This window comes from Osmerus mordax, chromosome 14, assembly GCF_038355195.1.
Source record: "Osmerus mordax isolate fOsmMor3 chromosome 14, fOsmMor3.pri, whole genome shotgun sequence".
Taxonomy (NCBI): domain Eukaryota; kingdom Metazoa; phylum Chordata; class Actinopteri; order Osmeriformes; family Osmeridae; genus Osmerus; species Osmerus mordax.
This window is the reverse complement of record NC_090063.1, coordinates 9,154,272-9,298,450: the sequence shown is the minus strand read 5'-3', so window position 1 is coordinate 9,298,450 and position 144,179 is coordinate 9,154,272. Positions and strand designations below refer to the sequence as shown.

At 44.9% G+C, this 144,179-nt stretch overlaps 2 protein-coding genes across 3 annotated transcripts; both read right to left on the bottom strand.

The window, feature by feature from the left end:
- Positions 1 to 39,965: 39,965 nt before the first annotated feature.
- On the bottom strand, positions 39,966 to 63,029 carry mtnr1aa (melatonin receptor 1A a). Of its 2 annotated transcripts, XM_067249936.1 has the most exons (3): positions 62,972 to 63,024; positions 62,726 to 62,877; positions 39,966 to 41,911 (listed from the first exon to the last, which is right to left on the bottom strand). In XM_067249936.1, the coding sequence occupies exons 1-3, from the start codon at positions 63,022 to 63,024 to the stop codon at positions 41,043 to 41,045; spliced, it is 1,074 nt and encodes a 357-aa protein (XP_067106037.1). In that variant the 3' UTR covers positions 39,966 to 41,042. The 2 variants fall into 2 exon arrangements, with proteins under 2 accessions (XP_067106037.1, XP_067106036.1); XM_067249935.1 differs by having other exon boundaries at positions 62,726 to 63,029.
- A 6,167-nt stretch (positions 63,030 to 69,196) lies between these two features.
- On the bottom strand, positions 69,197 to 137,960 carry fat1a (FAT atypical cadherin 1a). Its single transcript, XM_067250144.1, has 30 exons — positions 137,839 to 137,960; positions 133,228 to 136,519; positions 120,557 to 120,871; positions 109,425 to 109,486; positions 104,747 to 105,076; positions 103,870 to 104,089; positions 103,347 to 103,415; positions 102,646 to 102,785; positions 95,591 to 95,866; positions 94,975 to 95,185; positions 90,174 to 94,247; positions 89,296 to 89,492; positions 88,757 to 88,910; positions 86,287 to 86,520; positions 83,782 to 84,171; positions 83,356 to 83,570; positions 82,410 to 82,547; positions 81,921 to 82,064; positions 80,766 to 80,963; positions 79,207 to 79,815; positions 78,706 to 78,928; positions 78,360 to 78,491; positions 77,350 to 77,507; positions 75,950 to 76,424; positions 75,642 to 75,795; positions 74,967 to 75,077; positions 74,179 to 74,822; positions 73,908 to 74,045; positions 71,778 to 71,813; positions 69,197 to 70,878 (listed from the first exon to the last, which is right to left on the bottom strand). The coding sequence occupies exons 2-30, from the start codon at positions 136,490 to 136,492 to the stop codon at positions 70,223 to 70,225; spliced, it is 13,968 nt and encodes a 4,655-aa protein (XP_067106245.1). The 5' UTR covers positions 136,493 to 136,519; positions 137,839 to 137,960; the 3' UTR covers positions 69,197 to 70,222.
- Between the last annotated feature and the right edge of the window lie 6,219 nt (positions 137,961 to 144,179).

The window sequence follows — 144,179 nt, the reverse complement described above, 5'->3', positions numbered from 1 at the left end:
TCGGATGTGGTGGTACATATTTCAGTAGGTTGTCAAGCGGAGCAAAATCAAAGTGACTGTTTAAACCCAGCTACTCAAACAGGATCAAGATTAGTTCTAAAAGCTCCTATCACACAGGGAACATTTAAGTAGTTGTCCTTCTTGATTCCTGTGTAAGAGGCCCACATCACACGGACAATGTGATTTGGGCCTCCTATTTAAAACCCTGGTCAACCTTTCTATCCTCATTCCAGCGAGACTCTCAATTACTCTTTCTTGTTGTCTGAGCTACCTCCTGTCTGTTCTGTTCATTTTGGATCTCTCGGTTCCTCTATTCTCAACTTATTTTGCAAAACACACACACACACACACTCCCTGAGCCACCACAAACCACACAAGGCTCTAAGGTTACGTCTACACGATTCCAGATACATTTGTGCACTTGTGCTTTTTTGTTTCAAAACGCTCTCCGTCCACACTAGCGTTTTCCAAAAGTTGCTCATCCACACTGAAACATCTGAAAATGCTTACATCTCTGTACTGCGCTTAGATGAAAATGGATTCCATCACTGTAATATATACTATATTGTGGTGTGCATTGTGTACTTAGCTAGGCTTCAGCAAGTTATTCACTTGGGCCTCAAATGTCCTCCCATGTTCAAATGTCCTAACCCTTCATCCCACTTGCATTAACTTATAAACAAGGACATGAGCATTGCGTGGCTGACTGACTATTGATCATTTGCCTGTTGGACATCAACATACAATGGATGACCTCTCATCCATGGGAAGTGCATGGCAACATCCAATGACATTTACACAAAGACAAAAAAGAGAAACAGCTGCTGTTAAGCAAATGACAAAAAAGGTTAAAGAACACGAAGCAGCCCAACAAAATCAGCAGACTCCCACCAACAAACACCACAAACCCAAAGGCCTGGAAGCGTCAAGGGTAGAAACCTGACACAGATGTCCAGCGGGGATAAAGGGTTTTTCCAGACATTTAAAGAAAATGTGCCAAGACTCCTTTTGCCCATTCATCTCTGCCAGGAGGCCTGCACCACAAGCCGCCCCAGCGTACCCACTAGGGAGGAAACAGACCCGGGAAAATGGCTCCATTTCGTCACAGGTGCTGCCTTTGAAAGGCTCCCTGGTTGGACTATCCTAGGGGGGAAAGGGGTGAGAGCTGGAACTCCCTCCAGAGGCCTCCAGGAGAAGAGAATAATGAATCCGTCAACGGTAGACGTGAGATGTTTAGTGTGTCGTGGCAAGAGTGTGGAATGAAACACCAGAAGCATAAAAAAAAAGAAAATGTCTAATATTTCAGAAATTCTATTAAATGTATGCTATCTATAGGAGCATCTGTCCCTGACTCATATTTGTTTTATGTCGACATGACAATATGTGCATAATGGATATAAGACAGGGTATAATAAGAGGAGATACTGAATATTGTGAGAGTTATTGTGGAAAAGATAAGTGGAAACAAATTTGCATCTCAGAGATGTGTCAATGAGAGGAAACATGGACATGTGGTCCCTAATCCTCCCACGCTGCCAGGAATCCATCATCATACACTTTTCCCCCTCTCGGCACATTGGCTCTTCTTCTTATGATTTTGTATTTTTGGGCATAATGCTTGTGTAAACATCCACAGTGAACAAGAAACTTTTTTGGGGCCCTCCCTAGCACCAGGTGGTCTTGGCAAAAAGTATGGATTTGACTCAATTGTGCCTCGATGACTAACACACATGACAAAATGACACAGAAAAGAGTGTCCTTGAGAGATTGATGAAAATAAATGTAGTACAGCAAGTTGTGCACTAGGTCAAAATTATACTGAATGTAGGTGCATAACAAAGGCAAACCACACTTACAATCATAAAAGGCAGCTTTTCTTTGTGTGTGCGTGCATACTTTTTGCGTGTGGTTTCTGTAAAATGGCTGAAAAACCCATTTCATGGCAGTGTGTCTTATGAATTGGCCTTATTTATATTTTGTGCGTTTTACATTATGTTAGTTGTATTTTCTGCATTATAAATGCTAGCAATACATTACATCTACATTATTCTGTACCAAAAACTATATTTGATACAGTTTAAGGTAATCTGCTTCATGTGCTTTCAAATGGCCTTTGGCATGGCATAAATATTAAATAAGTTACATGTTGAGGTCATCTCTGAAATGTATACAACATTTTCTGTTTTTAGCAAACCTTGGCCCTAAAAGTGTTTGTTGCAATATGCATTTCGATTAGTCTTGTCAATCTGGATATGCAAGGTCATTGGTGAAAATGGTACATGTGCATAAGATGATATCGCTGCTGAGAGTGGGAGAAAAAGCATCAACTAAGCAAAGTATGTGGATGTGTGCTTTTCAACACACTCAGCAGATAGGGCTCAAGCTATATCTAAGCTTTTAGAGATGCCATCAGATGTAGAAATGGGCTGTGGGCATTTTCGTTCTTCATAGGGGGGGAAAAAAAGTAAGCTCCTTTAACATAATAAAAGGTATGTGTGTGGACATGCCCGCACAATGGGCACCATTAGCCTATTCTGATGTAACCCTTTTTAATGGGTAGATAGCCCTCCATTGGAAACTGGGACAGTGGGCTGTAATTGATACAAAGGTGATACTTCATTCCTGTGTCATACAGGTGACATGGGCGCATACGTACAAATCCCTTTCTGCTAAGTGGGTGTGATTGTATTATGTACTGCTATACACTAACTGGTTGGCAAGGCTTTATAATATTTTAAATCTTATGGGTGTGCTCGCATCTGTTGCAGTTGAGGCAGTTACTAAATACTATATCACCTCCAAACCTAATGTTTTAACTAATATTAAACATCCAACTGATTACATTTTACAATTGATATTTCTGTATATTTTAAGTATGCCTACTTATTATTTATGTAAATTGCATAGATTATAAAGCATATCATTGTTGCTGCTCATTTACACTTCAATTTAAAACAATTATTTTTCTAGGCTGTGCAACGGAACCTTTGTGAAAATATTAATAATACTAAATAAATATGAAAGAGAATATATGTTGCGCTTTGCCAAAGACTGGCACACCCAATTACGGACGCTACAAACCTTCTAAACAGCCCAATCAGACCAATATATTTTCTGTGACATGAGACAGTAAGACCTCTCTTTTTATTTGGTTATATGCATTTTTTTCTTTTGTTCTCTTTGATTCATCCTACACCATTTCACCCAAGACAGCATGCTCCCACAAACAAAGCCCCAAGCAAAGACATGCACACAGGCTCAACAAAACAAATTTGCTATTTAATTTACCAGAACCCCTGACAGATTGGAGGAGGGTGAACATAAATACAATCACATCACTCAAGGTGAGGTACTTGAGCCACTAGAGAGGGAGAGTAAGAGGAAAAGCAATCTAAGTCAACAAGATCTCATCAAATGCCGTAACAGTAACACACACACTCCCACACAATTAAACTAGCTGCATAATGTTTTAATTTGCTATTTGAAGTAACCCAGTCAACCAACATTTCCTCTTATCTTCCATGTATTCCATCTCCACACTGTTTCATACAGTCAGATGAGCGTGAGAGAAAAATGGTGTGCTTGACAGAATCTGTGGGTTGCCATGAAAGGTCAAAACCCAGGGGTAGAGAGGAAGGAAGGGAGAGGGAGTGAGCTGTTAACGTTGGCATTCGGCCAATTGAAAAGAAGGCTAATGAACATAGTAGTAGGCACTTAGCGTAGACCATCGCCGGCCTCCAGTTAGATGTTGCCACCCTCGCTGTTGTGTCAATGGGGGGGAGGGGATTAATGATTGGACAAGGCTTTTGGTAATGACGGGCTCAGGGCAGTGCAGAGGTTAATATATGGAATAGGGAGACTGATGAGTAATGGTTCGTAAGATTTGGAGGTGAAGGGGATTTATTGGTAAATAGCCCAACAGTGGGATTATGACCAACAATCAGACCCTCATCTAAAGGCTCAGAATCTCCATTGACAAGGTAGCTAGGTTTATTAATCCCAAAGTGAAATCGAAATGAGCAGGTTACATTGATCCCACAGTTTCCAACTCAGTCCCATTGAGGAGAACAGAGATTGCGGCGGGATATTCACAACCATCTCCTTTGTCTTGGAGATGTTGATGTGCAGGTCTGATCTTGACCTTCCCTGATACACCCCACAGTAGCAGAGTCAACAGAGAACGTTAACAGATGGCAAGTCTCTGAGTTGACAGTACTGTCTCTTGGGGAGTTTTATGGAACAGGTTTATGACTTGAACTGCCAAATTGCAATCAAGTACAAATGAGAAATGGACTCAGCTTCAACTGCAAAAGGACAACTACAAAACCAGGATGTTGAGTCATTAGCCCTGTGCAGAATTTGACCTGACTGGAAACCTTAACCAGTGAGGACACATTGCTCATTGGATTTCACGGAAGGCAGTATCTCACAGAAACCGTGAGCAGAAAACAAGATTTGTCTCCAGTTGTAGCGAAAGCATAAACCTTAGACTAATCTTTTCGCACTGTTTTTTAATTGCATCGGCACAAGCAACTGGAGGAATGAATTGTCTGTTTGGGAGATTCTTTTTGTTGATGGGATGAGCATATGAATAGTCATGATTGCTTGGTGAACAGATATTCAGAAGGATAATTCAGTGGTTCTGAATTAGTCACAGTGTTAATGAATTAATGACTGACTGGTACAATGATTTATGAATATTGGGAGATACAATTTCAGAACAAAAACACAAATGTTGAGGTCTCACATAGCACAAAGAAACATACAAACAGGATTTATTAAGCTCATTTTACATCTGGAGAAATGTATGCACAGTGCATTTTGTGCGTGAGTTGTTTACATGTGCATGAACTTGAAATGTTAATCGCAGGATGCAGCCTTACCTTCCAGGCAGTGACGCATGCGCGCACATGGAGAAAGACAGCTAGATAAATCACTCTTAGCATGACCGGTCAGTTCCACATGGCAGCTCCCACACTCAACACTGCGCAGCCTCATGCACTCTCGGTTCCTGGAGTGTGCGTCTGTCCTGTCTGGCTCTCTCCTTGCACGCACAAACACACACATTGACCGGAACACATGCGTGCACACACACACACACTCACTAAACAAGGGCACAGATGCCCTGGTAACTCTGATGTACTTTACACGAGGGCACTGAGCCAAACACAAGCAGTGCAAAACACCACTGATGAAATCTTATCTAAAAGACTCAGCTGCTGCCCTGACACACCACACGTGAGGTGTGTGCTCGGGTGTGTGACGTGCACACTTGTTTATCATCTGTGGTGAGTGTGTGCCATTGTGTGTGTATGAGGGGGGGGGGAGGGAGTGATGGTGGCGGGGTGTAAATCTAGAGAGGAAAAAAAGAGATAAAGAACTATTTTCCCTCCTCAATGTTTGCACCTGCATGTCAACCTCCCTCCCTAATATTTTTGAAGCATAAACATTAAAGGAGCATGGTACCAGTATACCAGCACCTCTCTGGACGTCACACTTTCAAATACATAATAACTGCTTCAGTGGATGCTAGTTAAATGTTTAGTAAGACCATGGCAAGTACTGAAAAAAAACACAATGTTCTTATAATTCTAGCAAGTTCAGTGAAAACATTACAGGTGCTTCACATTTAGTTTGAGGACCATTGTGGCAGGGTATGCAATGCTATGGTACATTACGGTACTTTCAGGTAAACTACGTCATTGGCACTATTCAGTTGTAGCCAGTTTGAGTATTCATTCAAAATGAAAAGAAAAACAAATCTTCTCCAACTAGCTAATAAGCCAGATACACAAAGCCCCTTAGCCCCCTACCCAACTTTTCACTCCCTACCCCCACCCCACCAAAAAAAGCACATTACACTGCATTGTATTACGTTACGCAGATGAAATGTGAACATGAGTGCCATACGCCCACATATTTGATTATTTATCCAATTTGACAATTATGTGATGCTGCACTGTTATATCGTTATGGTACATTAGAATGCAAACTAAGACACTGCACTCCTCTCTCTTGGATTTAAGTGGAATTCAATGCTGCCCAAGCAATTAACATGTATTATTTCTGCTCCACTGACACTGTCCCAGCATGCTCTTTGAGTGACACTGAGCACACATCGCCTCCCTTATTCTCCATCCACTCCACTTCTGTGCCGTCGCCCGCCCCTTTCTCGCCAGGAAGCACGTTCTCAGGGGCATCTGTTTCGCCACAACATCATCTTTCCATTAGCTCAGTGCGAGCATGGTGTGTAGGGCAAACCTGTCCAGTTACCCGGCTCTTGACCAATCACTCCATATCATGTAGACACTATGTCCTTCTGGGTCCTGAGGTGGTTTAAATTGTGTTATATATATATATTGTGACGATTCGTCCCCTCCGTCACCGAGTACGTCCCCCCCCCCCGGGTGCAGGACAGAAAAAATGAGACGTTGAGACTGTCAGTTGCAGCAATACTTCAGTTATATTTCTTTTTATTTTATTTTAAGCGGAGCCAGCACGCTAGTAGACACACTGCCTTACTAGGTATTCAAAACGGGCAAAATAAACACTTCGTCGTCAAACAACTGCGCGTCAAACAAAGAATATCAGTAACTGGACAATTCTCTGGTGGTCCCTCAACCGCCGTTGCACCAGTCATTCTCCGGCTCCACTCCTCCCTTCCTTCATCTAATCGGGACCTTTTAAAGCAAGCACAATCAGGAATATGAGGTACACCTGTTTACTTGATCCCATCAATTAAGCATCCTTAGGCCTACCTCCCAGGAGAGGGTGCCCCCGGACCCTGTATTCCACCTGACCCCTCACACAATATATATATATATATACAGTACCAGTCAAAGGTTTGGACACATTTTCCCATCATAAATATAAGTATTTTATTCTTCATTCAGACAAAAAGTAGGTCAGCAAGTCTGATCACCAGATCTCATTTTAAAACCAAGGACCCACTGCCCACAGACCCATAAGCGTCCCAATTGTTTTCATGACTGGGATTATGGGATTGGGTTACTCTCATTTACAAGCTTTTTTCACGTGACCCAGCTGCACACAGAGTATGCAAGCAGAGCTTGTGTACAAGACAGCCTAGTGAGGCAGACAGTACATGGCCCTGTTTGACAGAATACGCCTCCAAACCTCGGCCTATTGGGTTCTGCCTTGCCATCACACACACATACTCTCATCCAATTTCATTGGAGGAAAAGCTAGTATGTGGTTAAGGAATGCAGATATAGACAAAAATTCTGTTCATTGTCGGCCTGAAGCGCAGGCCATGATCACGGGCTGTGAGAAACCCCTCTGGTGACTTCATATGCTAGACATCCCTGGACCGCCATGGTCACATCCATTTTGACCTAAAGAATATCTTGCATTATTCCCAGAAAGCCCCCCATGCACTACAGAGCATGGTGATTTTCAAAAAGAGAAATGGCACATACACAGCCATGGATGTAGTTGCCTTTAGCAAATTGCATACCATCGGCAGCAACCCACAGATAACAATGCCAGTGACACTGGATTGCTCTGTCAAAGCTATCGACTGTCTGTTCGAAAAGTATAATGCAATGCAGAGTGGGTCGATAATTCTGTGTATAGAGTGGATCTGACAGATGATACAGGCTAATTAAACCGAGGGTGCACATCAGTGAGCTTGATGCAAAACAACAAGACACAACAAGAGACGCGCTTTTCTGTAACTTCTGAGGATGCATTAATGTGTGGGTGTATGGAGGCCAGTGAGGGAAGAAAATCAATTGTTGGTATTGCCTCAAAGAATAAGGAACTGCAAAGAAATGACAATGTGAATACTTACCAAAAGAGTGTCACAAATAAACAGCTTTCAGCAAGAGTTGACTTTCTAAGTAGCACATGATGCCAGCCATTTGCTTCCACCTGCTTATGATATACAATTAATTGAATACCACCGGGAAACCTGAAAGTGTTGAAAGGTGCGCCACAGGTGTGTATGTGTTCAATCTGTGAGGTGAAACGAGCAGCAGGAGGGAGCTTGGTAAAGACTAAAGTGGTCCATCAAAGGCCCCAGCCAACATCAACACATCACCATGTTTCCATGGTCCAAATATACATCTAAAACTGACCCAATTTGTTTTGAGGGGGAAAAAAAACACAGCAAAGGCATAGTAAGAGTAAACAAAAACCTCCCAATCCACTAGACCATGCTTGATTTAGAATGGGAATGCCCATCTTCCGAAAGGCAGACATAAATTCATTAATGAACAAGAGATAGAGAAGAAAAAACTCCAGAGGAAATTGTTTTCACACGTGCACAGGGTAGACCTCTATTTTTAGAACACCTTCACAGATAGACACATAAGAGGGAGGCAGAAGCTGAATGAAATTGGGTGGTGGGGGGGGGGGGCTTGAGAGAAAGAGAGAGAGGGTAGAGATGGGGTCAGCAGAAAGGGTGGTTTAATGAATACATCTGGGGTTTTATTTTGAGCGCTCCTACATTCATACGTTCATGAATCAATGAATCGTGCCGCGTCTTGCCTTCAGCTAATCCCTACTCTCCTCGACTCCCCCGTAACAGCCACGCTGAATGTCTTGTCCCGATGAAACACAATTGATTTTGGCAGGTTAAGAACGCACGTGAGCGTGTGTGTGTGGGAAGTAAGAATGGCTGTGTGTGCGTCTCAGACAATGTACCGCACATTTTACAAAATGTGTGTGTGCACGTGCAATCTCCTGAGATGACTTGTCTCTGGGGGGGGATCATGAAAGTATGATGCAAAACGTGACTGAGAGTGCAGCCATTGTATGCGCTCATACTGAATGGATGAAGAGGGAGGGAGGGTAACGAGGCAGACATTCAGGAGGACGCAGAGAAGGGGAAGAGAATGCGAGAGAGTGACAGAAGAAAGAAAAGGTGAGGAAGAAGGCAAGAGAAGACTCGTGACACACACAAGTACACAGATGCAGGAGTCAAGGACCTGAGCAGCAGTCACACACCCAGTACTTACTGTTTAAAGTCTGCAGATGGGCCAGACACGTTGGCCCAAACAGATACACGTGCGTCCGAGAGCAGGGACACAGGCGGACCCTATTGATTCAGCATCACCACAGTGTCACTGCATCTGTCCTTGTCACGGCCATCTGGGCTGGAAGAGACTAGCCTCCTTGATGTTAACACACCCCAGCCACACAGCCACACCCTTGCCCCTGGGAGATGGTCACTGGGGATCCCAAAACCTGTTCTTTTCTGTTGTTTGGGTGGAGGAGCAGAGAGATGAGAGGAGAAGCCGGGAGTGCATGCCATGTGTATTCATGCGCGTACGATGGGATCTCAGTTTCCTAGCTCGCGGAGAAAAGCCAGACTGGAAGCAGCCTGTTAAAACAAATGATGTGATGGTATCATGACATACCATGCATAAGGTATGTTCACACCATTATGTAAGTTACGTTGCGTCATACTTGCGTAAGGAGCCATCTTTGAAATTCATCTTTTTTTTTGTTGAGCCCCTCCAAATCGTCTGACATCCTCCTGGGATATCCAGGATTACAGAGTCTGATTGAATGAGGGCCTGGTCATTCATTTTCACAGCTGTCTACTTACGTACCATTTTATCATCCCTAAAGTGCTCTTGTGTACCCAGCCTTATCTGAAGGAGAAAGTAGGGGAGTGAGAGTGATAGAAGAAGAGAGGGAGAGGAAAAGTGGATGAAAGGAGATGGAGAGCGATGGAATGAGGGAAGAAGAGTTTAGTAAAAGCAAAAAGGTGAAAAATGTGGAATGGATTAAGAAAGAAGAGAAGGAAAACCTCTAAAGGAGGACAAAGAAAGAAATAGAGCGAGAACGATACTAACACTAAGAGATAGATATTCCACTCCAATAACTATAGAGCTATTTCATTAATGTGGAATTGAGGCCATTACAGTAGTAGAAACGGTTAACTGCATGTGTATCCTCAAGCTAAAGAACTGTAAATAGCACACACGTTCAGAAGAATCACTGGCTGTATTGAGCCAGTGCTTGCAAAATAATAACATATTCAACTAGGTTGACCCATCTCGACAAGTGTCCTTAATTCTCTTCCTTTAAACATGCATTGTGCTATTTTAGGCTTTATTAGTTGAAGAGTCACGTTTTTTAAATCTTTCCTATAAACATTATTTGTATTAAATGATACCAGGAATAAAATGATTTAAGATATTCTACAGTCTTCAAATCCTGCCATTCCTTTATTTATTAATTGCAGGGTAGAAGTATAATATCTATTTTTTATATTATAGAATGACACACATCTGTGCAGAAACAAAGCATTAATATGAGAGTGCCAGGCACTGTACATCTGACCATGTGCTCATCCTCACCCCCTGCTGCCATGCTGTGTGTTCAGAGGACGAACATCTGAATGGCTGAGTGCTTCCCTCTGTCCCTCCCTCTCCCTCCTCCTCTTTCTACCCCTCTCTCTACCCCTCTCCATCTTTCTCTCTTTCTCCCGGTCCCTCTCTCTCTCCCTTCCTCTCGCATCCCCGGAGACAGTTCGCCATGCGGGGCATGCAGGGGAAGAAGAGTGGCTATCTTTAGAAACCTGCTGGACTTGCGTGCCTGTGTGTGTGTACACGTGCAACACGTAACTAAAGTGCTACTGTATTTGAGACTCCCAAGGTGCACTGTCACACAGACTGTGAAAACACATCCGAAATATGTATATCTACCCTCCTGTCTGTGTGACAGTAGAGTAACACATGGACGTTCGAGCACGCATACACATCCACCATCTGTAACTGGCCAGCACGTGTTTTTCCACCAAGCCAAACATTTGCAACAAAATCGCAATCTTGAGAGATAGAGAAAGAGAGAAAAAAAGTACAAAATGAAAAGACAAGAGAGAGGGAGCAGGAGAGAGAAACAGCGGGTTAGGAGGGCAGGTTTTTGACATAACACTGGCTCATAATGCTGTCTGGTTCCATTACAGTAGCATGGAAATCAGTCGAGCCAAAGACTCCAGGGAAGCCATAGCACCGCAGCTCACTGCACGCAGCTCTGCCCCACCTCAACATGCATGTGTGTGTCCTGTGTGTGTGTGTGTCGGACTTTGTCAACTGTATGAAGGCCCTTTTAAATGAACTTGACTTGTGTGCAAAGGTACTGTAGATGTCTGTGCACGTCTGCATAAATTACTGGGTTGTTTTTTGGTGTCTATTTAATATTACAGGGTGACTGTCAAAAACAAACTTGAGTGCATGTATGTGTAAGATGAAAAGACTTTTCATCAACTGTGCAAGGAAGTGTTTGTGTCTGTGATTCTTTGTGTGTGTAAGGAACACACAAATCAAAATGTATTTGTATAGCCCTTTTTACAAGCAATGTCACAGAAGGCTTCACATACACCCATAGAACTGCCCCTCAACCAACCTAAACCCTCAAGCAAGACAACGAAAAACTCCAAGAAAAACTCACTAGAGGAGAAAAAATGGAAGAAACCTTGGGAGGAGCTATTCAGTGAGGGTTGTTGTCCATCAGGGAGACGATGTCCACTTGGTGACCAACCAATGCACACCCCGTTCAACATGTTGTTCGTAGGTTATCTCTTGCCTGATGGCTCCCACGTGTAGCTTGTAAGGAATCTGCAGGAGACATACAGAACACAAAGAGCAGGAAGATAGAGAGTGGCATTTCAGGGACAGACTGTCCCTCATCCATTAAGGGCAGAATGAGCCATGAAGTCCCTGGACGCCTTGCAAGAGTGTCTGTGACTTTGACAGTCTTTTCACTGATAAACTTTGTGTGTCTGTGTGTGTGTTAACTATATCAGCACCCCCACAGTAGGTCAGATGGTCTATCATGGTTTTAGGGTTGGGAACCCAGCACCAAAGAGAGTGTGTGAGAGAGATACAGAAGGGGGAGAGTGACTACAGATCTAATCTAAAAAGGTGTCCACTTTAAAATACCTCAATCTTTGTTTCCGCTTAGCTGTAAACACAACTGAAAAAAACAACCAATTGGCGAACACCTTCAAACGACAAATGGCAGGGCTGAGAATGGGAGAGTGTGTGTGTGAAAGTTGTTCAATGTGTTATGGAAGCCAGTGGGGCCACAGATACTTTAGGTTTAGTCTTTAGGAATGTAGGAGGGAGTGGTAGGCTAATAATTAGTGAGTCAGATGGCTGAGCGGTTCGTGAATCGGGCCGTTAATCAGAAGGTGGCCGGTTTGATTCCCAGCCGTGCAAAATTACATTGTGTCCTTGGGCAAGGCACTTCACCCTACTTGCCTCGGGGGAATGTCCCTGTACTTACTATACGTCACTCTGGATAACAGTGTCTGCTAAATTACTAAATTTAATAATTCCTTTTTAACTCTGCAGGCTGGATTTGGATAAGGGGGAAGGTCACAATAGTTCTCTCCCAGACAATACTGTGGCCCCCAGGTGTGGCCCCAACCCACCCCCTCACTATTCCCACCTCCATTGATTGACTAATGAGGTCTCTACCATCTAACACTCGTTTTCAGTCTCTCTCTCTCCCCACATCTCTCTCTCTCTCCCCACATCTCTCTCACTCTCCCCACATCTCTCTCTCTCTCACACACTTCCTCTGACTCCCCGGGCCATTTGTGATTTCTGTCCCTAGCCTCACCCAACCTCACTCAACCAACGAATTAGTTACAGAGAGATGACTGAGCCGGTGGGAGACTGCAGGCAGCTCAGGTGGTGAATAATGCATGGTTGGCCAATCTTCTGCTTAAAAAGGCACAAGACACAATTTAAGTACAGAGACATACTATCAAACACACGCACACACACACGTTCTCACGCGTACACACACACACACACACTGCGCCAACAAGGTCTGTAAATGCAGGTAGTGGTTTTAACAAGAATATCGGTGTCAGGAGCAAGCATGTGACTCACGTGGTGAAGGAAAATGTTACGACGAATGAACACCCAAACAGGCAAGGACACTGTCCCTTATGAGCAGGGACATCTGCCACAACATGGGAGACTGCAAAGAGGGGTCAGTCGCATGATCAATACTACCTTTTGCTTTGTCGATTGGTACCCATTTCCCTCCAGGGATTTTGACAGTACACCACCCCCCTCACAATCCCTCCTCCTCCCAACACCTGAATTCAACCATGTTTGACTATAATTGATTTAGTTGTAGGAACCGGAAGCCTGTGGCAGCTTGGCAGTCTGCATTCGATCGATAAGAGGTTTGGTCTTGCTGACGTGTCAATGCCAACTTCTTTAAAGCTGCTTCCTTGCAGGAGCCAGGGTTCTCAGAATACCTTGGAGAGGCAACACCCTCGATTGTGGTGCATTACCGTATTATTCGGAAATAAATACATGGCTTATACCCCGATTTTATAAGCAAAACAACAGTTTTTTACAAAACAACAGTACAAAACAACACTTTTTTCGTGAATGCTATTTAAATATTAGCTAATTCCCGGGCAATAGAAAACATATATTATGCACTTACTTCAGGGAGTCAGGTGGCTGAGCGGTGAGGGAATCAGGCTAGTAATCCGAAGGTTGCCAGTTCGATTCCCGGTCATGCAAACTGACGTTGTGTCCTTGGGCAAGGCACTTCACCCTGCTTGCCTCGGGGGAATGTCCCTGTATTCACTGTAAGTCGCTCTGGATAAGAGCGTCTACTAAATGTAAATGTAATGTACTTACCAAAATAGAGAAAAGTGTTTTGAATATTTTATTGTCACCACATTTTTGCTAGTCATTGAACGTTAATAAAATAAATTCATTGGATGTAATTGCTAACAAACAATAACTAATGAAATGTTTATCATATTTATACAATACACGAAACACTTGGCTTTATTTCTGGACATACTATCCACAACCGAAGTGTATTACACAACAGCATGCTGTAAGATCGCCTATACTCGTGCATTGCTTGGTATCATTGTTCCCGTATCAAGTGCAGCCTATAGTCCAGTGTGGCTTATACCCAGATTTACAAACAGAAAGCTCCCATACTGGTGGGGTGCGGTTTATAGAAAAGTCGGCTTATATTCTGAAAAATACGGTTATGTCTGCCATGGCACTGTTGAACCTTGAAAATCCCAGAAACTGTGAACCTGTAGACTTTAATTTCGGCTCAGAATAAAATGACAGTATGGCTCTCATCATCGCCCCAAAACTGCATTGGTGCTAGAGAAAACTATACTAAAAAGAAAACTAATAGAAATTAATAGAAAACTAAAAATATACACAACTGTATCCTACACAATAGCAACTACCCCTCCGAGGCCAGTTTAATAGTATTAACAGAAATTGATACAATAAGTATCATGACTTTTGATGAACACACCAATTCTACAACCAAAGAGCATACATCTAACTGAAATAAAAAAACATGGAGACAAAGGAAAGAAAAATAGCGTTCGGAGAGAGAAATGCAGGAAGATGTGTGTGTGCATTTGGGCGTGCATGTGTAAAGGATTCCAAACAAAAACCTTTATCTACAAGTGAGAATAAAAAGTCAATAGCAAGCCCAGGCCCAGACTCAAGTCCTCATTACCTCATCCTACCTGACCACCCGTGGTGATCCACTCATCTTCTTCAACCCCCCACCAGCATGGGACACCCGCTGATGCTCCTACAGCTCTTCCTAGCTCACAGTCTTGCATTCTGGGTATGGCCAGTCATTTCAATGGGCCCTCCTAGGGTCTTCAGGCTGACCTTTGGAGCGTGGGGTTTGAACACCTTGAAAGCTGTCCTTGTTTTAGACCAAACCAATCTCAGGATGACAGTATCTGGGTGAGTAAACAGAAAAAGGCCTGACTAAATGTCAAAGTTTTTGGAACAGGAGATGGGAAAGATGTGAATTGGTGTCAGGAATGTGTATGTTTGTCACATGCTTCACAAATGTGTCACGATGTACATAAAAGCTACAATCTTGGCAGTAGTACCACCATCAAAGCACCAACACCCAGAGCTGAGCTAGAGCTAGCATGTGCACACATGGGTTGGCCTTGGGTAAAGAAAGCATTACTGTATGTCTGGCACCAAGCTTTTTGCTTCACATAGATTACACACCCCTGGCAAAATGTCTCACACAGAGTCCTAATTATCCAATCCATTTAGCATTTAAGCTGTTCAATTATGGAGCATCACATACCCAACAAACTAATAGAAAGGTCAATTGTTACGACTAATCTCTGAATCATTAGATTGGGTCCCTTAGGATCATTGGTCTAGCAGCTAAGGAAAGTCGCAATGCTGCGACAGCCTAAAGGCCCAATACCTTGTCCACATTGCATTGCAGCATGTGTTGTTTTCCAATGGGACTTGGTGGATCACAACATTAAAAAGGCAAGAAAGACAATACTCCCACACTGAGGATGACTCAATAACGACTTCAGGCCAGTTTCTCCTCCTTTCCTTCATCTCTATGGCGCCCCAGTGATAAAAGATTTCCAAAAGAACATCTCTGAGATCTTTCCATTATGAGAGGTGTGACTTATTACTCTTCCTTGCACAGTGTTCCACAATCACATGCATTGTTAAACCATCTAGATGAAGGGTCTGTGATAGTCCAGACAGGCCATTACTTACAGACACTGATGTAAATGATGATTACGATGACAATGAGGCTAATGATATTATTACTTATCATCATGCCAGAGGTTGTAAAGATGCAGACTGGATCTGACTGGATTATAAAGTAGAAGAATCCATTCGCAGTAGATTCTCCACTGGATTTTTTTTTTCTTACTCTTACTAAATAGGGTTCGCAGTAAGGTCATATGAGTACTTAAATTCCATCTTTGTAGACAACTTTCTGCATTGGTGTTGAGGACTTATATAACCGTTACTGATTCCAACCATTGTCGGAAGTCATATGCTTGAAGTCAATTATAGCTCATGATTAAAGACTTTTGAATCATTAGGAAAGCGAGGAGACCTTTTGACACCCGGCCGTATTGGCTATTTAGTAGCCAAATCAGCTCCACTTACTCTGAGACTTGAGGTACACATGCAACCAAAGAGTTGGTCCGAGCTACTGAATTTAATATGATGGTTTGTGAAGCCCTTCATTACCTTGCAGTTAACATCATGATAAACTTTACCAGGTGATGGCTGGTCAGTCTAAACCCAGACTGTGCGGCTAAAGGGTAGGGTTCTGCTTTGACCTCTTGTACAGTATTTATTTAAACAGTGTATGTGGGAGGGCTCAACCACAGAGACTGAGTCTTCAGTGACTTTGGTGACTACACTGTATGCAGGGCCGGCCCTAGGGTTTTGGGGGCCCTAAACAAAAATAGTGTAGGGGGCCCTTTGATTGGCCAAATGTTTCTTTTTGCAAGATTTTACAAATGTTTAGTTTGTTTATTGGGTTAGGCCGGCCCGAACTGTATGTGTGTGAGTCACTGTCAGGAATGCTACTCGAACTCTTCTTTGAATCTCAGCCTAGTTTGCACTCGCTGATAAGTGTTTCAGCAATAATTTGTTAATAAATTAGGTGTCCAAATAATTTTATTATGCATGTCATGTATTTATTGATGGAACTGTCTAAATTCATGAGCTCATTTTAAATAAAATATTTGATGTCAGAAAGGACCCCCCTGTGAACTGAAATATCTATTTCAAACTTAGTGTAAAGATATCTTTCCACCTGCTGTATCTGTGAAACTATGAACGGAACGCTCTGGACTCTTGGCTTGTAGCAGGCCTGTGGCTGAGTCTTCAGACTACTAAACGCACATGTGATATTAAACGTGCCCCTCAATAATTAATGGATTTCAGATGCAGAGCTCTTTCTGAAAATGTGCCAAAGCTAAGGGGGATGGAGCTTGATGTGTCTAAAATATTTACGGAGAGATGCTAAGTTTACATGAGCTTCTTTCTAAAGATAGCATTGGCAGGGCAAATGTGGCATGTCACATGAAAGGTACAAGGATCCAATTTTGGAACTCAGAGGCAAAGTTTTATTCTGTAATCCTTGTGTATGTTTGTTTTTCCTTTTTTGTAAAGAAAAGTGGTACAAATGTCAAATGTTGTAGACTGGGGGTTAAAATCACTTCGGTGTGTATCCTACCCCTTAAGCTTTATTTGATGATACAAAGCCACAAGTATTTAAAAAGTAACGATTACTTGAAAAAGAAAGGAAGGAGGGGATAAGAGTAAATCAGAACAGTGCAACAGTGAACATAAGCAGCAAAGACTGTACTCCTGATTGTGCCAGGAATGATTGTCTGCCAACAGAAGAAGTGTTAAAGCAGAGCGTGCCTCATCTCTCCAGAGGTAGCCCATATCTCAAGACACAAACTGGCATGAAATCAACTGACATGGCATTACATTAACCTTAGCGTGAAAACATACAGGCACACAAGACAAACGGGAGAACCATCTGTCCATGAGAGGGTACCAAGCTTGTTAAGTCAACAACTGTACTTGAACAGTTTGTCCACTGCCTTTGTTGTACAAAGAAACGGTTACCTTCAAAATGTCAAGCACACCCCCCCAATGTGAGCTATCCACGGGTTTTTGCTGGCGTGTTGGTTTTATGACCAAACGGGTATAAAACACTGGAAAATCAGTGGATTCAGTTGTTCTGAACAGTAAACAGCATGGCGCCTAGATGACATAAGGGTGCGAGGGGGGCTTCTGCTACTAGTGAGTGAGTTGTTCACTTCAAAGCAAATGATGAATAACAACCAAGTAATGCTAGGGTAACGACTGTGATACATGAACTAACGATAGCCAAACGTGTGCAACGTTAGTCAAACGTTCCACAAACGTTCAGCGTTATCCAGCGTTTAAAATTAAACGTTGAAGAATGCTGGTCGCCATGAGAAATTTTGTGCATGTTCAAAACTTTTTTTTTTTGGACCAGCGTTCTCCACCGATCACCGACGATTACCAGCGTCCATACAACGCTCTTCTGGCGCTATACCAGCGACCATTGACGATTATCAACGTTTCCTCTAACGTCATAGAACGTCGACCAGAACGTTATGGTGTGACGGGGCCTTAAGGTGCCTCAGAGGATCAACATGGCCCTTGATGCAAATTGGTGGATCCGATTCTCACTGAAGCTTAACTTTTCAAAGGTGCAATATATTCAAGTGGCTGAGTACTAACATCAGCATTAGCAGCTTATGCACGAGTGGTACAAGACTGTTGCACACATGCAGATACACACCCATATTCACACACACCAGCTGCATAATGAAAAGACAGATATGTAAACAGAATCACTAATCTTATCTTCAATGGGAATAGGGATTCAAGTTGGATTTTTCAGAGTCGATCAAATGCAAAATCCGGAGGGAGAGAGCTTGTGGGGAGGTACGTCCTTAGTTAAACATGAATTGACTGATACTGTATATTTCAATACACAAGAGGACAGACAGACTTTCAGAAATTAAAAGAAAGAGGGATGAGAGAGACACACATACAGAAAGTGAGAGAGAGAGAAATAAGGTCAATAGAAAGCCAGAGATTATTTTCTCCTTATCCTAGTGGAGCTGGACTGTCTGCATTCACTTAATTTTTTTCTGGGCCAATTTACTTTCTCTCTTCCTTCTCTAAAGTCACTCCTTCTCCAAGAATGTGCATTCAGCCAATGCTTTGCAAAGTCAAGTTTCATTTCCAAGTTTCCACCATCACCCTCCCGTCATCCACTCCCAACACACACACCCATTGTCTCCCTCTCAATGTTTTAACCTGCGATAACAACTTTTGCCTGTGCACTACTTAAACTTGTTTTTCTCAGTGACGTTATCGGAGGGAGCATGCGTCATCCCTAAAGAAAACCTGATGACGTCGGTTCTTACTCAGAGACGTACAAAGAACATCAGTCTAACTCCCCAAAGTAATCAATATGCAGAGAGCTATTCCTCTGCAGCATCCTAATAGCCAAATAGCCAAGCACTGTCTATATGCATAGCATGATTCCAAAGGCATTGCACAAAAACCAATTCTGGACAAATTTGTGTTTCGTTATGTTTTATAAACATATTACAGCTCTTCATAATCTGCAAGAATAATCTGTGTAACCATAATCTATGACCACAGCAAGAATTATATTATGAACAGCCACATTGTTACTAGTTTGAGAGAAGATGTAGGATGCGAAACAGGCAAAAGGTGTCTAGTTGGACTTGCACTAAGACAATTGGCATGTGATTCAGATGTTCACTTTTGTTGCTGAACTTTATAGTTTCCTATTGATGCGCTGTTGGAGGTTTCAGTTTAGCCTTGGCTTCAAAAGGAATCTCACACAGGCAGCCTTTTACGAGCTGTTTTACTCCCCCCCTCACTTAAACAGGAACAGGCTTTATGAAAGTGAAAACAGGATCAAAATACAAATGGCCGTAAACTCAACATCAGATGGAGCAGTTTTACAGCTGTCTGTTATTCTGCCATTTTGAAATGGCGAAACTGCCACGTCAGATGTAAGCGGCTGACATTTACAAGAAAGAAACAATTACATCTGAGCTGAAAAAGGAAGAAGGTAAAAAACATAGCTCTCTCGCTGTCTCACTTTTAAAATGCAACAGCTCACGAGGACAAAAAGGTACCAAATGAAATTGTTGTTGTTTTTATTATTTTTATTATATAAATGCACAAAAGACAGAACATGGCAAATATGTTTGTAGGCTTTCTAAACAGCCGAAGAAAAACATTTGATTAGTCATAATAGTGGCCATTTGTTTTTACATATGACAAACTCTTTAAAAATAATTGTACAAAGAGACCTGTGAACACATGATCCGGGTTTAACTGTCAAACAATTCAAGGACGTGAGGTTGTGATGTGCCAGTTTGGAATCATGTTGCGGTGTGGTCTGGAGAAGATCCTGTTGTCAGAACAGATTGGTCAGGGTGAATGCGTTTGTCCATGACCTGCGAGACCACTGCATATACGGTACACTGTATGTATCTGTGTGCACTGTATATACATTTGTGCTTTCAAGTGTGTGTTTTTGTACCACTCATCATTTCATCCATGCATCCATGCTTTAATGACAAACATTCTCTTCTAAACAAGCAGTGCCAAAGCGCTCTGACAAGACTGTTGATCAAAGCAGCATATTGCAAAGGAACAAATCTGAGCCTCAGAAGTCTCTTGGCCGGTCAGTCTGTGCATCTTGAATGGCCCTGCACTAATTCAAGAATCACCAATATTGCAGTTTGAACAGCTGTTTTTGGCACTCGGGAAGGTGAAGAGTCCCTACATTGGCAACGCTGCCTTTTGTTTTGACAGCAACAAAATCAGGAGCTGAATTGAACATCACACCAATTTTGAGATTGGTTGTTATGGGGGATGGGGCCAGGGTGGGCCAAACTTTAAAAGTATTGGTTGCTATGAGGATGTGAAGTTTATTTTCTTCTCAACACATTACCTACCCTGCCTTTAATGTGAGGCTTGCTTGGGCTCAAATCCCACTATGATCAAGGCAGTGGAAAATAATGTCTGTTAAATGGTAGGAACTGTCATGTGATAAACAGCTTTTCAGTGTGAAGGGCATAATGTAATGAATCGAGGAGTCAACCATGTCCGTCCTCAGAAATGGTCAGATGCTCATCAGACTGTGTTTCAGAGAGAAAAGAGACAATGATAATGTGTATAATGTCACTAAGAGAAGCGATGAAATACTCTGGACACGTGCTATCAAATCAAATCAAACCAACCCCACCACGCCCGCCCCCCAGGCCTAGCCCCCAGGGATGAGCTGGACTCTGAGTTGGACTTGGATCAGAATTCACCACACTGCATTGCTATGTGATCTCACATTTCTCTCTCTCTGTCACACACACTGACTCACACTGTCTCCCTCTGTCTCACATCAGTACAGGACTCAGAACATTTTAATGGGGTTCAACTACGGTCTGGATTCATGGATTATAGAGAAATTAAATACTTAAAGATCAAAATGCTCTGATGGCACTCACACAAAGCAATGAGAGACACAGCTTCCGTTCCCCCTCAAAGCACAACACTTACAGTTCAATTATTTCAATATATTAGTTTTGGCTGAAACTAATGCTGAAATGAAACCCTTTTCCTATCTTCAGATTTTCCCAGTCCTTTACTTCCCCCAAAGCCTTGTCGCAGTTGGAAATCTTTCTTACCGTATTTCCTTTGCTGAGTGGCAAACACATCATTGTTTTTCAATTGACTTTCATCCTGATATAAATTTTATTCATTTACATTTTAACATTTTACATATCCCTGGGAGAAAATGGGTGTGTCGAGAAGGGAAGGAGGATATTGCATTCAGGTTTCAGGGGAGAATACAGAAATGACATAAAATTGCCTGATAAAAACACTGACCACTTTCAGAAAGAGTGACAGTAAAAGAATGGATGAAAAAGGAGTTCTGCATGATCTGCATGAACAAGACAAAAAAGAAGAAATCTCTACTCATTCTACAATACCTGTCTCTCCATCCCTATCTTTGCCCCCCCCCCCTTGGCTCCCTAGTATTGTGCCTCTTTCAGCTTCCCTATGTTTCCAGACGTTGGATGTAATTTAGTAACTGTCTGCTTGGGTAGATATTCAAAGTACTTAAGAGCTTTGCAGGGTTTTAACGTTAAATGAAAACGACGACTCAGGGAAAGCAAGTTGTGAAGGGAGGGGATTTATTCTCATGTGTTTGCTCACTGCTTCTGTCTTTCTCTACAAAAGGCAAGACCACTCATACACTCTCAAGACCCCCAATATGTCTGACTGACAATTTTTCCTTCATTGAACCCTTTTACAGGTAGCAGTCTGTATTGTCCTGGATATTACCTAACGTGACATGAGGGAGCAGAGACATTGAACTCAGACAAGACAAGGACTCTTGGGTAAGACAAGGACTCTTGGGTAAGACAAGGACTCTTGGGTAAGACAAGGACTCGCAGGTAAGACAAGCACTCGCAGGTAAGACAAGGACTCTTGGGTAAGACAAAGACTCTTGGGTAAGACAAGGACTCGCAGGTAAGACAAAGACTCTTGGGTAAGACAAGGACTCGCAGGTAAGACAAGGACTCGGGGGTAAGACAAGGACTCGCGGGTAAGACAAAGACTCGCGGGTAAGACAAAGACTCGCGGGTAAGACAAGGACTCGCAGGTAAGACAAGGACTCGCAGGTAAGACAAGGACTCTTGGGTAAGACAAGGACTCGGAGGTAAGACAAGGACTTGCGGGTAAGACAAAGACTCGTGGGTAAGACAAGGACTCGGAGGTAAGACAAGGACTCGGAGGTAAGACAAGGACTCGCAGGTAAGACAAAGACTCGTGGGTAAAACAAGGACTCTCAGGTAAGACAAAGACTCGTGGGTTAGACAAGGACTCGTGGGTAAGACAAGGACTCACCGGTCTTGCCCTAGCAGAAGCAGGTGGACGATGGAGTTTGAAACAAAGTGCTGATTCATGGTGGCTCTTTATTATTGTTGGTTTATGCCAATGAGGAAGATAATCAGTGCCAAATAACTGCCACGCCCATGTATGTACAGTATGTCTGGCAGCATTGGAATCACTTGAGGCTATCATGCTATTGTAATGCATTATTGAGGTGTTAGAACAGCACCAAAAATGTAAGCATTTATGAGGAAAAGGAAAATGTTCTCTGTCCTTCACAGCTTTAATGACAGCTAAGGCCGTTCATTTTGCTATTGGTCTTATGTGGATCTAAGTGATTTAGGGTAAAGCGTTGTGCTTGCCTGAATGTGTGCAGGTTTTTGTCAGGCTGATTTGCAGGAAGCCAGATGAATAGAGATGATGGGATTTGGAGCTCAGTTTGGGATTAGATTACTGGCCCATAGTTTGCTGGAGGTCCACAGACCTACAAGGTTCTGAATATTGTTATACTTCCTCTTTCTCCCTTTTTCTTGCTTCCTTTTTTTCCTCAATTTTTTCCCTCTCGGTCTCTATTCCTCCTCTTCTCTTTCCTTATTTATTTCCTTCCATCCCTCTCCCCCTTCTTTTTTTCTATATCTCTTTTTTTCTCTCTTTCCCCATGTCTTTGGGGACTTTGATGGTTGCCGTGGCAGCATGATTGACAGCCAGAGATGAATTCCACGCTCTAATCTTGACGACATTGCCGCTCAACCGATTTCATTTTAACTCACATCACATCATGGCACACATATTGGGAGCTGAAAAACACCAGGGAGACATTTATCTCTGAATTTGGCATTTCTTACTTTTACTTGACAAATACCTTTTAAATGTCCATAATACCTATTTTAAAACATTTGCAAGAAATATGCATCAATGTAACAAGCCTTACAACGAATCACCATTCGTTTTTTTAGTCCTTTTTCTGATGGAAGGGCTGTAATGTCAACATGCATACATCAATACAGGATCGGCTCCAAGGGGGGGCATTGATAGGGAATGCCCCCCATTATTTTAGATACGTTTCTATAAGAGAGCTATATACAAAATGACCCCTCGTGAAAACTAAATGCCCCCCTATTAGATTAATTCTGGAGTCGAGCCTGCATCAACAACAAGTTGATATATTACATAAATCGCAGTAATGTTTAGGGAAAGATGTATCTCTAAATAGCACATACACTTGTTGTAGGACTACTGTGTCCTGCCTCAATCCAACCTGGGGGCAATGCAGAATGCACAGCGGCTTGAACTGTAAATGTCAGAGTTAGACCCTTTCTTCATCTGCGTGCTTGAGCCTCACCTATTAACTTTGGGTATCCAAATGTGGTTACAGAAGACTTTTGACTTCAAGCACTGCATCACATGAACATATCCATGTCAAGATCAGTCATTGTAATGTAGGTGATGGATCTAAACAGAACTGCAACAGTGTGGACTTGATACATCAAAGCAAAATGTAACAATCAAATCACTGAACTGACAAGTGATAATGAGCCCTGACTTTATGGTTTTGGACTGAGACCATCATATTCCCTGAGGCAGGGCCTCTAGTCTCAGTGAACTGTGACCAAGCCAGTGCGTGTGACCGGCATGTTTTTTTAGGGGGGGGGGGTCCCAGGCGGATTATGAGCACCTGCTTATCGCTTCTCTGGGCCTCTTCCCCAACCTCCCAGGAGACAGTTTGATGTCGTTATGAGCAATAAGAGACCGAGACGGAATATCAATGACAGGTCTGGGAGAAAGACCCAGAAAGCATGCGAGAGAACGAGCATGAGAGAAGTGGGCGATACAGACCAGTGTGTTTCATTTCATTACACCTAGGAATGCACAACATATTGGCTTTGGGTAAACACCACCCCCACATCATCTAATTTTATTCAGTTACCCAACATCCCAAATCAAAAATGATCAGACATCTTTTCTCAAAGTCTTGTCCCCTCACACACAACATAATACAGGTAGCACATAGCCTACAGAAAGCTTTTAATTCTTTTGCTAAATATCAGGAGACGTCATTCATCTAATCCTGAGGCTAAGTGTGTTGGTGATATTCAGACAGAAAAAAGGCTCACTGATACTCCTGGAAGCTTTGTCATCTTTGACATTTTCGTATTTTCCACCTTGTTATCTGCAGCCAGAGCCTCACGTGCGAGCCAGAAACAGGCGAAGGAGGTTCTAAAAATAGCAAAGGCACGCAGCCCCCGCATGGCCCAAAATAAGTGAGCACGTTTTTAACATCGTAGTATAAATTATTCATGAGATTAAGCACTCCGGACTCCAGTTGTTTATCAAAGGAGCTGCGTTGTTCTAAAATATCTCCTCACTAAACTCCTGCTTGGAAAATTGCTGTTTTCCTTTCTCTATGAACGCATTCAAATTACACAAGATTTTTTGACATAAAGAGCACAGTAAATATGGCATTAACTGATGAGAATGAGAATCTTAGTGGGAAGCCAATATTTCAGCAAGTCATGCTTTCAATGCTATTCATACATTCAAACCCCAAATGCAATCTTATTGTAGCCTTTTTTTACTCGCTGTTCCCTGATGATGTTTGCATTAACTGATGTTGTAGCCATGTTGTCAGCCGTTAGGGAAGCGGGCTAGTAATCTGAAGGTTGCCAGTTCGATTCCCGGCCGTGCGAAAATGACGTTGTGTCCTTGGGCAAGGCACTTCACCCTACTTGCCTCAGGGGAATGTCCCTGTACTTACTGTAAGTCGCTCTGTATAGGAGCGTCTGCTAAATGACTAAATCTAAAGAAACTCTGCAGAGAAGCTGGATAATCTATTTGCACACTGCTTACACTAATGACTTGTTCAGAGGTCTGCTAGTTTTGCTAGCCCTGTTGATGACCACTTCCAATAAATCAATGTTAATTGCATCTGTGGCCTTCAGTACATGCTCCAAACGGTTTATCATAGATTGCATCTCCCTACTAGTGTAAAATAGTTTAGCTCTCTTAGGAAGTATCCGGCAAATGAGACTTCAGTGTTTGAGATTCAGTTTCTGGCCTTGAAGCACACTTCCCTTCTATTAATTCTGATGGACAGGAAGCCAATGTAAAAAGAATGAACAGTTCCTAGGCCAAAGCCTGGAGGTAAGCAAACTGTGCAGTTTATTGGTCAACACTCAGGTCATGCCTGTTTTGGCTAGATTAGAAAAACATTAGACACAGGATGAAGTTCCCCTTGGGGGACTGATCTCGAATCAGATAATACCACCAAAACCCTGGGGTGAGAGAAATGGATGAGTGACTTTTGGCAACTTTCTTAGTTTCTGCCTTTTCTTCAGTGTTTAGACTTGGAGTAGAATACTACTGTGGTAGAAGGTTTCTTTTCAGGAAGCCTAACGCTATGGCACTGCTTAACAGATATCCTATATAAATTATTCTTTGACCAAGAAAGTTCTACAACAAACCTGAAGGACACTTAGGATCCCCAGGCTAAGTCAGTACGTGAAGGTGGCTCCCAAGGAGAAAGGGAGGTGTAAATCTGAGGCTTTCGAGGTTTCTCAAGGCCATCTTGTGAGGGTGGCATGGAACTAAGAAGTTCAACTTCAGCAGTTGGTGGCTGTCTAAGGAAGCACTGTTGGAGTTTTGATCATGAATCCACACTGAATGTATCATCACTGAAAGTTTCTAATCTAATTGAAGAGCTCTCTCATCTTTTATTTGTAAACATTACTGCAAAGCAGGTTGATAGAGCTTATCATGTTTTTCTGAAATTCCTCTAAGTCATAAGTTGATTTTGTTGTTAAAGCTTTCCCAACAAGGGCCTTAGGTGAGACGAGTGATCTATGTATAGCTCAGCTCACTGTCTTTTGGGTCTGTGTTGGTGAACTTGTTGCGTGGGCTTCCCAGAACAAATTGCATGGGCATGAAAAATGTACAGCCTCAACGCCTTCTGGATCTATTCTGGGAGCAGACGAAGCCACCTCGCCACAATTGGCATCAGGGCTGCAAGGGTAATCTAGGGTTCTAAAAACAGCTCTCACGTTTTTGTACCGGAGATGGGCGGGTATTAAAGCACAGAGGTTCCTGCAAAGTCTGCCTCTCTGTGGACCAGGGCTTACTGTTTTTTACAGGAGGGACACTTCAAATTACAATCAATGCCCAGCGGCAGCCAGCGCTAGGGAAGCACCGAGTCATCTATAAGACAGGAGACAGAGGCTGACTGACTCCTACAGGGGCAGCACTTCTTCCTACTTCCAGGCTGGGGTAGTCCTCGTGTTTTAAAGAGACACATTGGGAGGAACGGAGCAAGCAATGTAGTGAGATAGAGAACATTATGTATTAAACTGTTTGATATTAATGTTGGCAGAGATAAAAAGCAGAGATGAGGAGAACTGAGTGTGACAAGTGTAACTAAATGTCATTCATGTTCAATGAGCACACAAGAGGTTATGTAAACTACTCAACAAGCCTTGCTTTTCACTTGTGCGTTTTAAAATGAGGGTTTGACATTAATGCAAATTAGATATTCATATTATTAAAGAGGCATACCAGCAAAAACTAATTGGGCTTAGGGTTGTACACAATGCACAGTTTCAACAATTTCATCACAATTAACAATATATTTCACCTCCTTTGTCTAAATGGATGTTTAAAATCTATGTCCATTAGAAGACAAATCAGCAAAAAAACATTTTTCCACCTGACTGGAAACACGCTGATAACAAATTAGGATTTGGTATGTGACAAACCCCAACTGCCACTTATTATGAAATCAATAGGAGGCAGGCTACTCAAATGAATGAATATAAAGGCAGAAGTTTAGCAAAATACAATATGTTTTTAATAAATAGCTGGTCAATGAGATTGGATGTTACAAACAATAGTTCACACACACACACACACACACACACCCATCAAAGTAGTTCCCCACCACGTTATACAGGCTACTGACAGACCAATCACCCAATAAAGTTCAACACGATCTGGATTAAAACACTACAAATCACTCCATGTAAGTAGGCTAACGGAACCCAGAACAACATGATACAAGGCTTAAAACACACTCCACACAAGTGTTTGGGGATCTCAAAACACACAACAAGATGCCAAGAAGACACACATTCGTACAAACAAAACCCAAAAGAAGTAAGTAAGTGTTGGTGGCTCTCTCACAGCCTATAAATCCAAACAAATTAACGTAAGGGAAAACGGTCAACCACTCACTGTGTGTGTATTTCCTGCTAAAACACAGAAGACATCAGGTTCAGACTAATCTCTGATACATATTGCACATAATATTTACCATAACAAACTTTACATGGTTAAGAAATAAATACCCAAATAAAACCATATACCTTAGGGAGCGTCAGGCTTCCCGCAAACACACCTCGGCCAATGCGCCAGCACAAGCAACGCGCAGTCTGCAATGACAGATTTAAATGTCGCGTTAAACAAAAGCTTTTATAAGCGTTACATGAAAAAGATAACTAGAAACCTACCGGTGTTCTTCTAGCGACACACCACCACGGGCAACACGCGCCAAACAATTCAAACGACCGTCATTACTCAGGTCAGGCGGAAACAGCTGATATAGACACCACCCCTAAGAGGGCGTGCACCCAACGCACTGCAAGTCAGCCCTACCACAGGTACAACAATAAACATGGCGACAGAGGAGGGGGTATTGCTTATGTACTGTACTTCTCAAGAAGACAACAGAAAAAGCGGCAGTAGCCCCAACTTCTTCTCAATTCATCACCATTGTCTACAACTACTTCTTTGCTGTTTCCTGTTTCCAGCTCGCACAACCTCAGAGGTATACAACCTTTTGGTATACTGCTCCACGAGTTCAGTTGGTATTGCATCTTGCATATGGATTTTAGGATGGGTTCATGTGTGCTGACTTCACAGATGTCCTCATATCCAGCTGAGAATGTGCCTGTCAAGAAGCAACCCGACCATGCGGCCCGTTGTTAAGCTTTATTCTTAGTCACAGCCCCTGGTGCTCTTTCATTCGCTCCCTCTTTCTGAGAGGAAGAGAGAGACACAAGCAGTAGACATTCACATGTAATGTCTCTCTCTCTCTTTTCCTCACTAACATATGAATGCACACTCTTTAACCCAGTCTGAAGTGCATATCCTCCCACACCCATTCCATTATCTGATGATGTAAATACAATGGATCTCTTGCCTGACTGCCCAAACATGAGCTCATGTGATTCCCCTACACAGTCATCATGACTTAGCCATTATGACTTAGCCAGCAGAAATCCCTTCACTCATGAAAGGAACATTGGGAGAAACCACAGACATCCTAGAAATCAGTGATTTAGTGGCTACTTATCTCACTTTACCATCCCTCTTCCTCCTCCTCCTCCTCCTCCTCCAGAAAAACAGTCAATCAGCAATCTTGACATACACCTATGTTATGTTTACGACCCCTCTTGTTCTTAATTTCCCTGTCTCTCCAGCACTTGTCTGTCTACATCCTAGCATTACATTTAAGTATTCCATTGCTCACATAGATCGGCAAAGAGCATCAGAGGTAAGTCTTCCATTATGGGGTGACACTTTCTTCCCTTTATGAGGCCCTCCTCATTTCTGTGTGGGATTAGCTAGGAATAGTGTGAACACCTGTGCAAATACAATAGGCAGCCTTTATAAAAGGAGCTTTACTGTGCAAAGATGCCAGACTCAGCTCTAATCTAGGGATAAGAACTGCACAACTGTGCTGCCATGTTAGAATGGGAAAATACTGTACATATATTAGATGACAGCTCACAGTCGGCGAGGTAAAATCTATGACTTCCACTATCATGCTGTTTCCCTCTCACAATTACATCAAAAAGGCTCTGATTCTACTCTGGACACACATTTGCAGGGGTGCCAGTTTCTCACTCCACTAATTGTGTGTTCTCTACCTGGTAGGGAGTAAATATAGGCTGGCCTGACAACTACATGCCACGTGACGATTCGTTAATTCCATTCAGCATGTACAGTATGTAGTTTGTTATTCATGCCATGTGATGTATACTGTAAATGTGTAATCCTTTTTGCAATACATTTTAATTTAAACTTTTAATCTGCCTCTCAATTTTTGGTTCTTTAAGGGGTGGCCTAAGACCAACACTATCCAGAAGCCCGAAGCCTGCTTGAGTTTTGGGTGAACAACTGTCAACAGTCAGTCCTAGAATGCTCACACACACACACACACACACCAATCACAGTGCCTACAGCACAACCCCATGTGTTCTCAGCAGTGATGGCAGTTTTGTAAACCTTTAACATCAGCAGACATGTACAGGCCTTGGGCAGCCATTAAAGTGTGCAGGCTGAGGGGAGGGACTGTCAGTGGACCCACTGTTGACAACCAGACAAGAACAGGTCATGAACACTAAACCGCCTGCAAAGGCCTACTAGAAAGGGAGGAGTGGATGGGTCCAAAATGGATGCGAAGTGATAGCTAGATGTATAGATGGACACGGCCAGAGTGTGGAGACATTGAACATTTCTGTTGAATATGCTTGTTTATTCACATGTCTTTGCAGCAAATGCTAAAAGACACCCTTTCTCAGTAAACAGTATTGTGAAGGCAGAGGCTTTAGAAATCTTATCACTGCAAGAATGCATTAGGAAATTCCATTATCTTGGCATACAATGATGATGTGATAACTAAACAATCTAGCATGCACTGAATTCCAGCAAACCACTGGGTAGCCCTACTATGTGGCCAATGGGACTCCTTTTTTACTCCTGATGTCCTACACATATCAAAACTGACAAAGACGCAAGAACGCATAAGTGTCATATTATGACACATATACAGTCACAAAACAATATACCAACAAACAACAAAGACGACATCCTCACTTCTCCATTTCATGCCTCAGGTAAGCCGTCTAATTGTACTGTCCAGACTCCTCACACACACACACACACCCTGACCTTCACACCATCCTGACTTATTCAGTGTCGTGCTGTTAACATAGCAGTGTGTCAAAGAGAGACAGATGGAGTAAGGAAGGGGTATTTTTCTAAACCAAGGAAGCAAAGGTATATTTTTTGTACAGTTGAGTACAATAACACCCATATGGTGTACTCATTACTCAGCAAAAAAAGATCTGTCTGGGAACTTGTGGTGCCATTTCTTGGCACAGTTTCACTGATGTATCCCTGTGGTTTACAAAGACATGGGTAGAAGGAAATATGTTAATACAGCTAGCTATGCAGTGACCAGTTAAGTGAGGACATCAAAAGCCTTTTTTCACTCTGGCAGGGGGACTGCCAATGGAAAGTAGCCTTTTGGCTATAATTGGGTGCATTTACATTTTAATGTTCATGAATGTACACTGTCCCTCTTGATCAAATAAATAAATTTTATTGACAATTTTATTGAAAAAGCAACAATCTCACCACTAAAATGTGTGTTGAGTTGAACCATTAATGTTCAAGCTTAACATACCAGGGACAAATATTTGTCTAATGTAAAGACTTTATAAAATCACAAAAATGAAGTGGAAATATCAACGATATTCACATTTCCAATTCCCACTTGATACTGTGACTACATTTGGATTAAATTGGGATTGGAAAGGTCTCTCTTGTAAACTCTCTTGTACAATCTTTATACTTAACTTCGCTGAAGGGCAGAGGGAGACTTAAGTCATGTATGTGTTTAGTAATTTTAAAGATATCCACTAGTTTCCTTGGAGTCACTGTCAAAGCTGAGAGTGAAAGAGAGTGAGTACGAAGGATCCAGATGGAGAGAAAGAGTGATGGAGAGGGGAACAAAAGGACAAGGTGCAGTTTCTCCTTTCCAGTTCGATAGATCTTATAGGCAGAGGTGGACACTGCATGTTTTTTTTAACCTCCATTCATTCTTTGACCAATGGTCCTACAGACCGACTGGGGACAAGGTGACTTTGTAGTTGGCAGAAGTATATTCCAGATCCCCTCGGGAAACCTTCTGAGATGTGTGTGTATGTAGGAGACAGGGTCCAACAATTCTTAATTTCTTTAATCCCACTCCTTTCACTATTATTGCCTCCCATCCTTCCTTCTTTCCCTCTAACTTTTTCACTTCAGAACTGTCAAGGTTGTAGTACTACCTTGTCAAGTGACAGTAACAAAACAGTTTAGTGGTGTTTTTGAACTCCAGAAGGGCTGCTGTATATATGTTTTTAAGCTGCTACCAAAAAAAGAAAACAAATTGAATTGTTCTGCATCCCAGTGAAAATAATACAATACTTGCCATGGCCAGTGGCTGGTACCTGTTTTGGTCATTTTGACCCTACACCTGTTGATCTTAAAATATTCCCTCCAGCCAGCTCCAGAGAGCTGAAAGTACATCTTTTTTAATGTGTGTGTCAAAAAAGATTTGTGTGCGCGAAAGCTGGGTGGTGCACCAAAGCTAGGTAGCTAGATACTTCCCTGTCGTTAGAATCGATTTATTTCACTTGACAAACCGAAACAGGACCAGAAATTGGGGCACTACTTTATTCAACCAGGAACCCCAGATAGTAAACTAATTTTACTCCACACTCACTCTCTCTCCACATTGTTCTTTTTATGTGGGACCTAAGAATGACTTCTTAATTAGTGCAGTCATTAAATGTAAAAGCTCTCAAAGTCGTCTGTGGTGCAGCACATTAATTCCATATTCAGACACCATCATCTGCTGGTCCCCTGGATAGATTGGACAATTTGAATATGTCACTGTAATGAAAAACACTAAAAATAAACCATCCGGTTCATTTTCTTGATGGAGCGCTTTATCCATTTCAAACCCCGTCAAGCAATCTTGTGTGCTCCATCTCTTTGAGATGTGATGCAGCAGAGAAAGTACAACATCTGTTTTAATATGTGTGTGTGTGTGTGTGCACAGGAGCATAACTAGGGGATGGTGGATGAAACATTAATAAATTCTGCTAACCAAAGATATACAAGTGACTGTATGTGGACCAGATATACAGTCTTGGTATGTAGAAATAGAAATGTTATGATAAAGTTAGCATTAGTTGCAAAAACTAGATATTTGACATATTTCAGGAATTGCCTGGTGAACAAAGAAGCATACTCAACACCTTATAGAAGAGAGGCCTTGAATAGAAGGGTAATTTCTCAGTTTAGCAATAATATTTGTCATTGAGCAAGAGTGCAAGAGAGAGCAATACATTATTTAACGCTGTCACAAAGCTGTCACATATTTCATACTTTCCTCAGTAAATTTGGGCTGCTGTCTCATTTTGAGGACAGACTAAAACGTGAGATTAAAAGTGTTGGTTGAAATGTTATCTGGAAAGGTAAATCATCAAAAGTGCAATAGGGAATGTATAAAAGTGAATTTGAAGGCCACTGATTGGTCACCACATAGCCTAAATACATTTTTGGTGATTGCTGCATTCTGCCCAGTTGACCTAAAGAAAGGTTGCTAGGAATTTGGTGAGTCTGAACCAAATAAATCATCATAATTGAGATGCCCCCTTCAAAACTATCAATACCTTCATGGTTATCGAACAGACATTATAAAAATGTATTTATGTAACCCTTAAACTTGGCATGTAAAAGTTTTTTTTGTAATGTAGTACACATGACTACTGTGTACTGCAAAGCTTGACAGTCAGTAATGCTGCCCAGCACGGCTGCACCTGTTTTCTTCTGTCTGCTTGTTGGGTTCATTAGTCTTCTGGCCACATGCGCTAGCCAGCTGCGCTCAAATATTGGTATTGTGTGTACAGAGAAAGCTGCTAAGGTTTTAATGTCAGACAAGACATTTTAACAGCAGTATACTATTCAACATTGCATCCTGGTATAACCTAGCCTGGCTCTGCCCTCCTACGTACATCCGCTCAATTTTATTTTTGCTTCTGTACATAGGTCTGGCCATGAGGTACGTAAGTCAGATTTTCCAGGTTGATTTTCTACCGGCGAATCAGCGAACAGAGTGGCTGAGAACAATGACGTTGATGTTGTGCGCTAGTTTGTGTTGTAGTTCCGTAATGGCGGCGGAGAAAGATGCAAGCAAAGCCAGGTCCGTTGTGGCAACGCTGCCGAATATCCAACAACTAAAGCCGGAGCAAGAACAAGTTTTGCTGAGTTTTGTTGGTGGCCATGATGTTGTGGCCCTCCTCCCCACGGGGTTCGGGAACAGTTTGATTTTCCAGTTACGGCAGCTAGCTCTGTTACAGTAGTGGTGAAGGAATTGGCTAAGGCAAACGCTAGCGATTGGTTATGGCAGATCAGAGTGGCTCTGGGCAGATCCAATAGTTTTAAACTTCAACAGAGTACCCGCCTACAAGGAAGTCAACGCTTGTCAATGGAGCGAGGCCAGACTCTCTGTACAAATGCAATGTACGAGAGTCTGGTTAGGACTAGGCTAGGTATAACCTTGATAAAAGCAAGCAAAAACTCAAAAGAATCATCAAGCATCCGATCAAAATCACAGGCACCACTCAAACCCAAGACCTCAACAGTCACACAGTAAAATAAAAAATCCATCACTGAAGGACCCTTCACCACTCCTTTCGGCTACTTCCATCAGGCAGTCATTTCCGAGCACCTCTGGCCAAAAAGAAACTGAAAAAAAAAAGATATTCCAATTGCAATATTTGAACAAGACCCTTAGACAGTCACTACTTTTTAATGCAGCTTTGCACAAACCTGCTCTATTCATTTATGGACTTTTTGTGTTTTACTGTAATGTAATCTTATGTGAGTCTTTCATGGGTGTGTTTTATGCTTTATGTTTGTGCGCCCCTAACCTAAGACAACTTTCAGTAATTGAAACTACAGCTACTTGTCTGTCTGTCTACCTACCTACCAGCAGTAGTCAGGCAGCACTTTCATGTCTTTCGGAGGAGTGGCTTCTAAGGGTTGGGGTGGGATATTTTGGTTTGAATCCTTTCAACATCGTCAAGCCAAAAGTGCCATATTTGTTTCAAACTCAGCTAAAAATCTTCTGAATATAAACTATATATAGGACATATACAGTCCTATATTGTCCCAAATGAGTAAACTTCTTTTTTGCTTCCCTCTGGAAAATTTGTGTCAAACATAAGTGTTTGTTTCCCCCCCCTTCTTCCACTCTGTGAAGCGCATTGTGTGTGGCTTGCTGGTATAAATTGCGCTGTATAAATAATGCTGCTACAGTAACCAAATTCACCTTAGTGAATTAACGTCGCAAGCATCTCTGTGATTATAATTCAGGTCATACACAGGTCTAAAAAGTCTACCAAATTACAGATGCAAGATAAGACTTTACAATCGGTATGAAATGATTGATATGTTTATTTCTCTTACGTGTGAACATGAAATGCACACAATCACTCTGTTCTAACAATGCAAAAAAAACTATTTGAAGTGTGATTTGAAGGCTATGCTAATAGAAATAAACTGTATGAGGAAAAAATTGCCTAAATAGGCCTAAAACTGGTAAGTGTAGTACACAGACATATTACTCGAGGAGATATTAGCTGCCTCAGATAAGGGTTCCTGCTAACTACCTCAGTAATACTTATAATTATTTCTTATCTGTGGCGCAGTGAAGGGATGGGAAAATGTCTGATCCTAAGCTTGCAATGACTATTCAACTTGTCGGAGATATGAAAAATGATAGCATCCACGCTTATTACGTTGGTTTTTATGTTTTATATTCATGTCTACTCTGTTCAAGGTGACAATGGATGCCAGATTAGGAATTGGTGATGATCTATACTGGTTCAATGTAAATGTGCATGTATTGCAGCTTACCAGTAGAGAATAAAAATACGGAGTTAAGATAGATTTCCACTTAACTATCCACCAAGTACATGAATCACAATTGAAGGATTAGTAATTGCTCTGAACTAAAAAATTATTTCACAAGATGGGACCCAGATGTTTTGTCTGAAAAATATGTGCAGTTGAATGTCAAAATGTCCATTTCCATGTCCATTTCCATTTCCAATGTCTGAAACTGAGATGAAGATTTGCTAAATCCTAAACATTTAATTTTTATAGAATTACAATTCTGTACAACTGAAGATAAAAATCTCCAAATCCAATATACTAGGTGTAACACCAATCGACCTTTCTGCATGTTCTGTTCCTCTAAATATGAACTCAAGGTCATATGCCTTAGAGCTGAAGGCTCATACATGACCAATGGGGGCTGACATTTTTTAAATTCCTGATGAAATGTGAACCTTTGACACAGATGAACAGCTTTTGAGTATTCACTGCAAGTCCCTTCCCTCTTTTCTGCTTTTCATTCTTCTCTGTCATTGAGACATAAACACAGAGAAGATATCTATGAAAGATAACATTTCCATATGAATGACCAACTGCGTTTTGACAGTCCCCCAACTGGGCCTTATTTTTTTTTTTTCAAAACCAGAAAAGAGAGATAAATTAAGATTGGAGATATGAAAGGGAGGGAGGATAACCCAGAGGGCTGTAAGAAAAAAAAATCTGAAGTTGCTCCCGAAAGGTTTCAAACTGAGAAAATGGGTATTAATAAGCATATTGATTTAGATCATCTCTGAAAAATTGCATTACTCGACAAAGGCCTGTGACGCACAAGCTGCCTAACAAAAATAGCATATGCTGAAAATGCAAAGTAATAATCAATGTGGGAAAGAGGGGGTCAGATGGCTGAGCGGTTAGGGAATTGGGCTATTAATCAGAAGGTTGCTGGTTTGATTCCAGGCGGTGACAAATGACATTGTGTCCTTGGGCAAGGCACTTCACCCCACTTGCCTTGGGGGAATGTCCCTTTACTTACTGTAAGTCGCTCGGAATAAGAGCGTCTGCAAAATTACTAAATGTAAAGAGACAGAAGCATTTCTTCTTTGACCAAATCCCCTGGACCAAGTCAATCTGTTCAGGTCCCTGCATCCAGCATGCACATTTTGTCCTTGATTTATATCACATTCAACTAATTTCAGCCTTATGCCGTATTTTCATGACTATATATTGTTTGTTTTTTGTTTGTAAACCATGCAGAAAAAGTATATAAAGTCACCACAAAATCTGCCAAAACTGGAACAGGTGACTCATTGGCATTCATCCCACTATACCTGGTCAGAGTGTAAGGAATGGCTTGAAGCAATTCAAGTAAATCAAATCTAAGGACTTTGTTCTAAAAACCAGTTTAAAAACTGTTGGAAGAAAAACACACCATCCTTTAGATTGTAAGCCCCATCAACACCAGTCTAGACAACAACACAAATGAAAAGCAATTTGCTAAATGGTTCAGAGGAATCACCTTTATGAATAATAAGTATCTTAGAGTAAGCAAGCCCCTGCCCCAAACCCACACACACTGGTGTGCAGCTTTACATTACTTATGTAGGATCTCTGTGAAAAAGTACTGCCTGATAGAATGTGTATGGATCTGTCTGATTAAGTTAAAGTACAGTTGTTTTCAGATATTGGACCAAAACATAAATGTCCTAACTCCCTCATGTGCAGCACTGTCAGAATGTCATGCAGTACAGTAAAATATGAATGGATGGAATAAAGTAATACACACAAAGACTAGGCCTACCATGTATCACTTCAGAGGTACAGAGGAGAAGATTATTAATTGCTCTAAAATGGGTACTTAGGTTACATTTACATTACATTTAGTCATTTAGCAGACGCTCTTATCCAGAGCGACTTACAGTAAGTACAGGGACATTCTCCCCGAGGCAAGTAGGGTGAAGTGCCTTGCCCAAGGACACAACGTCATTTGGCACAGCCGGGAAGCGAACTGGCAACCTTCAGATTACTAGCCCGACTCCCTCACCGCTCAGCCACCTGACTCCTAGGTGTCCTTGGTTTATCTCACACACTGCAATGAAACCAATGGATCAGTCCATGGGGGCCAATAATGAGTCAAATTAAGCTTACCTATGTTTTGTTCTGATACTTGTAGTCATTAATATATGTAATTAACCCAGGTCTGATTAATGTGTTTACTTCCTTCACTTGTGTGACAATGAATAAAAAATACACATAGCAGCAGTAGACACGCAAATAAACACACAACATCATATGTGAAATATGAAATAACTCTTGTTATTCTAGATAACACTCTAGATGTGGTAGGATTAATATCCCTTGGTGATTCAGTAATCCCAATATAAATCCTAATTTAGTTTCCCAGTGATGGATGACCGACCCCACCTATCATGACACATTTATTATTATTTCAAAAAAGTTGCCCTATGGGATAAGGGTTAAATATCTGCAGGGAGGAAAAAGAAGTCCCAAATGTTTTGAAGGATTGAGCCAAATGTAACCTTTTGTTCATGGCTTCATGCAATGGTTCGCTCAAGAAATAAAACTACATATTCAAGACTTACTCTCTTTCCATGTCTTCTCCTCTGCAACACCATGATCTAGGTCGCAATTGAAATATTCATGAATATGCTAATATTTGTTTAGACCCTTGGATAAGCGTCTTCTTTGGAGTGGCAGAAGAGATGTTTCACTTTCTCCCTTAGCCACCCATGAGACCATTGTGTTTTGATTTTGTACTTGTTTCCTATTGTAAAAGCCTTCCAGTTTAGTGAAGCCCATCCACACAAGTGTTCAGAGAGAGAAGGGCAGATATGATAAAAATAAATCAGAATACTTTTGGGTTACGTACACATCAGGATGTTAGCGCTAGCACAGTATCAGGAAGCAACAAAGTTGCAGACTACAGTTCACAATGAGTCTATTTTCCCAGCCCATCTGCGTCTCATAAGCGTATTAGTAATTTAAGTGGCATTAGCTGAGAGTACATATGACAGGTGTGTGTGTCTCATATCTTGCATCCGTTGCTGCCATGTCACGTTGCAGGAATAGGATGTGAGGTTACAAGTAATAGAATGGAATGGTCAGAAAGAGAGAGAAACTTCCAGTACCTTTAGCTCAGTAGCGGTTCTCCTGGGAAGACATATTGCTGTTAGTTTTATCAGCAAATTCAATCACTCACACTCACATGTGATTTACATACAGTAGTAGTATATTTCCTGTGTGAAGGGCATGGAGAGGCCGAGTTGGAACATGTTGGTCATAAAACCACATCTGGCAATGTGATATACTGTATCTCTGGGGCACACTTCATATCACCTTAAAATTGCTTTTAGATCACCACACTGTCATGCCGGCACATACAAGAGTGTGAAATTCAGTTTGCATTTTATACAGAAGAAAGTTGGGGTGGGGGGGGGGGGCGGTTTCAAACATTGCCTGGAAAATGTGAAGTCAGTTTCACACAGTAATGGCCTATCAGAGACCAAGACTGAGACACTTGTACATGATATAACTGCATACCAACACCTTGCACACTGTGCTGGACTCAATAGCGATCCATCCCAAAACCACCCAGGCCTAGAATGTTCTATTGTTCAGGAACTACTACCACTATGCCAACGATTCCCTCTTCATTCCCATCTATGCAAATGTTCCGCCTGTGGTGAAACAAAGGACTATTGTCTACAGGCATGCACTAATGGTTAGACGACACCCCGCTTGGCTGAGTTTGGCCTAATGCCCAAGCGGATGCTAATGTACTTGGTGCTTACAAAGCAGGGGATGCGACGAATGGCCGAAACACTGGCCCACTTGGCCTGTTTACAAAAGCCTTGAACAAAGCCTGTTTAAATGTTGTCTGTTCTGATATTGTAGACTTTTCTCTTCTGTTCACGGCAAGAAGAATATTTACCTTTGATGTCAAATATTTTCAAAAATATACAGTAAGCCAGGTCAGTTTGAAGTAAAACATTTAAAATAGGGCTTATTAAAAGGGTTTGAACCATTTTTTGATGCCGACTGTCGACCAACAGGACTAATGGGATGTATTGAAGATGCTAGCGTTTCAATCGCATTAATTTGCCTCCTTGACCTACAGCACTTGAATATTGAGGTGAAGTCCACATTTAATTTCATTTAGTGTTCTTACTACTAAATTGACTAGTAATGGGATTCAGCGATGAATCACTCTGAATAGTCTGGTAACACACTATGTGTGTGTGTTTGTTTGGTTCTGTGTGTTTGTGTGTGTCCTTCAATGTTGAAAATCCTAGTGTCAGGGTGGGAGTGATACAAATCTCTGAGCTAAATCAGATTACTGTATGATTCTGTTAGAAGGCGGATATTTCCTTGGCCTCAATGTGTTTCCCCTACTTTACTACTGCACAAATACAACACACAATCACACAAACAGACACACATCTCTCTGGGATAAAACCTTTTTTTTATATAGTGGTAATAGTCAGAAACCATTACGTAAGGAAAGGGAATGTGAAATGCTGTTAAATCCAGCCCCTACCCTTGCTCTTTATCCACTGTGGCGCTTTATAAAGCCTTGGTCTGTCCCACTAACCCAGTTACTCTCCCTCATTAGGAAACATGCATAGATATACAATCCCTATTAACATGTTAAGATGTTTTTGAGCCTGTGGTGATATTGTGAGGGTTCAGATGAACTCATGAATAACCTGGGTAGATTTGTGGCACTGTTGTCACTGTTAATCTCTAAACCCTGGGATGAAAAATAATTTTGTAGGCAGACAGACAAGACAGTCAAGGAGTATCAATAAGTGCTTCACATTGATTCATCCCTGCCCCAAAACAGACACATAATTTACAGAAACGGCTTGAATACTAAATGTAAAGAATAGCGTACTACATGTAGAAAACGTTTATATAGTTAAATACACACACTACATAGGCATTTCATATGTGCTTTTGCACACATGTACATGTACTAATAAGACAATGCAAAGACATTTATGGACATGTTTGTTATTCTAGCAACTGATGTGTATTCCGTCTCAATGGCAAGTCAACCACTGCAGGCCAGCTATTATACATTTCAAGATTAGGCTACTCATTAAAGGATGAAACTCGTTGAACTGAATAACTGAACTGCATCCACACAGAGAGTTTGTTTGTATTTGTTTTTCTGCATGATGAACACAGTGCATGACAACACTACAATCCACCAACATTAGATTTTATTTTGCATATGAACGATTCTTCTGATCCATCCATACAGTACAAGGAGCTCACAGGGAATTTGGAGAGGAGAAAGAGAGAAAAAAAAGATCAAGAAAGAGAGAAGAGAGTAAAGATCACATACTTACAGACATGATAATTGCACCAACCGACAGTAACAGTTTTGCAGAACAGCAGCAACCATATTGCTTGGACCTAAGGACAGCATCAATGTCACACAATCTCCCCAACTGTTCCTAAACAGTTTATCCGTAAACTATTTTGTATTGTGTATATGACCACGCTCTGGGGAAGGTTGCTGGCTTTTTCACAATATATTTAGTTTTCACTTTGTTCACCACTTTGGATCCATCACTGTGGGCGAAACACACCTGAAATATAGTTTGTATAGATATACTAACATATACTGTTTTTCATAAAAAATAAATACAATACATCTTACATAGATTCATTGATATCAACACTGTGAACATTGAAAACAAAGGGGGGGCGGGCATTATTATGTTTTGGGGTACCAAAGAAACAAAACTGAAGTGCGTAAAATACTAAGATATTTTCCCCTGCTTCGGTTTGATTGTATAGAGAATGAGACAGCACAGTTTTCCCGCAGTTCAGAAACTTTGAAATAATTTTTTGGTAGTTTGTTCTTTATTCACACACTTCCCTTCGTTCTGATATTTTTTACAACTATGTATTTTTTTTTTTTTTTTTTTTTTTTGCCTATCTCACATCATTCTGTGACTCCCTGCACAGTCATTGTCGTTATAGAAACATCTAGAAAATCCCCCATTCCTTTCACACAGACTCAACTTTGACCTGATTGTTGTTGGTCATGAGTGGCGAGGGCTTGCTTTTAAGCCTCTCTACGGCATCGTTAGAACTTTCTTGGAAGAAGATGCGTGCCGTGCACACCGACACCACGATGCGCTTGTACTCGCGCCTGAAGTTCTGGTTCAGCACCCCATACACGATGGCATTAAGGCAGCTGTTGAAGTATGCCATGAAGTAGCTGGCCACAAAAAGCCATTCAGGGATGATTGGCACCACCGCTTCAGGGTTAATGGCCACCGCCAGACCAATAAAGTTGAGTGGCGCCCAGCATACGGCGAACAGCACAAACACCACGAACATGGTGACGAAGTTCCTGACGTCGTGCGGCGTCAGCTTGGGCCGGTTGTCCGGCTTCACCCTCCGTCTCACCTGGATGACAAGGATCCAGATTCTCAGGTAGCAGTAGGAGACGATCATTATAGGCAAGATGAAGTGGAAGAAGACCACCGCGATGGTGTAGGCTGAGCTCGCCGACTGCTCAAAAGTGCAGGAGTAAATGCGCGGGTCATACTGGAGTGAGCCCACAAACAGGTTGGGCACAATGGCCACCACAGTCAGCACCCAGATGAGCAGAACGTAGCACACAGAGTTCTTATCGCTGTACAGCTTGTCATACTTGAGGCTGTGGCAGATGTAACAGTAGCGGTTGATAGCAATCCCAGTGATGTTGAAGATGGAGCCGATGACGCTGATGCCCATGATGAAACCGCTGATCTGGCAGGGGACATAGCCAAGGTTCCAGCCATTGTGAAAGATGGAGGTGAGTACCAGTGGGTACGGGTAGATGGCCACCACCAGGTCGGCAACCGCAAGGCTCACCACAAAGATATTCCCTGTAGGTGGGGGGAGAAAGAGAGAGAATGAGAACAAGGAGGTTAGTGTTCAGGAATGTCTGATTTCAAGTTGTGCAGAAAATCCCAGAGAGGACTTTAAAAGAACAGGAAGTGGAATAGAGAGCTATTCAATAGCAACAACACATTATCGATAATAAAAACAGTACAATACCCAAACAAAATTATAAAAAAAAGATCATTGTGTCTGGTTACTTACTGTAAGTCGCACTGGATAAGAGCGTCTGCTAAATGACTAAATGTAAATGTACTTCCTGGTATTGATTCAATGAAGGTGAAACCTTCTTTGAAACCTAATGTAAACCTAATGTAAGGTTCTCTTCTAAAAGCATTTTCCACTCTAAGCCTCAAGGCTACTAGACTGAAAGCCAGAGAAAAAGGAATGATTCTGAGTTTGCAAGTGCCTGTTCAACTGTTGTTGACTGAGTGAATGACTCCCTATGCGGGTGAAAGGGAGATAGGAGAGAAAGAACAGCGAGCGTGTGGGAGAAAGAGTGCGAGCAAGCGTGTTTGTTTTCCCCTGATGAGAAGGCGTGCCAGGCCAATACTCCCCCTTGTTGTCGCCTGAGAATAATGAGAGTCATAGAAAGTGACTGTCTAATGAATGCATAGTTCTAATTGCCATGCAGACCAGGCACTCTGCATAGCGTGTGTGAGTGTGTGCCCAGTATAATGATTATAAGGTAGCAATCAATTCCACTGCAATGACTGATTTACTTTATGGCTGTTGGAGGAACCCATTTTATTTATTGAGAGGTGACAAAAGAGGGCCAAACTTGTGCCTCTCGCACTCGGTAATTCACACACTTCAGTGAGTCTACCGCGGTTTATTTATCCGGGAACCTTATCAGTTTTTTTTTGTTGCTTTCAGCAAGCTCCTTTGAGTTTGTATTCGGGAGGGGGGAGAGAGGAAAGCATGCATTATTCTGGGCATTTTACATTTTACACTTGTCATCCCCGTGTCACAGGAATGTCCAGTCTAAACGAGAGAACAATAGATCTGACAGGCTTATCTCAGGTGAAACGAAAATGTCTTGTTTCTCTGACAAAGCGGTCTCCTGACAGAGACAAGCAGCTGTCATGTTGAATGCAAGTCAACTCCCTCGCATCGTCTCTCCCCACGTCCTACCAGCGATGCTTTGACGTTGTGGTATGCAGCGCTGCTCCTCAGGTGAGGGCCTAGCAGGATCAGCTCATTTCCCCGGCGACTAGGGCAGTTTTGTCAGCACCACCAGCAACTCAAAACATCAAAACCCAGGATTGCCCGGTGCCTTGAAAACAGCCCCAGCCTCTCTCTCTCCCTCTCTCCCTCTCTCTCTCTCTCTCTCTCTCTCTCTCTCTCTCTCTCTCTCTCTCTCTCTCTCTCTCTCTCTCTCTCTCTCTCTCTCTCTCTCTCTCTCTCTCTCTCTCTCTCTCTCTCTCTCTCTCTCTCTCTCTCTCTCTCTCTCTCTCTCTCTCTCTCTCTCTCTCTCTCTCTCTCTCTCTCTCTCTCTCTCTCTCTCTCTCTCTCTCTCTCTCATATTTTAAGTCGACCTGCTGCTCGCATACCAGACATTCTCCCACTGCGGACGACCTTTAGGCTTATTAATTATGCTCTTGTTCTCTTAGATCTGTCATCCGGACACTCCCAACCACACACACTCTTCTTACTATGGGATTAGTTTCACCTGCCCTCATTTCTAAATCCTGACGATACTTGGAGAAAGAGGCATTGGGTTGGGGGAAGCGGGTCAGGTGGCTGAAGAGAAGAGAGTCGACATTGAGAGTCAATGTATGGAGCCAGGAGGCCGGGGATCCCCTCCTCAGTCGGGTAGGGGGAGGGAAGTGCAGACTGCTCAGTCTATATCCCTCTAAACTGCTATGGCAACAGCATAGTACGTCTTGTTTACACTTCTATGGCTGAAAACTGGGGAAAAAACTAATATGAGAAAAAACTAATATGAGAAAAAACATCACCCAGGGAAGGGGGCGGGCGGGGGGGTGGCAGTAGGTTCCTCTCTCCTTCAGTTCTGTCACCAGTGCTAGGCTAGGTCTGTGTTTGACAGATCCCATGAAGGTTTCATTTGGCTTAGGGAGAGATACAGCCCCAGTATCGAGTCACTCTTCCCCTATGACATTCCATCTCTTAATACCTCACATTTTCCACTGAAATCTGCTCGGATTTAGGTTCTAATCAAACCTCTCTGGGCATCTGTAGTGTTCCCTGGGGCATGCACAACACACACAAACAATTGGTTACCAATCTGGCAGCAAACAGCCTGTAACTAACACACATGTAGATACACAGCCCTTACAAGCATCCTTAAATGTCATGCTTCATGCCATTGCTCATCTTGTGTGTTGCATACTGTATGTATGCTACTTGAAGCAGGAAGTAAAAGGACCATTTTGAAGGTCAGTAAGTAAGCGCAAGTCTGATCACGTCAGCTTCAAGTAGCTGTATCCTCCCGCTGCACTGAACTATTGAGGTACGTACTCCAGCGCCCAGGGTCAAAGCCTGGTTGCCAAGGTCAATGCGCAGGAGTATAGGGAGAAAGGTTACCCATGGCAAAATACTGCATGTGACCTTTTTACTGATATATGTTAATGTATGGGCAAGCACCTTTGGACTATGAATACATTAATATGTCAAGATGTATGTCATTTTTTAGCAAAGACATGGATGATAATTAGGCTGTAATTGCTTGCATATCTGGCACTCATGAATTGTAATTTCTCAGTTATGGCTCCATCTTTCAGCACCTCTTGGCATAAATGAAAGACGTCATCCCAAATGCAATGTTAATGTCATGTTTTTGTCAGATTCAAGGCTGAAGTGTGGTGGAAGTGGAGGATGGGGTCACACTGGAATGAGTCACTGTTGGATAATCAGAGGGGCGGGTGGGCATTTAGCAATAGCTAGAGGAATTGAGCCAAAATATCCCTCCACTGTTGTCACTGCGGCGAAAAATCGGATTACCATGGCTCACTGTCTCCTCAGCAGCCCAGTGACAGCTTGTTGTAAACACACTGGTGTGTCTCTGTTAACAAACATGGGACACGGCAAGCAGCACCATCAGAAACAGGACACTGTGGTCCAGAACAGAGATTAAGAAAACTCTGTTGTTGAAACAATGTACAATAAACTCTGTTGTCAAGACTGTGTTTGCGGATATTGTGTTTATGAATGAGGCCAGTGACAGGCGAAGATGACAGCTTCTTGTATCTTCAATCTCTTCCACCCCCTCACTCACCCCTCTGCTGGGGTGTATATCCACCATATGTGAATATACGGGAATATAAACACATTTGCCTTTGAAAATGCAGGATTTAGCTTCCAACAATGGGCATCAGTAACTGTGCTGGAAGAGACAACATCCTGAGCCAGATGGTGAGAGAATGAAGAATGAAACAGTGAATGAGCTAGGGAACTGGAATAGGTCTGGTTTGATTTTTTCTGCTCAGCAATGTAAGCAAGAAAGCAGGGATTGGCAGCTTGACCCAGCCATTATTTCCCAGCATTAAGGACTCAAGATTCCCACACAGCATGTGGCTGCACACATATAGATGTACCGTACATGTATGACCCGCGGGGATTCATTTCACCCTAATCCATGACTCGGCTTCTGTGTCACACTATCACAACACCTGGCGTTCAACTAATTAATTCCGCTCGTTTCAGTAACAAAACTCTACTACAAAAACACAAAACAAACATGCTTACATAACAAAATAGTAAGCCGGGAGTAGAGAACAATTCACAAGAGCTACCGTGCATCCACAGAGGTCTCCATGGTACACAGTCATTGTCCACAGTTAATAGGTCGCTGAGAAAGGAAAACGCAAGTAGAGAGGGGAAAGGCAACACACACAGCTATGCCAGAATAGATTCACACAGCAGAAGTATTTCAAGGTGGTTACACAGCAAAGAGTGCACTACAGTATCCATCTTATGGCGTGACAAGAGAATACGTTTATTTTCTCTGAAAGAAAAAACGAAACGTTTACCTTTGGAACAATATGCCTTGGAGGATGACCAGTCAGGTCAGGGTGCACTCTGTTTCCGTTCAGACAGAAGACAGCCCTGGGGTTGTTGTTCTGATAGTACTTTAGGTGCTAATCGTCACAAACTACTTGCAAGGTCACTTACAAATAACTGGAGGTTATTTTTATTGTCATGTCCATAGCAAATGTTCACCTAGATGAGGTATACTGTGGCATAACCAGACCCTGCTGGCATCACCAAAGAGTATATAGAGAACTCAACTGGGAGCTTTAACAAACCCAAAGCACCTATTTTCACAATTTTTTTTACAGCGGAGTTTGCTAATGGTTCTTAATTAACACAGCAGGGCCCTATGTAGCATCCTGAAGGCATCCTGCCAATATTAGATTTAACCACACTGACAGTGTTCAACCGGACACAACCTACCCCCCTTCCCATCAAGCGCTCATTCTCAGTTTGGAAAACCACTTCCTTGGGGACCCCTCCTTCCTTCCCACCCCCAACACCAATAACCTGGTCGTGGCCATGAGGCTCATGCACTGTGAACATTACCTGTCCGCCACGCTTACTGTCTCTCCCCAGGAAGCAGAGATGACAAAACACCAAGGGTGGTGTCACACTCCTTGTCAGTGCAGGCCCTTGCAGCTGGTGGCGAGAGGCGAGCTGACAGGTCTCTGGATCCTCGCCCTCCCTGGACAACTCGTCCGCTGTCATGCTGTCACCACCAATCACACGTCCCTCATTTGTTAAGCCGATGCCGGTAGCAAAAAAAAACAACAACTGTAGAATAGCAACAGTAGTCACCGTGTCCTAGGTTGTTGATTGTGTGCCAAGAGAAATTTCTTCCACTACTTTAACCACGACCCTACCTTTAGAGTTCAACCTTTGGTAAAATGCACTTTAAATGGGGGTTGCGGAGGTGGGGGAGAAAGTTGATAATTAGACAAATAAGAGGTTTCTGATGTCAATGTTGACATCTCTAGTACAGTTACATATTTTGTGCATGACGTGGTTTGACAATCTTCTGTCACAGTGACGGGGGAGGAGGCAGGGCTACTGTACTTATTGCCCGCGAGGGGTTATGGGTTAGGTGAACCGTGTGTGTCCCAGCTGTCATGGCTGCGGGCACCACTAAAGCCTACCTCAGCTGTTTCCAAGAGTTGCTCGGCTCGGCTGCCCACTACAGAGCGTAGGGAATATGGTAAACCTATGTACCCAGCCAAGCCACACTGAAACACATAACCAGCATGGATTTGGTACCCAATCCTCAATCCCAACATGGCAGCAAATGTTTAACTAGGGCATTTTACTGGAAAAATGATATCACAACTGTCTCAAACACGACATACCTGCTGCTTGTGTGCTGATGAATTTAGCATTTTATTAGAACGGGATCATTAATAAGATCACAAGTTCAAAGCGATTATATTAGACCCCAACCCAACCCCAAGGGTCGTCTGCTCTAATGAGGGACAGGGCTCTGGGGAGAAGAATGGCAGGTGTGGTGCCTAACCTAATTTCATCATTAAGGGATAGTTACACCATTTACATTCTACGGAGAATGAATCGCAGGTCCTTCTGCCTGAGATTGACGCAACAGGAATTTACAGTAATGAAATGAGGCCGGTGATGCCCCCTCTTCCAAGCTCCTCCCTCCCCCATCCTCCTCTCTCCCTTACCCCTCCTCTGCTCTCCCTCTCCCAGGTGTTTTGGACTCAGTTGGTCAAGTAAGTGTGCTTGGGCTTGATTCGTACAGGAAGGCTGAAGGGTGGAACCCGGCAGGGGTCTTATTGGGTCGACCCAGGTAGGGGAAGAAAGAATGAAGATGCAGCCGGGGCACTAAGCCACGCAGCACCATGAAGCGCCTTTCCCCTGCACTCGCCTGCCTGCCTACTTCTGGACTTGGCTGGACCTGGGAGGTGGAGACTAAAGGCCTGTTCAGACAGCATGTCAACATTCTCCAATGACAGGGACCGTTTTTATCGGAGACTTAACTGATTGTGTATCCAGTATTAACATCATTTGAGTGCTGTAAAGTGCTTGATAACATGGTCAATGACAGCTGACCATCTTAAGTGTGTTCAAAACAGATTCTGGTAGTGAGTAGTGTGGTTGTTTTGTGTTTAGTTACCAGGAAAGAGGAAAGATGGGAATTATAGACCTGGTGTGTTCTCATGCCGGATTTGTGGGTCTTCATGATATCAAATCACAGCCACAAGTCCAGGGGAAATAAACACGGTGAGATAGGACCCAATACCCAGGTCTGTTACGCAAGCACACTGAGAACACTGCATTCAGTGTATGCACAGAGGAGCATTGTATCCTCACACAAAGTATTGAAAGGTCACAAGGAGAGCTCGATTGGGAACGTCTGCAATTGTGGTGGGATCGATGCATGGCCAACCAAACCTCTCTGGCTAACTCATCTCTTCCGATACCTCATCAGGGCAACACAGTCTAATCCCATTAGGCTTCCGACTTCTGGCTCATTAGGAAATTTGAAAAAACTGAACTAGTTAAGTGTTAAGGAAACGGAAGCAGAAAGATTACCTTTGTTCTCTTTTCGTGACCCCATCCTTCAAAAAGAAACCAATTACAGTGTGTGTGTGTCTGTGTAAATGTGGAGGACTCGGTTCTTTGTATACAATTAGCCATTACCAAGACAGCTGATCATCTTAGAATTTTCTGAGAGTATATTGGTCCTATCTTTTTTCTTAGTTTCTCCAAAAAAGGAACTGTTTCATAAAAAGCTCCTTGTGCTCTTTTTCAAATGATACACAGTTATACTGGTGCCCTAAAAACCCAACAAAGACATGAGCTTGGTTTGCAAACCGCTGTCAGAAGCAGGTTGGGAAGGAATGGAGGGAGTCACTAATTAAAACAGATCAGGCTCTGTTTAGTCAGGAGAAGATATATTGGAGTGTTTGATAGGGAGTCCATTACAGCCGGGAGAGTTTGTTTTGGATAGGCTCCTAATATGACACTGTAAAAATATTCCAATACCCCAAAACTGATGGGTTCACACTTTGCAGCCTTTTACTCAATGGGGAAATATAAGAAATATTTGCATCAGCCAAAGTCATTATTGAGCCTCAAAATTTGACCCATATGATAGAAAGATTTTTAGACTCAAATTTCTCACCCAACACTTCCACTGCCACAGTGAATTACCTTATCTTACAGCAGTATCAACTATCTTCAATACCTGAACCTTAACCAAATTATATTGACTCATAGACCATATTATATCAATGTATATCTTGTATCAATGTCCTTTATTATATTTTTCTATTTTGAAGCACTGCTTGACCAATTCACTATGAGACCCACAGCAATTGCTTAATGTTATCAGACAGAAAAATATGCTTCCCTAACAAGAGTTAGTATCTGTTTGGCCTTTTGAATTTGATTGGTTAGCATGAGTTGTTATTCAGATGGCTCCTATCTTCATTAAGCTGTTGATCTGACCCTGTTGACTAACCCCATTTGAGCTCCTTAAAATTAATACACATGAAAATCTCATATTTTCAGTTTGTAAACCTCCACTCACTCATGGCTTTCTAGTCTGTTATTCTAACTATAAAGTTAATGTTGTTTAATCCTGTCACATGAATGTGTGGGATAGCTAACAGACTTGCATGGGTGTCAGTGCTTAAACCAGTAGACCCAACAGTTTGCAATTTATGCAACAGCTCAACAGGAAAGTCGTGCCAATACCAACCTTATCTTTAATTTGGAGAAATCCATCACATATTCATTAATTTCTGTATTAAAAAACCCAGTAGTATCGTCTATCCATCATTAAAATGAATCCCATTTTCCACAACAGTGACTAGATCCTCACTGCCTGCCTGCCTGCCTCCAGCCATCCGCTCAGACGTTCTCTCTAATAACTTCCCTGACAGGCCAACGAGTCAGCACCAAAACACACTAAATAAGCCACACACACACACACAAGACTGAACAAATGCAATTATACACACATCCACACATGCAGACCTAGACCGACAAACACACACACCAACACATATTGTCATATGGGTCGGTGACCTACAGTATGACAATGTCACCATTTTCTTGCTGCCTTGCTGTTCAGCCAGCTCCAACATATGAATCCTCTCACTGCATGTCGGGTGCATGTGCTGACATACCGTGTCAATGCAAGCTGGTGAAACACAGCCCCTGTACGGCTGCTGTTCAGCAGTTCTAAAGAGGGCATGATGTTCGCACTTCATATCCAGCTAGCCCACCCCACCCCACCCTGTGCAAGCACAACCACAGATAACGATGATGCTGTTTCACAGACAGAGACAACTGTGGGGAATGCGCTACTTTTTAAAAATCATTTAACTTGTTCTCCATTTTCTCTGTTGTCTCTGGATTTCCCTATCCACACGGTCAGTTTAGGGCAAAGTATGGCCTCAAACATGCACTCTCTCTCTCAAAGTATGGCCTCAAACACGCACTCCCTCCCTCAAAGTATGGCCTCAAACACGCATTCCCTCCCTCTCACAGACACACACACATTTGGATAGAGTGTACTATTTACTGTTACACTTGAGCATACACACACACACTTTATAATAATGGAAACATCTACAAATCAGTGCCAAGGCATACTTGGCACTGATTTGGAGGATTTAGAAAGTTGGAGAAAGGAGATCAGGAGTCAGAACATGGAGTTATTGGACAGATGATAAATCAGATAAACTACGAATTAGTCATGGTGACTGTGGACAGATCTCCCTGGGCTGAACAAAAACACACCCGGCGCCACACACCCATTGAAACAGCATCTGGCCCTTAAGCCTGGACTTGTACAGCCAATCAAGAGTTAAGCTCTTGGTAAAGTGTCATTTCCTCATCCCATGGGTGTCATTTCTTCACCTATGCCCAGGACAGCCCATTATCTGAAACAGCTATGACTCTTTGCTCTCCAAGGGGGACACGCACGCACACACGACATGGACAAACAAGTGACAACCACATTGTGACTCAAGGAACTTAGAGTGACTGAGTTACTTCATCAACAATGTCTCTAAAACAGGTTTTAATCCTAAACCATAGGAAACAGGGAATCCTGACCCCTATTTGCAAGTTTGTTTCCAAGACTGTTGGGGTAGACCTTATCACATAAAAGATAAGGCTGTTATTGAGCGCTGTTATTCTCCTGTTGAGCCATGTTGATGAAGTGAAAATTAGGGTGTGTGATGAATGGGAATTTGCGTTTTATCTTATCTCAAACACAATTTCTTTTTCACTTGGTTTTTCTTTCTCCTTCTCTATTCCCTCCCTCTGTTCTTTCCTCCATCTTTTCTCTGTCTCGGTCATAGAAGAAGAAAAGTGGGGCATTTCACAAGTTAACCACAGCGACGCTGCTCAGTTTGATTCATTTCATACAGAGCACCGGCACAGCGCTGCCCGCTCAAATTGGGAGCCCCGGCGTTTCCGACAGGTTATAATATCTGTGATCCGTGTCGGAGCAGCTGAGGTGAGGGATCTCTGAAGAAACAACCTGCAGTTGAAGAGATATCGCACACACACACCACACTGTGAACACTGCTCAGAGGCTTGCATGTTGGGGTGTTATCTCTCCCCTAACATACCGGGACGATAATGATCACACAAATATGGTTCTGTTAGCGTTCTGTCAACATGGCAGCCGTACATAATACTTCCAAATTTTCAGAGGGATTTGGGGCCAGAGACTTGTGGACTTGGGGGTGGTTATGGGTCGCAAACATTATTATAATTTCTTTCTTTCTATCAAGCACATTATTTCCTATAGCTTTTGGAAGGTGCCCAAATAGCTTTCTCTCTTGGATGGGGGTAGGAGGTGGCCGCAGGCCAGACAGAGAATGTGGGCTTGACTGGAGGTCTATGAAACTGGATTCATTTTGACATTAATCGCACAAAGCTTCTTTACGGCTCATTGGAGTTGCATACTGCGTGGCCTCAAAACCTCACAGTGACCACTGACCCCTCTGATGGCTTTCAATGGGGAAGCAGCGCTGGCTGATGGATGCCAAAGCTACGACTGTGGTTTGAACCAGAGTGAACATCGCTTTTGATGCAAAAATACATACGGCCCAAGTTGCCATTTCCCAAAATAATTGGTTCTCTCTTTGGCAACCCTCAGTGTGTGTTTCTGTGTGTGCTGCAATTGATGTACATCCCAAACACATACATTACTGCCTCTGGAACCAGTCTGGGGGTTTTCTCATCCTGTTTCCCACAGATGAATCCTCCTAATGCAATTAAAGCAATTCATCCTTATCCATTCTGCCTATTAGAAAAGCTGAACAATGCTGTCCTCCCATTAAGGAGGCTCCTGGGAGTGCAGAACAAAATCTATCTACTCATAATATTGATCCACATTACAATAAGCCATTCACATGTTTCGCTAGGTTAGGTAATTCACAATCAGTGTTGGGAATAACGCGTTACTTTGTAAAGCATTACTGTAACTCCACTACTTTTGGCGGTAACTAGTAATGTAACTAATTACTTTTTCAATTAAATAACGCAGTTACATTACTGAAATTTAAATGGGCTTGTTACTCGTTACTTCTGAAATAAGTAACTAGTAACTGTAACTAATTACTAATTTACGGTAATGTTCCCAACACAATCAATAAAGTGTATTCTTTAACAAACTAAGCAGCCTGCCCAGTGGTGGGTAAGTGATGCTTGAAGGACAGTATAGACCGGGGTAGGCTACTCAATAGGTGGACTCTGGTCAAGATCAGGACGCAATACAATTAGGACCGAAAGCAAAATCAACATTCTAATTTAGTCATGATCCAAGCGAGTTTTCATTGGTGTGAGATTTTGCGCTATAGCCTACATTTTGTTTCTACTAGATGTGATTTCTTAGCCTGGTCCTAACCAGACCCTCGTACATTTCATTTGTACAGAGGGTCTGGGATCGCTCCATTGACAAGCGTTAACTTCCTTGAAGGCAGGTACTCTGTTGAAGTTTCAAACTATTGGATCTGCCCAGAGCCATTCTGATTTGCCATAACCAATCGCTAGCGTTCGCCTTAGCCAGCTCCTTCACCACGGAGCTAGCTGCCGTATCTGGAAAATCTAACTTTTCCCGAACCCCGTGGGGAGGAGGGCCAAAACATCATGACCACCAACAAAACTCAGCAAGGATTGTTCTTGCTCTGGCTTTAACTTTTGGATATTCGGTAGCGTTACCACAACCGCAGAATAGCTTCGCTCGCATCTTTCTCCGCCGCCATTACTGAACTACAACTCAAACTAGTGCACGACATCAATGTCATCGTTCTCAGTCACTCCCTCTGTTCGCTGATTGGACCTACACATTTTATTTTTCTGAAAACCGACTGATGCACTGAAGTCCCAGACCTAGTACACAAGCGAAATCCAAATTGAGCGGAAGTATGTAGTAGGGCAGAGCCAGGCTAGTGGTTTCTATCTTCCGTGTCCAATCCAAATGTCCAATCAGGAGCTGTAATAACTGTAATCACGATATGACAACTCACTCACTCAACGTTGGCCGCAACCTCTGTAGGTTGTTGTGGAATTTTAGGACTTATAGGAATATAGTTACAATGTATGTGTTTTATAAGCAGTGGTCTATAAGTTTCTTTGTTATAGACAGTGAATGTAGGATGCATGCTCTGTAGGATGGGTTTAGCAGATTTTCTTAAGGTATTTTTTATGCCTAACTAAGAAGCCAGAGGCATGAAGGTTGGGGGATTCTTGAGTTCCCGTGGACTAAAGGGAGCTGACCTTATGGCCAAGGAGATTGTGTCCTGTGTTCTGTTTGTGTTTCATTAAAGGTGTCGTTACTATCCTCATTTAGAGAGGGAGCTGTGACATCAAAGAACTGTGGGACACTTGGTGTGGAGTCAAACTGTCACTGAGTAGTGCTGGTCAATCACAGAGACCGCTATATTGATTGATTAAACATCTAGAGATCCTTTGTTCTAAGTTTATATAAGGCAGGGCTTTATGGTTGTTCTCCATCACTCTACCGAACGACCTGTAGCATGTCCTTCGGTCATGACTGATCACAGAGTACTCTGTTCATTCTTAAGTTGTAAAAACTAAATAAATTGTATTGAAACCGCCATTTTTGACTATATTCAAATCTACACAGTGCCGCTAGAATTTTCTTTGACAGGGTCACGCAGGTTGTGCGTGTCATTCGCAACAACGCAGGCTAATCGATTTGCTAACGGTACCTTTTTCTTCCTCAAATCATGGCGTGCTCTAAACCCGTCAAAAGGCGAAAAGTTGATTCCGAAAATCACACATTTCAGACAGAGTGGACTGACAAGTACGCATTTGTGCTGCTGGTGGGAGCACAACACCGATGTGTTTAATCTGCAATGAGACAGTTGCCCTTGTCAAAAGTGGTAATGTGAAACGTCACTATGACACAAAGTATGGACACTTTGAACAAAATTACCCCCAGAACTCTTAAGGGCCAGAAAAGTAAACCTCACTGTTCCGGACCCTGGACTGAATGTAAATTTGGTGAGTGGGCCTTTTGGGTTTCTAAATGAGTACCCCTGGTATAGACCATCATTAGTTCTGTAAAAGGTGTCCTGGAAAATCATAGTTAATATATTAGTAAAGTGATTTTCTTTCTTTTGAGGCTTTTAACAAATCACACCGCTCTTTAAATACATGTTTGTTGTTGTGTTTAATTCAACATGTTTCCAACCCAGCTAAGGCAGGAGACCAAAAGAAATAAGAGGTTCAACATTACTAATTTTGTTTTCCTTTTCAGATTTAGTTTGGCAGGGATTCATTGTTTGAGTCGCTGCACAAAGACAACACTCATGTCTCCTTCACCTCCGGAGGTCATCCATGTGCTTTCCCTCCGACTTCCTATCATGCTCGTTTCTTTCCTTCTCCCCCCCCTCCCCCTCCCTCCTCCCCCCTCCCCCTCCCTCCTTACCCCCTTCTTCAAACCACCTACAGACACGCACACACCGCTACTTGATACAGAATTAGCACGTCTAGAAAGTCTATTTCATGATTAAAAAAAAGTTTTTTACACAAATGAACAAGGGACAGCCCTGATAATGTTGTTGTTGTCTGTGTATGAGAGGTTGATTGAGATGGCAGAGATTTCACCAATTGGTGTGTAGGGGTTTTTACACACCAATACAATGAATAACCTCATGGTTAGAGAGCTCACTGAAGCCCCACTTCAGCAATCATAATATTCCCTAGAGGTCGGTCCCACCTCAAATGACTCACCTCAATATCTGGGGGGGGGGGGGGGGGGGGGGGGGTGGAATGAGAACCATTGCAGGGGAATCCCTAAATTTCCAGCTATGCTGTTTTTCAAACTGTATAGCCTGAAATGCTAAATTCTGGAGTCAGATGGCTGAGCGGTGAGGGAGTCGGGCTAGTAATCTGAAGGTTGCTAGTTCGATTCCCGGCTATGCCAACCAAATGACGTTGTGTCCTTGGGCAAGGCACTTCACCCTACTTGCCTCGGGGAGAATGTCCCTGTACTTACTGTAAGTCGCTCTGGATAAGAGCGTCTGCTAAATGACTAAATGTAAATGTAAATGTAAATTCAGGTTTAGTTCTCTAGCTAGGCTAGGCTAACATTCTAACAGTGCACAGTGTGAATATGTGGTTCCACTGGGATGATCATTAGGTCTTGTTACCCATGTATCACTGGCTCTAATCAGACAAAGAGGAGGTCTTTGTTGTATAACACTTTAAATGTTATAACATGTTTAGTAACGGACTTCGGAGGAATGAAGGTGATTGTGTGTGTTAGAGAGTGTGTGTGTTAGAGAGTGTGTATGAGTGTTCCGAAGTATGCCTTTTCACAGTATGCGTCTGCCCTCACGTCTGTGCACACACACACACACAGACGGGGCGCAAGCAAAAGAGCAGATGCTCGTTTCTGCTAAATTGAGCTCGCCAGGCTGTTCATCATTAAAAGCACGACTTTAAAGCTAAAAGAAATCATGAATAAAAGTACAAGCAGAAGACACAATATGTCCACCATTTCCTCTCCCTTGCCACCCCGCTGACTGTGTTAGATGCAGGCGTGCTCTCGTGTTTTTATGGAGGCCACTTGATGTAAAGCAATATTGGCAGAATTCCTCTGAAGGTATGTGGTCTGATGACATAATGTTCTTGGTGAGTGGTGGGAGAGGGCTTTGACTATAGTGATGCGAACAGACAGTGCGTGTCATGGAGTATGACGTCTAGGAGGTCAAATGAAAAAGTAAACAGTATAACAATCAAGACAGAGATAGAGGGAAGAGAGAGAGGAGAGGCTCTACATGGGGGGGCGAAGGTAAGAGTGAATGAATTAGAAAATGAAGCTGACAACAAGGAGTGGGAGGAAGAGAAAGAGAGACAGACTGACAGAGACAGAGAGAGAGAGAGAGAGAGAGAGAGAGAGAGAGAGAGAGAGAGAGAGAGACAGACAGACAGACAGACAGAGACAGACAGAGACAGAAAGAGAGACAGACAGACAGATACAGAAAGAGAGACAGAAAGACACAGAAAGAGAGACAGACAGACAAAGACAGACAGAGATAGAAAGGTAGAGTTGGATCTTTCCCTGTATCATGTAGAAAGCAAAGAAGGTGGAGAAACAGTCTTGGACCCCCATGTTCCACAAGACATCTGCCTACAGTGCTCTGCCTCAGCATATTTTTAAGGTTGTATAATGGTCCTGTTTCTTTACATATTCAGTATTATGTACAATTTGTATTGTGCCTGTGAGTGTGTGTGTGTGTTCTCACACTAAAGTTGAAGCTAAGGGAAAGTGAAAGTGGAACATTAAATGAGGCCGAGCCAGGTTAATCATATATTCTTATCTGGAATGTTTAAAGAAGGTTGAAGAAGCGTGATGACACCCCGCGCAGCCCCAGTGGCCTTCTGGGTAAAATAGTGTCAGGGTTTTTCACAAAACTGCTTCCATTAAAGAACAACAGTCACGTATTTGGGTAAGTGGGTGTGAGGGACACCATGGGGAGTACTGATTTAATCTACTCCTGGGCTGGAAATGTAAGTTTGACCTCTATTGAACTCTATCCAGGACCTGTGTCTGTTGCTAATATTCAACGCCTGCCTGTGTGTCATTATTATGAAGATAAATTAGGGTCATAAAGATTTGCAAGTGTAAAACTGGATGTAAGCATGGAATAAAGATTTGTTTCTTCTTTAACACGGTTTTCAAAGCGCAGAAAAAATTTGCATGTACAAAACCTGATTTTCAAAAGTGCAGAAATTATATATATGTGTGAGCCTTTCAATTTTGTGAGCTAAAACTTTTTGATATGTTACACCTCCATATTACGGTCAACATTTCTTTAAATCAAGGCCATGCCCACAGTGTTTCAGTACTAATAAGCAGTTTGGACCAGATCTTCAATAATTGTTTTAGCAATGATAGCAGAACACTTGTTTTAGATATGATAGCAGAACAGAGAATCAAGGAAGACAAAGGTACCAAGAGACAAATCAATAACATCAGACATAACCTGGCCCACATGCACACACACTGAGACAAACATAGTTCTGCTATCATCATGACAACAGTGGAGAAAACAAGAATAGCTAGTTCTAAAAACCATATTCCTTGTGAGCTGTAGATAAAGAACAAGGACTATCTTGTTTACAGCCCAAGAAGACACAGATATGACCCCACAGGGAAGTGATTGACACACGAGACAATACTAACATAAAAAAAAGAACTGAATTACAGTAGTTACTGTCCTGATACTCCTAGAGGTACTAGTATTCTGCAATCCGACAAGGCCAGTGAGCGTGCCCCCTGTACTAAAGTGGAGAATGCATAACATGGTGTGCAGCGTCATGCGTCTTCCACTTTTCATGATCCCTTTGTGACTGAAGAGGAAGTTGGATATATACATCCGGCCAATTTAGAGTGGGTAAAAGTCACTCAGTAAGTTTGGCTTCATCCCTAAACATACAGATGGTTATTTCCGACTTTTGCACAACTGCGTCAAACAATAACAGAAGAAACAGGTTATGAACTGCAGTTTCTCTCTCTCTCTCTCTCTCTCCTTGCCCAAGGACCCAGCGTCATTTTGCGCGGCCGGGAATCGAACTGGAAACCTTCAGATTACTAGCCCAATTCCCTAACCGCTCAGCCACCTGACTCCCATTAGTTCCATTTCAAATTCTATGACAAACCACAATCCATGTTACAATATGGTTCTAGGCAACACACTGGTTTGTTTGTGCTCAAGGTTTTCTTTGTGGATAGAGTATACATGACCTGTAATAAACTTTACTTTTTGACAGTTCATAAGTGTTGAAGTGTGCTCAACTAGTAACAGTAAATCATGCCCTGGCAGGAGAGCGGTCTAAAGTTTGACTTATATTCCCAGGGGAAAGTCGGAAAGTTCAGACATAACAAGCTTGTTCGATGTCACGCTGGTGCTGGACACCTCATGTGCGGCACACTCCTCGCATTCAGACCCCCTGCAGGCTCAGCCAATCACATCCTACCAGGAGGGGCAAAGACAGGTTCTTAGGCATGACAAAGAAAGCTCCCCAAGGAGACAGCCAGGTTCCTATGAAGCCAAAATTCAATGGGAAATGCACAACACTCCTCCTTGGACACACACCGTGTCTGGTTTCATGTCACACAGACTTCCTGGTTAAAGGCTGTCTTGTAAGTGCTTTTTATAAGTGTTTGGAAGGTTTTGCAAAATAAGTGTTAAAACATGATTCAAACATGCTTTACATTGCACTTGCAAACTTTATAAAGGGTTCTGATACTAGTTTCGACCAAAATTGATAGTTGTTCATTGGGCCACCGTTAATCTAGCACAGGAAAACACAGCCTCCCTATGGAGTGGAGTCTGAACTACCTCTCCGGGACTATTCCATGGCTACACATTTTTGTTCTGGCCCAGTATCAACACACAAAAGCTTGTTCCTTCGGCCAAGTAGCAGTTTGCCTCAGCTGTATAACAGCCCATGGCTGGAGAGTGATGAATCTAGAGTTCCTCTTTAGTCGGTGCAATAGACATCATCCTTCTAGAAGCAAATGTTTCAAGACTCAGAGGAGTCATAGCAATTAAATGGGTCCGTTTTTCTCTACCTTGCACAGATAGGTTGTCTGTTTACAAGTTCCATTAAAAGTATCCTTAACAAAAACAAGGAATAGGCCTGAGGAGTTTTTCTTCAAAACAGGAGATGCACACAAATGTCCTTTAATGTGTAATTTAATGCTGCAAAATATGTATTAAGACCCAAAGCAATCACAACTGCTGCTGCATGCCATAGTGAATGTGGAGGGAATGCTACGCTTAGCAGAGACAACGCACAGCAGGCACATTGCCAAACATGTACAAGGGATGGGAAAATAATGACTGTTTGTCTCGACAAAGAGAGCATCCAAAACGCACAGATTCCCACGGCGGCCAGATGACATGACGCCCTGAGCCAAGACACTGGGCTGGAAAATACTTAAGTACAATATTGACTTGATATTGGACCATTTCAGCTGTACACACATACACTACAATAGGTTAACCGTACAGTATACTGTAAACCATACCTTTACTCAAAACGATGATGTCCAGCCAACACTCGTGATGGGTTTTCTCAGAACAAATAGGTTGTTATGGCACATGGCTAAAGTACGGTAGCTCAGAGACTTAAACAGAAAACTATGTACACAATCCAAAACAGTTCTTAATGCCACTCATTACATACTATGAATGATTCAGGTTTAGAAGGGATACACAAAGCAAGCAATAGCAAATCAGACTGGAGTTTAACGTTGCTTGCTAATTTGAAGCCCCATAAATCTGCATCTACACACAAAGTCCAAACAGGCAAACACACAAATGCACCACCCCCCCCCCCCTTTCCCCCCAAAACACACACACCTCAAGCAGGGGCATTCAATGAGCTGGTAGAGAGTTCAACTACTTAAGACCTTTTAACAATTTAGCTCCCTGCCGGCCCACAACAGAGAAACTTTCTGCACCCAATCAGATGTATCCATCCATCCATCCATCATCTTCCGCTTATCAGGGGGTCGGGTCGTGGGGGCAGCAACCTAAGCAGGGAGGCCCAGACTTCCCTCTCCCCGGCCACTTCCACCAGCTCTTCCTGGGGGACCCCGAGGCGTTTTCAGGCCAGCCGAGAGACATAGTCCTTCCAGCGTGTCCTGGGTCTTCCCCGGGGCCTCTTCCCAGTGGGACGTGCCCAGAACACCTCACCAGGGAGGCGTCCAGGAGGCATCCTGATCAGATGCCAGAGCCACCTCAACTGGCCCCTCTCGACGCGGAGGAGCAGCGGTTCTACTCTGAGCCCTTCCTGGATGACCGAGCTTCTCACCCTATCTCTAAGGGAGAGCCCGGACACCCTGCGGAGAAAACTCATTTCGGCCGCTTGTATTCGCGATCTCGTTCTTTCGGTCACTACCCACAGTTCGTGACCATAGGTGAGGGTAGGAACGTAGATCGACTGGTAAATAGAGAGCTTCGCCTTTCGACTCAGCTCCTTCTTCACCACGACGGACCGATGCAGAGCCCGCATCACTGCGGATGCCGCACCGATCCGCCTGTCGATCTCACGCTCTATCCTTCCCTCACTCGTGAACAAGACCCCGAGATACTTGAACTCCTCCGCTTGGGACAAGATCTCCTCCCCGACCCTGAGGTTGCACTCCACCCTCTTCCGGTCGATAACCATGACCTCAGATTTGGAGGTGCTGATTGCCATCACAGCCGCTTCGCATTCGGTTGCGAACCGCTCCAGATGTAGTCAGCTACAAGTCCTTAGTGTAAACACTTGGGCATTAGGCACTATGCACGTGTTTTACACATTGACAGTTCCACTCCAGTTGATACGACCACAAATACCGCCGGGTATATAAAGTGAACTATCATGTTGCCACAGAGGGGCCAACAATTTACCAACGCCTTTTTTATTTGCATGAGCAGAAAAGAAAATGGTACAGGCCGTCTGAAGTTGCAAGGGCAAGCACCATCTTTGGTAACTAGGCTGGAAGATTGCCTGCACTCCAGCTAGTCGAAAACCCAAAGAGAACGTCATGGGTTGTTGATATTCATCTTCGCTTTGGTGAAACACTACCAGACACACACTGTTTTTCTGCTCACCAGCCAACAGTATGACAGTCTATCCCACTCTGCCTAGGGCTGGTGCACTGACAGTTCCTCATTCAACCCTGATACGGACTCTGAGATCTGAAAACCAGATTGGATCTGTGTAGATGGTTAAAGGGAGATTATGGATCATGTTTTCCTACAAACATTTCCCCTAAAACATCTGCCAGCTTAATACTTCCACACTCTAGAATATTAAATTATAGTTAGTCAATGCTGTGACACAGGGTGATTTTGTGGAGCATGTTGTTATCCGATCGAATATGCAGGTCAGTTTCATTTAAGAGAGAAGAGCTTTAACATTAATTTGACGTCATTTCCGAGAAAATCACCTACGATGATTGTGACGGATGAATGAGTCCACCTTCTCATGCCAGCATAGCTATTACACAAAAACACAACACCTAAGCATCTAGAATGTAACTCAGAGACTTCCTAGATTGAACTCAGGTTTGTGCTGAACAACAGAAACTGGGACCGGTCTGGAGGATCACGTTCCAGTTCCATTGCTCCTCCAAAGCAGAATGCTATTTATGTAACAGTTATCTGTATGAACTATTAAAAGACCTAAATCCAGGAAGACCTATTGCGCAATTCTGTGTAGTGCTTTTTATCAGATGGAGGGATTATCATGAAACAAGAGAGAGAGAACGGCAAGTCATATGACAATCATATTTTCCCATATCAGGACAGGGGGCTTTATGTATAAATGTCCTGAAATATTTATTGAAGCCAATATCTAGTCTAATTACAGGTTATGGCAATTGCAGTTGGTGTGCGTAATGTACCAGTGAAATAATATCTAGCGTAGCGTTAAAGAAATATACACAGAGTTCTGGTGAAAACTCACATTCACATATTTTTGGTTAACAGAGCAACGCGTCAGTCTAAATCAAATTGGGATTTGGAGATCTCCAACCATTTCATGTAAAATCAATGATTTACTCGATTAGCCTATTTACTTTCATTTAGAAAACCGACTCGCTGCGTTGCGCACATTCTCTCAATTTGTTTGACCAATTTCAATACAGTTTTGTAAAAAAACTCTCCATATTTGGCTACTTGATTAATTTACTGAAAAAAACTATATCTTCTTTTTGAGTATGAACACGTCATGTGTAATTCCAAGATCAAATGAGTAGCCTATCTTTGGCAGAAAGTGTCTAATTATTCCAACGGGTTGAGCCAATTGGTTGCGTCTCATCTGAGAGGCACCGTAATTGAAAAGTGTTAGGGTTTTTCTTAACATAGCCTAGTATCAAATTGTGCATCGTGCACATTCAGAATGTACAGTATCCATGAATTGCACCGTATTCCCAGTAATTTACAATAACATTTGGACGACATACATCTGCAATAATTAAACATTACGGAATCAAATCGACATCCAGTCAAAGCCCAGAAATACTCATGCATTCAAATTGAATTGTTCTAGGGCGCAGATTTGGCTATTGCTTAATCATTGTTGATAGTCACGAAAACATTTGATGTAGGCAAGCAAATTATAAAATAGCAAAAGGCTTTGTTCAAAATATACCCACGAGCTTCATACTAAACGCGCTATTTTTGGTCAGTCTGTTTAATATTTAACAGTCCAATCTCCCCAAAACAAACTATAGTGCACAATAAACGCCAGTAGAATAGCTCTTGCTACAGCCTATCCTCAGTTGCGTGACTCACCTGCGTTTCTCAGCTTCTTGTTTCGGTAAACGGAGAATATCACCAAAAGGTTGCCCAAAATATCAACCACGATAGTAAATATCAGGAAACACCCCAAAGTTGTAGTGACCCAAGGGGGGCGATTTAGGACGTGCTCATTGAGGTCTGAAGAACTGTTCAGATGAGACTCATTTATAACCATTTTATATTTTCACACAACTTTCTCAATTAGCGAAATAAACGTGCCGCACGTTCCATGTAGTCTACAATTTGGAGACAGAGACGCCGTAATCTTTCCATGTCTGTTTCCTCCTCTCCATGTTGTTAACAGACTTCCCGGCTCCCACAAATAACTTTCCCTTTTCACTCTCCGTATGACTGATCGTATGTCAGTCCACACTTTTATGCCTGAGTGTTCCCCCATCAAATTGCTGGTATGTGACATGCAGTGGTAAATTTAAACCTTTCCAACATGTGATTACAGTGAAGAGTGCGCAATTTTAGGCGAAATGCTGCCACTTAGTGGATAAAATGTGTTTCGAAAGGGAAAACGTTTCGCTCATATCTCTTAGATGACGCACTCATTCATTACCTTCAGAGACAGCGCCTTGTTTTATTCATGGTCTCATTCAGGATTATTTCGAAGAACTCACATAGCTCATATTTTATTCACTCCTAGGCAAAGACGTCAACACGTAGCAGACGTAGATCTATTGGCCAAAGTTTAAATCCAGACCGTGATTGTGATTATGATGTCGGTAATATTAGCATGATTACATTACCCTAGTCTTTTTCTTCTCTTCATAATTGTTACTGTTAATACATTAAACGTACAGGCTATGTTTTCCTCTGCACCATATTACATCTGTCTTTCATATCTCTGACCAGGTGTTTGTATGCTTGATTTAATTGGGTTTAATGAAGGACAGTGCAATCTTAGTAAAAAAATGAACTGTACTAAAATGAAGATAAACAGGATATGTCAGTTACATTTAGTCATTTAGCAGACGTTCTTATCCAGAGCGACTTACAGCAAGTACAGGGACATTCCCCCCCGAGGCAAGTAGGGTGAAGTGCCTTGCCCAAGGACACAACGTCAGTTCGCATGACCGGGATTCGAACTGGCAACCTTCGGATTACTAGCCCGACTCCCTCACCGCTCAGCCACCTGACTCCTTCTAAGGATTGTGGAACAATTTGGGTAGATATCACTGAAAATAAACTAGAAATGTTGAAAATGCTTGACACAGGCACACACACAAACCACAAACACGTGCACACACAACACAACTACTTGGTTCGTGGCAGTTTCTAATAGAAACGACACAAATTATCTATGTACATAATGGGGTGTAGATACATATTTAAGTGGAGCCGGTGCCTGTGGCCCGTCTGTCTGGTGAAGATTAAGCTTTACAAAGTCTATAGAAGGATCCCTCTGTCTGTCGACCTCTCTCTCTCTCTCTCTCTCTCTCTCTCTCTCTCTCTCTCTCTCTCTCTCTCTCTCTCTCTCTCTCTCTCTCTCTCTCTCTCTCTCTCTCTCTCTCTCTCTCTCTCTCTCTCTCTCTCTCTCTATTTCTCGTGTACCTTGAGATTAAGCAAACCTCTGTCCAATTTAACAAGCGTGGGACGATGTCACTTCAAAGGCATGCCGTGAATTATTCGCATATAACAGATTTTAGTGAGCAGTGTGCGTGCGAACAGGAGCTTGCAAAAATGTGTGTATGCAAGTATATGTATAGGCTTATGTATGCATGTGTGTCTGTATGCAAGTGCATCAGGACACGTACAAAAAAAACTGCACGTACACGTGCAGTTTTGTTTCCATGTTTACACACTTGCGAACACACCAGCTGTAGGATTGGCAGTGATACTATGGAGAACAAATACCCCATCATTTTAGTCTGGCGGGTCATTGAAAGGCATGTGAAACTGTGTATATTTACAGTAACAGAGATACATACATCCATTACACTCCAGTCTCTGTTAGCAAGCCAGTCTCTGTTAGCAAGCTCTGTATGTCAGGCTGCCAAAACATATCAACACAACCCTCTCATTCATGATTCAAAGCACAGAGAGCAAACAGATTATGTAATACAATACTGACAAACTAAAAATGAGAAAGAAAGAAAAAAAAGAGAGAGAAACCTGGTGTGAAGGTCTGTGAGGATTGGTGCTTCACAATAGAACACTCTCATACACACTCTCTCTCTCTCATACACACACACACACACACACACACACACACACACACACACACACACACACACACACACACACACACACACACACACACACACACACACACACACACTACATCTCTCACAGCATCTCCCAAGGAAATCAGCTGTGCCATTCATCAATAATGAGTGAATATAGAAGGAAGGCAGTGCTGCAAGATCAAAAAGTGCAACGCCACACTAACTCAATGAACGGAACAGATTGGAGAAAGAGCGGGTGGAAGGAGTTGGACCAAGAAAGAGCGAGGGAAAGAGTTTCAGGAGAGAGTGGGAAAGAGCTGTAGAGGGATAGGGAAGGAGCGAGCGAGGCAGAGAGAGAAAGAGAGAGAGAGAAACGGCGAGGGCCTTGTTGGTCTGGTGTCTTGTGCTGAATGGACCGTATGTTTATACACTGGCCATAGAATGGAGGAGAATCGAAAAGTACAGCTGAAGCGCTCTTCTACAAAAGGGTCTTGCTAACAGTGTGTCTCTTACCTATGTCCTACAGATGTGGATGGGCGACACTGAGCTCGTCAGATCAGCTGTCCCACTGCAGCCTAGGGGAGGAGAGGACACAGCCGAGAGAAAAGCTGAGAGGAGGGGGATGTAGGAAATAGAAAGAGTGACAGAGTGGGAAAAAGAGAGAAGGTACTCCTCAGAACAGGGTTGATGAAAGAGTGATAAAGGCACCAGGGAGTCATCTGAGTGGAGGGAGGAAGTAGAGAGGAAGTGAAGGAGAGAAGTAGGAGAGGGGAAAGAGAGATGCATCATCAGCGCTAAGTCAGATGGGTCCCAGAGGTTACTGGGAAGGACCTCAGAAGACCTTCATGCTCTATTCCTCTCTTTCTCTCCCTCTCCCTCTTTCTCTTTCTCTCTCTCTCTCTTTCTCTATCTCTCTCTCTCTCCCTCTCTCTCCCTCTCTCTCTCTCTCTCTCCCTCTCACACACACACACTAACCATCACCATCATCATGACCACAATCTACTCTCTACATGTCTGTGTGCGTCTCCCCTCCCCCCTGTTGGTCTTCTTTACAGTGTGACAACCTCCTTGGAGCAGCAGTGCTCATCTAACTGCTCTGTTTGCCCCCAATTCCGTAGCTCATCTCTCTCATCTTTGCAGGGTGTTGTTTGTAGAGGGGGGGCAAGCCATGCTGGGTCGATACCATTGATTGGAGTTTGCGCGTGTGTGTGTGTTTGGGTGAGCTGTCGATTTTATATTCTCTCACTTAGTGGGCAGTTGAGAGTACACAGTCTACCTGGGGGTTGAAGTCGTCTGACAGACAGAATAGACAGCTTGAGAGGATGTTGTTTTGTCTGGGATTTTCAGGTCTCCTGGAGACATGCTTATTAACAGAGGGGCTGCACAATTAGAGACAGAGCAAGAGAGGGAGAAACACAGAGAGAGAGAGAGAGAGAGAGAGAGAGAGAGAGAGAGAGAGAGAGAGAGAGAGAGAGAGAGAGAGAGAGAGAGAGAGAGAGAGAGAGAGAGAGAAGTGAGAGAGTAAAGAGAGAGGGTGTGTGTGTTATCCACGGTCTTGGTTACATAATACATAATTCCCCCGATTCAGAAAACTGCACGGCATCTCAACCAGTGAGTGTTCTGGCATGAGCATGCATGATTGCACACACACAAACACACACACATGCGCACACACACATATTCTAGGATTCTTACTGGGGAGGAAAAGCCAGGCTTGAACTCAATGAGAATGACAGATTACCCAAGAAGACACTGTGTTGAAATATGATTATTAAAAGTAAAATGAAATGAGTGCAGTTAGGCTATGATGATGATGAGTTTTTGAATGGTTTTGTTGTCATGCTTGCCATGTGCTTTACGTGATGTCTGTTTTCTATCATTACATTTCAGCACTATGAAGTAGGTCTGATTCAAACCTATTTAAAGCACAAATGTCAGATGAAGTCGACTTCTCCTGAAAACCTTAAGCCATGAGGATGTACCCCCACCTACTGGTAATTGCACAGTATGACCCTCACATTGATTTCAGCCACCTTCAGTTTTCCAAAGCATGCAGTTTCATTCAGTCAGTTTAAGTAGACTAAATCTAAATCCAACCACCATTAATTTTAAGGTGTCAGCTCATGAATATTTATCATAACTTATTTTAAGTAATTCCAACTGCAACTTTTTCAAAATTCAAAAGGTTAATTGTATCTGTGGAACATGACATTAAGCAAGATATATGTAATTACCAAAAGGTTAAAGCTAACAGTCCCCTAAGCACTGATTTTAGGCCAGATATGTACTCATCCTCAGCATGGCTTCATGTCAGGCTGAGGAATATCATCTGATCCAAAGTCAGTCATTTTGAAAATGGTATGACATTAGCGCATGTTGAATCAGTCAATTGTCTTATAAAATGTTAATTTATAGGTTCATAGGTCAACAATTTATTTAACAAAAACATCGAAACATCGAAAGGTGCAAACCTGATCATTCAATACTCCTACAAGTTGTGTTTTTACAAATATAATAATTTTGTAATATAAAGTATATAGAATTACATAAATGAACATCAAGTCTTTAAGAGGTATCCATCAGAATCAAAAGTGATTTCTGGTCTGTTTCTACAAATCCAAACTAGCCTAACGATTGCCAATATTTAATGTTCTTGATATCACAAGGAGAAATCCGCATGTTTATTCTCTGAATTGATCAAACAGAAGAACTGAACCTGCAATGGAGTAAACACCTGGGGATTCTATTGGAATAATCTGTCAGATATCATCTATTTCTGTATTATTCTCATATATTTTATCTTGGTCAACAGACATGTTGGAACTATTTATTCAGTGGTCCTTAAATTGTTCTGGAGGGAGACACAGCCGAAATCAATGGGACCTGAGTTTAACAAAAGGTACTGCAAATATTAAATTCATAAATATATAGACTTACATGATTTAACAAAATATTTAAGTGAAATCCATGTTGTTGCTTTAAATCCAGTGAGTGCTAGTTTTAACATTTCTGTATCTTTCACTCTTTTGGTCTTTCCACCAATTTCTCACCTCTTTTTTAAATTTAAGTTTTAAGCATTTGGGCTTTAAATAGGTTCAAAATAAACATTCTTAATCTACTACTGAGTCTTCTTGCTTGAACCAGCCTTGACAGATCAAAATATGCTCACCTATTACCTATTATTATTAAGTAGGGGATCTAAAGAAGACCACCTCATGGGTGTTGGCCCAGCACGTCAGTTAATTAAAACTCCAAAAAATAATTTCAGTCAGTGGACAGAAACACAGACAGGATTGTGGTCAGAGTGACCAAAACAGGAAGTTCTGATCTGTTCTGACTGGATGAGCTTTATGATACTCAGCTCCCTGATCTGAATGAAAAATAAGATGGCTCCTTTGATCCTCAGCGAACCTTTACCACTGACCCCAGTCTTGTAAGAGAGATTAAGCAGTTAACAAGAACATAATAAGGTGACTTTGGCAGGGCTACATTAATTCCTGTAGCTTGCAGGCTACGAGTTGTGCTTATTGCAGGAGCTTCTGACACGCTCGTCAAGGTCAATGGGTTTTCAAAGGCTTTGGAACGAGAGCAAATGCAACCTGGTAAGGCATGAGAATTGCTCCATCAGCAACGGCTACGAGGGACTGACGTGGCGTTTGTCTGTTATGTGTTTTCTTGACCGTGGTAACTGCTGATCCTTTTCTTCTTAGAACCATAATTGTTTTGTGATAGGGAATAGCGTGTAGGCCAACTGGTGCCACACATTATTATCTTTTCAGTTATGTAACTTCTTCTGATCCAATTTATAGGGTTTTCTCTCACAACACAATGCATTTTAAGGTACTTCTGCTTAAGTTCATGTGTTCTCATTGTCATAATGGAAGTTTATGTGGAAATGTATAGAACAACTGCCACTGTACAAGGGCAGTTATTATTAAAGGAGAGTCAGATGGCTGAGCGGGCTAGTAATCAAAAGGTTGCCGGTTCGATTCCCAGCCGTGCCAATGACGTTGTGTCCTTGGGCAAGGCACTTCACCCTACTTGCCTCGGGGAAAATGTTCCTGTACTTCCTGTAAGTCGCTCTGGATAAGAGCGTCTGCTAAATGACTAAATGTAAAGAAATCATAATTTATTTAATATTTTTCTACATATGATTGCTACTAAAACAATAACAGCATCACACTGTTTGTTTTTTAGTTCCGTCATATTATAATGGAATTGTGATGAATTTTATTCTGCATCTAGACCAGACTTACTTTAAAGCATTGGTAAGCAACATTGTTAAGGTCACTCGGAGACAGTATAATAGTAACATTTATATTTAAATAAAAAAAACTACAATGGAAGTGTTTTTTTAGGAATAATTTATTGCCAGTAGGAAAGCGTGAGCTAGTGGCAGTATTTCAATAAAAACCTTAACAAGACCATAGCATTGCTCACACACACACACCTGAAAAAGTCATGTGTCCATGAATAACTTTGCACTATAAATATATTGGGTCCCATTTTCGTGGTGGAAAAATAAAGAGGTTCCAAAGTCGCAATTTACAAACAAAACAAATAAAAATTAAAGAACAACACAATAATATGCAGTCGCTCTTTCAAAGACCCTTTTTGAAATGAGTAGGAGACGTTTCACTTAACAGATACATTGTGTGTGTGTGGGAAAAGTACTCTTCTCCTCTTTTTTTCAATTAAACTTTTTTTGTAGTGAATGATCATACAGTAAGGCTGATAAAGTCACACCATTTAACTTGTGTCTATTTTTTGGGGAAAAGAAAGCATAAAATATCTACAAAACCTAGCAAACCTCAAAATCAAACTGTACATTTACATTTACATTGGAAATGAATGAGGATTGATATAAAAAAAATCAGTTTGCATGATTTTATCTATACAAATACAGATCTTGAAATATTTCATCTTTTTTTTCTCTGAAGATCATTATCATGTGTGTTTCTCTCTGTTATTCGGACATACATCTCAACATAGATCTGTAAGACATGTAATTTCTTGTGCATGATGACTGTCACTTAAAGCAATGACACAGTCTACTCAAAATGTGGGTTTTCCAGTACTGTGGGAGTTACACTGAGAACTGAGGGCAATGCCTTAGCCAAGCGGCCTTCACAGACAAAAACCAGCCCCAACACCCCCCTGTTGAGTGACAAAACAATTTGTGTGTGTGTGATGTTTGTGTATGTATGTGTGTCAGTATATCTGTAGTGAATGTCATTGAGTGTTGGTGATATGAACAGTAAAACATAAAGAAAGAGGCGTTTGGGGGGGTTTCAGGCACTTTTGTTTGGATCCAGTGTCAGACTTCAGTGTGCTGTTGGGAGTCCAGAGCAGGGATGGCCAGCCGCTCAAAGTGGCCCTCGTCGCCGCTTTCGTAATCGCTCATCATCACCTCCGACTCCTCGCAGCACGCTGACATGTCCGAGCAGGAGGCCGTGGACGTGTACAGCGACAAGGACATGTTGTCCAGGGCTGGGGCCTCGTAGTCCCGTCCGTAGCCCATGGGGTAGCCCCCCCGGTAGCCCCCGGCGCCCATGGTGGAGGGCGGAGTGGCAGCGGTGCTGCTCGCGATGGTAGCGGTAGTGCTGGCTCCAGGCACGTGGGCCGGCTGCCCGGGGTAGTGGTGCTGCGGCAGGTACTGGTTAAGGCTGTACAGCTGCGGTAGGGGCGGCCGTTTCCGAACGCCGCCGGGGCTGGTAGGAGGCGGGGCCAGGGTGTCGTAGGGCTCCCCGTACTCAGGCAGAGGTGGGGGCAGATCCTCGTGGGCTGGGAAATCCTCTGGCGGGGGAGGAAAATCACTCTCAATGTCGTAGCCGCCGGGATAGTAGTCGGTGTCGATGGCGCTGGGGTCGCTGTACAGGGGGGCCGGGGACTCCACAACCTCATACTGAGGAAACTCCTGGATTCCAGGAAGTTGAACACTTGGCATCCAATCAGACGTGTCCCAGTGATAGCCTATTAGAGAGCAGATTATTAGTAGGATTATACCACAAAATCACTGTTGGGTGTGTGGGTTCCTGTTTATAAACAGAAGACACACAATTAAGAAGACACAAAACACTGTGTTAATGTTAAAAAACCACCATGCAACAGCAGTGTAACACACCATTACAACATGAAGCATTCAAATCCACATTTACGGTCCAGAGCACTTCACAAAGGATTGTAGGTAAATACACACAAGGATACACAACAAGGATACAGACAAAACAAACAAAGGTAAATGCTGATTTAGATGTGGTCAACACAACACAAGCATTGCACTTGATCAGATGAGACAATAATGTATTTAAAAAAATAAATTATTATAACATAGATGTACATATATGATCTAGAAATCATTGTTTCTAACATCTTTCAATGGTTATAGACTGGGGTGTCTAAAAGCACCTGGGTGATATTACTCAATCTGTTAGGGTCGAGGTTACCAATGCAGAAAGACAAAGAGTCGAAGGGATTTGTGCTGTGACAAAATAAGTATTTTGTCTCATATCTCATTACTGCTGACCATCTATAAAATTACCAAAGAAGTTTCTATCTGTAGTTTTCTTCTCTAGGTTGGCTTTGATTACATGATGATTTAAGTAAAACAACGAAGAAAAAACACTATACTGTCACAGCACGAATGCCAAAATACTGTCATGCAAAGTGATTAATTTAACTTATTTGACAAATCTTAGCAATATCCAAGCAGTAAACATGCACGTGTGGAAATAATGTGCAAAGCATCCGGGAATGCCTTGCGAAGCCTGCACAATCAGGCAGACTACACAGAGAGTTTACAGCACAGTCATACTACATAGATACAATAGCTATGGGAGTGGGCTTCAGGCAAACAAAGATAGAAAAATCACCTCTTGGATTCTTGAGCTCGTGAGCCAAAAATGACTCTTTTGACGAGGCAAGAAAGAGAGGAGAGAAAGACAACAAGTCAAGAATAACTTCATAAACTGGGAGATAAAGTCACAGTAGAATCCATAACCATAATGGATGAATGTGACAGAGAAAACAGAGGAGTAAAACAACTTAGTGACCTGGGAGAAGGAGGCAGACTATGGCTGCAAGACAACAGACTGGCCATTTCCTTACACAGCTGTGAACCAATGATGGGTGAGAGGAACCCACTGCAGACTCCCAAGGTGATTCTACCTTGGCAGCTGTTCCATCTTTGACATATGTCGTTCTCATTTTCTCAATTCTCACTGCTTATTCAACACATCTTTAAGTTCAAGTCACCGCTTGAACGTTCCAAATATTGTAGATGCTGGATAAGGAAATGGCCGTTCTGTGAAAGTTCCTATTCATCCCAACATACGAGGAAAACAGATAAAAAAATACAAAAGGACTATACTACTGGAGATGAGAACAGAAAACCCCACAGACAGATGACAGGCTCCACAGGTGGGTAGGGGAGGATGAAGTAATAAAGGAATACCTTCTCCTCCCACCGAGTCAACAGCAGAGTTGACAAGGTGGATTACTGTCACTAGGGAGGCTTGTGAGAGGAAGGAGGAGGTGGGAGGTGAGAGAAGTCTTCCGTTAGTACAAACGTTTTGGTTGAAAATAGAGTGAATCACAATGAAAAAAAAAAAAAAAAAAAAACGTGGTAAAAAAATGATTGTAAAATGTAGTGCGAGGAGTGAGATGTCAACTCTTAAATTTCCAACAATCGACCTCTGGTTGATGACAGATAGACTTGATCGATTACATACAGTATCTAGCGCTTTCCGGGTGCGGTGGAGGACGAGACGGGACACGCGTACTAGGGCTGATGTTTAGGGGTGTTGGTACCGCAGGAGAGGATGTGTGAAGGAGGGGAGGCATCCTTGACTACTGGTCACAACATGGGTGGGACGAGACACCGTGGATGAAGGGTGGGTGGTGTCGAGTATTTTACGGCAAGAGAACACACACCAGCAACAGACTGAGATGCTAGGGGAAGGGGTGCCATTGACCATACGGAAGGAAGGATCAGTGTGAAATTCTCAAGGGATACAAAAACGAAATCCAGTTCCAAAATCGATAATTTTTTGTATTTTGTGTCCAGGACAATCAACCTGGACACATAACAACTGTTTCTTTCTGGAAAGGGTCAAGTACAGATGAAGGTGACGTGATGGCACATACACTCCCCATACCCGAGAGCTCTGAGGCCCTTGGAAGGAGCCCACAGGGGTAGTCAAGGGGAGATGAGGTGGGTCAGGATAAACCATCATATGTACTTTTATCTACCCTGGAGCAATGTCCCTTGTTGCCTTCTTCAAACATCCATCTGCGACTGGATTTGGTTCAAAAACAACAAGGACACACACACAAGAAGAAACAGACAAAAAGGAAGCAAAAAAGTAGAAAAGAAAGAGCATGCAGGTAAATAATTGAGCAGAAGTCAAAAACAGAAACCCTACCGCAAGCTGACTTTGTGTCACAAATATAAATTAGGTAAATAAAGAGTCTGCTCCTTGGAAAAAAAGAAGAAAAAAAAACTGGAATGGAAATGCTTTTATCGTATGCCTTGAGAATCTCTGGAACCCTGGTTGATTGCTTCCTTCAGTAGCGGGGGAGGTGATAGCAGGACTTACGGGATGGACCCCTAGTTAAAACCGTGTTCTGGTCCGGTGGACCGATTTGATCCATATGGGAGCTGAGGCCCCGCAGCAAAGAAGGGGAGAGAAAAGAATCACATGACTCAGAGCCCGCCACCGATCGGGCTGGTGGGATCCCGGGGTGCAGAGCAAGAGGAGTTAGCATGTAGACACGCCGGTCGCTAGAATTGAGAGAGGTGGGTGGCTAGCACTCGAATATGAAACAGCCTCTGTGCAAAATGTGTCACTTGTCAAAGTTTAGGACGAGGTCATGTTAAAGTAAACATAGTCTGAACTGGTTCATCTGGGAGAGATAGGTATCTTTTGGATGTGAGATATAATCTTGTGGAAAAGCTGTGAAAAGGTGAAAAAGGTGCCGGTGTCGGAGTTGAGGAGACTTACCATTGTCGTCACAGGACTCTGACTGGAAGGAGCTGAGGGAGTGGACCTCAGACATGCTCTCTCTAGTGTTGTAGGGGTGGCAGGCGCTGTCCTCCACCGGCTTCTTGGTGAGGCATGGGTCCAAGTCCACCACTTTAGCTGGCGGGGGAAGGCATTTTAACAGGATGTGTCAAACGTAGATGTCAGCATCAAGAGAAACAATGAATCAACAGCAAGAACATGACATGCAAGGCTCCAGATTCAGATTTGGGACTCATGGCTTGGAGCTTACCGTCGTAGTCGTAGTCCCAGCTGGGCTTCTGGATGGAGTCGCTGTCCGAGACCGAGTTGGATGGCGGCGGAGGCGGGAGGTTGGGCGCCACGCTGCACACCGCCACCGTCTTCCGGTGTCCGTGCACAGAGTCTGGGTTGAATGTGCTGAATTCCGGGTGCTCCGGGATGGCCGAGCCCTCGAAGGAGTTGCGGTCCAGGTTGTTGCGGGAGTCGCTGGGGATGCTGGGAGTGTAGGAGATGGGCCTGACAGGGACCTGCGGCGGGACATCCGAGTAGATGTTCTTGCTCAGCTTGGCGTCGAAGTATGGCCTCTGCAGGAAGGAGTGCGGCCCGGACGAGCCTCTCAGGTGCTTGTCGTCGTCGTTTTTGGACTTGCCACCTCGGCATGCCCGCTTGCGGACAAGCACGAACACAAGGACCAGGAGGAAGATGCTGAACACGAAGACCACGATGCCTATGACCTCCTCCAGCCCGATGTTCCAGGAGGTGGAGACAAAGTCGTTGCGGACAGCCGAGCGCAGCTCGCACAGAGAGCCGCTGAAGCCTGAGGAGCAGTTGCACCTGTAGGATCCGTAGGTGTTCTGGCACTGGCCTCCATTGGAGCAGGGATTCTTCAGGCACTCGTCCATGTCGCTGAGGCACCTGGAACACAGCGGGGGGGCAATCAGGGACAGAACAAAAAAATTTGGTGTGCTGTTCTGTACTCTACAGATACTGAAATGCAGTTTGGGGTGAGGGACACTTCTAGGTTTTAGAAGTCTCTAGAAGGTTTTAAATCCTGCGTACCTGTCGCCCTGGAAGCCGGGCTCACACTCACAGACTGGGCCGTCCAGGCTGTCGATACACTTGCCGCTGTTCTTACAGGGATTGTCTGTGCAGTATGGCCCCAGCTGGCACCTGTAGAGCAGGAAAAACACTGATGCGTCACATTCCTCTTAATACTAAGTCTGGTGAAAAATGACATGTACACTGCCATAGATTGGGTCCATATTGAATTTGTAGTCACTGACGCGAATGTGCAGATTTTTTTATGTATTTTATATTTTTATACCACGGATCAAATTACAGAAGCCATTTCCAATCAGATCAGTGTGCTAGTTATCTACAGGTGGGCCAGACTGATCGCAATTTCAGATAGAGGTAATGGAGCAGTAAGAAGCATTACAGGCTATAAAGAAAATACATCTTTTATGTCTTTGGGCCTGTAGAATGGGCCTTCCCGGGAGGTAGGATATGAACAGAGGAATGCCTTTACCAGCTATCTGCAGGACACAGACCCCCGGACAGAGCTTTTATTACGGTTGAAAAGTTTCATTCAAAACTGGTCGGTTTCTCCCAATTTGATAGTTTAGTTATGAAAATTTGCAGGTGACGCGTATATGTGTGTTGGCAAGGAACAGAGTAGTGTAATGCTGTGTGTGTGTGTGTGTGTGAGGCGTGCGCGTGTGTGTAAAGACAAACCGTTGGCCTGAGTACTGCCCTCTGCACTGGCAATAGAAGTCATCGGAGCGAGGCACGCAGGTGCCCCCATACAGACATGGATTGGAAGCGCAGGGACTGACGCCAACCTCACAGTGTGTGCCCATGAAGGAGACCGGGCACTTACAGAAGAAGCCTGGAGGGGGGAGGGAAAGGTGAGATTGTCGTAGCTCATACTCAGAGAGGCTGTGGGTCGCTAGAAAGAGCAAGCGGGTTGGGGGAGGACACACACACACACACACACACATACAAAGAGATCCTGGGAAGGGGAGGTGACAATAATAGCATACCTCCGTTGGGCAGAGAGGAGCAGGTGCCACCGTTGGTGCAGGGGTTGCTGGAGCAACCGTCGGCAGGCATGAGGAGCGCGCAGCCGGGCGCCACCTCCACCACCTCCTCCAGCACGGCGTGAGCGCGCTGGGCCTTGGTGTTGAGCGGCAGCTCCTGCCCGTTGAGTACCATGCCTTCCATGCAGCCCCGCAGTCCGTTGGTGACGGGCAGACTGCGCCCGTGGCGCCCGGCGGCCGAGTGTTGCCGTACGTGCCCGCCGAAGTACAGGTTGTTGTCCAGGTTGAGGGTGCGCAGGGTGCCCGGCGCCGTGCCCGAGGCGGCGTGCACGCGGTCCAGGACCAGCTTGGCGTAGTTGCCGTCCACTTCCAGGGAGACGGTGTGCCACTCGCCGTCATTGACCTGGGTGCTGTGCACCGACACGATGCCCGGCCCGCTGCCGCAGTCAAACTTGTACTGCAGACGGCCGTTCACGATCTGATGTGGGGGCGAGAACGGGCCAGAGTGGGGGGGAGATGGAAAGATGGGGGACGGGAGGGGGGACAGGGAATAGAGAGAGATGTGGGGGGTTGAGAGAAAGGAGGAGGTTTAACGTGCTTTGTAAGCATTCTAGTGCTGGACGGCCACAACTGCTCACCCGCTTGTGAAGCTATTCATTTGTAGTGGATGAGTTCAGTTCATCACTTTCAATGAGCCCTCGAAACAATTACAGCTGAACTAGAATAAACAACTAAGGCTTTATCATGTTCTGCACAAGCAAAGTACAGTTGCGCTCAGTCCGTTGTTGAACAACTGGTAAAACATGTACAAGATATTCTGCGATTGGGGGGTGCTGTGGTGTAATATGGTCCCACACCAGAACAGACAGGGAGGTAATGGAGACCCTGTTAAGCCTGCCAGGTCTCCCTGTTCAAAGTCTGCCACCCCGCTCTCCCACGCCACTAGCTCCCCTCAGAGAGGAATGTGTGAGAAAGGACTTTGTGCTTCCCTCCCAGAACAGAAATAGTCCCTGTATGTGTGTGAGTAAGACTGTGTGTGTGTGTATGTATTTTCCTTCAGCCCACTGATGCGTTCCCAAAGCCCCTTCACCTAAAAAAACCCTCTCCAAATGGCCACCACAGATGTAGAGCAGTAGACACAGAGGAAAGTGGCCAGGGGGGGGGCTGGGTATTGTAGTTCTTTGGTTATCAAGCAGATCACACATAGGATAAAACGGGCTCTGATAGGTGATAAAACACGAGCTGACAAGTCTGCGAGGAAAATGGAGTGCTGGTGGAAGACTACCAGTGTTCTGTCACTCAGCACTCTGTTCTGACGAGGCGTGCTCCTAGCACGATGTTGGTTTATAGAAAGTGCACACAAACGCACTGACACACACACACACACACACACACATACACACCTCCAGGATGCTGTAGTCGGTGCCCTTGGCGTACATGACGGTGGCATGGTTGGAGAAGGTCCTGAGCCTCAGGGACAGCTTCATCTCCTCCTTGTTCTCGTTCTCCATCAGACGGTACCGGACATAGCCGCTGCCGTTAAATGTCAGAGAGTGCCCGTCTGAGGGGGAGAGGAGGAGAGAAGAGGGGGGAAGAGGAGAAGAGAAGAGGGGGGAGAGGAGAAGAGGGGGGAACAGAAGAGAAGAGGGGGGAGAAGATGGAAGAGGGGGGAGAGGAGAAGAGAAGAGGGGGGAGAGGAGAAGAGGGGGGAACAGAAGAGAAGAGGGGGGAGAAGATGGAAGAGGGGGGAAGAGGAGAAGAGAAGAGGGGGGAGAGGAGAAGAGGGGGGAGAGGAGAAGAGAAGAAGGGGGAGAAGATGGAAGAGGGGGGAGAGGAGAAGAGAAGAGGGGGGAGAGGATGGAAGAGGGGGGAGAGGAGAAGAGAAGAGGGGGGAAGAGGAGAAGAGAAGAGGGGGGAGAGGATGGAAGAGGGGGGAGAGGAGAAGAGAAGAGGAGAAGAGAAGAGGGAGGAGAGGAGAAGAGGGGGGAGAGGAGGATGGAATAGGGGGGAGAGGAGGAGAGAAGAGGGGGGAGAGGAGAAGAGAAGAGGCGGGAGAGGAGAAGAGGGGGGAGAGGAAGGAAGAGGGGGGAGAGGAGAAGAGGGGGGAGAGGAGGATGGAAGAGGGGGGAGAGGAGGAGAGAAGAGGGGGGAGAGGATGGAAGAGGGGGGAGAGGAGGAGAGAAGAGGAGGATAGGAGGAGAGAAGAGGGGGGAGAGGAGGAGAGGAGAGAAGAGGGAGAAGTTTATAAAGTAAACCCATTCGCCATTAAAGGAGGGATGAAAGAGATAGAAAAGCAAAGGGAGGAAAAAATAAAGGTGTGCGTGAGTGTGTTTGTGCGTGTGTTCGTGTACGCAGGGAGTGAGGAGGAGGTCAGAGGTGTCTAGCAGACAGGGTGGGAGGCGAGCGTTCCTACCGGAGCACTTGCCCCTCTTGCCATCTGGGCACACGCAGCTATACTTGGCCTCCTTCTGGTCAGCTACACACTCCATGCCCTCTGGACAGGGGCTGGCCTCACATAGCTTGTTCAACAAGGGGCAGCTACCACCTGGAACACACACACAGGAGCACAGGGTCACGGGATGCACCTGCTCCATAACAGCATGGGTAGGTGGTGGTGTTGTGTGTGTGTATGGCAGGGAGGGGGTTGTCGAGGACAGCGTGTTGACTATGGAGTCTTTGTGTACGTCAGGCTTTGTGCGTCTGTCTTAATGGGTCAGTCGCTGGCTCTGTTTGGGTTTGTGTGTGTGTCATCCCCCTACCTTCACACTGGCAGGTGGCGGTGCGCAGGTGGCGGGGGGTGACGAAGCTGAGGCGGGCGGTGCTGTAGGTGGACATGGCCGTCTTGTCGAGCGTCACTGCCTCGTCGCAGTAGCGGAGCGGGCAGTCCAGCCCGGCGCACAGCTTCATGACCACGCGCACGATGCGCACGCCCGTCATCTCCTCGATCACCGCCGCCGACGAGTTCAGCTTGCGGAACACAACCTTCACAGGATAAAAGCATGTCGACTTTTTTTTCTAAGACATCAAATATTCTATTCATACAAAATATGTTACATAACATGTAAATATATAACTTGGGGTTACATCAGCTTCGGATAAAAATGTCTGCTCAATGATTTCTTATGAATTTTCATGCTCCTAGATAGAGGTTAAGTTTCATGAGCGTGGGCTGGAGCCCCTTGTGCTTTGAGTGGTAACTCACTCATCAACACATGCACACACACACACGCACACAGAGGTAGAGAGAGGCTGGGGCTGACCTCCTGGGGCTGGTAGGGGCTCCCGGACCTCTCCAGGGCCAGCAGCACGTCCAGGTCCCCAGAGGACTGCTCTGCAGGCTGGAGGCTGACCAGCTGGACCTCGCTCCTCCGCACCCCCGCGATGTTCCTCAGCGCGCGCTGGAAGTTCCGCCAGTAGTCCCCGATGAACTCCTCGGGCGCGATGGCGGCAAAGCGCACGCCGATGGAGTTGTCCAGCGCCTGGCTGGGCGCCTGCCGCACGTGCACGTTGACGTCGGCCGCCGTGGTGAAGCGTCCGTCCGTCACGGTCACGTTGAGCGGGTAGTGGCCCACGTCCAGCGGGCGCTGCGCGATCACCTTGCCGTCGGAGGCGGAGACGGAGAACAGGGCGCCGTCCGTGCCCGCCGCGGCGGCGGCGGAGTAGGAGGGGGCGAGGCTGTAGGTGAGCGTGTCGTAGACGTCCTGGTCGGTGGCGTGGATCTTCCCCAGGACGCCGCCGGGATACTCGTCGCCGGCCGTGGAGATGTAGATGTCGAGGGGTAGGATGGCCGGAGGGTAAACGCTTTCCTCGATGATGCGGACGCTGATGAAGGTGGTGGACAGGAGCTGGGGTTTACCACTGTCTGACACCTGGGGGAGGGAGGGAGGGGGAGGGAGGGAGGGAGGGGGAGGGAGGAGAGGGTTGAGTCAGCTAACAGGTCGCAGAAAGAAACGCTGTGTCTGTTTCCTACCACTGGAGGGCACACAAGCACTTCCATGCTCACCAGACCAGTCAAAAAAGAGACTTTCCGGTTTTTTTCAACTACACTTACTTTATTATTATATACTGAGTGCGAGCCTAAATGTTGTTAGATGCACATGGCTCAGACTAACACTGATATGAACCTATGCAGACTGATATAAACGGATGATCTCCCTACAACTCGTCTAAAGAAAAAAGAAAACGAGTGAATGTACATCTTGTAGCACTTTCAATTCGTTTTCCCATCTCCTTCTTATCCCGTCTGCCCACTCTGTCTCTCCTTCTCACTCACTCGCTTACTCCCCTCTCTTTCTCTCTCCTTCCTTCTCTCCGCCGAGTGTACCAATCACAACCCCGCTGCGTGTTATCTGGCAGAACAAACGCCTCTCAGCTGGGAGAGGGCATCTCTGTGGCACGTTCTGCTCGCACTGCGTGTGAGAGGCCAGACGCTTTCTGAATATATTTCAACCTCACATCATAGCTGTGGCTTTCATACCCATCCTTAGATGACTTGTAGCCGCAAAAGGAGGGATTTTTTACTTTCGGCAAAAGATGAAAGATGAGGGGAGAGAGAGAGGGTGTTACAGGAGGGAGAGCTTGGGAGGACAAGGGAATGAGCTTCTGGCCACAGAAAAGGCAAATACACGGGCAAAACGTATCGCCATGTACCACGTTGCCTAAGGCCTTTACGGAGGCCCTTTTCCGCACGTCCTCCCCTCTCTCTCTCCCCTACACATCCCGTCTCGATCCCCTGTCACTATCGCAAACTAGCCGTGGCTCGTCGAGCGTGAAATAAACATGGCGTGTTCCCCTCTTCCTGTGCAGCAGCGCGGCTCACCTGGGCCTCCAAGAGGTAGTGCTCCCTGGCCCTCCTGTTCATCTCCCCCACGGCTTGCAGCTCCCCCTGCTGGCTGAGGGCGAACGCCTCGCCCTCGTTGCCGCCCACCAGGGCGAAGGTGAACGGGGGCCCGTTGTGGGTGGCGTCGCGGTCCGTCACAGTCAGCTGGAGGACGCTGGTCCCGGCAGGGCGGTTCTCCTGCGCAGGGAGAGACGGGGTTTAGGGTTGGACGTTGGATGTAGAGGTCAGCCTAGATAATAATATTCATTCAACCAATTAATCAATAAAACTGAATATGATTAAACTGAATATATCAAATTGTATATTTGATATATCTCAAATGTTTATATATTTATAGTAAAGAAGGATGCTTGTGCTTGAGTGTACGATGGAGGGGTGGTGAGCGTCTGTGCAGCAACACATCGCGTTCAGCCACGTTAGCACCCAGCTTAGCACCTAAACACTGGCCTAAACTGGGTGATATCTGACATTCAAGAACAACTGAGATGGATCGTTTCTATTATTAGCCTCCTCTGATGCCTCCTCATTTTCTCGATGTGTGTGTTCTCTCAACTGAGACCGGGGTCCCTTATTTTGCGCTCTCGGCGAGATTACTTTTTCAGTTTCTCCCAACACAGAAAAGCCTTCAATGCGTCATCACTCAGTAGCCGTCCAGCCCTCCCCCGTCTCTCCCGCCCCCATCATCTCGCACATCGGCCCCTCCCTGCCTGCCTCCTGCAGGTGCATCCTGTCTCTCCTCACTTCTCCTCCTCCGCTCATCCATCACTCCTATCTTGCTTTCCTATCTATTCTTCTCCTCCCCATTCCCGCCTCGATCTTTTTCATTAGAATACTTCTGCTGCGTCCCTGCTGCATTTCAATCCACGCCTTCCCCTTATTTCCGCCCCCCCCCTCACCTCTTCCTCGTCTTCTCCCGCTCTCGCCTTCTTTTACATTCAAAGGGCATTGTGTCTCTTTAATTCCCCCTCCCTCACTTCGCTTCTCCTTATGCGCAGACATCCCACTCCTCCCCCTCCTTACCCCTCCCCTTCTCCTCTCTCTCTCTCTCTCTCTCTCTCTCTCTCTCTCTCTCTCTCTCTCTCTCTCTCTCTCTCTCTCTCTCTCTCTCTCTCTCTCTATGTCTCTCTCTCCCACCTGGATGATGAGGCTGTAGTTGGCCTGGGAGAAGATGGGTGGGTTGTCGTTGACGTCCGACACGTCTATGTTGACCGTAGCACTGCTGGTGCGCGGAGGCGACCCGTTGTCGGCCGCCTGCACCGTGAGCGTGTAGCCTGACGTCTGAGGGAGAGGAAGGGCGGAAAAAGAGACAAGGAGAAAGAGAGACAGAAAAGATCATTAGTACTCCTCGGCCAGGTGTACTTATGCAAGAGATAAAACAGGGGAATTGACAGATGGAGTCTGACTCCGCTTTGATTGGAGTCTACAGAGGGCAATTAGAGAGCACGTACGCATGCACGCACACACACACACACACACACACACACACACACACACACACACACACACACACACACACACACACACACACACACACACACACACACTAGACCTCTACCATTACAATTTCGAACCACACAGTGACTGCTAAAATAATCAGACAATAACATATAACACTGCTCCGACCTTCTCTCTGTCCAGCTGGCGTGCCACCTTAACCTCTCCTTTCAGCGGGTCGATGGTGAAGGGAGTGCCCTGGTTGCCCTCCACTATGGTGTAGCGGACCTGGTTGAAGGAGGGGCCATCTGCATCCTCAGCCATGACCTGGGAACACGCGCACAGGAGGGAGTCAGGAGCTGGGAGCCAAGGCCGAGGCGAAGGCATACAAGCGTGATCCCCGCACTGAAACAAACGTGATGGGAGCGGAGGACACGGCCGTGCACATGCTTTGGCAGCAGCCCTGAAGAAAACAGGGGCAGGAGAGAATCCGAAGGGAGGATACTGGCAGGCGGTGGAATTTCATCTCCACGTGGACATTTTAATACCGAGGACGATTAGGCAGGCGGTGTGTACTTGATAGATGGCCAGGTGGATGGAAGAGGGTGGCGAGGGGGAGGAGGAAATGGAAGTCTGCATGGTGTAGAAGACGAGGAATAGATCGGGCAAGATGAGAAGAGGCAAGGATGCAGGCGAAATGTGAATGTCATTGGAGAGAAAGATAAGGAGAACACAAGAGGCAGGGGACGGGGGAGACTAGCTGGTACTTCTCTAGTCAGGGACTTAACGAGTCACCTGTCTTTAATTAAACACAGTGTGTGTGTGTGCTGGTGAATGCGTGTGAGTTGGTGAATGGGTCGCTGCTACTCAGAGCATGAAGTGCTCACGTCCTAATTTAGCTCCGGAGTGGTCTGACACAGGTGCTCACTCATGACGGACAGAGGAGAGAAGGTGAGGGGGGGGGGGGGGGGGGTGGAGAGTGAGGGGGGCAGCAGGCAGAAACAGCACAGTGAACGGTTGAACTGAACAAGTGTCTGAAGAGTACAGGCTTAAAGCAAGAGCGTTCCGTCAACGCGGCTGGCCCACCGTCGCTGTGGAAGGACAAGGGCTCAGAAGTCAGAGCGGGTAGACTCACCGCAACCACCGTCTTGCCGGGCTCCGCGTCCTCGCCGACCACGGCGCCATAGGTCCCCTGGCTGAAGGTGGGGCTGTTGTCGTTGACATCCGTCAGGTTGATGTTGACGGTGGCCATGTCGCTGAGAGGAGGCGTGCCTCCGTCCTTGGCCTCCACCGTCAGGTAGTACTCATGGGACACCTCGTAGTCCAGAGGCTCGATGACAAACACGTCGCCTGGGGTGGGGTGGGGGGCGGAGGGAGGCAGGAAGGGAGGAGAAGCAGGGAGGGTTAAATTAAAGGAAAACAAACCAGGTAAAATAATCAAGGATTTCCCTCAGGCTATTAACCTATCTGCAGACATAGAGACTATGTTACTGTAAATCAATGGTATTATATAATCTGTAATCATGTTTCAAGTCAAGTCAGTGTGCATCTGAGAACATACCCGTCTTGGGGTCCACGCTGAACATGCCGTGCTCGTTGCCGCTGACGATGGCGTAGCTGATCTCCCCGTTGGCCTCGATGTCCCGGCTGGCCGCCAGAACCCGCAGCACCTGCGTCCCCACGGCGATGTCCTCCGCCACCGTGGCCACGTACTCGCGGCGCTCGAACACCGGCGGGTTGTCGTTGATGTCCAGCACGGACACGGTGACCTGGCTGAGCGAGGAGAGGCGCCGGGGCGAGCCCTGGTCGGTAGCACGCGCGCGCAGCTCGTACACCGCCTGCACCTCCCGGTCCAGCGGGCGCTCCAGGGTCACCACGCCGCTGCGCTCGTCGATGGAGAAGTGGCCATCGGCCGAGTCAGCCAGCGAGTACAGGATGTCGCTGTTCATACCTGCGCACACACGGGGGCCGAGGAACAGGCGGTGAGGAACGCGCGGGAATTTCACCCCGAAAATATTCTTGCTTTGCGTCGTAAAAAATAAGCAGTTCACCAGGCATAAACACTAGCCCTGTGAATACATGGAAATCAGCCGAGGACTACTAGTGATGGCATATGCAGAGAAAGAAAAGTTTGTTTTGACACCAGCTCCCTTTGCAGCAGCCGACGCTAACAACAAGCACGCTCTCCTCATCACAACCATCAGTCATAGCTCCCCGCCCACGCCGCCGTCCCAGAACAACGAGACAAAGACGGATGGTGATAATAATGCTAATGTCTCTGCGGCAGGTGGCCCCTGTTCTGAATACATCGTTTCACTGGCGTTTATCAGGTGAGCGTCCCCTCCCATCTCCCTGGATCTCATTATCTACAGAGGAGAGGAGAGTTGGGGATGAGGGATGGGGGCAGGGGGCGGGGGACAGGACAGGAAATATGGGGGAAAGAAAGACGGGGAGATGAAAAATAGGGAGGGATGGGGAGAGGAGGAGAGAGGTAGGGAGAGTAGAGTCGAAGAGAGACAGTGAGAGTAGAGGAGAGATGGAGAGAGTAGAGACAAGGACAACGAGAGAGAGATGAAGAGGGGGAGAGATTGTAGAGGAGGAGAGAGGTGAGCGCTAGCCAGCAGCACTGAGGTCTGCTTATTGCTCCTCCACATCTCTCCGATCACACCCAAGTCCTCAGGTGGAAACTGGTTAATGACCAAGAAAGTGAATCGCTCCGAATCGTTTAGCAATATACATTCCTCTCGCCAAACATTTATAATGTTGGACGACTCCACACTCCTTATTGGCCACACACAAATGAGCAAAGGTAAAACCCCATGTTGCGCTGAGCTCTGGCTGTGTTCAGTTACGCCAAAAAAACATCAGAACAGTGCTTAGCCTTGGGGCTACGGAGAGGTCGGGACAAATGGAAAGAACCAATTTGAAAGGAAAAGAGAAGGGTTAAGTCAGAGCAGCCAAAGGGATACTCTGACAGAAAGAACACGATATACTGGCGAGAGTGAAATAAGCAAGGTCAGAAGAGGGGGGCACCATCGAGGAACGTGTGTGCGTCTACATAACTAGTCTTTATCTCAGATCAAGGGCACCAGGCCGGTGTCTGTCTGAGAGTCGGCCTGCCGGCTTCTTCCCCGCGCCCCTGATGAATGCCGTGCTCGGAGCTACAGTGAAGGCAGAACTGAAGAGGGTAAGCATCAAGTGAAGCCTCTCTCAGGGAGGAGATGATAGGGCGGCTGCAGGGGACGGGCCGTGCCTGGAATGTGTGTGTGTGTGTGTGGGTGTGTGTGCAGGAGCGACTCGACAATGCAAGTACTGTGGCTCATCTCTTGATTCCAGTGTTCGGTGGGGACAAATCTGTCGTACGGTGTGTGTGTGTGCGCGTGTGAAATAGAGAGAGCGTAGGAGGACTATCCAGTTCTTCTTGGCTGACTAACATAATGAAAGAATACAAATGGACTGTGGCAAATTAGTGTGTGCGCCTTCCAACCCCCACCCAAACAATCAAATCCCCCCCAATCAAATCTCTCACCCTTCTCCTTCACCCTGACACCAAATAATCATCGCCCATGGCTAAGATAACAGGGTAACAACTCCCATCTCTCCATCTAATTCCCCTTGCTCAGAATGAAAGGTGAATTCCATGCTACTCCTACTCCGACTGGCATTATGCCTCTGTTCAAAATGGATCCTGCACCCCTTCCCCCCCACCAGACGCCCTCAAAGCCCTTGTCTGCTCTCCCTGTTCCGGAGACCCAGTTTGAACCTCCTGTTCAGTCTGTTAGAATGTCAACTCACTTTAAGAAGCGAGTCACAGAGAGAAAGAAAGAGAAACCATTTAAAAAGTCTGTCACCCACTCTCTTGGTGCAAAGTGGAACAGGGATTTTTGGAGTACTGCAGGGCCTTGCTGCAGAGTGCACAAAAGCTGTGCACTTTGGATAAAAGTGTCTGATAAATGCATAATGTAAATTAACGTCTTTACCAAGGCTCCTGTAGTGACTGGTGATCCCCTGAGATCCCGCGGGGTTTCTAAAAACGTAATTTTTTATGATATATATATTATTTTACCTATGTCGATATCGGTTGCCAGAAGCCTCGCCACGAAGGTGCCGATCTCTGTGTTCTCGAAGACGGTGATGGCGTAGGGGTCGGAGGCGAACTGCGGGGCGTTATCGTTGACGTCCTCCACGGTGATGGTGACGTCGGCCTCGCAGTAACGCCCCCCGCCGTCCAGCGCACGCACCTTGAACCTGTGCTCCTCCTGCTCCTCGCGGTCCAGCGCACGCAGGGTCTTCAGCTCGCCTGGAAACAGGAAGAGGGTGAGAAACACTGACAACACACAATGCGGGTCCAAACACACACACGGACCAAACATACACGCAGACACACGCCGTCCCAACGAATATGTGAGGGCACGCAGGCACAAGCCCACAAGGGGTTCTTAAAAGCATGCCTCTGCCTGACTCCAATTTACACGCTCTGGCGCTTGGTGCAGGCTTGCTTTTAAAAAGCTGCTGTTGTACCATTGACAGCCTGGTGTTGGGAGTCCTCCCCTCAGCCCGCCAAGGCTCTTCCCAAAGCACACCGCCAGTAAAAAACAACATGGAGGACAGCCACCGAGCCCATCACAAAACCTTTACAAATGGAAATGCTAATTTACACATACACCTCTGCGCACAGGGTTCGAGTCTGCGTTACCCGCTCCAGTGCTTTGACAACCAGGATTCCCGCACAGATCACTGGGTCTGATGTGTTTGTATAGGTCTAGGCATGAGACACATTGCGTGTTTGTGTCTCTGTGTATGTGTGTACGTGTGTGTATGTGTGAGTAAGGGAACGTGAGGGAAGAGACCTTGTATGCTCTCCTTTGCCTCCTCTACTTCACTGGGTAAAACCACTTCCAAGCTGCTAATGGACTTCAGAAAAAAGAAGGGAGGGACACGGCATGAGAGGGAGGAGAGGAGGAGAGAGGAAGTGAGGGAGAGAGAAGGTGAATAATTGAAGGGAAATAAGCCGAGGAGAAGACGAGGAAAGAGAAACGCCAGAAGAGAGAGAGGAGGCGGGGAGGAGACGGTGGAGAGGTTGGCAGCTGAGAGCCCCGGGTCTGGGGCGCCCCAGGACACCAGGCCGCACCAGCAATACCGCAGTCTCTCCGGGAAACTCCCAGCAGCCTCTTGGTGTTCCTCGCGCGCAACCATCTCTATATGAACCTTCCCGGAGAAGCGGCTCCAGAACATTAGCTTGCTAGCGATCCTCAGAGAAGCGCCCGAGCCAGAGGACAGAAAGCTCAAGGGTCTGTGTTCTCCTCTCTCCTCGGACTCCACTCCAGTATGAAAGCCATCAATGGCTTGTGTGAAATAAAGCGTTGCATGCTTTACTTTACCAAGTGTGTGTGTGGGGGGGTGACTGAAAGGTAACGGCCATCGCGTTTTTGGTGATTCTGTATAAGGGAGGTTGCTAAGTGGGTCTTACATTCTTTGGATTGTACAAACAGAGTGTTGTTTCTGCTGTTCTCTGAAGAGGAGGAGGAGGAGAACGCCTTCAGGACTCCTTCAGGGGAGATAAGGGGAAACAAAGGCGCCTGTCTGTACATTAGATGAAACCCCACTATCTCTCTCTCTCTTCAGGGACTTGCGTTGAGGCAACTTAAACCACCAACGTTGCATACAAAAACTAATTGTGCCACTCTCCTTCTGCTGAGGGACACACACAAAAAACACACGCACACATAACAACACACACACGCTTCCTCCAAACGTGGGGGAAGGATTATAATTCAATCAGAAAGTGTGGAGGGTGCATGACCGCTGCCATGGTCAAGGGGGATTAGGAGTTTGTTTGTCGTTTTTAGTTGGAGGCTGTGGTCGACAGTTTAAGCCTTAAACACACCAGCGTGACATGGGCATTTGTGATGGACCCATCCATCAAATCTTCAAATTATAAAGTCATCCTGTGTGTGTGTGTATGTGTGCATGTGTGCCTGTGTGCGTGTGTGTGCATGTGCGCATGTGTGCATGTGTGTGTGTGTGCATGTGTGTGTGTGTGTGCATGTGTGTGCATGTGCGCATGTGTGTGCATGTGCGCATGTGTGTGCATGTGCGCATGTGTGCATGTGTGTGTGTGTGCATGTGTGTGTGTGTGCATGTGTGCTTGCCCTGCTGGCCAGCCTGTCTGTATCCTCATATTGCATTTCACACGGCCCACCCACGCACTCTTTTAACATGCTGGAAAAAACTTGAATATGGATTGGATACAAACTGGTGTAAATACACACGTTGCTAATCTGAAGAGGCACTGGAACAGGAGTGGGACATCACCTTTGTTAACCAGAGACTTCAGATCAACTATGCAGGATCAATGCTGACAAACCAGAGCTACACGGCGCAGCCACACACTCAGACTCACAGCCTGTCTTTCTGTTTCTCTCTCTCTCTCTCTCTCTCTCTCTCTCTCTCTCTCTCTCTCTCACACTCACGCACACAGAAAGATCCATGGAGAGACGGCCACACACATGCACACACCACACACAAACACACACCTGTATCGGGGTCGATGGTGAAGCGCTCCACGCCGGCCCCGTGGAGCTCGTAGGAGATCTGGGCATTGGAGCGGATGTCTGCGTCTGTGGCTGAGACTTGCAGGATGAGCCTTCCGCCGGGGGAGTCCTCCGGAACACTCTCGATGTACTGGGACTGAGGGGGGAGGGAAGGGAGGAGAGACGGGAGGTTGAGAAGGAACGTTTAAAGTAGTAGATTATTAGAAAGTGATCAGTTTAAAAACGGGACAACCGCCATTGTATCCACTTAAACAACAATACTCAGCCGTCAATATCCATTAGAATTAGATAAAAGAATGCCCTCTACACCAAATCACCTTCTATTTTCCTCAAATTAGTCTTCATTCAGTGATTGACATTTTGAACCCCCTTATTCTCCTCCTCCACCTCTTTCCCTCCTTCACATCCTGTTCTCTCCGTTCTTTGGCTCTTAACATGCAGAGCAGGTGCATCCCTTCCTAAACACCAGCACAACATGACACCCTTCAGTGGCTACGGCGACAGCAGCAGCGTTGCGTTACCTTCTCGCACACGGGGCTATTGTCGTTGGCATCCAGCACTTTGACCTCCACGGTGGCCTTGGCGGCAAAGATGCCATCGGTAGCGGTGATGTTTAGGAGGTAATTGTCACGCTCCTCGCGGTCCAATGGCTTTCTGACCAAGACCTTCCACTCGTTCTGGACGTGCCTGATGGCAAATTGTCCCAGCGGGTCACCGCCTGTACACAGTCAAGAGGGAAGTTTTAGTGTATGTGATATGTCAAAACAATCACGTCTTTGAATCCAAGAAATAGAGGGACAACAGATTTCTTCACTTCAAAGTGAGAGCACTTCAGCTTCAGAAAACAGTGCTCGACCTCCCAGTCTCTGTGTCATCGTCCAAACACCTTCCGCAAAAGGAATAGTTTCTCATCTTTCTATTTCAAATGCATATTTACCAGCCAAAAATGCTTGGTACACAATAAATCATAATAACAAGTGTATCTCAAGCGGCAGCAAACAACAGTTTGTTTGCATGGCATGCGTTTGCTCCTCACAATTTCTCATTATAGATTTTATCTTGGCATCGTTATTCACACTTGCTAATTAACACAAGCAGATAAGTATCTCCTGTTCAAAGTGATATCGTAATAAATAAACATGCATGACCTACATCTTTGCCATGGGTTTTGGCTGTGATTAGTCAATTACACAAACACTGTTCACAGACGAAGAGGACATCTAATATTTCAGAGAGCAAAAATTATCCTCTTAAGTGGCTGATCTTGCAGTAGCAGATCTCAATGAACCATTGCACAAAGGAGAAAAGGGAGAGGGTGGGTTCACATTAGCTTGCAGACTGGTAATTATCTTTCTCATGTTTAGTAATCATCCTTAACATTGGAAAGATAAACACCCACCTGTGATGAAGTAGGTGACTTGTTTGTTGATGTCCTCTGTGTCAGCGTCTGTGGTGCTCAAGATGGCTATGACGCCACTGGGAGGAGGGTCGTCCTCGCTGACCGTGCCCTTGTAGATCTCTGCCGTGAACCGTGGTGGGTTGTCATTCACGTCCGCCACCGTCACCTCCACAGTGGTCCCGGTCACCAGCTGCTCTTTGTCCCCACGGTCAGTGGCCAGTACTGCCACAGTGTACTGGCTCCTCTTCTCACGGTCCAGCTCCTTCAAAGTGGTCAACCATCCCGTTTCGCTGTTGATGGCGAACAGCTCCGGAATGTCCTCTGAGCTCTGCTTTGGGTTGAGGCTGTAGACCACCTGACCGTTAGTGCCGGAGTCCAGGTCTGTGGCTCTCACCTGGATCACCTGAGTGCCGCTCGGAAGGTTCTCCACCACCACGGCCTGGTACGGGTCCGACTCGAAGGCAGGCTTGTTGTCGTTGAGGTCTATCACCTGGATGTTGATGTCTGCTGTTGCCACTACCTCATAGTTTTCATACTTGCTCTGAGCCAACAATGTTAGCTGGTACCATTTAATGGTCTCGTGGTCCAGATTTTTCTCCAACTTCAGGGTGCCTGTGTCATGATCCACAACGAAGACTTCGTCCTGGTTGCTTTCTGGGGTGTTGCCTTTCACCAGGCTGTAGACCACTGGCTGTTCGCTCACAGCCTGGATGACATCAATCTCTGTGCCAATAGGAAGATCCTCTGCGATGGGAAACCGGTAGTGCGTCTCCACAAACTTAGGGACTGGGACCTCAGGGGCCAGGATCCTTATGTAAACCCGCACAACAGATTTTTTGGGGGGATTCCCAGCATCCTTTGCCCTGACGAAGAAGGCGTAGAGCTCGTTCTCCAGTCCGATGAGGCTTTCTTTGGTGACTATGACTCCACTGAGCGGGTGGATCTCAAAGTTCTCTTCAACGTTGTCGACCTCAGCCTCAATGGCGAAGGTGATGTCGGCGTTGCTCCCTTCGTCCATGTCCGACGCGGCGACTTTGAGCACAGTGGAACCCCTCTGCACGTCTGACGCTACGTTGGCTCTGTACTCGAGCGCTCTGAACTGAGGCGCGTTATCGTTGACGTCTGTCAAAATGACGTTGATGACGCAAAAGCCAACCTTACCACCTCCGTCCTTCGCCATGAGAGAGACAGGAATGACCTTCTCAATGGCATTTTCACGATCGAGGCTCTCCAGGGTGAAGATCTCTCCGTTTTCATTGACAGAGAATTTGTCCTTGGCAAAGTCGTTGACAATGTGATAGGTCAGCTGTCCGTACAGGCCTGCATTTTCATCTGTGGCTCTGGCTTCAGCAACCAAGGTGCCAACAAGGGAATTCTCCACGAGCTCCACCACATAGTCAAGCTGAGGGAATGTGGGCTCGTGGAAGTTGGCTCCGATGACAGTCACTTTCACAAGAACGGAGCTCCTGAACACCCCGTCGCACACGGACACATTGAGGTTGTACAGAGGCTCCATGTGGGGCCTTCGGTGGTTGGAGATGACAATGGCCCCTGTGTTTTTGTCAATGGCAAAGTTCTGATCCTCGTTACCGGACAGGATGGTGAACTCCAGTTTCCCTGTGTCTGAGCTATCAGCATCGGACGCCTGAACTTGGGTGACGAAGTGGCCCCTGGGTGCTAACTCGCTGACTGTCGCTTCGTAAACGTTCTCCGTGAACATTGGGGCATTGTCATTCAGGTCGGTGATATCTACAGTCACAGTGACGTCGCTGGAGAGGGCGGGAACTCCCCCGTCCACGGCTCGGACTGTCAGCTTGTGCTGTTGGATCTGGTCGTGGTCCAGCATTTGAGCTGTCCAGATGACTCCAGTATCACGGTCAATGCTAAAATACTCTGAGCTCTTTCCCTTTTCCTCAACCAACTGGTAAAAGAGAACTTTGTTGTTGCCTGTATCAGAATCTTGGGCCGAGACCTGTAAGACGGATGTGCCAATAACTGAGGCTTCGGATATGTTGGCATAGTACAACTTTGATAGGAATACAGGTGGGTTATCGTTGATGTCTTCTAGAATTATATCTACAAACACCTCAGAATGAGCTCCAGTTAGGGAGTCGGTCGCTCTAACACTTAGTTTATAGGCCGGGTGGGCCTCAAAGTCTAAAGGCTGGATCACATGTATGACTCCTGTATTGAAATTGATGGAGAATTGACTGAATGGGTCTCCCTCAGAGATGGTGTAAACTATGCGTGGCCCTTCAGAGTCGTTGGCCTGAACGTGAACTACAGGAGTATGCAACTGGATGTTTTCTGGGATTTCAATGCTATAAAAAGGCTTTTCAAACACTGGCATGGCTTTGTTTACTACAGTAATAGAGACCAATACTTCAGCCGATAGAGCTGGTTCGCCTCCATCTTTGGCTCCAACACTGACTATAAACTCTGTGTTTAAGGACTCTTTCTCAAACTTCTTTTTCAGGGAGATTTCTCCAGAGGGACTTATTTGGAAGTGCTCGTGATGTTCTTTTAGGTGGTAGAAAACTTCACTGTTGCGTCCGATGTCACTGTCCACAGCTGTGACCTGCCTGATAAGTTGACCCTCCTCGGCATCAATCTGGACAAGGGCGTGGTAGGGCAGGTTCACAAATATGGGCTGGTTGTCATTCATGTCCTCCACAGTCATGGAAACTAGAACATGGGAGACCTCTGAAGATGTATCCTCCCTCGTGACCTCAACCACGATGTCAAACGTGTCCTGAACCTCTCGGTCAAATGCTATTCCAGTGGTAGAGAGCACCCCAGAGGTGCGGCTTATTTCAAACCTCCGATCGGGGTTGAGAATAGTGTAAAAGAGAGGCTCGTTGACCTGGTTCCCCACGGCAGCAATGACCGCTAACGTTTTCTTTTCTGAGGAGTTTTCCTGAACGTAGGCCGTGTAGGACTCCCTGGTGAACTTCAGACTGCTCTGCTTGTTTTCCTTGACGTTTATCTTCACCGAAGCCATGCTGGCAAACCGGCCATCCGAAACCCTCACCCTCAATTCGTATCTGCTTCTCAACTGGGTGACATTCTGGATGGAGATAACACCAGCGGTCGGATCCATTTTGAATTTATCGCCAATGTTGCCCTCAGAGATGGAAAAGAAGAGTTTGGAGTTTGGTCCAGAGTCTGAGTCTGTAGCGTTAACCTTAATAATTTGGACGCCTTTGTATGTTGGTAATACGACCGTTGTCTCGTAAAGCTCCTGGCTGAACTGTGGCGAGCAGTCATTGACATCAATGACCTCAATGGTCACATTGGCGGCTGATTCTGAAAACAAGCGAGGTATTCCCAAGTCATGGACCTGTACTGTGAATTGGAAAACACTTCTTTGCTCATAATCCAGGGCTGTGGTGGTCCTGATAGCTCCAGTACTGGAGTCAATGGCAAAGTAATTATGGGCGAAAGGCTCCACAATCTGGTAGACCAGCATGGCGTTGCGGTCACGGTCGGCATCGGAGGCACGAATGACCAGTGGAGTGTTCTGTCTGGTCAAGACCACACTGTTGATAGGAGCAGACTCACTGACCATTCCAGTAAAATCAGGTTGGAGGAAGATAGGGGCATTGTCATTCTCATCCTTCAGGTGGATCATCAGGGTGGTGTTGCTAGCCAGGCCAGCCATGTTGGTTCCCTGGATGGTGAGCCTGTACTCTGGGGTGGTCTCATAGTCCAAAGCCCTCTGGGTCACCACCACTCCAGAATTGGGGTTAATGTCAAAGGCATTGTTGACGTTCCCGCCTTTGATCTGGTAGAAGACAGACGATTGGCTGGTGGCTGTAACCAGGCTCACAAAGCTTCCTGGAAGAGCCAATTCGCTGACTTCTGCAGATAAATCCTTGTCGGTGAACCTGGGGGTGGCGTTGTCGGACACAGTGACCATGATGTGGACTGTAGTGGTGGCAGACAACGGGGGAGTTCCTTTATCAGTGGCCTTGACAGACAGTTCAAACTGGTTCTTCTGGCTTCGATCTAGCTCCTTCGCCACGGTAACAGTACCAAGCACCGGATCAATGGTGAATGAGTTTGCAACATTTCCTGTTCCAAAAAAAGGAGGGGAGGGGGGATATTACTACAGTTGCTATGGCATGGATTTCCTATCTGATCTAAAGTACTTTACCAATTTAACTTTGAGAATAAGTATAGATTCTCTTGATGAGAAACTACCAAATTGAAATCTTGAGGACAATTATAACATTGAGCAAATGAAATACTGTCAAAGAAATACTTCAGGCTGATAAATGTCCTCATCTATTTTTCCCTTCAGTGCGGGTGCCACTAAGCAACCGATGAACATTACCGCTCTGTATTCTGAGTCTGCCAGCCCTGACGTTCAACATGACTCACTCTCTCAGGCAAGTTACATTTCAATTAGCTTGTGTCATCTCAAATATCTAAAAAATGCACATCCTCAAACAAAGGGCCCTACTAAGGACGACATGTCCCTCCCTCCAATCACACAGGATATTTGCTGAGAAAACAATTGTGGGAAATTCAGAGGCGGCACATGCTCTACTCCCACGAACATTGAAGATTCTCTGACAAAGTCTTCTATCCTCCAACTGTTGTTGAAGCATGCCATTCATGACCAGGACCTAGTGGGCTGGGGATCTCTGAATGACTAGCATACATTTTTCCACTGGTCGCTAACTAAGGCTATCACCATGCATGTTTATGTACTGAGGCTATGCTAGTACAGCTATGCCGGGGAAGTTATGGCTAACATGCCAAGAATGACCTGCTTAGGTTTAACGGGGGTTGCTACCTGACTCGATGCTGTAGACAATCTCTGCATTCTGGCCTTTGTCTTTGTCCAGAGCGGTGACCTGGAGCACCGCGGATCCCACGGCAGCAGATTCGTAGACACGACCAGTGTAGGGCGAGCCCACAAACCAGGGAGCGTTGTCATTAGTGTCCTCAACATTGACCATGACACGCACAAGGTTCCTCTTTACAGGAATGTCCTGGTCCCGGACCTAGCAGGAGAGAGAGGAGAGAGAAAGAGGAGAGGGAGAGAGAAGTAGAAAGGAACAAACACCAGGAGAAAATTAGAAAGACAATAAAACCAGATATGAGTTATTAAATAGATCATTTTCTTTTTCCAACAGTAATGCAATTAAGTGGAAAAATTCTCAGTCTAATTAAAAAACAACAGCATAGACATATTGATCGGCCTGTCATTAGTTTATGCAAATCAGAAAATCACACAACCCTCCTTATGCATACCGATAGATGTAATGCACCCGTGAGAAACAAAGTCATACATAATCTACAAACACAAACTTTACCAAATCTAGTTCAATAATCTTGCTGCACAGTGGCTATCAAAAGCTTGTGGCGCGTAGCCCAGTTTTAGCACACCAGAGTAACAGCACAGTTACCATGACGGTGAGGATGTGCCGGCGCATAGTCTCGTGGTCCAGCCTCTCGGCCGTGTACAGCACGCCCGTGCCCGGGTCCAGACGGAACTTCTTCAGGCTGAAGGGGTCGGTGCTGCTCAGGAGGGTAAAGGTCAGCTTGTTCTTCTCGTCCTCGTCGGTGGCACCGATCCGCAGGACCTCGGTGTCTGGAGGCGTGTCCTCCGGCACGCTCACCTCGTACCTGGGCTGGGAAAACTGGGGCCTGTGGTTGTTGGTGTCGATGACCCGGATCAACACCTAGACGGAGGGATGGATGGAGAAGGGGGAATGGTTGATGTGAAGTCCACAAGAGGCTTTGTTTATATTTGTCCCCTCCCTGGTTTCCATTTCTTCCCTTAAAGTCACGCCTAACCTCCACTTCACCTTGCCTCCTCTTATCTATCCGCTTGTTCTCATCCTTCATGCCGCCGTTTCTTCTCCCTCGCTCCCTCCCTCCCTCCCTCCCTGTCTTCAACACCTTCTATCTCTTACCGGTAATGAGGGATGTTGTGTAGATGGGCAACACGATCAATGCATTTAATGGTATAAGCAATATTTTAACCGCACGGTCACTTGCAACCACTGAGAGGAAAAAGCAGAGATCGATATCGGCCAGCCTCTAATGCATCCAGATGAATGGGGAGCTGTGTGACGGAGTGGCACCGAGCATGTGATGAAGATACAGGTGGTCTCACAGACTGAAGTCAGCTGGAGAGCGTGCCAGACGCGTCGTTCACAGTCACTCAACACAGCATCGTTTACAGGCAATGTTTAGCACAGTCAGGTAGCATGTGTCCGACACACATTTGTCAGTGTGACTTTGACACTAATTGAGGGAATAAACCGAGGTGTATTCATTGAAAATGCGCTGATTCTTTCAGGCGTACATAATAATGACAATAACTCGAATCGCTGGCATGTACCAACGTACACTATCGCACACCCCAGAGAACACAGTGCTCCATGAAGACGCGATGCCACTGTGGTGCTGTGATTGCGAAAGCATCTCACCCGCTCCTGTAAACTGGGTGGAGGGAGAAAAAAGGGACAATTCCAGCAAGGCCGTGCTTTATCAACACAGGCCACCCGTCTACTGGACTTCCGACGAGGGGATTACAGAGGGGCTGATGGAATGCCAGCCTCCTGTTCCAGACCAGCAGGGAAGCCGCCGCCAAAGCCAAACATGGGGAACAAAGAAGCTCAAACCCAGATTAGACACCTGCATACCAGACACTAGGGGGCAGCGTCCCACATGGGAATACACAAGCACAGCCAAGCTCTGGGAACGGTGGCTGGAAACGGGCAACTCTCGTTAGCGAGTCCTTGCCAAAAGTTGAAAATGACTGTTGGGGTGTTACTGACGGGTGCCTGAGCTTTGCCAGTATAGCTCAAGAGACAATTATAGAATAATCTGACAGGGGTGATAACGTTCACAATCTGTCGAGTGCTGTGATGCTGGCAGTGTTGGCTGGGCTCGCAGATGCTATCAACCGGTGGGACTTGGGGCTATATGCTAGCCTCCACCGTAAGAGCTCAAGCTGGCAAGCTTGAGCTTGCTGCCAATGTGAGTTATGTCAGTATACCAACATCCTGAACGTTATCTGCCGCTAAGAAACTGTTCAAGCAGAGTTGATCTGTTTTCTGGGGGAACTAAATATAAGAGGTTTCACGACCGACAGAGCCTGAAACTCTGGTGCTGGTGCGAGTTTGCCGGTGACCTGGATGGTAGTGTGATGCTTTTAGAAACAGACGAGCAAACCCTTAAGAGGTGTGAAGAACTGGGTCTCTGCTCTGTGTGTTGTGCGTGTGTGTGTGTTGTGCGTGTGGGTGTTGTGCGTGTGTGGCAGTGGGAAGTGGGTAGCGGGCCCCTAAGCGGCCCCCCGGTCTATCTTCCTCCAAGCATCTCGTTTCATGTCATGCCAGACGTCACACTGCCTAAGGTCCCGGGGGTCTGGCAATCCACTTTCCACGCATGTACACATGCACACACTTGGCCCATACACACACACAGCCCTCCCCCCTCAGAGTGGGGCTCTCGTACAATGCGTCTCAATCTGGCTGGCTACAGATAGAGAGGTCTCGTGAAGGGAGGACCATTCGTGAGGCACCAGGGACTGATAATGCTGTCAAGAGAAATACATAGGGTGGGGGGAAAAATGGAGGACACTGTATCTACAGCCAGCCTCCAGTCCTGTATGAGTCTACATGAAACATGGAAGATTTGATTGACATTTAATTTCTTTCCCCTTTAACTTCCCATTTTGAGAAATGAGGTTCAACAGCTCTTGAAAGAGGATTTACCCCCTGAAAAATCTGCATGATACAGTCTGACTGCGGTTAAAGAGACGAAGACCGCAAGTCTTTGTAGATCACTCCCGTGGGAGCACCGCAGAGGAACAATCTGTGACAGATGGAGAGATTGAGGAGCAAGAGCGCTAGGAGGGTGAGAAAAAAAAGAGAATGAGGAAGAGCAAAAGACAAAGGGAGCAGGAAGAGAGGGCTCTGACACAGAGGCAAGAAGAAAGAGGTTGGCGATCAGAGCAAAGAAAGAAAGAAAGAAGGAAAGAAAAGGTGCGCTAAGAGTGGATAAGAGACAGCAGGAGATGATAGTGAAAGGAAGATACGAGAACTGTAGTGAGGGATCAAGAAATAGAAAAAGAGACGGGGGGGGAGAGCAAGAAAGAGAGAGGGATATTTATGAACAGAGACACTGAGAGGTGGAGCGAGATAAAAGAGAAAAGAAAGAGAGCTGGAACAGATTGTGCACAGAACAGCTTGTGGTTCTCCTGCAGGGCAGGATGGCATGGGGCTGGTAGAAGAGAGATGAGAGAGAGGGAAAGCGAGAGAGAGAGAGAGAGCAGGGGAGAAAGAGTGTGAGAGAAAATGAGAGGAGGGGAGAGGAGAGTGAGAGAGAGCAGATCCTGTCTGTGAGGTGTTAAAATGCTGTGCCCTTCTCTCCAGAATCAGCCAATTTCTCAGAGATCAGCAGACAGGAGCCGACATGGAGCCCCAACAACCTGGTGTCAGACAGGGATACACAGGGAGAAACACTGTAGAAGCACACAGTGCCCTGGCCTTTCTCACCAGCTCCAAAGGGCTGTTCCATGACCAGTGAGCAGGACTCTGGGAACCGAGGGGCATGATGGGGTTCACAGGTCTGTGTTCTAAAATCTGCCAAACAGCCAATAGTGTAGCCCCCCACCCCCCCACACACACTCATGCATAAACAACAATTCAAGCACAGTCATACATGCACACGCACGACACACTCAAAGAAAGGACTGCCTTACAGAGAAATAAAAGACAACATCGAAAGAACAGAAGGAGCGCTACTGTCACCACCCTTCGTCATGTCCAGGACGGGGGCAGCCAGAGCGCTAGCCCACTCGCCACTGCCATGTGCAGGACAGAAAATGCCTACCCCCCTGCCAAGTGGCAGGTTTTGGGCCCAGGCAGGGGGTTGGCACCAGGCGCACAGAGCATGTTCCCAAAATAGGATTAAAACGGCCCGCGACCAACAGAGGTCCAGTGTTCTTGTTTACGCTTTCTTCTACCCAACAGAATGATCATAATCCTCACAAGCTACGCCAGGAAATGTGGCGCTTTTTAAATAATGGAGAGAAGGGAAGAGAGAGACAGAGAGACGGGGCAGGAGAGTAGAAAGTGAGAAGAAAATAAAGGGAGAGAGGGAGAAGTTCAGAGAGAAAGAACATGGGAAAAAAATAACAAATGCATTCCTGAGAGAGAAAGAAAACAGGAGAAAATAGGACAGGCCGTCTGGCATCAGAGCCACATGACTTTGATTTGGGAGATAAGGAAAACTTTGTGCTCCTTCACGAGGTGCGTGTTTGTGTGTGCCTGTCTGCAGATCTAATAGCAGCTACGGAGGTAAACAGCACAACAGTGCAACAATCCAAACAAAGTACAAACCAATCCCGTTGCTCATCTTTAATCTGTTCAAGGAATTGTAATCATCTTGTTTTGTTGGTCAGAGCAGACAAGCTCTTGATTTAGGGGTTTCCTCAGTACTATAGGTACTATACAAGTAAGAGAAGAGACAAAGGAATGTAGAAATCAGATCACACTGACCAGATTATGGGATTATGACTCTAATACAAATTCTAGTCATACATTTTGTATTTTTGTACAACTATGTAACCACATAGTTCACATCAAATTGGTTATTCAGGCAAAACAGTGCATAGAAGCCCACCTGACACAGGGATGTCTAGTTTCCTTAATGTAGTATAACAATTTACAGACACTAGTACAGTGGGTCTGGTCCACCCAGGCTGGGTCTGCCACGTTAGCGCCGTGAGGACCAGTTGGCGACGGGCGCAAACTGCCTGGTCGATACTAATATGAGCACTGGGGTGAGAAGCCCTGGCAGAGAGAACTACAAGTAGCATTCTGTTGACAGGAACAAATAAGCAAGCGTTCCTTCTGCCCAGATGCCATCACTTTGGACAGGACGAAGAGTTTTGTAAAAACATTTCGAATTTAGGTTGGATTGTCAGTTAGTTAGTCAATTGTTGTTGTTGTACCTGTACTTCTTATGAATACCAAATTAACTTGAAAGGTAATGCTTTAATGTTTGTATTGAATGCCTGTGTGTGGTGTAGAAGGTGGATGGAAGCAGGGGAGCTCTAGCTCAGGTTGGGCAGACAGCAGCAGGCTGATGTCCATCTAATGGCAACTACAGTATGCATAAGACACCTTATCTCAGTATCCGATTGTACTATGTTGACCACTCACGCTGCTCATTCTTATTCTTATTTTTAAATATATTTTATTTTATATTTAAATTGTTGTATTAGATTAGACTGTTTAGTTCTTAGAAATAGTTAAACTTTTGTACTTTTACTTAATTTAAGATTTGTATATGTTTAGTGTTTTGCACCTCCCTGCCACAGTAAATTCCGTGTTTGTATAACATACATGGCGAATAAACCGAATTCTGATTCTGATGTGGATGTGTTGTAACACCCTGACGGCCCTTGTGTTTCTCAAACGTAAACGGGTGCGGCAAACACATACGTGCATGCGCACCCCTGCATACGTGTTAAAACACGCCGACACACACACACAGCCTAAAACGTGCTGGAGCACAATAGACATGTTTATTCCCAGTGTGTGTGTTTTCTGGCCTGTGAGTGATTCATGGTGATGGCTGAAAGGCCTCCGCAAAACCGTCACGATAACGAGAGCCAGAAGGGGAGTGGAGTGGTAGGGTGCCTTTGAACCCCCGACAGTACAGAGGCTAATTGTGTTATGTCATTTTCTTTTATGAAGAGCGCCCCCCTCCTCCTCTCCCCAACCCCCGCTTCTGGTCAAAACACACAGAAGAAGAGAAATAATTTGGAGATAACCGACATTGTGTTTACTTAGCTCTTTGAATTGACTGGCTTGGACTTGAAACGCCACCGCGTGCAGCGTGAGTGAAAAGGCTGCCTGTCTTGCTGACAAGCCGCCTGGAATACTGCGTGTGCGCTCACAAGGAGGAGAAGACGTGAGACTGAGAGACGCTTTCCTGATGATAAGTGATCTGTAAACGCTTCTAAACGCGTTGCGCCCCACTGAGGATGCTGACATTCCGTCAACAGTTTGGGGGGGGGCGGCTAAAAAAAAGGTTTCGGCGGCAACGGTGCTCAAATCGAGGCTCTGTGGAGCACTGCAAGCGGAGGATCAAAGGCCTCATTCACAGACAGTGACAACAATACAGACTTTCTCTTTTTCACTTTCTGGCTGAGGAGCCCTGTGAGAAGGCTACCAAACCTTTGCAGTGAGTGCAGATCATACGATCCGAAATGTGTCTATTGAAGTGCACTCCTAAAGGGCTAAAGTGTGCACAAAAGTTTGAGATCTCGCCGTGACGATCTTGACAATGACTTGTGATATTGCTGATAAACGACATCACAGATTCACCCAACAAACGCATGACTCACCAAACAAAAACTACAGACAAATGCTAAAACGTCTGCACACGTATGAGCTTGCCATGTGCTTCACATGACTTTAGTTTAGACTCCCCGTGTAAACTTGACAAAGTGAGTCCGTCAAAGTAGCTGTAACAAAGTGGGGTGAGACTTGCATATTCATTCACCATCTACATTCAGAAGGGCTTCGTATGCCACTGTGTCTCGGGGGGGATCGAAGGGAGAAAGAGAGCGAGAGACAAAGAGAAAGATGAAGGCAGAGAGGAGGACCGGAAAGAGAACAGGCAATGGAGGAGGGGTAGAGACGGGGGAAGGAATGCACACTTTACAAAAGAGGTCTGGCTAGACAGCGCCATTCTCTCCATTCCTGTCCTGCTCCAGCAATGAGACAATGGGAGATTCCTGGAGCTCGCTGCCAAAGGTGGATGGAGGGATAGGAGGAGGGAGAGATGAAAGAGACGGGAGGTGGGGGAGAGATGGAATGTCTGCACATCAGCACATGTTATGACGAGAGAGACCCAGTTGGAGAAAAATCTGGCGACGGCTTTCGACCCGACACACACGTCTAATCAAAACATATTCTCCCAGCTGGTCTGGAGACGTACAGTACCCTACTTCTTTCTATCAATCTCTCTGTCCAGTTCACCCCAGCCAAAGTAACAAATTATTTTTCTGGCAGAAACGTAGTTTAAATTCAAAACACAAGAAGCATCAGAATAATACTGACAAGCAACATGAAGGGCCCGTCTCATTAAAACTTGTTTTCACCTTTAACTTGGTTGACCGCTGACATGGACATTTTCTCCGAAAACAAAGTTGGTTTCTGAGTGAGAGAGGCATTGCAAGCACGCAAATGGATATCTTTATCATGTAAACAGACCCTACTAATTTCTTCCCTTGTACAACACTTCCTGTCAATCGCAGAAGTCAACCCGGCCGTGACTTGTCATAGCGGACAATGGTTTTTCCACCCATCTATCCTTTCCACTCCTCCATCCTTCCCTCCCTCCCTCTGACTGCGTGAAAAAGAACCCATACCCCCCCCACACACACACACAAACACACACACACACCATAACGTTTCATTAGCGGTCCAATTACCTGGGTGCTGACTGAGCGCGTTCCGTCTGTGGCCTCCACCGTCAGGTTGTAATTGGATTTCTGCTCTGCGTCCAGGGGCCTGGCCACAATCAGCGTCCCGCTGGCCTTGCCCACGTCAAACCTACTGTCATAGTTGCCACCTGTGGAAAAGAGGGAGGGAGGAGAGGAGGTGGGGTCCGGGTGTGTTCACGCACAATGAATGAAGAAAGACAGGAAATTAGTAGCTCATCACCACCTGGTTAAGTAGTGCAGCTGGTGGACTAAGCTAACAGAGGATATGAGGCTAGGAGAGATCTGTGTCATCGTTCAACTCTACGCTGTACAACAGCCTGTATGCATTGCATGAGCCCTTTGTACTGGATGCAAACACACCTCACAATACGGCTTGACTTTGTCAAGGGCATGCACGTGGAACATATTCGGGCCATGGTGTTTTACAAACCAGCAGACTGGGAGACACTTTACCGTCCACCGTGGGCTGTGAGTTTTTCAAATACATTTTTTTTTATAAATAAAACTCGTGGTCCTGTTACCGCTGGCTTATTGCTTATTTGAAGTCATCACACTCTGTCACAACAACTACAATGTCAGTCACATTCTATCACAACAAACACAATGTCAGTCACATTCAGTCACAACAACCACAATGCAAGGACAACACAGACGTCACAGACACAGATTCCAGCCAGCCCAACAGCTACCTTCTGCTGTACAGTTGTGGTCACAGGACATCTGGAGAATGTAAAACATCTCAGTTGCCTCTATGTCGCCTTGCAAAAAGAAAGAATCGACCCAGAGACAAAAAAGAACATTCCAGAAAGAAGAAGCAGAAAAAAGGACAAAGAGGAAGAGTTGTCAGTCAGAAGTTGGTTAAAAGGAGGAAAGGATGGGGGGGGAGGAAGAGATAAGAGTTTACAGGAAATAGCTCATATATTGAAAGATTCTGTGTCATTTCATGCAGATAGAGATTAAGAGATTAAGCACAGCTGAGATAAGGAGAATGATTCCAGTTCCATACATACTCAATTGTGTTGCTTAACTAGGTTAGTAAGTAAAGCTAATACCTAGCAAGGTATTTAGTCCCTTAAATAATCATTCAAGATCATGCACATACACACACACACACTCAATAACACACACCACTCGCAGACTTGTTAGTGAGCTAGAGTGCATTTCTTTGGCACGCACACACGGAAATGAATCAATGCACAGACGTTGCCATACCTGTGATTTCAAACCAGACAGGCGTCTGGTCCGAGGTTTCCGTGGTGATGACCCCCACCATATGGGCCACGGGGTCACTCTCCATGACAGAGAAGGAGAAGGGGGGCTCCTCAAAGGCCAAGGGGGGTGCATCAGATGGAACATCAGGCTTTGGGATCCATTCAATGTGCAGGCGACAGGTGGACGACTTTTGGGGGCGGCCGTTGTCAACCGCTTTGATCTGGGGGGTATATATATATATATATTAGTGTGAGAGATAGAGACCAGTGAGAAAGGAGGGGTTAAAAAAAAAAATATATATATAGGGAGAAAGAGAGAGAAAGAGACAGAGAAAGAGAAAGAGAAAGAAAGAGAGAGAGAGAGAGAGAGAGAGAGAGAGAGAGAGAGAGAGAGAGAGAGAGAGAGAGAGAGAGAGAGAGAGAGAGAGAGAGAGAGAGAGAGAGAGAGAGAGAGACACCGTGAGACCGAGATCAACGACCGGTCAGCCGGTCATGTGCGTGGGAACAATAACAGTGGAGCACCTGTTGCCAGTGCATCCTCTAATGAACAGGTGCTGGGTAAGAAAGCCAAGGGTGGTCTGCAGAAGCTAATTCAATCACCAGACACTTTGGAACATCCCATAATTCACCACAGCTCTTTCCAAATGTGTGCCAAAATAACCTTTTTATCTAATATTAAATAAAGTCTTACTTATTATTATTATGTAGTCTGATCTTTATCGATAGCTATTTACGGGGGGGTCTCCCCATTTTCAGGGGTAAGTCTTTAAAAGGTAATAAAAGCCTTTTTTCCTGATCTGAAAGGATTTGTATTTTTCTTTCAGGAATGTAAGCATACAGTTGTGGGAGAGTAGCAACAGTCTATAATAGACTCTCACCGTGAGGATGTCGTACTCCCCGGCCGAGGAGAACTTCTTGGACGATACCAGGCCTGTCTTGGGCTCAATGAAGAACTTTCCGTGTTCGTCGCCCTCCTCAATGCTGTAGGAAATCTCAGCGTTGGCTCCCTCGTCGCGGTCCGAGGCGATGACCCGGTACAGGGGGTCTCTTTTCAGGGCCCTCTCCTTCTCCGTCTTCTCTCGCTCCGGAAGACTGATCTTGTAGGTCTTCTCCAGGAACAGAGGGCGGTTGTCGTTCTCGTCCAACACCTTGACGATGACGCGGACCGTGGTGGATCTGGCCGGCACGCCATGGTCTGTGACGGTGATCTGGGAGAGAAAGAATGGAATGTCAAAACACATCTCTCTGCGTATCGATGGGTGTAGGTAAGGAGGATTGGTGGTGGGAAAGCGAAGAAACTATAAGGAAAATATATTTTCCACTCGATGATAAACCATACAGATGGATGGAGAGTAAGGAGGGAAATAGGATGGCATTGGTGTTCGCGTGAATCACTGTGAATCTCCTTCTGTGACTCCTTTCTGAAACCATGTCAGACTCCCTGTTGTTGCTGCTTAGCTGTTGCATTAACGTAACCCTGGATGCCACGCTACGTGGTCAATTCACACGGGCCTTCTGTTTCACACTCTACTGTCACATTGAAGTGACGGAACAGTCGGTGAAGAGATTTTGCAACAAACATGCTGCAAAAACACCATCACTTAAGGCCTGTTGAAACGGCGTACAAACTACATTTCCGTTTCCATTTCTGTTCATTAAATGCATTCTATCTTTCTCCTGACTTCTCTCCTCCCTATATTTTTCTCTGTTTAGAACTGGCAAGTGTTTCTCGAAGCGTCATTTGACAGAAACAATTGAAGTCAATTCCCTATGAGATTAGCTGTCAAATTATCTTTTCTACCACACGTGGTGCTTCCGGGAACAAATATAAGGAATGTTGCGAACAGGCTGTCACACACTCCTCGCTCATCAAAGTTGAATTGTTCTCTCTTTCTTTTCATGGGGAATAGAATCAGTATGCAAAGCGAATCATTGTTTTTGTTTTTTTTAAACGAGACGGTTCAGCTTTAGTTCCGTCCCCGAAAGGCTCATGCTTGTCACATGACCAGTCCCTTGGGGTATATGATTGTCTTTTGGCATCCAGGTAATATCCTCACATTACAATAAAATACATAGTTTATTTATACAGCATTTCCCGACCAGACGCGGCCACATGACACAGCATGATGTGATAGGTCCTCTGTTGTTTAAGTTATGAAGAATCCCACAAGGGAGATTGCCGGTCCACCATTTAGACTGTGAGCAAGAGCTTCATGCCTCACAACCTGGCTTGCTAGATTTCACTGGCCAACGGCACTTTCAGCACTTCATTAGTATGAGGCTTGCTTTGTCTACTGTGTGTAATCTATAAAATTACAGGGGCTTAATGCCAAACCAAGAGCTATAAGCTGACCTAAAAAAACACGCCATTTCATTCTTCCAACTAGTCCAAGCAGTAGTAGCTGTTGTGGTTGGTATCTCATGGGCCTGGGAGAGATGTGCGATGAGCAGGAGAGAGCGGCCAAATAAAAGACTGGAACAAACGTTAGTGAAGTCATTTAAAAACATCTGCTCAGCGCTTTAGTTAAAACACTCTGGGAGACCAGGGCCAGTCACACGCCATTTGGTGCTATAGCTGACAATTACTGTCATAATGTGTTCTTGTTTTTCTGGGCCTGTTCATGGCTGCCCGTGCTAGTGGCCCTAACAAAATTAATTAAATGGAAAGACAAGGGCCCATCCGGTTCTTCGAACCCCTGCTCCTCTCCTGGGAGCGATGTGTTGGTTCTATTCCTGTTCTTGGTAATGGACATTTTCATCATGGCCAGATGAGTTCATTTGGCTTTGACTGTGATAATGTCAGGCCTGCTATTCTTTACAGCAAGTGAAGCGGAAGGGAGAATACCCTGAACAAGCAACCTGCAATGAACTTAAATTACACTGTAATAATAGTGTACCGAGAAATTAAATGGGAGCACTGCTAATGAATGCAAAACAAAACTTCAACTAACTTTGGAGCGTTGCTGTGTGTCTGTGTGTGCGTGTGACTGAGCAAGTTTTCTACCTCTCCTTTTTATATCTTTACAGGCTGCCAAAGTGAAAAGTCAGGAGAGATAGAATGAGAAAACATGTTTACTTATTTCCTCACCCATACTGACAACCATGTGTTTCTTTTCTTTCTAGGTCTCGGGCTGGTCAACATGTCCGGACATGTTGCCCTCTCTGCTGTTCACTGTAGCCCCCTGCACCCTCTCTAACCCCAACATCCTACCCACACTTTACTCCTCCTCCTCCTTCTCCTCCTCCCACACTCAGACCACCAACTGGGGCCGGATGTTTGCTGAGCCTGCCTGAAAATCCTGTCACCTCCCAACGTCACTTCTTGGCCCACGTGCATACACCAAAAACCAACGACCAACTCCGCACCCCACCGTAAAAGTTTCAAAGCACCCCCTCTCTCTACACTTGCCATCTGGAGCAAACAAGGCTGTATAACTCCTTCCTTAATAGCTCCACATGGTTATACATACACAAACCCCTGCGACAGGGGGCTCTATCCCTGGGGGTTAATGAGGCCAGCTGGCGTAAAGGTGTAGTGGGTATAGTGTGTGTCTGTGAATAGGGTACAGCGTAGGTCTAGGAGTGGTATTTGAGGGTCTCTACCCCCTTCCCTCTCTCCCTCCCCTCCCCTCTCTCTCTACCTTCTTCTCTCCCTCTCTCTCTCTACCTTCTTCTCTCCCTCTCTCTCTCTACCTTCTTCTCTCCCTCCCTCCAGGAAGAGCTGGCTCCATAAAGAGCTTCCTGCTGGATCCCGACCAAACAGTGACCAGCGCCGCAAGAGAAACTTCTGAAGTTGCCATGGCTGCATGGCTCCCGCAGGGCGAGCTGCTCTGTTCTCACTTACCCACATTCTAGGTATTTAGGTCAAAAGTTACTTGCCTCAAATTACTTTTTTCCCTCCCCCTCACCTCCCCCCTCCAGCCCGTCCCCATGCTCAGATGTTTGACTGAAGGAGCCAGTGATCCTGGACTCCAATCGAGCTGCTCACACTGGCAGAGTGCGTTGGAACGGGGGATTCTTGTTTATAATGTATTCGTTTCGCAAAGTAAAAACTGATATTTTTGGGGGGAGAGAGGGAGTCCAGTGTGATTAAACACTACAGTTAATGAGAGGCACTTGGTGAAAAGAATAGAAGTGTATGAGTGTTCTAATGCATTTTAATTTGTCCAAACATGAAAGCTTGCCACAGTGCTCTGAGCCAAGTGTTAAATGGTGCTATTAAAAGTCTGTCCGAGGACATTTCATCAACAAGACAAATGAATAATATTTCAAAAACAGATAACTGGTTTGTGCTTGTATCCGTGAAAAGACTTGTCTGAGTTTTTGCAGACAAAATCACATACATATAGATATGCGTGTTTATGATAGTCCCTGCCCAACAGTCATAACAACCCAGGTGTGTGCGAGTCTGTGTGTGCGTGCACACACACGTGATCCTCGGCCTTGGGAATCTTCTCTCTCTCCCCACACCCTGATCTTGACATGAGACACTTCTACAAATTAAAAGCCCATTGTGATCAAATGCTGTTTCATGGGAGGCAGACACTTCATGATCCATCCCGGAGGTGTGGCGGGAGAGAGAGAGAGAGGGAGGAGGTGAGGACTGGGATTGAAGGGCCCATGCTTAAATGTGTCCCAAATGCCTCACTCTAGGAGCAGAGCGCCCCCCCCCCCCCCCCCCCCTCCTCCCATGTGTACTATCATTTACTCAGAGTTCCAGAATGCAATTAGAGCAACGCACTGTACAAATTGAGTATGAAAACACAGGAGTGGAGCTGGCACCGGCTACATCGGTATTAATCATTGCCCGCTGAAACTCGGATGCCGCAACCTATAACGATAATTAAAAGGCACAGCAATCGGCTCCACTTCAATGCCTGGCACGCAATTAAAAGTGCTAGATCGACATTCGCTTTGGAGAGACACAGAGGGAGAAAGACAGAGAGAAAGACAGAGGGAGAGAGAGAGCATATGAGAGAACAAGAAAAAGAGAGAGAGAGAGAGAAAAAGAGGGAGGGAGGGATCAATTAAAATCCACAAGTTTAAACATTGGCCCTTCCGTCGACAGTCGCTTCCTGTCTCGGCTTGTTCGATCCCCGAGACGGAACACTGGGGAAGAACAAAGGAGTAGTCACCCGGATTCTCCCTCCTCCCCTTCGCCCTATCCCCGGAAATCTGAACGAAGCGGAATGATTCCAAAATCCCTTCCCCCTGTGCAGAATGTGCTGTATCTCCAAGCCATGGCTTGTTTGGGTTGGCACCGCCTGTAGCCGTGCCAAAGTCAGGGCTGGTGGGATAAAAACCTAGGGGGGGGACGTTGAGGTTTAAAGCTGTGTCTCTCCCGCTCTGTTTTCACCCAGGGCTAGGACTTTTCTGACGCAGGAGCAGACGGTTTGACCTTGAGGGTCTCGTCGTTGGCCCGTTGCTAATGCCTGTTCAAACAGACAGCGAAGCAACACACTCGTCCGTGTCGATAAGGACGTCGGCTGTTTGTCTTTCCGTCTCACTTTTATTTTGGTTAAAGCGAGTCAAAGCCAGACAAAATACAGTGCTCACCTCAAGAATGTGCTCATCCTGTTGCTCCCTGTCCAGTTTTCTGGAAGTAGTTGTCACCAGACCTGTGGGACAAAGACAGAATCGTATTAGTGCTGTTGTCAGACAGTGTTTTATATCCTTTACTTAAAATGTTGGATATCTTTAGTCCAGGCTACATCAATTGAAGAAGGAAAGCGCTAAGACGCGGACAAACTTCATTACAGGCACATGATGTTCATCTTCGGCAGTCTAAAGATACTCAACAAGACCCCAATTTGTCTCTCAACCTGGAACGACCATGTCACATTCCTGATTACCACTGTTTGAGGGCCACAGTTGACTTTTTGTTATGTAATTCGAACCCCTGTTTGCAGTTCTTCCTCTAAATCACCTGTGAGTCTAGACAGGAAAAAAGGGTGACCTCGTCGAAAGTTGACCCACCCTCCTTTCAACCCAGTGGCCAGACAGCCCACGGTCTCAGACCCCTGTCTGTTACATGTTAAATATCACGGGGGTCCGCTAAGAACCCGCTTTCTCTGCTGCGCTGCTCAGGCCGCAAGCTGAACAAACACACGGACCAATCAGACGCAGCCTCCAGCACAGGAGCTCCGCCCACACAACCGTTACTTAGAGAGGGGGGATTGAGAACGAGGGACGAGGGGGATTTCAATCCGGATCCCGTCGTTTGTTCAAAGGATCTACGGTGCCTAGAGAGGCTTTCACTGGTAGTCGTGCTTTCTTTACACAGGGAAGGAGATCCCTGAGCGACACAAGCGCTGAGCTGCAGGCTTTAGGACTGAAATAAAAATACCTCAGGGGCCGGACATCACCAGATTCTAATCAGGATTTCTTTTTCGGACTCAAATTTGACTGTAAGAGAGGGGTTTGAAGGAGAGATGGAAAATAGGGAAGGGAGGAAATGGCTCTGGGCATTACGACCAGTCTCTCCACTCTAAATAAGAAGCGTTGCCTTCCCACCCCAAGACGTAATTGCAACTTTGCAGAGACTATGAGTGCAGAGCAGACGTGCCAACTCCGACCGCACCAGAGACGCCTGGCAACCGCACCGTGCCTGATTAGCATAAAAACAAGGATTTCCGAAACCCAAGCCCATCAATGGCACATATGCTCAGCACCAGAATAGCAAGCCACAACTTACAATTCTCTAAATAGCCATTCCCTTACACAGCATATGTGCATCTCTCTCTCCCCCTCTGTCTCCCTGCTGCTATCTCTCTACTGGAGGCTTCCTACCACCTAGACTGCAAGCTATAAAGTACAATTGACAATCTATTATTGAACTATAAAGGTGTCTGTGGCGGGATTATCTTGCGTACCACGCAGTGTATGAGGTTGGCATTTGGCAGTTGTACTGCTCAGGACCCAAGGTCGTGCAGTGTCAAGTGTGCAGTTAGTCAGATGAGCGGTCCGCGCCGAATAAATACGCGTTCACTGTCATGTTCACTACACTAAGCGATGGCGCTATAGGATCTTGCAACAAATAAATATAAACGCGTTCATCGCCATGTTGAGCTGCACTAAGCCATGGCGCCATGGATCTCGAGATTTAAATATAAACAGGCCAACAAGCATTGCACTAGAGTTTGCCTCAAACGGGCACTGCAATAGAAGAAAGAAGGTACCATGTTTGCAGTGAGCTAAAGCACCCCAGACAGACAAAGACTGTTCTTCCCATGAGTGCTGACTCTGCTTTGGCGATTAAAACACAGAATAAAGCTAATTAAAGCAAGATGGGCAGGAAATTGTGTGTATTCAGAGACAGAAAGGACAGCTTTCTGGTTGTAATAAAGCGCTGCGCTTTAGGGATGTACTGTTCTGTATTATGATCCAGATTAGCTGGGTCTAGTGATATGGCTTTTTAAGAAGGTCACGCTGAACAGATCCTTTCTAGTGAGGAAGACATCTCTGTAGTTGTGCCGACAACCTGTCGATTTGCCAAGGCATCGCAAAGAGCTAAAATAGTGTTACCTACTCCTCCCAATGATAGGAGGGAGTGTAGACACACACACACCACACATTCCTTGTCAAGCTGCCAAGTGCATCTGTCTGAAAATGTACACGTTTAGTCATCTCCACAGCTTTAAATGGGATGAATCCTACGAACCTCCATCCAGCCAGGAGCTAAAAATAAGCTCTGAGAGGTTGGTCTTCACTGATTTACAATGAGCCTGCTGGATGGGCTTACCTATCTCCAAGGGAGGGGTCCTTTGATGTAGGGTTATATGTGTCACTGTGTATGAAGTGCTCTGTGCATACCGTGCTATCAGTAGTTGAGCCAAAGTATAGGCAGGCAGTCCATGGTGTAAATCTGAAGCAAACCTAAAGCTAGTAGCCAGTCCAGCTTCTTTGAATAAGGGTACCTTATTCAATATGAACAAAACAAGAAAACCAGACAGATGTTGGATGTGGCAAGCTGAGCACTCCAGAGAAAAGTCGTCTGATATTATAACCAGCAGTCGAGCTGTCTAACTAACAAACACACGCCTGCAAGCACACACACACACACAAAGACACACAGACACACACAAAAAACTAGGCGTGGGCTGAGCCAGGGCTTCTGTAATTACAACCGTGATGTTTTGGGAGAGCGAAGAAAAAACAACGGCGGTGGAGAAGGCAGCGGTGGTGCTCTGCAACATGGCCTTCAGCAGCATCCGCTGATCCAAAATGGACGCTTTGGGGTGGGGGCACGTCGACCGAGGGCATTGTTGGACTGCCTCGAACCCAGGCATTAGTGCTGTGATTAACACTCTTGCTGGGTGACACACATATTTAGACGCAGCCTGCAGACCAGCAGGAATGCTGTCTGCAGCAGGCTGACTCGCGCCCGCCGCAACACCCAAAACGCCTTGAGATGTTTACCGCTATTGTTGACAAACGGACTAATCGAATAAGCCCAGAGTTTTCATTATTGAATGCGGGAGGGGGTAAAGTCATATTAGCTTTTTGTTTGTTTGTTTCCTTGACTGAGGAGAGGAGAAGAAAAGGATATGACCGCCAACGGCAAGTTGTTCCTTGCAAGGATGAAACATTTAACCTCGCCCTTCAACCGGAGACAAGCCTTTCAGGATTCATACATTTGGTTAAGAATGTAGAAACTGATCCCAGCACGTCTCGAGGAAGGCCGAGCCTCAGAGAACAACAAAATGGCAGTTGGAAACGCAGTGTTTGTTTCCTCCGCTAACCAGTCGCTGTTTATTCTCACACTAACGAACACTCTCATTATTACTACTTGTACGCCGCACTGCTGATGGGTCCAAATGTTTATGAAGGTCTGAGCTTGGATGGGTAAATATTTGGAGTCGGACGTTGTTTCTTCCCTCTTTGAAAGGAGGAACAGCCTTAGAGCTGCCGACAGAGGACCATTGATGGGCCTCAACAGACGTAGCATTTAGGGAAGCCGGGAATGCAACACTTCACACACCAATCAAAAAGTCTGTCTTTCAGAAGAAGCCTCTTCACACACACTCTCGCTCACACACATGAACACACGACAGCTTGCAATACACACTCGAAACAGAAAACGCTGCTCAAAAAGACAGATGCGATCACACGTACGCACACAGAGAAGGCTTAAGTAGATTCAGACAATATCCCTCTCTGCCGATCCCTTAACTACTAAAATGGGCTCTTTGTCAAAATGGCTGGCATTTAGCATGGGGGGCATTGCTTTCCACTTCAAAACTGAAATGCCCTGACGCTTCCTCCCATACACACCAGCCACACAACCACTTCCAAGGGGCAGTGTGTCTGAGTGTTTGTTTCTAAATGTGTGTGTGTGTATACGTGTGCGTGTGTAGGCTTTGTTTGAGTCTGTGTGTATATATATATGTGTGTGTGTGTGCCTGTGTGTGTGTGTGTGTGTGTATAAGTGTGCAAGAGGGGGTTGGGTACTTTGGGAGAACAGCCCCCCTTCCTCATTAGCTTCCCACCAGGCTAGTAAAAGAGCTCAACTAATGGATATTCATATGAGGAAGTGATAATAAACAAGACGAAAAAAAAAGCAGGCCCCTGATGAGATCCCAGATGTCCATCTCATCAGATCAAGATGGATACGTGTCTGGGAAATTAAGCCGTTTCCTCTAAGTTGATATACAGTTGTGGAATCTCAGGAATTCCCGGCAGGATGTGCGAGAGAAACCGGAAAACGTGGAAGGAAGGAGCAGCAAAATAAACATAAATATCAATAAGACACGGACAGTCATCTCGCTCTGATTTATTAGGTCAATGCATCCGGGGATCGCATACCTAGATACCATCCCCAAGAGTTTCTATCCATGGATGACTGCTTCTCACAGCTCATTTGACGTTGGGGTCCTGGTGTTTGGTGGTGCCTGTGCGGATGCCTGTTTAAAGTGTGTGATTGATGTAAGGCTAGCAGCAAAGTGACGGATAATTGGAGGCTGTGGAGCTGTTTAGAACAGCTGTGGCTTCATCCCGGCTACTCTATCCCTTCCAAACACTGCAGAGATATCTCTGCTAGGCCCTCCAGAGGAAGGGAAGGAGGGAGGGATGGAGGGAGGGCAGCGATAATGAACGAGACAGATGAAAGTAACAATACAGTCCAAGTCTCAAGCAAGTAGAATGACAGGGGGAGGGTAAAGAGAGAGAGAGAGATAAAAGACACAGACTGATCTGATGGAGATGAAAATGATGAATGATAAAAAATGTTTAATGATAGACGGAGAGAGAGAGATGAGGCCGAGAGGGAGAGGGGGATGGAGAGAGAGAAAGAGACCGACCGATTGTATTGGAGACGGAGAGAAACCCTAACCCGCCTGGGGGATTAAGTCTTTTAAAACACAGGCTGGGCCTACTGTATATACTGATGTGTATGTTGTCAGTGTTCTCTCATGCATGCAGGACAGTCTGGAGTGATGAGAACACTGAGTTCACCCGGATCTGGTGGCGTCAGAGGACACGTAGCTTTAGCCCATGGTGCTAAGACATGCTGCTTAGGAGCAAATGCTGGCCCTTGTAAGGCTGAGCAGGCTGGAAGTGGAGGTTTGGGGGATGCGGGGGGGCTCCGGTCCCGGTTAATGAACCTCGAAGTCTAGCAAAGTTTAGCTCTTCTTGGAAGAGAAAATAATCCACAAAAGTACAAAGAGGTAAAAAAAAAAAAAAACTCTCTCTCTTCCTCTCTCTCTTAATAACCTTTTGTGTCTCGTGCCAATTGCCCCCCCACCCTGAAATCACAGGAAATGGCAGGAAGTTGTTGGCAGGTAGTATCCATTTCCTATCTGGCTTCCCTTGCTATCGGCCACAGCCTTTGAAAAGCGTGGCCGACATTGTTGTGTGTGACCACCCCCCCCCCTCTCTAACCCCCAAACAGAGCAGGCGTTGTTGAAAGCCGATACGGGTACGGCTAGAGTGCAGCCCCGGACCCCGATGGCTATGAACCTTTTCCCCTTTTCTTCTCTTCTCTCCGTCTCCCTAACTCCTCTCTCTCCCTTCTCTTCTTCCTTCAGTCTTTTTATCCGGCCCAGGGGATTAGAAATGCATATAAAACCTGTCAGAGATAGCCCAGCCTGCCAAAGTATTATCCAAGATATTCCTTTTCAATTGACTTTCAACGTCCACCTCAGTAGGATGTGTAGGGGAAAGGGTGTGTGTGTGGTAGTGGGTGCGAGGGGGGGGGGGGGGGGGGGCACAGGGATGCTGTGCCCTGAAAGAGACAAACAGAATCACTGTGGTTGGTCTTTTTTCTTATTTAAATCCAGCTCCTGGATGGAAAGCAGGCCCCACAGAAGGGTAGAACAAACAATGACAAAAGGTTGTACACAGCAATGATCCATACTGGAAGTGCCCTTGTCTGACACAACTCTACTGAAACCAAACAAACTTGGAAGTTAGACGCAGCAGTCCCATAGAAGTGTCATGAGATGATGGCCATCTAAACAAGTGTTTTATTACGTTTTGACTAAAACCTGTTTGATACGTTTCTTCAGGTAGAAAGCACTATCACTTAACTTAGCAACAATCCAAAACGCTGTTTCCATTTAGAATGTCATCCAGGTCAGATATTATGACGCTGTGATGCGCTGAACTTTGACTGACGCTTAAAATCAAGTGGCATAACCAGTGGGTTATTATTTTATTATTTTGCTTAATTATGGACTTATCAAAGCTAGATACACCCAAGTGACCTTAGCTCTAGATCTAACTGCCCTTTGTGTGTGTGTGTGTGTGTATGTTTGTGTATACGGTTTGACATATTCTAAGCGGGCGTCACGCCTGTTTGCGCAACCCCCCCACCCTGACTTTACGGGCCTCTACCAGTCCAGTCAAAGTCCAGCCAGTCACAGTTGGCGAGCTACATTTTGAAAAAGACAAAAAAGAAAAAGCCCCAGTAACTGATTCAGTAAATGACTGCTGTCCTCTCCCGTCTGGCCGGCAGGTTACACTCCAAAGCTGTTAGGTGGTTTGGACGGGAGGACTGTGGGATCTTGTTCCGCGTAGGCTGGCTAACGCTACTCCCACATGCGCTGGCTGGGACAGAAACATGCTGGAGAGCGATCTGCCCACGGACACGCAGGGAGTGAGTGAGTGAGTGAGTGAGTGAGTGAGGGAGTGAGGGAGGGAGGGAGGGAGGGAGGGAGGGAGGGAGGGAGGGAGGGAGGGAGGGAGGGAGGGAGGGAGGGAGGGAGGGAGGGAGGGAGGGAGGGAGGGAGGGAGGGAGGGAGGGAGGGAGGGAGGGAGGGAGGGAGGGAGGGAGGGAGGGAGGGAGGGAGGGAGGGAGGGAGGGAGGGAGAAGTGGGAGGTGGAGGAAGTAGGGGAGGAAGGAGTGTGAATCGCTAGTTTTCTGTTGAACTGTAAACCCTCCTTGATTACAGTGTGTGTGTGTGTGTGTGTGTGAGTGGGTGGGATCCCACAGGCTCAGGTAGGACTGTTGCTGACGTGGACAGAGTTGAACGACACACGCGCTGCCGAGTCGAGCTCATAAAGGAAACTTCATCTTCCCCACGATCCATATAGCACAGATGTTCAAGGGCTAAAAGAAACTCAGAGACCTCTCTCTCTTACCCCTCATTCTTGTCTTTTAAACGGCCCTTTCGAGCTGTTATAGCTCAGTGTGAACGGGATTGCCATGGCGCCCGTTATAGAGCGGAGAGCTGGCCTTGCACATTAATGACACACCAGACAGGATGGAGCACCAAACAGCAGGTCTTGTTTACTCGGCAGAAAGAGAGGGAGCCTTTTATCTTTTTAGAGGGACCAATGTGGTCATCTGACGCCCAGAGAGAAAGCCGGCACACATTGCCACCAAGAAGCCTCCCTCTGTGTCTGAAGCCTGACTTACATTTACATTTTACATTACATTTCGTCATTTAGAAGACACTCTTATCCAGAGCAACTTACAGTAAGTACAGGGACATTATCCCTGGGTGAAGTGACTTGCCCAAGGACACAACGCCAATTGGCACGGCTGGGAATCGACTTAGTCAGGCGCGTGGACGAGGAAAACAGGCAGTTTGTGTGCAAGCTAGCCAACTAGCTAGACATGTTCCTGCGTTAGGCAGGAAAGCCTAAAGTATTACAGCCTAATCTAGCTGGCTAACCAAGTCAGGCACAACACATGTGCCTGCAACATTTGCCAAATCCCGCACACATAAAAAAAGTCCTCAACTTTCCCCCCTCCGCAGCACCATGCATAGCTTTGTAGATATGCCAGGAGAGGCCTTGCTCCCGTTGCTGTTTTTGAGCATGTAATTACAGAGACTTGCGTGTTGTAAATTTAAACATTTTCAAAAACCTGTAATATGCGGGGAGAATGTCATATTGAGTTGATAATGTGGAAGGATATCAAGCCTATTTGCGGCCACCCTAATGGCTGAGACAGGGAAAATAAAAGATAATGGGCATTTTCCCTTGAGAACGTTTCACATTGCTAGTTTCAGCAACAACCAGCGTAGACTCAACATTCAACAATCTATATGTGTCATTTTTGATCTATTTCCCCCTTCATCTCCTATCCTCCACCTCTCCACACACACTGTAGGTTCTCCCTCTGTCTTGGTCTCCAATCCCCCATACCTCCCCTCTTATCTCTCCCTGCCTCCTTCTCTGTGAAAGTGACATAAACACATTGAAGCAGTGATTTAGCAGGGTTCTCTTTCTACAAAACACTCTTTGTTGAACCTGGCGCGGGAGGCTCTGGTGTTGGGCTGATAAAAGTTTGAACAGGCTTTGATATGCATGAGCGGGTCTCTTCCTCTCTCTCGGCTGTCCTTCGTGTAACCCTTCCCGATTCGGAACGCTCCTCCAACGCTTCGAAAGGGGACCTAAGGAGCTGATGCAAACACGGTCAAGTCTGTAAAGACTTCCGGGCCTAACATGCTCACATGTGTGCAAACACACACACTCGGACAAACACACACCCCCTACACACAAACACACAAGCTTTATAAATAAGTGCAGACTAATCAGGAAATTGGATTTTTCGCTTTTAAAATGCAGGTTTAAGAGCAGTTCGTCCAAAGGGCGAGTACAAATCCTGTACTAAGTAGGTTGTTTCTTAACGTCCAGAATCATCGAGTGTCTAAAACCCCAGACTAAAGTTGTTATTCTCCACTACAAAAAGACAGAGAAAAAAAACGAGAGAAATAGTGAGATAGAAAGAGAAAGACCAGAGAGAAGGAAACAGTGACACAGGGAGAGACACACAGAGAGAAAAAGAAACTCTGAGACAGAGAAAGTGAGATAGAGAAATAGTGAGAGAGAGAAAGTGAGAGACAGAGAGAGCATTGGAGGCACTCTCTTTCTTCTCCCTCAGGTTTCTGCTCACAGCCTCATGTAGTAGATATTACTGAGGTCCGGCACACACAAACACGTCTGTCTCTGGTGCAGACATCTTTAAAATAGACACCCATCCATTTTCTCAGGCTCAGGGTCTCTGAACCTAAGCAACATGATTTCCATCTCAGAGGTTAAATGAAAACCAATGGAGGTCAGCGCAGATCGATCTCAGGGTCTCGTATTGATCCCTTTATTGATCAGAAGGCTCCAATGCAGCTCTTAAAGCAACGGTGGATAATAGAATTTCATCCGGTCCAATTAAAACGTCCGGTGAAGTGACACCTCATCGGTATTGGCTCAAGATCCTGGGGGAGATGATGGGGAAAATGGAAAGCTGGGGTGTGAGGATTAAGGCCCCAGCTTGAAGCAGTGGTTGGTGGATCTGGACTTGGATTCTGAAGCCTCAAGTGAGACTGGTCTCTGGTTTTGAAACCTAAAGGGAGACTGGTCTCTAGTTTTGAAACCTAAAAGGAGACTGGTCTCTGGTTCTGAAACCTCAAGTAAGACTGGTCTCTGTACTGCCAGATATCTGGCCAGCCTGCCTACAATCTGACTCACTGCTCTACTCTTCAAGGTTCAATGTTCCATTACTGAGAAAACACAATTCCCTAATACAGCCTCACAGTCTGGAGCAGCAGATTTATTTTGTACTTTATCTCATCACACACAAACGTCCACAAAATCCCCACGTTTATCGAGCCGATCTTGCATTACCCACAAACCAGTTAGGGACTAAATGTAGAACTTTTTTTTTCTTTCCATCTTTCTTTCTTTAGGTCATTCCTTCTCTCCTTCCCTCTGTCCTTGGAGAGTGGCCAGGATTAGGCCCAGGCGTTTTCAGAGGGGCCATGCTACATGACAAACCCTTATTTGGTCAGAAAATTCACATTGGCCACTGCTAACAAAAATAACCCAGGGTTTGTTGATGAACCTTACTAGGAATAGAGGACCACACAAGTCAACGAAGGAAAGACGTTTTTCCCTTTCCCTCAGCTGAAATGGCAGTTCAGTTTTGAGCATCTGGAAGGGACACCTAGGAACACCGAGGTAGGATCAATTTGATTGGTAAATAGCCTTTAGTGAAAGACAAACAAGATTGTGCAACACCAATCTGTGAAGGCTCATTTGTACCCTGTTGACGGAACGCTTAAATTAAAAGGAGCAACACTCAAGCAAAACTTCCCTGATTAATCCTTCAAAATGATTCGACATGGAAGTCAAAATGATCTTTCAGTTTCTGATTGGCTTGAATGGATTGGATTGACAACTGTATGCATGAGGCAGCACAGCACAAGACAAGTACCCAAATCCCTAGTTTAAACAAAACAACAGATTTCCCTTTTAAAAGACACAATTCACTTGCCTGAAACAAGGACCATGCAGGCACGAAACCCACACAGAACACTTACTACTCAACAAAGCTTTCACTTCGCACCTATAACTACCGTTTTCACTAGAGTTCAAAGTAAAACAGTGTTCCTACTGGCTTTAAGGGGCCTTTGGGGGGTATGCTTTGAAATATTCAGCATTAGCCCATTTCCAGAGCACAATATGTGGACATACATATGCGGAGTAGAGAGCTCTGAAAACCCTGTAGACGTCAGTGCACTCACATGTCTACATTGAAGATAGTCTTTACCAGAAAGCACCACAGAAAGGTTTCAGAAACCTCTTGAAGAACATGCTGCTCTTCAGTTTTCAGTCTCTATTAGTAACTGCCCATCTCAGTCTCAAGGGTTGAACACAGCATTTATTCTGTGTGTGCATGTGAGGTGGTCTATTCTATAGGAACCATGAAATGGTGTTCCATACAATGCGCCTCTGTATGGCAGTCTGTTAGGGCAGATTACATATTAAGGAAGGTTGTGTACCGTGGAGCAGTTTTACACAGCAGTATTACAGTGTTTGTGCTACATGTAAGGCACACTGTACTGGTGAATTAACCTGGGTGACAAAGGCCTAAGACCAGATACATGGAAAGTAGGGGTGCTGCTTCAGTATGGACTAGGAATATCAGTACCTAAATGTCTTGTAAATTACACTACACTCGTCGGGTTCGGGTTGGGTAGCCACATCTCCATGCCAATGATCTTCAGCACTCCCAACTCAAAATGTCCAGCAGCACCCCTGCCAAAGACATCAACATTATGACCTTGACGACCTACCATTCTCGCCTGCCCCTTCTATGAACAAGGCTTTGCGAGCACCTCCATAAAACATCTATGATGTTAATGCAGGCCTGTTTGAAACCGAATCAATACCCGCCTCAGGGGATGAATAACGCAAAGCAGCCATTTCAACATTGGGTGTTTCTCCTGAGCCGGCGGCCATCTTACCTGTCTTGGGATTGATGGCGAAGAAGCCCTGAGGGTTGCCGCTGGTGATCTTGTAGGAGAGCTTGTCGCTGGCCTTGGCGTCCGGATCCACCGCCTCGATCTGGATGATGGACACGTCCTTGAGGGAGTTCTCCATCACGGCTGGGTAGTACACGGGCTCCGAGGTCTGCGGGGCGTTGTCGTTGACATCCTGCACCTCCACGTACACCTCCACGAAGGCCCACAGGGGCACCACGCCGCCGTCCGTAGCGTACACCGTCAGCCAGTAGTGGGACGTGGTCTCGTGGTCCAGGAGCTCTTTTGTACGTATGACTCCTGAGAAATATGAAAACAACAGGGGGGGGGGGGAATTAGTGCGTGTCCTTTTCTCTACCCAAACAACAGTTGGCACATCTACTCTCTTTTTATTCTTGGGAAAAAACCCTGATTGAAGGAGTATAAGAAAACTCCAGGGGTTTGTGTCAAGACTGTCTACGGTAGACCAATTGTAGCTGTGGCCAAATTGGTCTCTTTTGAAATCAGAGAGATGAGATGAGGGGGGCTCATTAAAGGCTCTTCTAATCAGGTTTCAGGGTAAATGAGGGAGGGAGGAGAGAAAGAGATAGGGGTGGGCAAAGAAAGGAGGGAAAGAGACAAGCATGTGCAGGATGGGTATGCAAACTGCTCCAGCACTCTGTTTACAGCCTCTAGCCGGCCCGGGACCGTTTTCCTTTTGTATCGCTGGCCCTATGCCATGTAGGGTGCTATAGCCTTCAGCTGAGCAAACACAGCAGCAATCTGAGGCATGTGATGAGGACTAAACATCTGACAACAATGCTCCAATGACTGAGCGGATATGGAGTCTTGGAACTTGGAACTATAAACTGATATCAGTAAGAGGTCAGAATGACCTGTGGGGAGACCAATATAAATGAGCTCATTGCTCGGCACACCTATCCCAGTAATACAGGGCGTGGGCCGTTTCTCCTGAAAAGAAAAGCAGTAACCGCACACCTCTGAACAAAGTTCACATGTGCCCCGGATAAGGAGTAGGTCTATAACATCATAAAAACCTGTGTGCCAATCGAGAAAAAAGGCCAGCCAACTTCTTCCTGAAAGCATGCTGCACCGCGACCTTGTATTTCTACGACCTCTCGAAACCCTTTTTGTTCACTCACTGTAACTTGATTATGGCAGGTCTGTAACTCAGCCCTTGTGCCTTGAGGTGGACAGATTCAAAGAAGAAGAAGCAAAAAAGCTGTCACTAATATCTCACTTTTTAGGGTGATAGGGGGGTGGAGGGGCTTTTTCTTGGAGTTCCCGTGTCTTATTTCTGAGATACTTTTTGGTTTCCTTACTCATCATTACTGCTCTCTGGAGTTATCTGGAGGCTTTCAATAAGGGAGCCACAGTGGGGGGAGGGGGGGGGGGCGTTCCGTTACTACAGGCAACTGTACCAGGGTATGGTACAGGCTGGCTCATACTAAATGCAATATGGTTGCATTTGTGTGCCTGGTGCTTAGTACCAGACTATACGCAAACCTTAAAAAAATATCATAACAATGTCAATGTGGCTATTAAAATATTTTTCCCCAAACTTGTTCTGTTGCAAAGTGTAGACAACTAATATTTACGAGTTCGCTTCTTTGGATTTTTGCAAAAGACAAATTTACTGCTTGCTGTGGAAAATTTGTGATAGCTACTGAGAGGAACAGTTGAGGGCGTAATTGCAAATGTCAAGCATAAATAAAAAATCCAAGTGCTAATCTCATTGCTAGCATCATGCAAGGGAGTACCATGAAAGTAACATAGGAGGAGTAAGGCAGAATGAGACTAAGACAGAGAAAACGACACAGACAGAAAGAGAGAGCGACAGAGAGAAGGAGAGAGTTACAGGGAGGGGGAGGGAAAGAGAAGGAGTTTGGATAAGATAGAGGGAGTTGTCGAGTGGGTGAGAGCAATCTGGGAGGGAGGCCAGAAATATAGAGTGCAGTCGAACTATAGCGTTTGAGAGTGTGCGTGTGTGTACTTGCACTCGCGCGTGTAAGGGACTGTGTAAGGGTCAGATTGTGTGCTAATAAGACAAGCAGTGAGCGGGAGACAGAGAGCTAGAGAGAGGCAGAGGGGAGGGTACGAGACTTCTCCTATGCTTCTGACAAGTCAATGGCCACGCTTGAGCACTCATCTGCCTGACTGGGAGACACTGGTAAAGCAGAACAATTCCACTCTCTCGCATGTCAGGGTTTCAAAGATCCTGCTGCCATCTCTTAAGACATGGATATGGAGAAGATAGATGACTGTATTTCTGTTCAGGCCTGGGCTGTACTCTGGCAGCGGTCCTAACTAATAACATAAAAGATCTTGACTCAACACCCACAAAACCCTGCCTTAAGCAAACCGTGCTGGGTGATGCCTGGGTGCTGCCAGGAAAAGGGAGGAAGTCTTGCTTTATTATCTTTTTATTGTTTGATAAAGTTAGGACGGAGTTCAACTGGAAGCAAACCGTTTGAATCAAATTCAACTTCTTCTCACCAACTTCTATCTCGCCTCACTTAAACAGGTTCACATTCAAATGAATACAAGCGCCAGCTTGAAGTTTCAAAACATACCAAATTCTAGTCACATTAATAATAAAAATAACTGAATTGTCAGGACACGGGATCATTACTCATCAAGTACACAGGAGATGAATCAGATGCACACACCACACCTGTTCCATGCAGCACCATTCAATGAGAAAGAAGCGAAACCTGCCCTCAGGACAATAAAAAAGAAGACTAGGAAACCAACCCTGCCAGGTTCACGCCTTCTTTTCCTTTTCTTTTTCTCCTTCCATTTTCTTTTTATGCCTTGCGGCTATGTCTTCTACGTCTAACAGTACCACCTCCATTTAGCAGAGCAGCTAACAGCCCAGGGAATGAACTCTACAACTGACATACTATGTAGGCGTGTAAATGGTGTTCACATCCACTCCAATCTATCTTAGCAAAAAGAACTTTGGTGACATTTACTCAATAGCTAGTTACAGTGGAGCGGTCTAGGGACTTCACGGTGTGAAACTCCCCCTTCAAGACTGTTTGTTTTGACAAAATGGTGAAACAACATGGTTACCACTTCCAGACCAGCATCAAAATGAAAATGTCTGTGTCGCACTGGAATTGGCTGTTGGGTGGATTGTAATAATCCTGATGATTCAACCTGCCACACAACATGCAACCACAAAGGTGTTGCAAATTTATGTTGATACATTTAACCTCAAGAGAATGTATGAAATTGACTGGGGGTAATATTACAAATACAAGTTCTCCTTTGATTAATTTATAAATTGATCGCACACTGTGTGGACATCAAATGCTGGAAGTTGAAATGATCAAGCCAAAAACATTATTGGCTGTCAAAAGTGGATTAGGACTCCTAAAATCCTGTTTATCCCCTGCTCTAATTTCTATGTGGTGGGCCTACTTCAAAACCTCTTCAAGTGAAAATGTGTCACTGGCAAACAGACCACAGTTAGCTGTACAGTGCAAAGTTCCCTTAGCCTACTGGGCCTGGTCACAGTCTTGCCCCTGATCCAGTCCACTCAAAGGCAAGGCATCTCTGCAGATGACCTTCTGTAGAGAACGTGTTGGTATTAATCTATACTGGAGTCCAAAAAGTGTGTCTTTTAAGTGAAAAGAGATCAGTTGTTTTGCTTTGAACTACCTGCGCTGATGCCTCTTTCCCCCAGCCCACATTCCTCAGCCTTCTTAGGCCTCCTGCTCACATGCTTACATAAACTCTCTCAGCGCTTTCCCTCCCCCTTCCTCCATCTCTCTTTCCATAGCACTGAGGAATGCTTCAAATTCCTCCGTCACACAGAATCCCAGCGTATTAGAAAAAGGCCTGAGCTAAGCTCCCTGTGCCCCAGCCACTTTAAATCGTATCGCTCCTCAGAGTTCCCAGTCTTATCAAAACTGAGGCCTAGGTCGGCATTTCCAACATTTTTGGCCTCCAACTATAATGCCTAAGACCTTAAAAAAATCAGAGGTCTGAGAGCATGGATGAGGTCAGGATGAAAAAAACCTGACCGCTTTGGGGACTCAGCTTGGCTGACAGCCTATCTAAAGTTTATTATTTTTATTAACATGAAATAACCGGTGAATAATTTTAGACACATGAAGATGGGCTACAGATGGGCAGATAGGCTACACTTTAAATCGCCACATGATGCTAGGACCTCAGCAAAGCTATTCAAGTATTGAGGTCATCCAGTCTTACTTTAGACTATAGAGTGGCCTGTGATCAGAGGTGTTATCAGTATATTAGTGTAGGTCAGTTGCACTGTGAGTTAACAGTCTATCACACAAAAGCCACGTTTCACTGTCTTATCTCTTCCTCGTATCAAGAGCCGGTAATTATGACCTAGCAAGCCCACCAAGTGAGCCCAATAGCCATTTCCGCTTCATGCATCATTGTGCATTCTGTATACAATCACCACAGGCAGAAAAAAGTGCTATCAACAGCTGGCTTGGAGGGAAATGGTACTTTAGACAAACAGACTCATTTCGCCAGCTTAACAATGTGGAGCACAGTGCCTCACTCTACATATCAACCTAATCTTATCGTCTTAAAGAGGGCTAAAACACGCAAACAACTGCCATTTACTAAAACTGCATTATCAAATCAGCAGACATTAACATTTTAAAGAGGCATGAATATTCCAACCCGTCTTTTTATGTGTGGTGGGCTTATAAAGAAAAATACATAGGCCTCACATTTTGAATATCTACTGTAGCCGGAGGAAAAACTAAAGAATGGCTGTTTTTATAATAAGCTAGAGACTGGGGGGCAGTGAAGAGATTTAAAGACAGAAAAAAGTATTCAATGAACGAAAGGGAGTGATGCAATTAGAACATGCCTGGTGGTGGGGGGTTTTCTTTGGGGGGGGGGGGGGGGGGGGTTGAACAGAATTTAGCCCATTAATTCCAGTTGGAGGAAGCTATTGGGATGTGCCAGGGCAGGTTCCATTGTCAATGTGAGCAGTGTGATTTCAAAGGCCTGGGAGCATGGCCAGAGAGTGCGGCTGCCTGGTTCAATATCCCGGTATTATTTAAGACCGGTTACCTCCTGGCCCTCCTGAGCTATTGACTCTCTTCTGAGAATAACCGTGGAGACGCACGGTTCATCTTTCCTGAACATAACAGTTTCATGAAGCCCACCCCAGCCCTTCCACCAACCAAACTGTACTTCACATTATCACATTTAGTCATTTTAGTCATTTAGCAGACGCTCTTATCACAGAGCACACAATGAAAGGATTGTGTGGAAGAGCTTTTCTTGGGGTGGGGGATGGCTTTGCTCTTGTGCTTCCAAGTTTGAGTCTGCCTGCCTGCCACGGTGACATTTAGAAAGGTTGTATGATTACTTTCTCTCTGTCCTGTTGTTCATTGTCTTCAATATAACAGGCAATTCTTCTGTAGATTAAAAAGGTGGCAGGGTAGTGTACAAAAGAAGGGACAAAGGTAGGAAAGCATTAAGGGAATACAGATTTTCAGGCAGTTGCCTAGACTGAACCTGAAGGCTCAATACAGGGAAATTATTCCCTTTTCAATCGCAACTTTTATCACATTACATACTGTAGTCCAGGCCCCAGTCCTTTCTTCATTGGTATAGCACAGGGCTTATGCTGTCATCTGGTGATGCTTGAACAATTCGGATATTCCACGAGTGGAACAAGGTTTAAACTGTGCTTTAGCACTGACAGCTTATCAGGAGCACATAGAGGAGCACGATGCAAACATCAAACAGAGCATCCATCTTCATCTACCTCTGTTTGATTTTTTTTTAAGTGTCCGTCCATTCAACATGTGAAACCTCAAGACTCGTTACGCCAAGTACCATCTCACCTTGACGTTAAGTCAGCTACGCTTTAAAAACCAATGCATCAAAACTAAAGCTTCAGAATAAACAGCCCAAAGCCTCAGAATAAACAGCCCTGTTGTGTGCTCTCTCCCATTACAACTGGACAACGCTGAGAACAACCTTTTGTCAGGTGCAGGGTAGCACACAAACTGAAGTTGTTTGAAAGTGATGGGGGTGAGAGTGGCTCTAATTAGGGCTGGGCGCTATGGCTTAAAATGTATATCATGGTATCATTTGAAGCACAGACGGTAACAGAATATATATATATATATATTTGTTCTTATTACAATATGTAGTCCATTTGTTTCAACAGATTGCAATCCGCACTGAGGATCCAGAAGATTGCTTTCGATGTTGGCGTAGATTGCGGAAGATTGCTTGCGATGTTTGCGTAAAACTGATAAAACTGCGATACTCGCCTAAAACGATCTGTAGGATAATTTTATGCTGTGCCTGGAGTGTATGGGGTGGTGACAAATCTTATTTTTGAAAGGCTCTACCGCGGTTAGCACGGTATAGTCAAAATCCATATCGTAGGCGAATTCATACCGGTATATTTCTATACCATCCAACCCTAGCTCTAATAAACACAAGAAAAACATTGACAGTCAAAAGTTCAGAGTTCTGTCAGTCAAATTATCCTTGAGTCACTCACATAATAGGATCCCATTCTGTCCTTCATAATCAAATGACAAAGTTCTATGTCTAGTTCTGACAGAAGTGCTTGAAGCTTCAAAATCTCTGTGCATTCTTCAGTTTGTGAGAGGGTTAATCCACAATAGTTTGCACAGGAAGGAGACAAAGTGTAAACCGACCGTCATTAGCCACAGTCAACATTAGCATGACAAGAGTTAACACGCAATCAAGCGGGCCATCTGCACTAGGCACCTTTACAGTTTTTTTAAAAGGCTTAATGGGCTGAGAGAGCAACAAACTTTTAACTAGGGGAACGTGTGCTATTCATTTTGTGCCCTAAAATCCACTTTTGCTGCTGCGCATTCTTTGTAACATCCCCCCAGCAACGGCGCTGGAGCAGCAAGTATCAGGAGTCATGTGCCTCTTTGGAGTGTGCTAAAACAGTCACACTTCTGCCAAGTGCTTCTGCATATCCAATACAAAAAAAGTCAGGGCACGGGTGCTCGGGTTCAATCAATCTCCCATGAGGCCTTGCTAAAGACATAGTCGTCACCTCCCACCCCCCTCCTCTCTCTCCCTGGTAACTGGAGGCGGCCATACATGAAAAGGCAAACCACTCAGAGAATACCTTTCTTATCTGGCATCGCTGAGGGGTTAGTCTACCTTGCTCTCGACAGGAAGGGCAGAGGGGGGACACTTGAAGGAATGGAGAGGGCAGGGGCAATGTGCATTTTGAAGAGGGTGGAAAGCACATGCGCTCACAGAACTAGGCCTATGTCATTACATCTCAAACCAAATCATCTGCCTCCACAAAGGCCTCTTTCACTGTGCCCCCTACTAACAAGTTGAAGCGAAAGGTCAATGCATATATTATCTAATGAGCATCTGGTTGGAAGAGGCCGTTCTATTGGGACTACGTCTGAAAATATCCTGAAAATATGCAAGCAACACTGATAAACACCCCTCTGCTACTACATGGTTCATAATTCAACATTATCCATTTTTATGTTCTTATCCCTGTGGTTCTGTTTTTGAACTTTACTGAACTAAATTGCTTTACAACATCTTGACTGTTCTCATCACAAAGTGGGCTAAGAAGCTTGAAGCCTGATCTGAAAGGTGGAAAAAAGATACTGAAGAACGTGTTTCTGGTTGTAATTAAACAAAGTCTTTGCACCATGGATTGCAAACAAGATAGGCTAGTCCCCAACAGGCTGATTCAAGCTTAACTGAATAAAAAGACACAACTCCTTGACTAGAAAGTAAATGATATAATTATGTATTGCAAGCAAGGGCATTATCCATTTTAAGTTAGACAAATGTTTTAACATATCACAGTGTGAATATCACTATGTACTGGCATTGCATTTTCATCCTATATCTTTAGTCATTTATTGGAAAAACATTACCCTAATGTGCTTCAACTTTCCACAAATCTTCATTCCCCCTTAATAAACAGATAATTGCCCATCGGCTTCTTACGGGATTGACAACTCATCACCTTGTGCAACCAGAAACATCTTCCCCACTGATGGTCCTCAGTAGCCTATATATAACCTGCTGAAATTGGTCTTCTCCTTTTACACCAACCATAGCCTCAAGGCCCTAGTTGTTTGTTCCCCAACTGCTAGACGTTTCTAAATTAAATTATCTACATTCCAGGTCTGTCTCTGGATACATCATTCAGGTTAGTGACATACGTTAAAGCCCCAAAGTGTGTCAGGAGTCCATGAACTCATTTACCCCAAGAGCAGTGTCTTGACAAAGTGGACAAAATTAACCTGGTACGCACACCAAATTTCACCAGGGCTCCACAGAACCCACTGCTTCAAATGTGTTTGTGAAATGTGCCAACATTTATGAAAGTAGCACAGGGACCAGGGCAGACAGTTTACAACCCCATACCAACAAACAGGAGATGTTTAAAGAAACATGATTCCAATCTTAGAGGCACCAATTTTGAGTTTGGTCTCATCTCATGAGATGTTTTGTGGTAAAAAATAAGTCATAGCTTTCTTGAAGCTGAGGTTTCATTGGTGAACTTACCCCCTCAATTTAATGAACCTAAACATATATTGAGAGTTTAAGAAATACCTTACAGGAAAACTGGGAAGGCAGAAATATATGTTTGTTTTAAATAAGAGGTGAGGGAGTCAGACAGGCACCTAAGTCCTTTTAATTTACACATTCCTCACTGCCGCCTCTCCTAATCCCAACTTCAAGTTTACAAAAATAGTGAATAAATAAAGCATGCACATGGCATACAAGAGTCTAAACACATTTAAGCAAACCAGTAACAGATGTCTGCAGTCTTGCCTAATTCACTCCCTTGGAAAAAACAAGAAAAATAAACTATTTTCCAGTCAGTGTGTGGTTTCTGGCACATCCCCCTTCATTTTACCTACTTTTCATTTGTTTTCTGGTTTGACCCCTTCTGGTGCTTTTTAGTTCAGATTTACCACCTGCAGTCGCACCACTAGAACACCTCTCTGGGGTTGCGGGATGGGCCCCAAAGTTTTACAGTGATTTCTTTAAGCACCATTGTTTTCAAACCACATACCTTCACCCCACCCCCACCCCTACTAACCCCCCACCGCTCCATCAGAAAATGTATTCCCAGGAGGGCCTTCATTGCCTGGGGGATATTTGGTTTGCTACCAGCTCTGCCTGTGATCCTGAACAATGGAGTTCAGTGCAAAACAATACTATAATTGCCACTCCTGATAAATCACTTGAAGAGGCATGGAGATGGACGTTTGGAGAGGAAGAACAGGTCAGGCTTCCAAATGACCTGCATCCTACACATTCAGGAAATAATTTCAAACAAGAATTTGGTGGTTGTGTAGCTCTACATCAGGGGCCTCAAACACGTCACTTGCAAGCTTCCGCTAGCTTTTTAATAGCTCTCCAAATGCTTTAAAAATATAACAAAATAAATGTGTCTGGCAAAATATAAATGCACCCAGGAAACCTCTTCCTATTCATAGATGCCACCTACGTCACTTCCAAACAGGCCGCCGCCATATGCACTACCGATCTCTCCCAGTATGGCCGCCCACACTGCCGATTTCGATGAGAAAGTTCAATTTTAAGCTCCGATCCTTAGCCTATTTGTTACCCCCAGTTTTCTTTGGTTCCTTATTATCTGCCCCAGGCTTGTCCCAATTGGCTTACCATGACAGAGCTAGCTATAAACATTTATCTTGTACATAACCCTCCCCATACAGTGGGGATAGCTTGAAGGCTTTCAAGAGTACGGATGTTTATCAATATGCTGTGGCTGGATGGGTGAATGACGTGAAAGTGCGGCACATGGCCACCAAGGACTTATATTTAATCATGGGAAAGTTATTTATTATTTGAAAGAAATCAAATGTATGTTTTTGGTGCAGTTTACTCTGACTAGGTAGCGAGTTGTTAGCTAAGTGGCTAACAGCTAGCTAGCACTCATCTTAGTTCCACTTAAGCTCACGGCTAGCTGTCATTAATCTTGACAATGTTCTTTAATGTCAGATGCAGGGCTTGACATTAACTTTTTGAGGCACTTACATTCTATGCACAAAAGCCATTTGTCCAAAACCTTTAAATAGCCTGACCTAGTGAAACGGGCAAAACTAGCCTGGCTAACGGAGGTCGCTTTCTCAGGCAAATGACGAATGAAACAGGCTTGGTTAAAGAAATCCAATATTCTGGCTATCTTCGGTAGGCTCATATCTACCAAAAGCAGTCCTCCCTGACGTTTGTGGTGTCGAATGGAGTGAAATACAACATTGTGAACACTGCCAGTGAGCGCCCGAGTCTGACTCTGAGGCTAACGTCAAAACCGGGGGACCAAGGCATGGCTGCCGCCTACTACGATGCGGGCGACGCATTCTCACTCAAATTGCAAGACTTTCATGCGACAGATCAATGGGAATCGCGTTCTCTCTTAAATGCTGTCCTCCTTGACCTGAGCAGAATTCACCAAGATGAACTTCACCGAAACAGAGGAAAAAATCTGGCATATTGCAGGCATTTCTAAGGCCGAGTAGGTAGGTAACATGGCGGCGCAAAGCTACAGTGACGTCATGTGAATCAAATCAATTTCAATCCAATCAAATACACAGATGTCCTGCCATCCTCCAACAGTTAGGCTACCGTTTGGCAACACGTCATCACATCAGTAACACTGTAAGCGAGCTACTGAGGTTGCTACTGTACTGAGCTAAAGCAAGGAGGGATATTAGCAAGAAAGTTTAGCTTATCATTTTGCCAGATCTATGATGAATAAAGCAAGGCCAGCCCAAGAAAAAACTGAAAACCTACTTGAAGAATGTGACAGCAAGTTCTTTTCACAAATGTGAAGAACAAGTGTGTGCTAAGGTACCAGAAATTCCGTTGGTAAAAATGCAACATTGAGAGCCACTTCACTCAAGTCCATTGCAACCTTGCACAGGTGACCGAGCTAAACAAAAACACTAAAAAGACAAACGTTTACTTAATGTTCACAGATGGCTGGATGGTGAAAGAAGCGACGCCTGCAATGGCTGAAACATTATTCAGGATCCATAGATGACTTTGATTTGACTTGATTGTAAGAAGTTCTGACTTATTATGTGACATGTTGAAATTTGATACATATGTATACAAAAAGTTGATCTCTCCAATTTAAAAAAGGTTGGAGACTGCTGCTCTACATGAATGACTTGTCTTGTTTCAAATGCTGCCCAGGCCCTTTGATATCCACTCTGAACCAAAGATATCCCAGCATAGGAATTCAACACATCTGAATGAGGCTCTTATTCAGTTTTAAGATGAAAATGTCAGCTACCTTAAGATGTAACAAAGTTTGAGCAAAAGGTTCCACAAACGTAATAAAGGGGGCCAAGCAAAAATATCAGCTCAGTCAGAGTTGTTATTATTTGAATTCCACGCAATTTACTACCACGCTACTAACATTGTCCCTGATATCTGTAAACAAAAGACATTGTATTACATAGAACCAAGTCTCCAACAACTACCCCAGAGGGAACAATCAGAGTAAGACTGGACAAGAACAATGGAAGACAGATGGTCCTTGAGACTAAATTCTTCATGGCAGCTCATCACGTCATGCTAAATTTACCAGCAAAGAAAGTGTGATTTCCCTACTGGTTCATGGAAGGCACTGATAATTTACTCCTCTTGATAGCATATGCATCCACCTGAATCTAAATTAACATTCAACAAGGGATTTTAATTTCTGTCAGTTACTTTACATAAGAACATTGCATATGCAGAGACTATAAATGAAAATGTATAGGCCTATGCCAAAACGCAGATGTTTTAAAGCATCAATTTTCACTGCCCCATTCGGACATTAAATATGAACAGCACCAAGCATAAACATAAATTATATGGGAAAATCTCAAGCCACCCTAAATATAGTTCCTATATAAACAAGAAAGGGCAGTGAGCGAAGGCCTGATACACACAAAAAGAAATGACCGTTAGCCATTTGTGGGGGAAAAATGTTTGAATTCCAGACATCTTATTTTAAGCTTTTTGCACAGGTGCTCAATGGTTCTGAACAGCTGAGAAAAGTATTAATACATTCACAGCAAGACCACAGGAAGGCTAGAAAGTGCATTTTGTCACATATAAGAATAAGATCTTTTGCACAGCCATGAGAAGATTTTCTAGATAACAGTTAAATGTGTAGGCTAACTCAAGTAAAATATTGGATTAAATAACAACCTATGCATGAGATCATATCTCTATATTGAACCAAACAATAATTACACAGTGCTCATGTCGGTTGCAGAGGGGGTGAAATCACTCAGCAATACTTTTAATTCCACAGCAACTAGTTTGGAATGTCTACTGCAAGTCTAAAAGACAGCTGCTCCATCTGTTCCTGCCATCGCTTCTCCACTCACGGAAAAAATGAAAAGAATCAGGAAGCTTCCTAAATTCTCCAGGAAGCAACATCTACATTCCGTACTTGTCTCACACACTAATATTTTAGGGAGACAAAAAAGAAGGGCATTGAGGAGCGATCTCCCCCATTCTAAATTGCTAGTCATTTCAAATGCATGCATTTCCATTTGGTGTCTTGAATAATTAATGACAAACAAAATGGCCTTTCATAAAGCAGATATATGATAATGAAATGGAGAAATGGGGAAGAAACTCACCAGTCTCCTCATCAATGGTGAATATCCCAAGACCAGATCCATCCCTTATGGAGTAGCGAAGCTCTCCATCTCTACCTTTGTCTTCATCTTGAGCGGTTACTTTCATCACGGAGGTCCCGATAACAGCATCCTCTTTTATAAATCCCTTATCCACAAACGAGGGGAACCATGGCCTGTAAAGATTCTCATTTACATCCACCACGTCCACCTCAATGAAACAGCTGGATGACAAGGACATGGGCTTCCCTTTGTCTTTAGCCTTTGCCGTGAGATTGTACACCTGTCTTTTTTCATAATCCAGATTCTGCACGATACGTACCGCTCCGCTGATTTTGTCCACCTCAAAGTTCCCACCTCCGTTGTCAGTTAGGCTGTATCGTACCTGACTGGATGGTCCGACATCAGGGTCATGAGCTTCCAGCCACATAATCACAGTGCCAATAGGGAGATCCTCTCTCACTTTAACTCGGTAATTTGGAGGGACAAATTTAGGAGGATTATCATTAACATCTTCCAGAATGACCTTTAGCAACACTGTGGACACTAGCTGAGGTTCACTGACAGCTTGATCACGTGCCGCAATCTTCAGAACATAAACCGGATGTACCTCGCGATCCAATGGTCTTTTAACCGTTACAACTCCGGTCTTCTCGTCAATGGCAAACTGGTCAGTGTCTGCCAAAATGGAATATCTTACCATGCCGTTATCTCCCTGGTCTTTGTCAGTGGAATCCACCTGGATGATTTCCGTCCCCACAGATGTACTCTCGCTAATTTCCACCGAATACGTGTCTTGCAAAAACTGAGGACTGTTGTCATTAGCATCCAAGATCTTAACGTCCAAAAGGCGTGATGAGGATTTCTGAGGTATGCCGAGATCATAGACAGTGATGTTTAATGTGTAGTGGTCGGTTGTCTCCCTGTCGAGAGGAGAGTGAACCAGTAGCCAGCCATTTTCCATATCTATTATGAACCGGCTCTCTATGTCTCCCCCTGAAATGACGTACACCAGTTTCCCATTGAACCCACTATCTGTGTCAGAGGCACTTAAATGGACAATCCTGGCCCCGACCGGAAGGTCTTCTTTAACCTCAATGACACTGGGAAAAGACTCGGCAAACTGAGGGGAATAGCGGTTAATGGAATGAATATCCATGAAGTTATCATCAGGTTCCGGTTGGTTGTGGACTTTGTTTCCTTGGAGCAGCTTTTCTGCCAGCATGGTAGCAACACCTGTGTCCACACATTTCAGTTGGACAGGCTTGCGAGCTGTAATAACAGTTATATTCATGAACATTGGTTGAGTCTCATTTTCCCCGTCGCTGGCAGTGATGTGTAAGCTATGAAAAGATACTTTAGCAGCCTCCCCCTCACTAAGCGTCTGTTTCAAGGAAAGCACACCTGAGTTTGGGTTTAATTCAAAAAGATCAAGGTTGTTTCCTGATTTTATATTGTACCGTACCAGTTGTAATTCATCAGCATCAATGGCAGACACCGTGGTTATCTGCTCTCCAACGCCATGGTCTCTGGGCACAGTCACCTCACAGTCTATATTCTCAAAGAGGGGGTTATTGTCATTCAGGTTATTTAACATGATGGTAACTGGTGCCTCAACCTCTCTGCGAAATGGGGAGCCCCAGTCAGAGGCTCTGACTTTGAGATGATAAATTCTTGGCATCAGTTCATAATCCAGAACCTCTGAGGTGCTGATAACACCAGAGAAGTAGTCGATGACAAATGGCTGCGGACTGACGTTGGCGATGCTGTAGGTCACGTACCCATTCTCCCCGCTGTCTAGATCTGTGGCTTTAACCGCCAACACACTGGTCCCAATGGGTACATTCTCATCAACGCTGGCCTTGTAAGATGTCTGCTGGAACTCAGGGGCGTTGTTATTGACATCAATCACATCAATGATGACTTTGGTCGCTGCCCTCTTGTCGCTGGTGATAACTTCTAGTTCATATCTAGAGACATGATCAGCATAGACAGGTCCGATTGTGGTTATTAGACCAGTGTCTGCATTAATAGCAAAGCGATTCTTCTCAGACTTTTGTTTGAAAGCATACTTCAAATTAGGATATTTTGGCAAGGCTGTTATCATAACAACAGGTGTATGTAAAGGGGCAAATTCACTGAGATTGACCCTGTAAACTGCCTGATCGAACTTCGGTGGCCCCACTTTAAACTGTGGGGACGTGACGTGTATGACTTTAGCCGAGGAGAACTGAGGAGGGCTTCCTTTGTCCTTGGCCTGCAGAGTGAGGTTGTATCCGAATGGCTGGCTGTCCCAGTCTACATCCTTGACCGCTTTGATTTTATACTCCTTGCTCCCAGGACTGGTTCTCATAGCCTTGAACTGCTGGAGGGGGTCCCCTGCCACCACACTCAATGACGCAATCTCCCCGTTTGGTCCCTGGTCGTTATCCTCAACTGTCACGATGGCATAGGAGGGGTCCGGATCAGCATCAGATGGGGCCAGGGTAACCGCAGTGATAACAGGTGCATGCTCATTGGCCTGCTCTACCCTGACAGTCAGCTTAGCCATGCTACTGAAGCCACTGCTCCCGTATAGTTTCATGCCTCGGTCCACAGCCAGGATCTCTAGTTCATACAGCTTAGTCTCGGAGTAGTCCAGCTTGCCGGTCAATGTCACCACGCCACTTGTCGGGTGGACGGCAAACATGTCTGTCCCCTCCCTAAAGCTATAGTAGTACTCTCCATTAGTCCCAATGTCCGCGTCCGTTGCCGTGACTTTGGCCACGCTGGTCCGTATGGCGGTGTTCTCAGGCAGAGAGATGCTGTAAGAAGTGGGGGAGAACAGAGGTCTCAAGTCATTGGTGTCGAGTACCTGGACCTTGACCCTGGTGCGTGCCTCCAAGTTGGTACCCCTCTCCACAGCTTTGACTGTGAGCATATAGTGGTCTTTAACCTCCCGGTTCAAAATGGCTGTGCTGCCTCCTTTGGTCCTTATGCGCAGGAAACTGAAATCTCCCAGCAAGTAGTCCTCTGCTTTGAATAGATTCTCGTTGTCCCCTGCCATTATCTTGTACCGTATCTCCCAGGTTGAGTCTGTCATATAGATGCCCATCTTAGCATGGCTCTCCAAGAAGGTCTTAGCAGCAGAGTTCTCGTATATTGTGGCATTGTAAACGGAGTGGGTGAACTGCATAGGTGGGGCCCCCTCCTGCCTTTGATTGTCAGCGCTGCCACAGCAGAGGAGCTGCAGGAGCAGCACGAGCAGTGAAGTCAAGTGTTTCCACATTTTGTACCGTGTTCTTCACCGAACCGCCTAGAAAATAAACAGCAGACAAAGGAGAGATAATTAAGATTGTTGTGTATTGACATTGTGTTGTTGGTAGGGACAGCAAAAACAGATCGACATAATACACTGATTTTTGGTATTACTGACAATATTGTAACAAATAGGTTCCAAATGTTTTAATGTGTAACATTACATGGAAAGCAGAAAAACAGGATGGTGATTTGGAGGGTGGATTTCAGTTTTAACTTGATCAAATGTATCTATGAAATGCTTTGATCCACATAAAATTAGGCTATGCAAATATCTTAAGAATATGTCACGTCAGAAATGTGGAAGAACTCCTGTGTCACATTCCATTGAGGCATTATACGTATGTCCAAATCATGCCCATAGCATGTTTAGAAGTCGGAGCTAAAATAAACACTAGGCTGTTGTTTAGGTTTCAAATTGGGTTCTCCTGTAGTGAAAGCTCTGAAGACGACAATATGATATGAGCCACAATCTACCAACAGATATCACTCTCAATCTAGAATGGGCTACATTAGAAACAGTAATGAATAAATACATCTGAAAAAGACCAAGAGAATAAGGATATCATTGTACTGTGCCTTACTTAAAAGTCTGCTAAATGGATTAATCTCCTAATGATAAACTGTGCAATAATAGGTTAAAACTATAACAAGTTAGTAATAACTACAGTTTACATGATAAATTACTAGCCAAAAGTCACAATGGGAGTCTGCATGCACAACCTGCACGAATTTAGTTATAGAAGCCTTGTTTTTGCATGGTAGCCTACCTAAATACTTGACACAATGAAAGACATGTTTTCTTACAGGCGTTATTTTTTCATTTCGACCAATATGTTTAGTAATTATTTTTTGAAAGTTTGTTTTTACAATGAAGGGAAACAAATTAGAAGTTGGCTGTTTCATTCAAATCTGTTCTCAGACTATTTACTTTTAACATCCCTTCCCCCAACTAAACCCATTCTTATTCATTTCACGTAGAAACGGCAGCCGTGCGCGAGCCAGATGCAGGCTCTACGGATTGTTAAAAACGTTGAACACTAACAATGCCCCAACTGCAACGCAAAAAAACGGGTTAAACTAATCATGCCGTATAAAAACTGTTGAACCACTACCGGAACATCATACGCAACTATTTGTATACTTTACAAATCGTTTCATAACAACTTTAACAGTTTCAAGAAGAAACATGAGAAGGACTCCGATTTCTCACAACAGTCAGTCCGCTATACTTGAACTTTTCACACGTTTCATAAGGCAAAAGACAATTCGTTGAAGCCAGCAAACCCACACGAACGCAAACAAAACGTTACATACCTATTCCTTCATTAATGTCGTGGATTTGGTGGTTTTTCATGTAGTTTAAATGATCCAAATGTCTGCATGGTACCTAATACGTGGACTCGTACCCGCGACTATCCACCTTACGCTCTCCCTTGTCTTGATCCCTTTCGCTCTCTCTCTCTCTCTTCCACTCTGAGTTGGATGGTATCTCTCCGCGTTGCGCACGCCCGGATCTACTTACTGGTGGCATGAGCATAAAAGAACCCTTCCTCTCCTGCTTCTCTCAACCGAATAACGGAACATTGATGTCCCCTACACGCGTTTGCCTATTTTCTAAATGTTTAAAATGAGCTTAGTTGAAAACAGGTTTATAATTGATACATAAGCACAAACACTATTCACTGAATTTATTAATTTAAAATTTTGCATTTTGGTTGAGATGAAACATTAGTGGACTACTCAGGTGTTTCATGAATGAGAAACTGTGTATAAATCAAATGCAAAAGTCGGGGTGTTTGAGTCAAACGATGTAACCTAGGCTGGTATGTTTTGGAGTTTCAAGTCAGGAGTGTGGCTCAAATGCGATTGATGGCGCTCTCCCACTACTATTACCTTGAATGGTCTTTCAGAGGCGCTGTGCTCTATAAAAATGCTGCACATTAGGATAAACAACAACTTCGGTGTGTGTGTGTGTATGTGCATGTGTATGTGTGTATGTGTGTGTGTGTGTGTGTGTGTGTGTGTGTGTGTGTGTGTGTGTGTGTGTGTGTGTGTGTGTGAGAGTGAGTGAGTGAGTGAGTGAGTGAGTGAGTGAGCGTGTAAGTCAATGTGTGCGTGTGTTTTCAAAGATATATGAGAGGCCGTATAGGCCATAATTCATACTTGGTCTCACATACACGCCATTACCTCACATATATACCATCATACTCTCACATATATACCATTATACTCTCACATATGTACCATTATACTCTCACATATATACCATTATACTCTCACATATATACCATTATACTCTTGCACATAAACTACTTGGTCTCACATACAACACCATAACCTCACATATATACCATTATACTCTCACATATATACCATTATACTCTCACATATGTACCATTATACTCTCACATATATACCATTATACTCTCACATATATACCATTATACTCTTGCACATAAACTACTTGGTCTCACATACAACACCATAACCTCACATATATACCATTATACTCTCACATATATACCATTATACTCTCACATATGTACCATTATACTCTCACATATATACCATTATACTCTCACATATATACCATTATACTCTTGCACATAAACTACTTGGTCTCACATATACACCATTATACTCTCACATATATACCATTATACTCTCACATATACACCATTATACTCTTGCACTTAAACTGGCATACTCTCTTACACACACACAAATACCCTCTTATATGCACCATCATACTAAAGTATGACAATATATGTAAGAGACAAATAGTATGTGTGAAACAGAATGTTAGTATATGTACGAGAATAACAGGATGTGTAAGAGAGAATACTTGTCTATGTAAGAGAGAATACTTGTCTATGTGAGAGAGAATACTTGTCTATGTGAGAGAGAATACTTGTCTATGTGAGAGAGTATACTTGTCTATGTGAGAGAGAATACTTGTCTATGTGAGAGAGAATACTTGTCTATGTGAGAGAGTTTGATTGAAACGGAAGGCAGTTTGATTGAAAAGGAAGTAGTACTGAATTCTCAGTTCCTGATTGGCTTACACATGAAGAAGGATTTGGGGTAGATGTAGCTAACGCCCACCTTCCCTATCAAGACGAGACTGAGTGACATGACAAGATAGATTCATTAATAACATTTTGCATACTCCAAATCCTGCGGCGTCATTGTCAGAAATGTTGTATCAAAGACGACAGCCATACACGGGGGCTGTTTCTAACGCTAACGTTGACAATGAAATGCGCCGGCTCTTCAGACCTGGATCAGGTGCATACTCGGCTAATTAAAGACGTCAACGGTTAAAACCCCAGTGCCACGGGACGGTATTCACACAGGCATTGGCATTAATTTAAATGATAGTTTGTTTCATCAATTGAAAAACTGATCTAGGACTTTTGACTGAAGTAGTGGGGGTCGGTATAGCTTCCTAAACAACTATGGAATTCTACATTTGAGTTTTTTAGTGGATTTGCTTGAATCGTTGTCAGAAATGTTGGAATCAAAGACGACAGCCATCCACAGTGGCTATTTCTAACGCTAACGATGAAATGCTCCGGCTCTTCAGACCTGGATCAGGTGCATCAAGGAGCGGCAGCAGCCCTCTGTCAGGAGCTAGTCTTAATGCCAGCCAAGTGATGGCGCAATCCCAATATCAAACTCTGCAGTATTTCGGTTAAGACTAACTCCTGACAGAGTGCTGCTGCCGCTCCTTGATGCACCTGATCCAGGTCTGAAGAGCCGACGCATTTCATCGTAACATTCTGTTTCACACATACTATTTGTGTCTTACATATATTGTCATACTTTAGTATGATGGTGCATATAAGACGGTATTTTTGTGTGTGTAAGAGAGTATGCCAGTTTATGTGCAAGAGTATAATGGTGTATATGTGAGAGTATAATAGTGTATATGTGAGAGTATGATAGTGTATATGTGAGAGTATAATGGTGTATATGTGAGAGTATAATGGTATATATGTGAGAGTATAATGGTATATATGTGAGAGTATAATGGTATATATGTGAGAGTATAATGGTATATATGTGAGAGTATAATGGTATATATGTGAGAGTATAATGGTGTATATGTGAGAGTATAATGGTATATATGTGAGGTCATGGCGTGTATGTGAGAGTATAATGGTGTATATGTGAGAGTATAATGGTATATATGTGAGAGTATAATGGTATATACGTGAGAGTATAATGGTATATATGTGAGAGTATAATGGTATATATGTGAGGTCATGGCGTGTATGTGAGATCAAGTATGAATTAAGGCCTATACGGCCTCTCATAAAGATACGATTTTACGCGGGCGTGTGCATGTGCCATCCACACATTAGTCGCAAAACGAAAGTGGATGATTTTGATAATGTTAACCGGCAAAGTAGTTTAAGGAGTAGGCTAGGGATGATGATGAAGAGCAGGATGATAACAGCCCAAAAGCAATAATACAAGACAGTTTCTCTGGTCTCTCATTTCACGGTCTTTGCAATTTGCCTAGACTACTTACCAGACTTGCTGGATAAACGTCTCTGCCTCAAAGTTCGATCAGATAAATCCCAACGAATTTTGGAAAACCGTGCACGCGATCATATCGCCGAATGGGAAAGTCACTCTTCTTGGAAAACTACACTTCCAACCCGTCTGAAATCCTTAAAAGCCATATTTTACACACCAGCCTTGCATGGCACATTGAAATTGTATCGCCCGCCTGTGTGCACCCGCCTGTGTGCGCCCGCCACACCGGTTCAAGAGCAGTAGAGCAAGACAGCCGTGCTGTTTCTAACGGGATGCCGCTGCTTTAGGGGGCAGTGCGTCACGAATCTCAAAGTCGGCGGCAGTTTCCATATTCCCATGCAAAGCCCTTAGAAAGAGCACTGGAAGACGTGTCTGAGCTGTTTTTATGACCAAACGGAAACATACCTAAATTAAAGTCCATACCATGCCTGTCCATATACATTCCCCTAAAACGTCTGTGATCTGTTTCTTGTTACAGTAATATAGGCTATCTAATTTCAAAGCTCAATTTGGGTATAGTAACTTTATCGAGATAATGCCACCCATTACTAAACAAGAAATGTATAAACTGTTCAATGAATTGCAAACCAAATATATGGAATCCTTAAGTTCTTCAGTATAATGGCATAACAAGAAAAACATTTACTTTTACTTCATCAGCAAGTGGTCAGCTGATGCTTTGTTGTGTGCTGGTAGTCAACTAATCCACATGCTTGTGCTCAGAATAGCATGATCCAGACCAGCCATCCGGTGTGTGAATCCCTGCCTAATGTCCATTCACCACTGGCTCATTAAAGTCACATTTGCCCAAAGGCTACATAAATGAGAGGCATAGTGCATGTGCATATGTGTTCATGTGTTTGAGTATGTGTGTGAGTTTGTGTGTGTGCGTCTGATTTTGCTGCTCCTCTGTGTGCTGGTGTTTTTGGATGGTCCTCTGCATGAGTGCGCACACATGTAACCTGTATATAGTGTGTGCGTATATGCATGGTGTGTGTATGTGTGTGTGTATATGCATGGCGTGTGTATGTGTGTGTATTTTCCTTCTCATGTTTTTTGTGAGCCCAACCACGACAGCACATTTTCCCCCACGAGCCTCCTCTCTGATCTACCCATAAAAGGTTTAATAGGATTCAGGTCAGGTGATCCCCATGCTTCAGACATTCCATTGTCGGGTGTGGGAGCCAGTAGGGAGGGGTGTTCTGCCCCAACGCTTTACCTAGAAACCCCCATAGGCTGATACTATCCCTTAACTGCACATTTGGGATCAGCATCCATTCTAACCTTTAAGCGTGAAGGTGTATGATGTTAGATCTGACCTGAAGTCAGGTACTGAGGACAGCATGGTCATCTTTGCTTTGTCAAGACCTAGTTTGAGGAAGGAAGATGGACAAGCAGGACATTAGCCCCAAACCATACGCGGTTCAGCAACTTCTTTTTGTTTGTGAATATGAATGGCTCCAACAGTCCAGAGATTCACCCGATTACAATAATGCTAATTAGAATTTCGTATTCAGGCTGTGGCCCTTTGTATGTCGTATGCCCCCCTCACCCACCCCCAGAAAAAACATCAGATCAGCTGTTAGCTCGGACAAGCAGAAGATTTAGGTTCTTGGCCTCATGTGTTGCGAAAGCATCTAGTTATTGTGATTACCAAAATGCTTTGTGTTCCATCTGTCTGTTCACTCTGTTACGCGGCTAGTACGCGGACGGGATTTCTATTAGTTATCTTTTCAAACGAGGGCAACCAATTCCTCAATAGCTGGTGCCGTGGTAGTCAGTCAGACACTGCAGGACTATGAAGCTGGGACTGGAGACCTGTGGTTAGGGTACTCCCACTTCACTGTGACTAATGTGTTTACTCCCAGGCCCCCCTCCAGCCTGCAACGTGATAGGGATCATGACAAGATACAGTAGATGATCACTGCCTGCAGGTCTGGAATACCCTGTGATTGCTCTCTCCCCACCAACACAATTGGAATGGAATCCGAAGCCCAAGGCTCCATGCTATCGTGAAACAGAGAAGGGGATGTTTGAAACTATTAGATCATATTCACCAAACAAATTTGACCCAATTGTCCAGATGATCCATGGCCCTAATGGCAACTTGGTTTGTTGAAACCTAACCCCCTGCCAAATGATGCCTGTCCAAGTACTCTTTACCCTTTTTATAACTGTTTGCTGTTGTTCAGGTAATAGTTCAGGGGTTCAAGGCTAAGATGTATCCAGGACATATCACCGCTGTGTCTTGAATATAAATTCTTACCCTCCCCAGGAGATGATCCTAACAAATCTTCATGGTTTGGTCTCCTCTTGTAATTACCTTAGAAAAAATGAGAGTATGGAAAAATGTGGCATCAATATTGAAAACAAACCGCTGGGAGGAATGAGACTTCCATACATTATTCATTTTCTCCTTTTTCCTGAATCACACAATGTCCACTGGGGTGTTTGATCTATACATGCCAATGTAAACATGTTTCAGTGTCAGGTGACAGGGTGTAAGGTAATGCACTTCTTCCAAACACCAATTGGTCTATCTTTAGTATTTGCTTTTCCATCCCTGCACAATCAATCTCATAACTTTTACATCTGCATATTTGACTTCGAATCGGAATCTCAAAGCTTGCATTTCAAAGCATTTTGCAATTATTTTGCTGAGGGAAGGAGACCTCCCAGGTGAATGACAATTGTACAATCCACTGATCAGAGTTATTAGTATTATAAACAGGAGGACTCAGCCAGAGAGAAAGATAGACAGCTAGAGAGAAAAAGAAATAAAGAGAGAAGGTCAACAGTGGCGCTCAAAAAAGGAAACGAGAGAGAGGTCGGCAGAGGTAAGTTCTCAAAAAAGGAAGGAAAGTTTGCTTTGTGAGGAGGAAAAATACTCATAAAGGCCAAGAGACTGAGAGAAACAGAGAGAGAGAGAGAGATAGAGAAATGAAGAAATAGAGAGAGAAATAGAGAGAGAGATAGAGAGCGATAAACAGACAGAGAAGACAAGAATAAGCCACTTGAATTATAAACAAAAAAAACAAAGAGCAAAGACAGACAGACGTGCTGTGAAGGTAAGGGAGATGCAATCTCCCTGACATAATGGGGTGTCAATG

Bases quoted from the DNA above. Each gene is read 5' to 3' on its own strand.
- mtnr1aa (XM_067249936.1), bottom strand. From the start codon at position 63,024: ATGGAGAGGAGGAAACAGACATGGAAAGATTACGGCGTCTCTGTCTCC. The intron at 62,878-62,971 runs GTAGACTACATG...TCATCTGAACAG, and splicing joins GGCGTCTCTGTCTCCAAATT to TTCTTCAGACCTCAATGAGC. The intron at 41,912-62,725 runs GTGAGTCACGCA...CCCCACCTACAG, and splicing joins CAAGAAGCTGAGAAACGCAG to GGAATATCTTTGTGGTGAGC.
- fat1a (XM_067250144.1), bottom strand. From the start codon at position 136,492: ATGTGGAAACACTTGACTTCACTGCTCGTGCTGCTCCTGCAGCTCCTC. The intron at 120,872-133,227 runs GTGAGTTTCTTC...CATATTTCTCAG, and splicing joins CACCATTGATGAGGAGACTG to GAGTCATACGTACAAAAGAG. The intron at 77,508-78,359 runs GTAGGAACGCTC...TCTCCCCCTCAG, and splicing joins CAAGAGGGGCAAGTGCTCCG to ACGGGCACTCTCTGACATTT.